Raw genomic sequence first — 139300 nt, 5'->3', positions numbered from 1 at the left:
TAGAACTACGCGACAGCCAAACAGAAGTGCATCCAGTTCAGCCTAATGTGTGAGAAATAAACTCATCAAAGTGAGGCCAATAAACACATTTAACAAATTTTTACCCACCATAGAACATGGAACATTACAGCACAGTACAGGCCCTTCAACACACAATGTTGTGCCTGTCCTTTAACCTACTTTAAGATCAATATAGCTTCCTGCCCGGGTAAATATTGAGAAGGAACACGCGCTGTACACGGCAACCACAGAGGTGTTCCGGGACCGTTGGGCTCTGCGGGGGGGGGTTAGTGCTATCATTGACAGAGATGGAAACATTTTAGTTTAATGTCGTTTGTCTACTTGTAGTGTAGTAATTGAGTTAGTCACTGGTTTGTATATGTTGTAGCACTGAACTTGTAATAAAGATATTTTATAAAAAAGATCAATCTAGCCCTTCCCTCCTACATAGCTCTCTGTTTTTCTATTATCCTTGTGCCTATTAAAGAATCTCTTAAATGCCCTAATCTATCTGCCTCGACCACCACCCTTGGCAGAGTGTTCCACTGTATAAAGGACCTATCTCTGACATCCCCTCCATACTTTCCAATCCGAGAAAAATTCTCTTGCTCTCCTGACATATTAGTTGCACTTGATCAGAATCAGAACCAGGTTTAATATCACTGGCGTATGTCGTGAAATATGTTGTTTAGTGGTAGCAGTACAATGCAATACATAAAAAATATAAATGACAATAAGAAATATATAAGTATTATAAGTTAAATTAAGTAAGTCGTGCAAAAATAAAGCAAGTAATTTCACATTCAAGTAATTCTATTGTTACATGCTGAAAATAATTGATTATGGAAGGGTTGCTGAACAATTTAATTATGAACTTTGGGGTGGTGCTTGGGAATCCGTGGTCTGCTGGGGGTGGGGGCAAGTGAAGAGCAGTCAGAAATGGATTTTGTTAGATAAGATGCTGACGGTAGAAGTTGGTTATTGCCCCTTAGGAAACAATAATGAGACATTTAAATGCATGTAAATGGCACTTTGAATACATTTGGGCCTAAATGGTAGCGATAACACAGAATGAGAAATACTTGCCTGATAATCCAATCAGATGTTAAATATGCAAATTGTCAAATAGAATGAGGTATTCAAATCTTAATGTTCTCTGTCAGTCAGATCTAAAAAAATCTCTAAATGATTCCAATTCAGATTCAGATTAAGATTTATTTATCCCTTGTACATGCAGTGAAATGTTAACAACCAACACAACCTAAGGATGTGCTGGGGGCAGCCCACAGGTGTTGCCACACATTCTGGTGCCAATATACCAAGCCCACAATGCTCGGCAGAACAACTCTGAATATAACAAACAATAAAACAACAACAGCAAAACAAGCCCCATTCCTCTTTCTCACCCACACACACACGGACTGTCCTCCAACTCCAGGACAGGCCTCTGGGCTTCTCTGCCTCCAGGATCTAACCGTCGGGCTAATAACAAATATTAAAAAGAAATCCAACTATGCATTATTGGCAAATATTACTAGTTTTGTTCTTTCAGAAACTATATAATATTTCTTTTTATTGATAAATACAATTACTTCACTATTATAATTAAAATGATGAACTGTACTGTGGACTGGATGGTAAAACAGTGGTTAGCACCACACTTGTTCTTGCTTCTTGGTCTAACTGCTCATCATTTTTCCAGTCCCAATGAAGGGTTTTGGCCTGAAACGTTGCCTGTTTATTCTTCTCCACGGATGCGGCCTGACCTGCATTTTGTGTTTGTTGCTCTAGATTTCCAGCATCTGCAGATTGTCTTGTCATAGCGGTTAGCACAATGCTTTACAGCACCAGAATCAGAATCAGAATCAGGTTTATTATCACTGGCATGTGACGTGAAATTTGTTAACTTAGCAGCAGCAGTTCAATGCAATACATAATCTAGCAGAGAGAGAAAAATAATAATAATAAATAAAATAAAAAAATAAATAAACAAGTAAATCAATTATGTACACTGAATAGATTAAAAAAACATGCAAAAACAGAAACACTGTATATTAAAAAAAAAGTGAGGTAGTGTCAAAAGATTCAATGTCCATTTAGGAATTGGATGGCAGAGGGGAAGAAGCTGTTCCTGAATCACTGAGTGTGTGCCTTCAGGCTTCTGTACCTCTTGCCTGATGGTAACAGTGAGAAAAGGACATGCCCTGGGTGCTGGAGGTCCTTAATAATGGATGTTGCCTTTCTGAGACACTGCTCCTTGAAGATGTCCTGGGTACTTTGTAGGCTAGTACCCAAGATGGAGCTGACTAGATTTACAACCCTCTGCAGCTTCTTTCGGTCCTGTGCAGTAGCCCCTCCATACCAGACAGTGATGCAGACTGTCAGAATGTACCAGCAACCCAGGTATAATTCCCGCTGCTGTCTGTAAGAGTTGGTACATTCTTCCTGTGACCGTGTGTATTTCTCCAGATGCTCCAGTTTCCTCCCACACAGTAAAGACATACAGTTAGGGTTATTGAGTTGCAGGCATGCTAGGTTAGTGGCGCAAGTGTAGTGACATTTTTGGGCTTCCCAGCACAATCTTCGCTGATTTGATTTGATGCAAGTGGTGCATTTCACTGTATGCTTCATTGTACATGTGACATCTTGATCTTTAGAATTAAAATAATGTTGTTAAAGATTCCATATGGACTCCAAGGCGCTGACCTGTTGTGTGGTGTATTTACTGTGACACACAGCTTAGAAGTGGCATGGTGAAGAGCAGATTATCTGAGGGTTTGTTTCAAAATCAGTACCAAGCTCCCTGGGTCTCTGCCTGGGTAAGTGGACAGAGTGATTCTGAGCAATTGTGCAGCTTAGCACCATAGTCGTCCTAAAATCACAGTCGAAAATCACCCGTTAAGACATTATGTTGTGGACCACCTGCCACTAAACCTGTCCTCCATCACCAAGGGTGACTAGCAATTTGGGAGAGTCTGTGGCCTCATCAGCCACCTCTGAATCCACAAAACCCAGACTGGAAACAACACACACAAAACGCTGGAGATACTCAGCAGGTCAGATCTATGGAGGGGATGTTTCAGGCCGAGACCCTTCATCAGGACTGAAAAGGAAAAGGGAAGAAAAGGGAAGTAGGTGTGGGTGAGGGGAAGGGGTACAAGCTGGCAGGTGATAGGTGAGGGGGAAGGTGTGTGGGTGGGGGAGGGGAGATGGAAGGGATAGGTGGAAGAGGTAAAGGGCTGGAAAATAAAGGAATCTGTCAGGAGAGGAGAGTGGACCATGGAAGAAAGGGAAGGCAGAGGAGTACCAGAGGGAGGTGATGGGTAAATGAGGAGAAGGGAAGGGGTGAGAGGGTAACCAGAATCAGGAATGAAAAATGAGAGAAGTCTTTCTTGATCCCTAAGGATCGCCTTGGAAAAGGTAAAAAAGGTACAAATGTCATTGCATGGAGATGAGTATGAACTATATTTAAATTCAATTCATTAAATAAATCAGAATTGTTCACAGTTAAACTGGAGAGTTTACCTGACCATCTAGCATCAATGTCCTCACACTGCCTTATGCATGACTTCCGGTCCACAATGATCTGGAGACTCTTAACAGCTCTCTGACAAGGTTTACCAAGGCGCTCAGTTCAAGGGCAGTAAGTGCTCGTCCTGCCAGCAGTACCCACATTCCATGAAGGAATTGAAAACAACCCACTACATCCAACCTAGAAAGCAATGCCTGTCACCAGGGACCCCACCATCCAGACCATACTACCATCAGGCAGGAGGTACAGGAGCCTCAGGACCCACACCACCAGGTACATGAACAGTTATTAGCCTACAACCATCAGACTCCTGAACCAGCGTGGATAACTTCACCCACTACAACACTGAACTGATTCCATAACTTAAGAACTCACTTTCAAGGACTCTTTACAACTCGAGTTCTCAGTATTTATTTATAATAATTATTTGCTTTTTTATATTTGCATAGTTTGTCTTCTTTTGCACACTGTTTTTGTGTGTAGTTTTTCATTGATTCTATTGTATTTCTTTGTTCTACTGTGAATGCCTGCAAGAAAAGTGGCACAGTAGCATAGTGGTTAACACAACACTTTGCAGTACCAGCAGCCTGGGTTCATTTCCCACTGTTGCCTGTAAGGAGTTTCCACCTTCTTCCCATGATTGCGTGGGTTTCCTCCAGGTGCTCTGGTTTCCTCCCACAGTCCAAAGACCTACCAGTTGATCATTGTAAAATTTTCGGTGATTAGGCTTTGGGGTGCCACCCACCAAGGGATTGCTGGGTGACATGGCTTGAGGGGCCAGAAGGGCCTATTCCGCACTGTAAACAATAAATAAATAAACAAAATGAATCTCAGGCTAGAACATAATGATATATATGGACTTCGATAACAAATTTACTTTGAACTTAAAACTTGGTAATATTTGCAGGCGTACCCTGTGCTACAGTTAATCTGCTGCTTAAACTCATCCATAAATTAGATTCTTATTTTAGTTCTGCACTGTCCCTATGGCCAGTCTACTCCCTGTAAATTTGCCCAGCTCCATAAATCTCTAAGTCCTCAGCTCTCCTCTAGTTCCTGTCTTGGGCTTTGCTAATTTTTAGTGCCCATGATTTCCAATCTAAAATTCCTACTCTATCACTCTCTCCTCCTGGAGGAAAAGCAGAAAAGCGGATTGTTATTTAAATGGAGAGGGATTGGGAAACATTGACATACGAAGAGATCTCAGTGACCTTGAACACCAGTCACTGAAAACAAACATGAGGTGAGAGCTGGCAGTGATAAGGCAGAATGGTATATTAACTTACACCACAGAAGGTTCTGAGAACAAGAACAAGAATGCCTTGTTTGAATTGATTTATGGCTCATGGGTTAGGGATTCTAGGGGGGAGTCTAGGACCAGAGGTCCCAGCTTCGGAATAGAAGGATGTCCCTTTAGAACAGGGATAAGAAGGAATTTCTTTAGCCAGAGGGTGGTGAATCTGTGGAATTCATTGCCATGGACAGTGGTGGAGGCCAAGTCTTTGGGTACATTTGCAGCAGAGGTTGATAGGTTCTTGATTAGTCAGGGTGTCAAAGGTTACAGGGAGAAAGCAGGAGAATGGTATTAAGAGGGAAAATAAATCAGCCATGATGGAATGGCAGCTGAGACTCTGTGGGCTGAATGGCCTAATTATGCTCCAATGTCTTATGGGAATGCACAGCAAAGTTTTAGCCATGGTTTTGCTGAGACCATAGCTGGAGAATTGTGTACAGTTAGATAGGGAGACCGCTTCGCTGAGCATCTATGCTCCGTCCACCAGAACAAGCGGAATCTCCCTGTACACCCGTTTTAATTCCACTTCCTGTTCCCATTCTGATATGTCTACCCATGGCCTCCTCCACTGTTGTGATGAGGCCACACTCAGGTTGGAGGAACAACACCTTATATGTTGTTCGGGTAGCCTCCAACCTGATGGCATGAACATTATGTTCTCAAACTTCTAGTAGTGCCTCGCCACCCCTCTTCACAATTTCCCATTCCCTTGTCTCCCTCTATCACCTTGTCTCCTTGCCCACCCATCACCTCCCTCTGGTGCTCCTCCTCCCCTTTTTCTTTCTTCCATGGCCTTCTGTCTCTTTCACCAATCAGTTTCCCAGCTCTTTACTTCATCCCCCTTCCTCCAAGTTTCACCTATCACCTGGTATTACTCTCTCCCCTCCCCCACCTTTCAAATCTACTCCTCAGCTTTTTCTCAAGTCCTGCTAAAGGGTCTCAGCCCGAAACATTGATTGTACTTTTTTCTAAAGATGCTGCCTGGCTTGCTGAGTTCCTCCAGCAGTTTGTGTGTGTTGCTCGGATTTCCAGAATCTGCAGATATTCTCTTGTTTACAGTTTTTCTCTGTTGGTCTAAAAAAGGATCTTAGAGGGAGTATAACAAAAGATGACAAGTCTAATTTTTAGAGTGGCAGGACTGTGTTTTGAGGAGAAATTGAGTTAACTAGGCCCATGCTCACTGGAGTTTAGTGAAAAGAGAGGAGCTTTCAACATACTGACAGGACTCAGCAGGCTAGACACAGGGAGAATGTTTCCCATATTTACTAATGACAAGGAAATCGGACATTGTGTCTATACTGGCTGTCACTTTCCCCTGACTGACATGCCCAGAACCTCAGGTTCAGACCTAAAACTGTTAGGACTGAGATGTGGAGAAATGTCTTTTTTTGGAGGGTAGTGAATGTGTGGAATTATACTTCATGGAAGACTTTAGAGGCCTAGTTACAGCCAAGTTGGGTAGATTTCTAGAGAAAAGGTATTGGGGATTTGAGAAGAACATGGGAATCAGTTACTGAGATAGAGGGTCAGGCACCAGAGAAACAGGCCCTTTGGTCCAACAGCTCCATACCGATTGTTTTTTCCATTTACTTTAATCCTATTTGCCATACAAGCTCCATATCTTTCCATGTCTGGCCTATCCAAGTGCCACTTAAATGTAATGATTGTGTCTTGCTCTGCTACCTCCTTTGGCAACAAGCTCCAGACATCCATCCTGTAATATGGTTCTAATCAACAGTGGAACAGGTTCCAAGTGGTTTGCTCCTGGTGGTATTTTTGTTCACTCAGTAGCCACTTTATTAATTACACCTATATACCTGCTTATTGATGCAAATATCTAAATCAGCCAATCATGTGACAGCAACTCAATGCAGAAAGATATGCAGACATGGTCAAGAGGTTCAGTTGTTGTTCAGACCAAACATCAGAACTGGGGAAGAAATGTGATCTAAGTGACTTTGACTGTGGAATGATTGTTGGTGCCAGACGGGGTGGTTTGAGTATCTCCGAAACTGCTGATCTCCTGGGATTTTCACGCACAACAGTCTCTAGAGTTTACAGAGAATGGTGTGAAAAACAAAAATCATCCAGTGAGCGGCATTTCTGTGGGCGAAAACATCTTGTTAATAAGAGCTTAATGTCAATTCTTGTTTGATAACACTGCTATGAAAGCCCAAGTGTGAATTTGCTGCATTAGAGATGCTACATAATTGTGGTTGTATTGAGCAAGGACAGGTTTGAGTGTACTTGCGATGTTATGAACATTGGTTCCCTGCGCTAATCCAGGATATAAAGGGATAACTCTGCAATTATACTGAATCCTTGCTTGTGTTTTGACTACATCTTCGTCCAATCAAATCTGTTCCCAACACCCTTTCCAGCAACTGTACTAGGATGCCTGTGCTTTAGATTTAGGTCTTGGTTCATGGGTTGGGGATTACACCACAAAGTTTCAGGCAGATGCTTAGCTACAGTTTGAGTAACTGCACTACATTTGCAACAAACTGAATCTTCCAGTGGCCAACCATTTTAAATCCAATCACCAACAAGAGAAAATCTGCAGATGCTTGAAATCTAAACAACACACACAAAATACTGGAGGAACTCAGCAGGCCAGGCAGCATCTATGGAAAAGAGTACAGACAAGATGTTTCGGGCCATGACCCTTCATCAGGACCGGAAAAAAAGATGAGCCTTTTCCATAGATGCTGCCTGGCCTGCTGAGTTCCTCCAGCATGTTGTGTATGTTGCCTAAATCAAATCACCATTCTCATTCCAACATGTTGGCCCATAGCCTCCTCTACTGCCACGCTGAGGCCATATTCAGTTTGGAAGAGCAACACCTCATATTCCACCTGGGTAACCTCCAACCTGACAGCCTGAACATCAATTTCTCTAATTTCTTCCTCCTCCCCCTTCTCTCCTTTTCTATTCCCCAATCTGGTACCCCTTTCACCCCTTCTCTTCTCCTCACCTGCCTATCACCTCCCTCTGTCCCCCTTCTCCTTCCCTTTCTTCCATGGTCCACTCTCCTCTCCTATTAGATTCCTTCTTCTTCAGTCCTTTACCTTTTTCACTTATCACCTCCCAGCTCCTCACTTCACCATTCACAAGGCTTCACCTATCACCTTCCAGCTTGCACTCCTTCGCCCCTCCCCATCTTCTTATTCTGGCTTCTTCCCCCTTCCTTTCCAGTACTGAAGAAGGGTCTCAGCCTAAACTGTTGACTGTTTATTCATTTCCATAGATCCAGCCTGACCTGCTGAGTTCCTCCAGTGTTTTGTGTGTGTAGCTACAGGGTAAGTGAATGTTCTTATTTATTGTATTAAATGTGCCCTTCACACTAACTCCAACATTCGATCAAAGTCCACTTGAAGTACACAGTCCCTGAAAGTTCAAAAATTCCTTCGTAAAAACGTAAAAATACACAAATCAGTACAGTTTGCTGTTCTTCCCCTTATCGGATGGAACAGATAAGGGCAGGTTAATAAATCCCAGAAGTTGGGTAATCAGATATCAGAAAGTAGGAGAACTAAACTCAAGCAGGTAAGAACTATTTTAGAAACCTTTTTCATAATTCAACAACAGTTCAACAGAAATAGGATTCTTTTGAGGTCAAATTTTCTTTCTCAAAAGGAGTCAAGAGATAAAATTCTTCTTGGCTTTGTGATTGGTTTATTAACTAAATGTTTATTAATTACCATGACACACTGACTGGGAAACTGGTGGTAACTGATTTTAACTGTCTCCAATATTTTCAGGAAGGTCTAAGAAGTCCCCAAGATTTGATCCTAGGTTCTCAGTGATCCATTATGTTATTGATGCTCTGGTGAGAGTGTCCAAAAGAATTGAAAACAGGCCCCTCAGCCCAACTTGACCATGTCAAGCAAGTTGCCTAACTGAACTAGTCTCATTCACCTGCATTTTGTCCCTATCCCCCTAAACCTTTCCTATCACCTACTTGTCCAAATGTCTTTTGAATGTTGTAATTATACCCACCTCTACCAGTTCCTCTGGCAACTCATTCCATATACAGACCAGACTCTGTGTGAAACGTTGTCCCTCAGGACCCTTTTAAATCTTTCTCCTCTTACTTTAAACCTGTGCTCTCTAGTTTTGGATTCTCCTACCCTGGAACATCTTCTCTACACCCTCATGCTTTTATAAACCCCTGTAAGATCACCTCTCAGTCTCCTAACCACCAGGGATAAAAGTTCCAAACTATCCAGTCTCTCATTCTAACTCAAATCCTTCAGAACAAAGTTATGATATACCACGTGCATGGAGGACTAAGGTACATTGTTCTATCGTGTTTGGTGCAGATAAAGTTGCTGCTTGTCCTTATAGATTGCCTTAAGGCTTCCGGTTTGTCCTACAGAATGTACGTACATTGTACAATAGAAATTCTAACCTGTTTGTCAAAATTTATTTTAATTACTTAGTTTATGCATTTTCCTTGTAGGTTTTAGTCATGTTGAAAAAAATGCTAGAATAACAATAAGACGATAAAACCATAAGATATAGGAGCAAAATTAGGCCATTTGGCCCATCAAGTCTGCTCTTCCATTTTATCCTGGCTGATCCAATTTCCCTGTCAGCCCCAATCTCCTGCCTTCTCCCCATATCCCTTCATGCCCCGACTAATCAAGAATCTATCAACCTCTGCTTTAAATGTACATAAAGACTTGGCCTCCACAGCTGCCCATGGCAAAGAATTCCACAGATTCACCACCCTCTGGCTAAAGAAATGTCTCTTCATCTCTGTTCTGAAAGGACACCCCTCTATTCTGAGGCTGTGTCCTCTGGTCTTAGACTCTCCCACCATAGGAAACATCCTCTCCACATCCACTCTATCCTTTCACCATTCGATAGGTTTCAATGAATTCATCCCTTATTCTTCTGAATTCTGGTGAATACAGGCCCAGAGCCATCAAGTACTATTCAATTGTGGAATCATTAGATAGTTTGTTATGTGCAGTGTCCTATGACATGGGTGATCATGGTCTTTACACGACCATGATTATTCTTAACAAATTTTTCTACTGAAGTGGTTTGCTACTGTCTTCTTCTGGGCAGTGTCTTTATCAATACTTTTCAGAAATGGTCTGCTTGGCATCAGTCGCTGCATAACCAGGACTTCTGATATGCACCAGATATTCATATAACCATTCATCGCCTGCTCCCAATGGCTTCACGTGACCCCGATCAGTGGTCTAAGCAGGTGCTACATCATGCCCAAGGGTGACCTCTCAGCTAGCGCAGGGAAGGACAGCCTTACACCTCCTTTGGCGAAGACGTTGCTCTGCCCCGCTACCCTAATATTAGATACGTCTTATATTTGTAAAAGTATTTCTACATCTTTAAAATGGAAAATGCACTGGTGCAATCAGACTGAATCTATGGTGTACTCACAGTGAAAGTGAGGACAAGCCAAGGAAGTGAGTACAAGCTGAGGAAGTGAATACAACCAATGAAGCTGGACAGCTGTACAACCTGGTGAGGCAGTGTCAGATATGTTTTAATGCAGGTCAGGTAGCTTCTATGGAGGGGAATAAACAGTTGATGTTTCAGGCTGAGACCATTCATCATGATGGGCATATCTGGGTTGAAGACAATGTACAACAAAAAAATAAAATGCTGGAAGAGCTCAGCAGATCGGGGAGTGTCTGTGGATAAAATGTGCATCTGGAGGTTTCAAGTCAAGACCCTACATGAAACTTGAGAAGAAAGAGGAAAGATTACCAGTATACCATAGTAAGTATACTGCTCTTTACTGGCAATATTTCTTCTTCCCTCTCTTTTAGGTACTTTCCCCTAAAGGACAAATTCAGAAATGCAATGGAATTCTCTATTTGTCTGGATTAGTGAAATTCCAACAATACTCATGAAACTCAGTGCCATTCCCTGGGGCAAGAGCTTGCTTGATAGCCCACCCCACCCCACCATACATCACCCCTCCCACCCTCCACTTTTGCTGCATTGTGGCTGCAGTGTGTAACATCTACAAAACACACTGCAGTTCTTCACCCTAGCTGTTCTTACAATGTCCCAAGCCCACTATCTCCACCATCAAGAGGGACAAGGACGCATAAAATGCTGGAGAAACTCAGCAGGTCAGATGTTTCGGGCCGAGACCTTTCATCCAGACTAGAAAAGAAGGGGGAGGATGCAAAGGTAAAAAACTGGGGGTGGGGGGAGGACAAGAAAAAGATGATAGATGAATCCAGGTTGGTAGGGAGTGGGAATGAAATAAGAAGCTGAGAAGTGATAGGTCGTAAAGGCAAAGGGCTGGAGAAGAAGGAATCTGGTAGGAGAGGACAGTCATTTGCGTATTTTTAAAATGGAGGTTGATAGGTTCTTGACTAGTAAGGGAATCAAAGGTTACGGGGAGAAGGCAGGAGAATGGGGTTGAGAGGGATGATAAATCAGACATGGTGGAATGGCAGAGTAGATTCAATGGGCTGAATTGCCTAATTCTGCTCCTATGTCTTATGGTTTTCTATTGTTTTACCTTCATTATCCTTCATCATCTCTGGGTCCTAAAGCCGGAACCCTACCCAAGACCCACAGGGAGCATCATTATCAGAAGAAGAGCTGTTGTTTAAAAAGACATTCTCCACCACCTTCTCAAGATGAGGTAGAGATGATACTCATATCTGAAATAAGGGAAGAGAAGTAGGTACAGATGAGATGTCAGGGGTATGTTTTTTATGCAGAGAGTGGTGAGTGTGAGGAATGGGCTGCCGGCAGCAGTGGTGGAGGCAGATACAATGGGGTCTTTTAAGAGACTCCTGGATGGATACATAGAGCTTAGAAAAATAGAGGGATATGGGTAACCCTAGGTAGTTCTAAGGTAAGGATATGTTTGGCACAGCTTTGTGGGCCAAAGGGCCTGTATTGTGCTGTAGGTTTTCTATGTTTCTAAGTAGATTTAAATAATAATTAACTGGAAATTCACATTGAAATGGCTTGTGGTTACATTTGGCAAAGAAGATTAGTTATTTAATGGAATGGAATGGAATGGAATGGAATGAAATTCAATAAAATTGTGGGAATTACAACAAGGCAGACTTTGTTGTAGCTTTATGTGTCACATTTACCCTGAAACATTGAAACATACAATGAAATGTGTCTTTTGTGTCAATAATGAACACATTCCAAGGAGGTGCTGGGCATAGCCTGCAAATGTTGCCATGGTTATAGCACCAACATAGCATGCCCACGACTTAGCAGCCTAAACTGTACATGTTTGCAATGTGGGAGGAGACTGGACCATGTGCTCACTGGAGTTGATCTGTTTTGACTGGGTGAAGTAACACCTTGGTTTTAAAATCCTCACCCTTCTTTTCTAAATTCACTGAAGTTTCATTTCCCCATTCTTGCCACCTCTGAAATATTCATGCTTCTGTAGTCTGGACACTTGATCATCCCTGAATTGGATTGTTCCACCATTAACAGCTGACCTTCAGCTCCCATGTTGCTAAGTCCTGGAATTCCTTCCCTCCTGGATGCAGCACGGTAGCACAGCAGTTAGCATAATCACTCTACGATCATGGATCTGGGTTTGACTCCTGCTGCTGTCTGAGAGCAGTTGGTATGTTCTTTCCTATGACCACATGGGCTTCTTCCTAATGTGCTGGCTACCTCCCACATTCCTAAGATTAGGGATAGTAAGTTGTGGGGATGCTATATTGCTGTCGGAAACATGGCGACACTTGCAGGCTGCCACAGCACAGTTCTCGGACTCTGTTGGCCATTGATGCAAAATGACGCATTTCACTATATGTTTTGATGTACATGTGACAAATAAAGCTAACATTTTCTTTTCTCTTTTTACTCTTTTCTTCTTTTAAGTTAATCTTTGCCCAGACTTTTAGTCATCTGATTTAACATCTTGTCAAATAGAACTTGATAAAGCTCCTGTGAAGTCATTAAATAAATATGTTGTTTATGTGGTTGTTGATGATTGATTTTATATCAGTAAACACTGAGTTAATGATCAATATCTCAAGGATTTACATAACGTTATATCTGTCCATGCTTTGACCATCATATGATTAAAAACTACTGATAAGTTTGCTTCATTACAGATTTGATCACTTCCCTGTTAACACAATGAAGATATTCATCATTACTTTGATGCTGCTTGTCTTAAAAGGTATGTGACAAGAATATATTTAATGACAGTTTTAATTCAGTAGGCACCTACTTGGGGTCTGAAGGTGTGGAATCCAGAGCTTACACTATATTTTCACAATGTCTAAAATATTATTCAAATTTGGTGCTCCAGTTCTCAAAGGGTTGATGTGCTATCTTCTACCTTCCATGAGTTTGACCTCATCAAAATCTCTGTCATTCTTTCCTCAGAAGAACTCACGATCTCAACATTTATTATTTACTTCTTTTTCTTAATTTCCTCTTTTATAATTGCACAATTTGTTGTCTTTTGCATATTTGTTTGCTTGTCTTTTAATGTGTGTTGTTTTTCATTGACTCTATGGACATGAATGAACAGTTGACATCTCAGGCTGAGACCCTTCTTCAGGACTGGAAAGGAAGGGGAAGACACCAGAATAGAAAGGTGGGAGGAAGGGAAGGAGGACAGACACCTACTCACCACCTCAGTTCAGTGACATTTTTTAGTTCTGTAGCTCTCTAGAAATCACTATTGCTGCCTACAGAAAGTGGTGGATACAGCCCAGTCCATCACAGGCAAAACCCATCCTCATCAATGAGCACATTTACAAGAAGCAGCATCCCTAACATCCAGACTACACTCTCTTCCCGCTACATTGGACAGGGGGTACAGAAGCCTTAGATCATACATCACTGGGTTCAGGAACAGTTATTACCCTACAACCATCAAGCTTCTGAACTATTGTGGATAACTTCACTCATCACTACTCTGAACAGATTCTACAACTTACAGACTCACTTTCAAGGACTCTTTACAACTCATGTTCTCAGTATTATTTGCACAATTTCTCTTCTTTTGCACATTGACTATTTGTTAGTCTTTATTAATTCATAAATTAAATAGTTTTTCTTTATTTTCATGTAAATGCCTGCAAGAAATGAATCTCAAGGCAATATATGGCAACATACTGTATGCATACTTTGGTAATAAATTCTATTTTAAACTTTGAATTTGAATTTTGAGAAACAGCCTTCATCGAATCTATCCCCTTGAGCATCTTCCTCTGCCTTAGTCCCACCATTGGCACCTGTGCTTTCAGCCTCTGAATTCACTCCCTCTCTTTACCGCGCTCTCCTCCTCCAGTCTTTTTCAATGCCGCAAGTGTTGCCATTACTGGGACAGGTTCCAACCAGTATTTTTAATACCAAGAGACAAACAAAGGAATTTGAGAGAAAATGAATGGTTAAAGAGAATGTGTGAAAGGTTTATTCAGAGCAAAAGAAAGAGAGAGAGGTAAAGAGATGTACATTTATTTAGTATCTTTGAAAATCTCCCACAAGGTTTAAAGCTTTTTTTTAGGAAATGTGCTCATTATTGTAATGCCAGAAATGTGGATAAACATCACCACGCATTTTCTCTATCTTGCTGACTAGGATTTGAGACACATGGTCTTCCTGTTGAGTCGGACGCAGCAGGGGTAGAACATTCACCTGAACCGGTCAGACCATTAATGTATGCATTTATTTTTCCTATTGCAAATGAAGTGGAATTTGCATGGCAAGGATTGAGTATATCATCTTCTAACATCATTCTTCAACACTGGTTTCATTGTCTTTGCTGTTAAAACAATGAGGTTTTCACCTCTTAGTATTCATCTAATATACAGATAGTTCCTGATCTGCAGAGCCAGTGTAGTTTGTTTAGGTGCTCCCAGTGCGGTCTCCTCTACATTGGTGAGAACCAACATAGATCAGGGGAACCACTTTGTCGAGAACCTTCACTCCATCTGCAAAAAGCAGGATCTCCCAATGGCCAACCATTTTAATTCCAATCACCATTATTATTCTGACATGTCAGTCCATCTCCTCCTCTACTGCCAAGATGAGGCCACTTTTTGGTTGGAGGAGCAACACCTCATGTTTCGCCTGGGCAGCCTCAATCTGATGGAATGAACATTGATTTCTCTAACTTTCAGTAATTATCCACCCTGCCCCTTCTCTCTTCTTCCATTCCCAATTCTGGTCCTCCCCCCCCAATCCCTTCTCTTCTTCTCACCTGCCTATCACCTCCCCCTGGTACCCCTCCTCCTTTCTTTTCTTCACTGGTTCACTTTCCTCCCCTATCAGATTCCTCCTTCATTAGCCCTTTACCTCTTCCACCTATCACCTCCCAGCTTTTCACTTCAACACGCCCACCTCACCCACCTTTCCCACTCACCTGGTGTTACCTATCACCTGCCAGCTTGTACTCTTTCCCCTCCCCCCACCTTCTTATTCTGGCTTCTGCCCTTTTCCTTTCCAGTCATGATGAAGGGTTTTGGCCCAAGATGCCAATTGTTTATTCCCCTTCATTGATGCTGCCTGACTTACTGAGTTCCTCCAGCATTTTGTTTGTGTTACTCCGACTTGTCAGCTTCTGCAGAATCTTATATGTTTACATTATTGTTGAGAATTTAATGTAATGAGAGATGTAAGGAGAGAATTTCCATTATCAATTTTTTTTTGTGCAGAAATTTGTCTGTGCAGTTCCCAAATTAAAAAAAAAAGCCCAGTACAGACAAAAATTATGTTAATTTGCACAAAATGCTGGAGGAACTCAGCAAGTTGAGCACCTTCTCAATGCACAAAAGGCAGGATGTTTCCATTTCAATTCGACTTTCCATTCACATTCGAACTTATCGGTCCATGGCCTCCTCCTTTGCCATGACAAGATCACTGTCAGGTTGGAGGAGCAACATGTCATATTCCATCTAGGAGGTAGGCTCCAAACTGATGGCAAGAACATTGATTTCCGATCATTTCTCCTCCTCCCTCCCTCTCTCTTTTTCCATTCTCTATTCTGGTTCCCCACTCAAGATTTCCAGCATCTGCTGAATCTCTTGTGTTCATCTTAGTTCAGCTGTCATGAGTTTTGCACACATTTCTAAGGGAATTAACACCAATTGTAAACAGAGTAAATTTTACGAAGTAAGAATTGCACACACCAAATACTATTTCTTCAGCATCCAGCTCATCCTAATTACATGCACATTGGCATTCTCATAGGGTCAGAGTCCTTGAAAAGTACAGCACAGAAATAAGCCTTTCGGCCCATCTAGTCTGTGCCAAACAATTTAAACTGCCCACTCCCATCAACCTGCACCAGGATCTTAGCCTCTACCATCCATCTACCTATCCAAACTTCTCTTAAATGTTGAAATCGAGCTCGCATGCACCACTTGTGCTGGCAGCTCGTTTCACACTCTCACCACCCTCTGAGTGAAGAAGTTTCCCCTCATCTTCCCTATAAGCTTTTCATTTTTCACCCGTAACCCATGACCCCTGGTTGTAGTCCCACCCAACCTCAGTAGAAAAAGCCTGCTTGTATTTACCCTATCTATACCTCTCATAATTTTGTATACCTCAATCAAATCTCCCCTCAATCTTCTACATTCTAAGGAATAAAGTCCTAACCTATTCAATCTTTCTTTATAACTCAGTTCCTCCAGAGACATCCTTGTAAATTTTCTCTGTACTCTTTCAATCTTATTTACATCTTTCCTGCAGGTAGGTGACCAAAAATGCACACAATGTTCCAAATTAGGCCTCACCAATACAAATTCAACATAACATCCCATCTCCTGTATTCAGTGCAGTGATTTATGAAGGCCAGTGTGCCCAAAGCTTTCTTTATGACCCTATCAACCTGTGATGCCACTTGTAATGAATTATGGACTTGTATTCCCAAATCCCTTTGTCTACCACACTCCTCAGTGCCCTACCATTCACTGTACAAGACCTATCCTGGTTGGTTCTACCAAAGTGCAACACCTTCGCACTTGTCTGCATTAAATTTCATTTCATTTTTCCAGCTGATGCAGATCCCTCTGAAAGCCATGATAGTCTTCCTCACTGTCCACTACATCCCCACTCTTGGTGTCATCCACAAATTTGCTGATCCAGTTAAACGCATTATCATTCAGATCATTGATAAAGATGACAAACAACAAAGGACCCAGCACCGATCCCTGCGGTACACCACCAGTCACACAGGCAGGCCTCCAGTCAGAGAGGCAAGCCCTCTACTACCACTCTCTGGCTTCTCTTGCAAAGCCAGTGTCAAATCCAATTTACTACCTCGTCTTGAATGCCGAGCAACTGAACCTTCTTGACTAACCTCCCATGCGGGACCTTGTCAAATGCCTTACTGAAGTCCATGTAGGCAACATCCACTGCCTTCCCTTCATCCACTTTCCTGGTAACTTCCACAGAAAAGATTGGTTAGTGATGACCTACCATACATGAAGCCATGCTAACTATCCTTAATCAGTCCATGTATATCCAAATACTTATATATCTCTTTCCTTAGAATACCTTCCAATAACTTTCTCACTACTGATGTCAGGCTCACCAGCCTAGAATTTACTGGTTTATTTTTAGAGCCTTTCTTGAACAGTGGAACAACTTTACTGATCGTCCAATCCTCTGGTACCTCACCTGTCATTAAGGCTGATTTAAAAGTCTTTGCTAGGGCCCCGGAAATTACTGCACTTGCCTCCCACAGAGTCTGAGGGAACTCCTCGTCAGGCCCTGGGGATTTATCCACCCTGATTTGCCTCAGGACAGCAAACACCTCCTCCTCTGTAATCTGTACAGGGTCCATGAAGTTGATGCCGATTTGCTTCATTGCTATTGACCCTGTATCCATCTCCTGAGTGAATACACATACAAAGAATACGTTTAAGATCTCCCACATCTCTTTTGGCTCCACACATAGATTACCATTCTGGTTTTCCAGAGGAACAATTTTGTCCCTAACAATCCTTTTGCTCTTAACATAACTGTAGAATCCCTTTGGGTTCTCCTTCACCTTGTCTGCTTGTGCAATTTCATGCCTTCTTTTAGCCTTCCTGATTTCTTTCTTAAGTGTCTCTTGCATTTCTATATACTCCATAAGCACCTCATTTGTTCCTACCTGCCTATACCTGCTATACACCTCCTTTCTTTTCTTAACCAGGGCTTCAACATCTCTTGAAGACCAAGGTTCCCTAGGCCTGTTATCTTTACCTTTTATTTTGACAGGCATGTACAAACTTGTACTCTCAAAATTTCACTTTTGAAGGCCTCCCACTTACCAACTACACCTTTGCCAGAAAACAGCCTGTCCCAATCCACACTTGCCAGGTCATTTCTGATACCATCAAAACTGGCCTTTCTCCCATTTAGAATCTCAACCCACAGACCAGACCTAACTTTCTGCATATTTACTTTGAAACTAATGGCATTGTGATCACTAGATGCAAAGTGTTCACCCACACAAACTTCTATCACCTGCACTGTCCAGTTCCCTAATAGCAGATCAAGTATTGCACACTGTCTCATTGGGACTTCTATGTACTAATGAAAGAAACTTTCCTGAACAGATTTGAAAAACTCTATTCCATCTAGTCCTTTTACAGTATGGGATTCCCAGTCAATATGTGGAAAGTTAAAAACCACCTACTATAACAACCTTACGTTTCTTACAACAGTCTGTGATCTCTTAGCAAATTTCTTCCTCATAATCACCAGGGCTGTTGGGTGGTTTGTAATACAGCCCCATTAACATGGTCATATCTTTCCTTTGTCTCAGTTCCACCCATAACATCTCAATGGTTGAGTTCTCCAGTCTGTCCTGATGGAGCACTGCAGTGACATTTTTCCTGACTAGTAACGCCACCCCTCCCCCTTTAATCACTCCTGCTCTGTCACGTCTAAAACAATAGAACCCTGGGATATTGAGCAGCCTGTCCTGTCCCTCCTCTAACCAAGTCTCACTAACGGCTACAGTGTCATAATTCCAGGTGTTGATCCATGCCCTGAGCTCATCCACAACACCTCTTGCATTGAAATATACACAGCTCAAGACCCTAGTTGCACCATGCTCAACCATTTGATTCCTGACTTTGGCTGAGTCTTAACAAAATCTGCCTCCACAACCTCTCCACTGACTGTTCTAGCACTCTGGCTCCCATCTCCCTGCAACTCTAGTTTAAACCCACCATGCAGCATTAACAAACCTTCCCACTGGGATATTAGCCACCCTCCAGTTGAGATGCAAACAGTCCCATTTGTATAGGTCCCACCTTGTCTGGAAGAGAGCCCAATGATCCAAAAATCTGATACTCTCCCCCCTACAGCAACTCCATAGCTATATATTAAACTGTATAACCTTCCTAGTTCTGACCTCACTAACACATGGCATGGGTAGCAATTCTGAGATCCCAGCCCTGGAGCTCCTGCTCTTTAACTTAATACCTATCTCCATGAATTCCCTATTCAGAACCTTATCCTACCCATGTCATTGGTACCTACCTGGACATGACCTCTGGCTATTCACTCTCCTACTTAAGAATGCTGGGGACTCGATCCTAGATGTCCTGGACCCTGGAACCCAGGAAGCAACATACCATCTGGGAATTTTATTCACATCCAAGAACCTCCTTTCTGTTCCCCTAACTAATGAATTCCCTGTCACCACAGCTCACCTTTTCTGCCCCCTTCCCTTCTGAGTGACAGAGCCAGGCTCAGTGCCAGAGACCATAAGACCAGGCCATTCAACCCACCAAGCCCACTCACCATTCTATCGTGGCCAATCCCAGATCCTATTCACCCCCATACACCTGCCCTCCCATTATATCCCTTGATGCCCTGACCAATCAGGAATCTATCAACTTTGTTTCAAATATACCCTCGGACTTGGCCTCCACCACAGTCTGTGGCAAAGTATTCCCCAGATTCACCACTCTTTGGCTAAAAAAAATTCCTCCTTACTTCTGTTCTAAAACGTTGCCCCTCAATTTTGAGCTGTGCCCTCTAGTTCTGGATACCCCCATCATAGGAAACATCCTCTCCACATCCACCGTGTCTGGTCCTTTCAACATTCGTTAGCTTTCAATGAGATCCCTCTGCATTCTTCTAAAGTCCAGTGAGTACAGGCCCAAAGTTGTCAAATGCTCCTCACATGTTAACCCCTCCTTTCCCAGAATCATCCTTGTCAACCTCCTCTGGACTCGCTCCAATAATAACACATAATTTCTGAGATATGGGGGCCAAAACTGTTGACAATACTCCAAGAGTTGCCTGGCTAGTATCTTATAAAGTTTCAGCATAATCTCCTTGTTTTTATATTCTGTAACCCTTGAAATAAATGCCCTCTCTACCACAGACTCAACATGCGAATTAACTTTCTGGGAGTCTTGCACAAGGACTCCTAAGTCCCTTTGCATCTCTGATGTTTGAACCTTCTCCCCATTTAAATAATAGTCTGCACTATTGTTCCCTTTATCAAAATGCATTATCATACATTTCCCAACTCTGTATTCCATCTGCCACTTTTTTGCCCATTCTTCCACTTTGTCTAAGTCCTGTTGCAATCACATTGCTTCATCAGAACTACCTACCCCTCCACCTATCTTCATATTATCCACAAACTTTGTCACAAAGCCATCAATTCCATTATCCATATCACTGACAAACAATGTGAAAAGTAGCGGTCCTAATACTGACCCCTGAGGAACACCGCTAATCACTGGCAGCCAACTAGAAAAGGCCCCCTTCATTCCCACTCACTGCCTCCTGCCGTCAGCCATTCCGCTATCCATGCCAGTATATTTCTTGTAACACCACAGGATTTTACCTTGTTAAGCAGCCTCATGTGAGGCACCTTATCAAATGCCTTCTGAAAATCTAAGTAAGTGACATCCACTGCCTCTCCTTTGTCCACCCTGCTTGTTACTTCCTTGAAGAATGCTAACAGATTTGTCAGGCAAGATTTCCCTTTACAGAAACCATGCTGACTTTGACTTATTTTATCATTAGTCTCCAAGTATCCTGAAACCTCATCCTTAATAATGGACTCCAACACTTTCCCAACCACTGAGGTTAGGTTAACTGGCATATAATTTTCCTTCTTTTTCCTTCCTCCCTTCTTAAAGAGTGGAGTGACATTTGCAATCTTCCAGTCCTCTGGGACCACGCTAGAATCAAGTGATTCTTGAAAGATCATGACCAATGTATCTGTTATCTCTTCAGCAACATCTCTCAGGACTCTGGGATGTAGTCCATCTGGTCCAGGTGACTTATCCACATTCAGACCTTTGAGTTTGCCTAGCACATTTTCCTTTGTAATAGCAATGGCACTCACTCCTGCTCTCTGGCACTCACTGACCTCTGGCACACTGCTTGTGTCTTCCACACTGAAGACTGATGCAAAGTACCCATTAAGTTCATCCGCCATTTCTTTGTCCCCCATTACTACCTCACCAGCATCATATTCCAGTGGTCCAATATCAACTCTCACCTCCATTTTATTCTTTATATAACTGAAAAAACTTTTAGTAGACCTGACTGCTGTGATTTTCTTCTGCTACATCATCGCCCCCCCCCCCCCCCCCCGCCCAACTGTATCCAAAGTGGCATACCTGTTGTTGAAAGGGTTGGCTACAGTCGTACTTTGCACTGGGTCCTTAACTCTTCCTGACTATCACCCAGTTTCCTGTGTCCTGCACCTCGGGTGTAACTACCTCTCCATAGGTCCTATCTGTCACCCCTTCAGCCTCCTGAATGATCTGGAGTTCCGACTCCTTAATGTTGAGTGTTAGGAGCTGCAGCTGGATGCACTTCTCACAGTTGTAGTTGTCAGGGATATTGAAAGTCTCCCTGTCTTCCCACATCTTGCAAGAGGAGCATTCTGCGACTCTGCCTGGCATTTCTACTGTTCTAGCTGAGCAAATGTAAAGAAGGAAGAACAATAAACTGTGGGGGAGAAAAAAAAACCTCTACCCTGAGTTTTTTTGACTTCTCTCACCCAGGTCTCTCCTCACTGAAGCCTCGAAGAGCTAAAGCCTAAATGTCTCCATTCTAACTCTGACCAGTCCAACGATGGTCGCTCAGCTTGACCCTGCCTTACTTTAATTTGTTCTTGCCAATCAATCCTGAACACTGATTGGCTGCCGCTCAAAGCTCCAAACTGCCGCAAGTTGCTTCCTTTTCTGTTCAATCGGTGAACCTGAGTGAACTACGTCTCCTCAGGCTATGGATCTCCGATTGACCGCTGCTCAAAGCTCCAAACTGCCGCAAGTCGCTGCCTTTTCTACTCAATTGGTGACCCTGAGTAAGCTACGTCTTCTCAGGTTCCCATTGCTGATTTGTCGCTGCTCAAACATTTTTAATCAGATTGTTTTAATTTTTAATAAATGTATTCCTTACACAGATGAAAAAAAAATTATTTAGTATTTTTAAATTCTACAAAAAATGGAGATACATGGTAGTGTAGTGGTTACCATAACACTACTACAGCGGGTTCAATTCCAAATGCTTTCTGTAAAGAGTTTGTACATTCTTCCTGTGATTGTGTGGGTTTCCTCTGGGTCCTCTGGTCTCCCCCCCACATTCTAAAGATGTAGAGGTTAGTAGGTTAATTGGTCAGATGGGTGTAATTGGGCAGCGTGGGCTCGTTGGGCCAGAATGCCCTGTAACCGTGCTATATCTCAAATATTCTTTATTTGTCCTTTGCAGGAATATTCCAAATTTCGATGCCATTTTTTCCAATGTGTCAGCAAACATAACAGATATCCAACAAAAAATGCAAGTTTTTACAAGTCAATTTGAGGAGCAGGCTAATCTGTTCAAAGACAGGCTGATCCAAATGTTTGCAGAGGTCCAGGAGCCAAAACCTCTATCTGAGAGTTCTACATCATCGTTGGCTGAACAAATAGAGGCATTCAAGAGGAACCTGAATGAATGGTCTAAAAATGTCATACCTGCCAACACCAGTCAGTTAGTTCCAGAGAACTTTCAAGAAAATGTCAATCAGAAAATAAAGCAGTTTCATCAGATTTTCCTTCCCTTATATCAAAGATTTCAGGGTTCATTCATTGAAGGAATTCAAAACTTGCAGAAATCCATGGCACCTGGAATTCAAGACATCAAGAAATATATCACAGAATTAGAATCTGCATGAAAGAAATTCAAATAAATGTCTTAAAATTGCTTGTCAAATTCATACAGCAATAAGGATAATTGGGGAAATAGGTTATTGAATTAAATTTCAAACAAATTAAATTGTAAGAAATCTTTGTAATCAGCCCCTGTTTTCTACTGGTACTTTCACATAAGAGACTATCATTCAACCTTACAAGTATAATACTCCACCAAACCTTCCTTCATCATATCCCAATGCAGAAACACACTCAGTGACCACCTCCTGTACCTAATAAAGTGGCCACTGAGTGTATGTTCATGGTCTTCTGCTGCTGTAGCCCATCCACTTCACGGTTCGACATGTTGTGCATTCAGAGATGCTCTTCTGCACACCACTGTTGTAATGTGTGGTTATTTGAGTTACTGTCACCTTCCTGTCAGTTTGAACCAGTCTGGCCATTCTCCTCTGACCTCTCTCATTAACAAGGTGTTTTCATCCACAGAGCTGTCACTCACTGGATGTTTTTTTTGTTTTTCACACCATTCTCTATACATTCTAGAGACTGTTGTGTGTGAAAATCCCAGGAGATCAGCAGTTTCTGAGATACTCAAACCACCCTGCCTGACACCAACAATCATTTCACGGTCAAAGTCACTTAGATCACATTTCTTCCCCATTCTGATGTTTGGTCTGAACAACAACTGAACCTCTTGACCATGTCTGCAAGCTTTATGCATTAAGTTGCTGCATATGATTGGCTGATTAGATATCTGCATTAACAAGCAGGAGTACAGGCATACCTAATAAAGTGGCCACTGAGTGTACATTCTCTATGTTCTACATACATCAATAGATAAGCATACACAACATCTGACGGAATTATATCATAGTTATCTAGTTATCTTTCTCTTTGAGATTTTGGAGTATTGAACAGTTCTCATGGAATCTCCCAAAGGGGAGAGATGATGGAAGCTGGAGATGGGTAGTTCCTATCGACATTCCCGGTTAGGCTGCAGCCAATTCCATTTGGCTGGGGTCCAGCAGTTTCATACGCGGCAGACTTTAAGACATAGGAGCAGAATTAGGCCATTCAGCCCATTGAGTCTGCTCCGCCATTCCATTAAGGCTGATTTGTTATTCCTTTCAACCCCATTCTGCTGCCTTCTCCTCATAACCTTTGATGCCCTGACTAATCTAGAACCTATCAAACTCTGCTTTAAATATACTCAGTGACTTTACCTCCACAGCTCTCTGTGGCAATTCCAGCTAAAGAAATTCCTCATCATCTCTGCTCTAAAGGGACATCCTGTACGGAGGCCATGCCCTCTTGTTCCTAGACCCCCCACCATAGGAAACACCCCAGCTACATCCTCTCTACCTAGGCCTTTCAATATTCAAGAGGTTTCAATGTGATTTTGCTCTCATTCTTCTAAACTCCAGCGAGTACAGGACCAGAGCCAACAAATGCTCCTCAGACATTAACTCTTTCATTCCCAGGATCATTCTCATGAACTTCCTCTAAACTCTTTCAAATACTATCCCATCCTTTCTTAGAAAGGAACCCAAAACTGCTCACAGTGCTAGATATTATTACTAAGGTTCTTAGCTTTAGTATGTTAATTGGGTTTTGTGACGTCTACAACACTATGACATTACTTTATTGAGACCTGAACTTCCACTATCCACAGCCCAGTCAGCTGCAGCAGCAATACAATAGGCAACAAGTGGTTTTAAAAACAGAAGCTCAAATCAATAATTAATGATTATAATTTAATTGGAGATTTTTATTGGGTCTGGAGAAGTGTGGATGTTCATCCCATTCCCACTGCCCCACCTCAAAATCCTCAAATCCACTTTTGTTTAAGGGCAGCCCTCCCCTACCTACCTCCCTGAGGAGAACAAAAGCAAAAAAAAAGTAGAAAGAGAGAACAAGAAAGGAAGAGGACAGAGACAGACAGATAGACACTCAGAGAGAGAGCGGGGGAGAGAGAGAGAGAGAGAAGGGAGTGAGTGTGGGAAATAGAAATGTGGAGAAGTAAATGAGCAAGTAGTTACAAAAGAAAGGAAAACAGAAAAATAAAGTGACAGTAAGGGAAGAAAGAAGAGAAAGAATAAAATAGAGATTAAGGGAGAAATGGAAAGAAGGGGTAGAGACAGGAGATAACATAGATACACGAATTTAAAATATGTACTTGTTCACATTAGACCTATTTTGAGCCTTGGCAATAAAATTGAAAGTCTAAGGTGAGCAATATTTGACTAACTATTGACAAGATGAACGGCAATCCTTAAAAATGACTCTAAAAGATGGAACCTGACAGAATTATGCCTGAAGGGCCAGTTTCCAAGCTTTAATGCTCTTTGAGTCTATGACTCTGATCACATGTAACATTTTGGATTTAATAGTTCCATTTCTATTTTGAATGAATTGTAAATGAATATATGAATTGATGAATGCAGAATAAAGATTATGTAAAAGCATGTACAGTGCATTCTGGTTATTTGGGACACACTGGGACCTGTACATCTTGGCTCAGTTAAGCAGCTGTACCAATTAGTCCAAGTTTCATGAAAATAGTTAAAAAGGTATAAAAAAGACAAAATGAGTAACAAAGTATGTATTCAAATGAAATACAGAACAAATTAGAACACTGTTAATACTACTACAGAACTGTGTATTAGTTCCTAATAGTTATTGATGTAGGAATTCATCCAGTGTACATGACTGTGTTCTTTTGATTGTAAATAAACAAAATCAACACCTAGGCCAGATAATAGACTGCCTTCATACAATGGTTTTCAGCACAGGTGCCCCTCAAGGCTGTGTCCTAAACCCCCTCCTTTACTCTATGTATACCTATGTCTGTGTCATCACCCACAGCTCCAATCTGCTAATTCAATTTGCTGACGACACTACACTGTAGGCCTAATAACGAGGTGGCCTACAGAGAGGAAGTCATCACTCTGACACAGTGGTGTCAAGAAAACAACCTCTCCCTCAATGTCACAAAAACAAAGGAGCTGGTTGTGGATTACAGGAGGAATGGAGTCAGGCTAACCCCTATTGACATCAATGGATCTGGGGTTGAGAGGGTGAACAGCTTTAAGTTCCTCAGCACCCACATCATGGAGGACCTCATGTGGTCTGTACACACCGGCTCAACAGCACCTCTTTCACTTCAGATGATTGAGGAAGTTTGGTATGAGCACCCAAATTCTAAGGACTTTCTACAGGGGCACAATTGAGAGCATCCTGACTGGCTGCATCACTGCCTGGTATGGGAACTGTACTTCCCTCAATCGCGGGACTCTGCAGAGAGTGGTGCAGACAGCCCAGCGCATCTGTAGTTGTGAACTTCCAACTAGTCAGGACATTTACAATGACAGGTGTGTAAAAAGGGCCCAAAGGATCATTGGGGACCTGAGTCACCCCAACCACGATCTATTCCAGCTGCTACCATCTGGGAAACGGTACCGCAGCATAAAAGCCAGGACCAACAGGTTCCAGGACAACTTCTTCCACCAGGCCATCAGACTGATTAATTCACGCTGATGCAATTGTATTTCTATGTTATATTGACTTTCCTGTTGTACATAATATTTATCATAAATTACTATAATTGCACATTGCACATTTGGAAGGTGATGTAACATAAAGATTTTTACTCCTCATGTATATGAAGGATATAAGCAATAGAGTCAATTCATTGTTTGCATCCTCCAAATATTCTTTTTCATTGTAGCATTCAAGATGATTCTTGTAGTTTCTAACTTGTTGAAGTAGTGAAATCATTTCATTTTCATTTCCATTCATTTCTAGCATCTTCAAGCCTGAATGCTTGAAGATTCAAAGATTCTGAAGTTCAAAGTACATTTATTATCAAATATGTATACAGTATTTATCTGAGATTCATCTTCCCACTGACAGCAAAACCGTAGTGAGCAAAACAGTTGCGAATTGTCTTACTACTTCTGTCTTGCCAAAAATCACTGCATTTTGAACACCAACACATGCAACTGATGCTGTTTAAAAACTGTTTGCTCGAAGCAGAATGAAGTGTTCAACATCCATGCAAGTGCACGCTGCTGACTAGATGCCACTTTAAATTAATCCCGTCTGCCTATACGTGGTCTACATCCCTCCATTTCTTGCCTGTCTAAATGCCTCTTATACATTGTTACCTTATCTGCTTCCACACCTTACCACTTACTAGTCACATACTATTTTGTGCATAAAGAAACATTCTTCTATCAGATCACCCCTCAGCCTCTGGTACTCCTGCTAATATAATACAAGTCTGTCCAAACTTCTATCTAATATACTCCAATCCAGGCAACATCCTGCAGAAATCTCTTCTGCACCCTCTCCAAAGCCTCCAATTCCTTTCTGTAAAGTGCTCACCAGCATTGAATACAACATTATGAATTTCTTTAACAAGCCCATGATATTTAGTCTTAAACAAATGAATTGAAAATGCATCTCAGATTTTACAAGCAAGATAATTGTGTGGATTTACAAGATATATCCAGCTGAAGGGTCTGTTTCTGTGCTGTAGTGTTCTGGGTCTCTACAGGTCAATGTGTCCAGGCAAATTAATGGATTAGCACAGACTAGATAGGCCAAAGGGCCTGTTTCTGTGCTGTAGAGTTCTATGACATACCATATCAATGGGAAGAGGCAGCTTAATCATTCAGCATGCACTAGATGGGCCGAATGACTTATGTGCTGAAGTGTTCTATGACTCCACAGGAAAACGGGACTAAATAGATTAATGGTTTAGCATGGACTTGATAGCCTTTTCTATGTCCTGTCTTTTCTATGTGTCTGGAATTCAGAAGGATCTGCCCTCTGGAGCTTATGTAATTACAGCTCTTCAACTGATTCACTTGCCTCTTCTCTTCATAATGGCCATTTTCCTTTTTCACTCTGAGTCCTGATGTATGGTTTCCATTTGAAATCTCAAAATTTCCTTCCACCCCGCCACAAATGCTGCCCAACTCCATTTCCAAGGCTCTCTGAGGCTGTACTAAACATCAACCATCTGTATTCATTCCATTCTATATTTCCCCATGTTCACCTCTCCCACCAAATTCTACCACCCACCTGCACAGCATGAGCAACTCACTGCATCCAATTAACCTACCGACCTAAAGAAAGATAACATTAGCTTTATTTGTCACATGTGCATCGAAGCATCAAAACATACAGTGAAATGCATGGTTTGTGTTAAATCAAATCAGCAAGGATTGTAAGTGTCACCTGCCTCTGGCACCAACATAGTATGCCAACAACTCACTAACTCTAAGTGTATGTTTTTGAAATGTGGGAGGAAACTGGAGCACCCAGAGGTAACCCACATAGTCATGGGTAGAATGATCAAACTCCTTACAGGCAGTGGTGGGAATTGAACCAGGATCAGTGATTGCTATGTAATAGTGTTACTCTAACAGCTACACTGCTTTCCAGAAGACCATACATTCCTCCAGACTCCAGCATCGGAATTGAAATTATTGTCACATGTACTGAGGTACAGGCTGTGAGTGAGGACGTGGGAGGGTGTGAAAGGGGCTTGATTTTGCTTTTGTGATTTTGTTGTGTTGTTCTGCTGAACATCGTGGGCATGCTATGTTAGTCCTGGAGTGAATGGTGCCACTTCAGAATCACAATCAGGTTTAATATCACTGACATATGTTGTGAACTTTGTTGTTTTGCAACACCAGTGCAGTTCAATAACTTAAAAAACTATAAGAAATCTATATATATATAAAACTAAATTAAATTAGTAGTTCAAAAATAGAGCAAAAAGTAGTGAGGTGGTGTTCATGGGTTGGTTCATTGTCCATTTAAAAATCTGGTGGCAGAAGGGTAGAACCCTCCAGCAAATCCTTAGGTGTGCTGTAGTTAATGCAAATGAAGAAAAAACATTTCAGGATGTATACTGTATACATTTCTCTGACATTAAATGTACCTTTGAAACATTTCACTGTATGTTTCGATGCAGGGGTATTGATCTCAGAACATTTCCTCTTTTCTCTCATCTAATCCTGCATCTTCCAGGAGAGGGCAGCAGCTCCACTTTGGAATCATGAAAAACAAGGAAGAGATGACTGTAGCTGGTAAAGATCGATAATCCGTATCTATGCCTTCAGAATTGGGTTTATTATTACCAGAATGTGTCAGTATCCTGACTGGTTGCATCATGGCCTGGTATGGCCAGGAATGAAAAAGTCTTTATAAAGTGGCAGATACAGCCCAGTCTCATTCTCTTACTTCTGATCCCTCTATGAGGATTGGTATGTGTTCCTTCATCTTACCCTTCCTGAAGTCCACAAACAGCTCTTTCGTCTTACTGACATTGAGTGCCAGGTTGTTGCTGTGACACCACTCCACTAGTTGGCATATCTCATTCCTGTACACCTTCTTGTCACCACCTGAGATTCTACCGACAATGGTTGTATCCCATCAGCAAATTTATAGATGGTATTTGAGCTGTGCTTAGCCACACAACCATAGGTATACAGAGAGTAGAGCAGTGGGCTAAGCACACACCCCTGAGGTGCACCAGTGTTGATCATCAGCGAGGAGGAGTTGTTATCATCAGTCCACACAGATTGTGGTCTTGTGTTTAGGAAGTCGAGGATCCAATTGCAGAGGGAGGTACAGAGGCCCAGGTTCTGCAACTTCTCTATCAGGATTGTGGGAATGATGGTACTAAATGCTGAGCTATAGTCGCATTAGGCTTCTGCAGATCCTGAAAGAACAAACCAACTAGAAGCAACTCACTGCAGTTCCCACTTTCTGTCAGCCAATTAGCAATGCATGAATGCAGTGTTTTGTCCTTGAAAATCTGATGACATTTTTAATGGATGGTATTAAATGTAACCTCCTTCCAAGCTGTTACTGAAAAGGGTGGGCAGACACTAGGGTCAAGTTCTGTTGCAGTTGTTGTGAATTGAAATATTCAGTGTCAATCATCTAGTTCCGCTATGACTCGAAGAAAGCAATTTACTTTTGTCCAAAATAGTAAGCGTCATCACAAACCAGCATCACAGTGCCTCTACTTTCTTAGAAGTTTGGCGTGTCACCTAAACCTTCGATGAATTTCTATTGATGCACAGTGGAGAGCATCCTGACTGGTTGCGCCACGGCCTGGTGTGGAAACCCCAATGCCCAGAAACGAAAGAGTCTACAAAAAGAGCTGGATACAGCCCAGTCCATCCAGGAAAAGCCCTCCTCACCACTGAGCACATCTGCACGGAGTCCTGCCACAACAAAGCACCATTGGGAAGAATGTACAGGAGTATTGGGCAACCACCGCCACCACGTTCAGGCTCCTGAACCAAGGGGTAACTTCATTCACCTCAACACTGAACTGATTCCATAACCTACAGGTTCACTTTCAAGGACTCTACAACTCATGTTCTCAGTATTATTTTTATCTGTACAGTTTATTTCAAAACAGCAAAACATATAGTGAAGTGTATCATTTGCATCAAATCAAATCAGACTACAAGTGTCACCATGCTTTCTGCCTACACCTCACTAACCCCAGCCTGTACGTTTTTGGACTGTGGGAGGAAACCGGAGCACCCAGAGGAAACTCATGCGGTCAAGGGGAGAACGTACAAACTCTTTACAGGCAGATGCAGAAGTTGAACCCTAACTGGTGATCGTTGATGCTGTTACGCTACCGTGTTGCCCTTTGGGACTTTCCCATATCTTTGCGACATGAGAAGTTGCAGCATTCAGAGGAAACCTACATGGCCACAGGTAGAACATGCAAACTCCACACAGACAGCAGCTGAGGTTAGAATTGAACCTGGGTCTCTGGTGCTGTAAGGCAGTGGCTCCACTTCCTACACCACTGTACTGTCCATACATACTGGCAGGGAGCCCATCCTCCTGCCACCTGTTGAACTAACCTCTGAAAATTTCATTCTTCCCTTGTTGATAAGCTACTTTCTCCTTAAATAGTTCAGGGCTAATCCCTTCAGCTTTTCCTTGTGGTGGTGAATCCATGTTCCTACCATGTTCTGGATAAAGAAGTATCTGTGGCAATTTTTATTAGGTGCCTTAGCCCTGTTTTATATCCAGGATCCTTTGTTTTTCTAGTCCCTAAGTGTATACATGTATTTTACATTTATGGCACAACACAGCACAGAAGATGTAAAAAAAATTATTGAGTCCCATAGCGTAGAAATCAGTCCTTCGCTCTACAGAGTCTCCAATGATCATCCAACATATTTCCCTCCACTCCCCCCCAGTTTCTATTCCTCACCGACACATGAGAGGGCAATTTCCAGTGGTCGATTAATGTACCAACCTGCACGCCTTCGGGATGTGGGAGGAATCTGGAGCATTAGGTTCCTCCATTCAGGTCTATTCATGGCCATAGGGAGAGCATGCAAGCTCCACACAGACAGCACTGGAAGTCAGGAAACAACCTGGGATGCTGAATCTGTGAGGCAGCAGCTCTACTAGCTGTACCAGCATGGCAGATGTAAATTGGTCAGGATTCCTGATTTTAGAAGATAGGGAAATATTAGTATTTAATATTAATATTAATTAATATTTAATATTTGGCAGTGCTATGAATGCATCTGAGCATGTTCATGTTTGAATCTGAGTCCGAATTTGAGTCTGCTGGATGCTGGACTGTATTGGAGGGAAGGAGGGAAAGGGCTTGTTTTGTGGTTGTTGTTTTGATCTGTTTTATTGTGTTCTGTATTGTTCTGTTGAGCATTATGGACATGTTATGTTGACGCCCGTGGGTGTGTTGGTTGTTAACACAAATGACCTATTTCACTGTACATGTGAACATTGCAAGTCTCCACTTATTGCTGGGCATCCTGATCTTTTCCATGCTCTCAGTTCTGTGTCATCTTATAACCATATAACCATATTACAGCACGGAAACAGGCCATCTCAGCCCTTCTAGTCCGTGCCGAACGCTTACTCTCACCTAGTCCCACCGACCTGCACTCAGCTCATAACCCTCCATTCCTTTCCTGTCCATATACCTATCCAATTTTATTTTAAATGACAATACCAAACCTGACTCTACCACTTCTACTGGAAGCTCGTTCCACACAGCTACCACTCTCTGAGTAAAGAACTTCCCCTCGTGTTACCCCTAAACTTTTGCCCCCAACTCTCAACTCATGTCCTCTTGTTTGAATCTCCCCTACTCTCAATGGAAAAAGCCTATCCACGTCAACTCTATCTATCCCCCTCATAATTTTAAATACCTCCATCAAGTCCCCCCTCAACCTTCTACGCTTCAAAGAATAAAGACCTAACTTGTTCAACCTTTCTCTATAACTTAGGTGCTGAAACCCAGGTAACATGTGGTGACAATATAAGGCTACAGAGTTGTAGAATCAGATCCATGGAAACAGGCTTTTTGTCCCAACTGGTCCATGCCAACTGCGTTTCTAGCAAGCTAGTCCCATTTGCTCACATTTGGCCCTGTATTGTAAGGAATCTCAGGCTGCTGAACCAGCAGAAATGAAAGAATAGTGATTCCTGCCAAGTCTTGGATAATCTTGTGGAGAGAATAGAGAGCAAGGGGTATCCACAGCAACTGCACTAGGTAAAATAGTGCTGGCACCATTTTAGTGGTTAAAAATGATTTCATTATTTATAATTAGAGCAGGTACAGTGTTGACGTAAATTCTGATCACAAAATCCAGGCTTACAACTGAGAGCAATTTAACTAATTTATGTCTGTAATAGTACAGAACATGCTGTCTTCTGTTTACTTTGTGATCCCATTGGACAACAGAGTCATGTGATCTGGTCTCCTCCTCAAATTACATAAAATTTTTGCAGGCAGCCTGGACCATTTCCTTTGCAACAAGTCCATTACAAGTGTTTGTAGAGTGCCTACGGGATGCATTCTTGGAACAGCTTGTATGAGAACCGACCAGGGACAAGGCTATTCTGGATTTAGTGTTGTGTAATGAACAGGATTTGATAAGCGATCTTGAAGTAAAGGAGCCATTAGGAGGTAGTGACCATAATATGATAAGTTTTTATCTGCAATTTGAGAAGGATAAGGGCAGATCGGAGGTGTCAGTGTTGCAGTTGAACAAAAGAGACTATGGAGCCATGAGGGAGGAGCTGGCCAAAGTTAAATGGATGGATATCCTAGCAGAAAAGACAGTGGAACAGCAATGGCAGGTATTCTTGGGAATAATGCACAAGGTACAAAATCAGTTCATCCCCCGAAGAAGGAAGGATTCAAAGGGGGGAAAGGGGCCACAGTGGTTGACAAAGGAAGTCAGAGATTGCATTGCATTAAAAAAAAGTATGACAGAGCTAAGGTGAGTGGGAAATTTTTAAGGAACAACAGAACTTAACTAAAAAGGCAATATGGGGAGAAAAAAATGAGGTACGAACGCAAGCTAGCCAGGAATATAAAGGAAGATAGCAAAAGCTTTTTTAGGTATGTGAAGAGAAAGAAGATAGTTAAGAACAATGTTGGGCCCTTGAAGAATGAATTGGGTGAAATTGTTATGGGAAACAGAGAAATGGCAGAAGAATTTAATGAGTACTTTAGATCTGTTTTCACTAAGGAAGACACAAGCAGTCTCCCAGATGTATGGATGGGCCAAGGACATAAGGTAACAGAGGAAATGAAACAGATTGACATTAGTGATGCACCATCAATAACTCTTGGAGATGTGAGGCAAGAGATAGGCTTTTATTAGCTGGAAGAAAGCACTGTCAGCAGCAAGAGACCATCACACAACATCCTGGAGACTGAGGGAGGAGCAGCGCCTCCAATCGCCTTTATACAGGGGTCTGTGGGAGGAGCCACAGGAGCAGTCAGCAGGGGGGCATGTCCAGACAGGTATATGTAGTTCACCACAATTAGGAAGGAAACGGTGATGAGTAGACTGATGGGACTGAAGGCTAACAAATCCCCAGGTCCAGATGGTCTGCATCCTAGGGTACTAAAGGAGGTGGCTCTGGAAATTGCAGATGCATTGGTAATCATTTTCCAGTGTTCCTTAGATTCAGGACCAGTTCCTGAGGATTGGAGAATGGCTAATGTTATTCCACTTTTTAAGAAAGGAGGGAGGGAGAAAACAGAGAACTATCGTCCTGTCAGCCTAACATCAGTAGTGGGGAAGATGCTAGAGTCCATTATTAAATATGAAATAGTGGCATATCTCGATAGCAGTGATAGGATTGGGCCGAGCCAGCATGGATTTACCAGGGGCAAATCATGCTTGACTAATCTGTTGGAGTTTTTCGAGGATGTAACCAGGAAGTTAGACGGGGGAGATCCAGTGGATGTAGTGTACCTTGATTTTCAGAAGGCATTTGATAAGGTCCCACATAGGAGATTGGTGGGTAAAATCAGAGCTCATGGCATTGGGGGGAAGATATTGACATGGATAGAAAACTGGTTGGCAGATAGAAAGCAAAGGGTAGCAGTGAATGGGTGTTTCTCGGAATGGCAGGTGGTGACTAGTGGGGTGCCACAGGGCTCGGTATTGGGACCACAGCTGTTTACGATTTACATCAACGATTTAGATGAAGGCATTGAGAATAACATCAGCAAGTTTGCTGATGATACTAAGCTGGGTGGCAGTGTGACATGTGATGAGGATGTTAGGAGAATTCAGGGTGACTTGGATAGGCTGGGTGAGTGGGCAGATACTTGGCAGATGACGTTTAATGTGACTAAGTGTGAGGTTATCCACTTTGGGAGTAAGAACAGGAAGGCAGATTATTATCTGAATGGTGTAGAGTTAGGTAAGGGAGAAATACAAAGAGATCTAGGAGTCCTTGTTCATCAGTCACTGAAGGTGAATGAGCAAGTGCAGCAGGCAGTGAAGAAGGCTAATGGAATGTTGGCCTTTATTACAAGGGGAATTGAGTACAAGAGCAAGGAAATCCTTTTGTATTTGTACAGGGCCCTGGTGAGACCACACCTGGAGTATTGTGTACAGTTTTGGTCTCCAGGGTTAAGGAAGGACATCCTGGCTGTAGAGGAAGTGCAGCGTAGATCCACGAGGTTAATTCCTGGAATGTCCGGACTGTCTTACGCAGAGAGGTTAGAGAGACTGGGCTTGTACACGCTGGAATTAAGGAGATTAAGAGGGGATCTGATTACAACATATAAGATTATTAAGGGATTGGACAAGATAGAGGCAGGAAATATGTTCCAGATGCTGGGAGAGTCCAGTACCAGAGGGCATGGTTTAAGAATAAGGGGTAGGTTATTTAGGACAGAGTTAAGGAAAAACTTCTTCTCCCAGAGAGTTGTGGGGGTGTGGAATGCACTGCCTCAGAAGGCAGTGGAGGCCAATTCTCTGGATGCTTTCAAGAAGGAGCTAGATAGGTATCTTATGGATAGGGGAATCAAGGGATATGGGGACAAGGCAGGAATTGGGTATTGATAGTAGATGATCAGCCATGATCTCAGAATGGCGGTGCAGGCTCGAAGGGCTGAATGGTCTACTTCTGTACCTATTGTCTATTGTCTATTGTTACAGACTGAGACGTAGGAGAAACAGTGTCCCGATGAAGGGTCTTCACCAGAAACTGTGCTGTTCATTCTCCTCCATAAGTGTTGCATGACTTGCTGAGTTCCTGCAGTTTGTGTGTGTTACTTGAGAAAGAGAGTGTGCCTGGTTTATTCAAGGGCTCCTCACAGAGAGCTTCAGTAACACAATCCAAAGGGATGACTGCCATAACCAACCATTATTATTGTCCTCAAACAATGTTATTCAACAAGAATCTAAAAATACTTAATCCTCTGAATGAAGAAGGCTTTTCTTCGTCCTGAGTTCTTCACCCAGAGAACGCATCCCTGGTGTTAGACTCTCAAGGCAAGTGACCTTCCCTGTGACCTATCTTTGAATCTTACATATTAGTTTGAGGTGACTTCTCATTCTTCTGAACTACAGACTAGATAGGTCTATCTCAATCTCTCTTTATAATATAACCCTGAGCCTAGTTGATAATGTATTGGAACTTTATTCTCACAAGTCAAGTTCATTTTCCCTCAGTAGGGAGACCAATTCACCTGGTAGTATTTTACCAAAATCTTGCACAATTACAGTATAGTTTTCCTTCTGTTTCATTTCACCCCTTTTTCAATTTGTGGGTACAAGTATGACATTTAAAAGATTAAAGATTAACTGTGTCCTGACGAAGGGTCTTGGCCTGAAACGTCGACAGCGCTTCTCCCTATAGGTGCTGCCTGGCCTGCTGTGTTCCACCAGCATTTTGTGTGTGTTGTTTGAATTTCCAGCATCTGCATATTTCCTCGTGTTTGCAAGATTAACTGTATTCATCACATGTACATCAAAACATACAGTTGCATGTGTCATTTGCATCAAATCAATTCAGCAAGGATTGTACTGGGCAACCATGCATCTGGCATACCCACGGCCTAATAGGCTGGCTTTGGAATGTAGGAAGAAACTGGAGCACCCAGAGGAATCCCAGGGAGAATCTCCTTACAGGTAGCAATGGAAATTGAACCCCGATTTTACAGCTGGCATTGTAATAGCTGGCTAACACTAAGGTACTGTGCCACCCCAAAGGTGTAATTGCATTAGGCGAGAATTGAACCTGGGGTTCCTGAGCGAATTCTCCCATTGGCCACCAAAGCATTTGAATGGCTACATGGTAAAGGAAGGTTTGGGATATGGACCAAACACGGGCAAATGGGACCAATTAGTTCGGCAACTTGGTCGTCACAGATGAGTTGGGTCAAAGGGCCTATTTCTCTGCTAGAGGGCAATTTGCTTGTATTTATTTATGTATACATTGATATACAGTGCCCTTCCAGTCCTTTGGGCCACACCACCCCAGCAAACCCCGACTTAACCTAGCCTAATCACAGGACAATTTACAATGACCAATTAACCAATTATGTTCTATGTTCTATGTTAAGATCAGAAATTATAACAGCTTCATCAATGCACTGAGGCACAGCATCACAGCAAGTAAAGACCATAAGACCACAAGACACAGGAGCAGAATTAGGCCATTTGACCTATCACATTTGTTCCGTCATTCCAGAATAGCTGATTTATTCTCCTGCCTTCTCAAAACCTTTGACCCTTACTAATCAAGAACCTAACTCTCAGCTTTAAATATATAAATAAATAAATATTGTATATAATCTAATTAGCCAATCACATGGCAGCAACTCAATCATGCAGACATGGTCAACAGGTCAGTGACATTGACTATGGAATGATTGTTGATGCCAGATGGGATGGTTTGAGTATCTCAGAAACTGCTGATCTCCTGGGATTTTCACATACAACAGTCTCTAGAGTTTACAGAGAATGGTGTGAAAAATAAGAATCATCCAGTGAGTGGCAGTTCTGTGGGTGAAAAACACCTTGTTAATGAGAGAGGTCAGAGGAGAATGGCCAGACTGGTTCAAGCTGACAGGAAGGTGACAGTAACTCACATAACCACACGTTACAACAGTGGTGTGCAGAAGCATCTCTGAATGTGCAACATGTCGAACCTTGACGTGGATGGGCTACAGTCGCAGAAGACCATGAACATACACTCAGTGGCCACTTTATTACGTTTGTAGTCTTCTAACATTCCCAGATCTTTCCTAAAATGAGGTAACTAGACTTGAGCACAATACTCTAGGTGAGATCAGATCAGTGCTTTATAAAGGTTCAGTGTGACCTCCTTGCTTTTACTCCCTATGCATTCATATATATGACCAGAACAGTGCAAGCATTCTTCACTGCTCTTCCTCTTCAATATCTTGTGCCCCCATTTGCCCAGGACCCCTTTCAGAACACTATCTTTTATTCTATATTGCCTCTCCTCATTCTTCCAACTAAATGCATCTCTTCACATTAGCCGCATTAAGCCTCATTTATTACACACTTGTCCATTATATTTGTTTATATCTTGCTGTAAATTATCTACGTTCCTTTTGCATTTCACAATAGTGCCAAGTTTTCTGCCATTCACATTAGACGGGGTTTCACCCTAATATTAGACTGCGTACTGAGTCCCCTCCTTTACTTCCTGTATACTCATGACTGTATTGCCACCCACAGCTCCAATCTGCTAATTAAATTTGCCAACGACACTACGTTGATTGGTCTAAACTCAAACAATAATGAGGCGTCCTACAGGGAAGAAGTTATCACTCTGACACAGTGGTGTTAAGAAAACAACCTCTCCCTCAATGTCGCAAAAACAAAGGAGCTGGTTGTGGATTACAGGAGGAATGGAAACAGTCTAACCCCTATTGACATCAATGGATCTGGGGTTGAGAGGGTGAACAGCTTCAAGTTCCTCAGCATCCACATCACCGAGGACCTCATGTGGTCTGTACACACCAGCTATATTGGTGATAAAGGCACAACAGCACCTCTTTCACCTCAGACGGTTGAGAAAGTTTGGTATGGGCCCCCAAATCCTAAAAACTTTCTACAGGGGCACAATTGAGAGCATCCTGACTGGCTGCATCACTGCCTGGTATGGGAACTCCCTCAATCGCAGGACTCTGCAGAGAGTGGTGCGGACAGTCCAGAGCATCTGTAGTTGTGAACTTCCCATGATTCAGGACATTTACAAGGACAGGTGTGTAAAAAGGGCCCGTAGGATCACTGGGGACCTGAGTCACCCCAACCACTATCTATTCCAGCTGCTACCATCCGGGAAACGGTACTGCAGCATAAAAGCCAGGACCAACAGGCTCTGGGACAGCTTCTTCCACCAGGCTATTAGACTGATGAATTCACACTGTTTTGAATGTATTTCTATGTTAGATTGACTGTTCTATTTATTATAAATTATTATAAATTACTATGATTGCACATTTAGATGGAGATATAACGTAAAGATTTTTACTTCTCATGTATGTGAAGGATGTAAGAAATAAAGTCAATTCATTTCAATTCAATTCTAATGCAGATGGAAAAAATGGCGTTATTCACTTTGCTCTGATGTGAAAAACAAGCAGTCACCACCAGCTTCTGTTGCCTGTGACTGACTCAGCTTCCTATCCATGCCATCAATATACCTCTTGTTCCATGTGCTTCAATATTGTTGTTAAACCCGTTTTGTGAGATCTTATCAAAGTCTTCTGGAAGTCTATGTACACCACATCCACTACATTTCTCTCATCAACTCTATCTTACCTCTGTAAAAAAAATCTATCAAATTGGTTAAACATGATTTGCTTAACAAATCCATGCTGGCTTGCCTTAATTATTCAATTTTCCACCGTGACTATGAATTCTTACTGAATCTACGTTTCTGAAAGATTTTCCACCTCTGCAGTTAAGATGACTGGTTGAGTTTTTTTTATGCTTACTTTTTTTATTGAATGAAACATTTTCCACTCTCCAATGTTCAGGTACATCCTCCATGTCCAAAGAGCAATGAGTATCTGAAAGGGAAAATGTGTAGCTTGACTCAGATATGGATATATATTTGAGTCAATCTTGTTATTATATATATGATTAAATAAGCAGTGCAAAAAGAGAGCAAAAAGTAGTGAGGAAGTGTTCATGGGTTCATTTTCCATTCAGAAATCTGATGGCAGGGGGGGGCGGGCGGGGTAAGCATTTGTTCCTAAAACATTGAGTGTGGGCCTTCAGGCTCCTGTACCTTCTCTCTGATGGTGGTAATGATGCTAGAAACTCAGAGGGAATACTTACCACCTACCTACCTGATGCACACTATGATTTCCCCACTAACCTGACTCACCAAAGAACCCTGATCTACCAGAGCTCGTACTGCATCACTGTTAGGACTAGTGTATACAAAACCACATTATAGTCTCTGAGTCTCTCTTCAATGTGAGGTGAGTCAGCTGACTTCACTTGATCTCCACTTTAAGGATTTAAAAGGTTCTATTAGTAATAGGCTCCGCCATTGCAAATGCAATTCAGCATCTCAGACAATGTAGCTGAGACTAGGGGTTCATCTCTCTGGAGTTACACTTGAACCTTTAGCCTTATGACAGTGCTAATTCAGATTGGTTCTGAAGTTCTGACCAATGTGTTTCCTCTTAGGGTATGGGGCTAAAGAGCCATGCTGATTAAGTAGGAAGAAGCCAATAATATTAAAAAGGATACCAAAAGTATACATAAAGCATAAAAGAGAGGTGAGAGTGGATATTGGACTGCTGGAAAATGATGTTGGAGAGCTAGTAATGGGGGACAAGGAAATGGCAAGCGAACTGAGTAAGTATTTTCACTGTGCAAGACCCTAGCAGTATGGTGGAGGTTCCAGGTGTCAGGAGTCATGAAGTGTGTGAAGTTACCATTACTAGGAAGGCTCCTGGGAAACTGTAAGGTCTGAAGGTAGATAAGTCACCTGGACCAGATGGTGTACACCACAGGGCTCTGAAAGACCTGGCTGAAGAGATCATGAAGGCATTGGTAATGATTGCTCAAGAATCACTAGATTCTGGAATGGTTCCAGAAGACAGGAAAATTGCAAATGTCACTGCACTCTTCAAGAAAGGAGAGAAGCAGAAGAAAGAAAATTATAGGCCAGTTAGTCTGACCTTAGATGTTGGAGTCAATTATTAAGGATGTGGCATTGGGGTACTTGGAGACACATGATAAAATAGGCTGTAATCAGCATGTTTTCCTCAAGGGTAAATCTTGCCTGACAAATCTGTTGGGAATTCTTTGAAGAAATAACAAGCAGGATAGACAAAGGAGAATCGGTGATGTTGTGTACTTGGATTTTCAGAAGGCCTTTGACAAGGTGCCACACATGAGTCTACTTTACAAGCTAACATGGTATTACAGGAAAGATTCTAGCATGGAAAAAGCAGTAGTTGGTTGGCAGAAGGCAAAAAATAGGAATAAAGGGAGCCTTTTCTGACTGGCTGCCGGTGACTGGTGGTGTTCCACAGGGGTCTGTGTTGGGATAGAATCTTTTTACATTATATGTTAATGCTTTGGATGTTGGAATTGATAGCTCTGTTATAAAGTTTGCAGATGATATAAAGATAGGTTGATGGAAGGTAGTTTTGAGGAAGTAGAGAGGCTACAGAAGGACAGACAGATTAGGGGAATTGGCAAAGTGGAAGATGGAATACAATGTTGGGAAGTGTATGGTCATGCACTTTAATAGAAGAAATGAAAGTGTTGAATATTTTTTAAGTGGGGAGAAAATACAAAAATCTGAGGTGCAAAAGAACTTGGAAGTACTTGTGCAGGATTCCCAAAAGGTTAATTTGCAGATTGCGTCTGTGGTGAGGAAAGCAAATGCAATGTTAGCATTCATTTCAAGAGGACTAGTGTCTAAAAGCAAGGACCCAATGTTGAGACTTTATAAAGCACTGGTGAGGCCTCACTTGGAGTACAGTGATAGTTTAGAGCCCCTTATCTTTAGAAAGGATGTACTGAAACCGGGCAGGGTTCAAAGAAGGTTCATGAAAATGATCCCAGGATTGAATGGCTTGCCATGTGAAGAGCGTCTGATGGCTCTGGGCCTGTATTCACTAGAATTCAGAAGAAAGAAAGGTGACCTCATCGAAACCCATTGAATGTTAAATGGCCTTGATAGAGCAGATGTGGGGAGGATGTTTCTTATGGTGGGAGAGTCTAAGACCAGAGGACACAGCCTTAGAATAGAGGGGCATCCTTTTAGAACAGAGATGAGGAGAGATTTCTTTAGCTGGAGAGTGGTGAATCTGTGGAATTCTTTCCCATTGGCAGCTGTGGAAGCCAAGTTTTTTTATATAGGTGTATATATTTGAGACAAAGGTTGATAGATTCTTGGTTGGTCAGGACATGAAGGGATACGGGGAGAAGGCAGGAGATTGGGGCTGAGAGGAAAACAATGCATCAGCCATGATGAAATGGTATTGCAGACTTGATGCAGAATTCTGCTCCTATATGTTATGATCTTTTGGTCTTATATGCACAAGATCCACCTGATCATGCCACCCAAGCTTTAGGTCTTGCAGGCAGAGTTTAAAGATATAGGAATGAGATTAACAATCAGGAATTTAAAAGGTTTACTGTCAGTTCCACCTACTCATGATAGAAACAGGCAGATGAAGCAGAATGTGTGGCTGGAGGGAAAGATGGGAAGCCTTAACTCTGTTTTTATTTTTGCAGATCTTGCCTGACCTCCAATATTTTATTTCAGATTTTTATTTCAAATTTTCAGCATCTGTGATGTTCCATGATTTTAAATGTTAGTCTGGTGAAATTCCTAATTGCATGACCAAACATAGTGGGGAGGTGTTTTCAGAATTAGAATCAGATTTATTATCGCAGACATAAGTCGTGAAATTTGTTGTTCTGCAGCAGCGATCAGTGTAATACATAATAATTACTATAAATTACAATAAACATGTTAAAATAAATTAGTGCAAAAAGAGAGCAAAATAGTGAGATAATGTTCATGGGTTCATTGTCCATTCAGAAATCTGATAGTGGAAAGGAAGAAGCTGTCCTGAAACATTGAGTGTGCATCTTCAGACTCCAGTACCTCCTCCCTGATATTGGTAATGAGGGTATGTTCTGGGTGATGGGGGTTCTTAATGATAGATGCTGTCTTTATAAGTCATTGCCTTTTGAATATGCCCTCAATGTTGGGGAGGCTCGTGCTTATGATGAAGCTGGCTGAGTTTACCACCTTCTGCGGCTTTTTCTGATCCCGTTCAGTGGCCCCTCCATACCAGATGGTGATGCAGCCAGTCAGAATGTTCTCCACAGTACATCTGTAGGAATTTGTGAGTGTCTTTGGTGACATACCAAATCTCCTCAAACTCCTAATGAAATATAGCCACTGGCATGCCTTCTTCACAGTTGCAGCAATATGTTGGGCCCAGGATAGATCGTCAGAGATGTTGACACACAGGAACTTGAAGCAGCTCACCCTTTCCACTAGTGACCTCTCAATGAAGACTTTTAAAGCAAAGATTAGTTTTGTTATATGTACATCGAGTCATTGAAACAGACAGTGAAATTTGTTGTTTGCATCAAATCAGATCAGTGAGGATTGTGCTGAGCAGTTTGTAGGTGTCACCACGCTCCTGGCATCGACATAGCATGACCACAGCTCACTAACCCCAAGCATATGCCTTTGGACAGTGGGAGAAAACTGGAGCACCCAGAGGAAACCCATGTGGGCACAGGGAGAATGTACAAACTCCTTATTGCCAGTACCCAGTGGCAGTGGCATTGGACTGAAAACCCCTACAAAGGACTGTGAGAATGGCTGAGAGGGTCATAGGGGTCTGTCTACCTTCCATCGAGGACATTTACCAGGACTACTGCATAGACAGACAGACAGACATACTTTATTGATCCCGAGGGAAATTGGGTTTCATTACAATCACACCAACCAAGAATAGTGAAGAAATATAGCAATATAAAACCATAAATAATTAAATAATAATAAGTAAATTATTCCAAGTGGAAATAAGTCCAGGACCAGCCTATTGGCTCAGGGTGTCTGACACTCCTAGGGAGGAGTTGTAAAGTTTGATGGCCACAGGCAGGAATGACTTCCTATGACACTCAGTGTTGCATCTCGGTGGAATGAGTCTCTGGCTGAATGTACTCCTGTGCCTAACCAGTACATTATGGAGTGGATGGGAGTTATTGTCCAAGATGGCATGCAACTTGGACAGCATCCTCTTTTCAGACACCACCGTCAGAGAGTCCAGTTCCACCCCCACAACATCACTGGCCTTACGAATGAGTTTGTTGATTCTGTTGGTGTCTGTTACCCTCAGCCTGCTGCCCCAGCACACAACAGCAAACATGATAGCACTGGCCACCACAGACTCGTAGAACATCCTCAGCATCGTCCGGCAGATGTTAAAGGAGCTCAGTCTCCTCAGGAAATAGAGACGGCTCTGACTCTTCTTGTAGACAGCCTCAGTGTTCTTTGACCAGTCCAGTCACAGAGCCCAGGGCCCTTAGTATTATTTGGGATCCCACCCATCTATCCAGCATCCTCTTTGACTTTCTACCATCAGGCAGGAGACTGTGATGCATAAAAAGAAGAATGGTCAGGATGGGAAACAGTTTCTTCCCTCAGGCCATTTGGCTTCTGAACTCCCTGTCACATCATATTTGAAGTGTCACTGGTTAATCTGTTCCGTACCTGACAACATTTAATTTATGCACTTTAGTTTGTTTATTTATATGTAATCCATCTGTAGATTCCATCCTTACTTTCTTTAAGTAATGATTTGTTATGTGTGTTATGTATACTATAGTGCTTTACACTCTGGTTCAGAAAAACATTGTGTCATTTGACAGTATACATGTACTATATATAGTTAAATGACAATAAACTTGACTGACTTAATCCTGATCGGTGATCTCTGGCGCTGTGATAGCATGATGCCTACCCTGCCTACTGGTGTATGTTCTCTCGATTTCCCCCAAGCTTCTTTCTATCTCCTGCAGACACATCAGTGCACCATCTCTGTGTGTCTCCACAGTCATCCTCTGTTGGTGGCTTTGTTGTGGTCCTGCTGGTACCAATGTGTGGAGATCTTCTCCAGTGAGACTGGGGTGCACGGTAACATAGTGGTTAACACAACACTTTACAGTGCCAGCAACCCAGGTTCTAGGTTTGTCTAGGGCTGTCTATAAGGAGCTTGTATGTTCTTCCTGCGACTGCGTGGGTTTCCTCCAGGTGCTCCGGTTTCCTCCCACATTTCAAAGGTGTACGGGTTAGGGTTAGCGAGTTGCGTACATGCTACGTTGGTGCCAGCAGGACAGTGACACTTGTGGGCTGCCTCCAGCACGTCCTCGAACTGTTTTGGTCGCTGATCGAAATGATGTATTTCTCTATATGCTTTGATATTTCAATGTACATGTGATGTATGTAAAGCTAATCTTTAATCTAATTTTCTTCCTAACCACATCCCAATGTCGTTTACCCCTTCTAGCCTACTCCCTTCATCCTTCATGGTCCCAGTACACTAGGTGTTGTTAGGTGATGTAATGTGCTCTTCATCTGTGTCTTTGTCTGGTGCTGCTCCTGCAGTGATTGGGTGGGATGGGGCTGACAGTATCTAGGGGCATCCAGCAGGCCGTGTCTGCCTGAAGTATGTGCATTTACCAGGGGGAATTGAATAACAAAGAGGTGACACAAGAGTCATAGAGTCACATAGCACAGAGGCACAGAAACAGGCCTTTTGGCCCATTTAGTCTGTGCTGAACTATTATTCTGCCTAGTTCTATTGACCTGCACTTAGACTGTAGCCCTCCATAGCCCTCCCATCCATGTATCTATCCAAACTTCTCTTAAATTTTGCAATTGAACCTGCATCTACCACTTTCAATGGCAGCTACACTTGCACCACCCTCTCAGCAAAACAAATTGCCCTCAGGTTCCCCTTGGATGCTTCATCTTTCACCTTTGACCTATTGACCTAGTCCCACCCAACCTCTGTGGAAAAAGCCTGTTTGCATTTACCCTATCTATACCTCTCATAATTTTGTATACCTCTATCAAATCTCCTGTTAATCTCCTGCACTCCAAGAGACTTGTTTCTCATAGTGATTTAGAGACTCATAGACATAAAGAGAGATTAACTTTATTTGTCATGTACATCAAAACATACAGTGAAATGTATTGTTTGTGTCAAAGACCATCACAGGTTGAGGATGTGCTAGGGGCAGCCCACAAGTGTCACCACACTTCCAGCACCAACATAGCTTACCCACAACTCACTAACCTTAACCCAGTATGTCTTTGGACCGTGGGAGGAAACTGGAGCACCCAGAGGAAACTCATGTGGTCACGGGGAGAACATACACAGACAGTGATGGGATTTGAAAATGAATCACTGGGGCTGTAGAGTGTTACACTAAATGCATACTTCTGTGCCACCCAGTGACCTTCGGTCCTGATGAAGGGTCTTGGCCAGAAACGCCGACTGTTCATTCCTCTCCATAGATGCTGCCTGACTGGCTGGCTGAGTTACTCCAGCATTTTGTGTTTGTTCCAAACAATTGGTTATCTGGTGCACTGGGATAAGAAAGACACTGTTGAAATTAAAATCTATTTTTATATACTACTTCAATGATATTTCTTAAAATAATGTTACTGATGCTGGGCGGCGAGTGAAGTTTCTGAGTTGCTACTTTCAGATTTTCATATGCGTAAGGTGTCCAGTACAATTGCCCAAAAGCTGCAAACTGTAAACCTTAACTGTAAAAACTGTAACTGTAAACACATGCAAGAGATATACTGATACTACCAGAAATTAACTGATGAGGCATGTACTTACACTGGTTACTTTGCCTATGACACCTGAAATATATTATCTTTAAACAGTGAAATCTAGCATTGCACGGAGCCGAACAGGAGTTATCGTTAGCACTGCACAGACCAACCATAACAATTTGGCAATAAATTTTGTCGATGTGTTGGAGAATGCATAATTTAATTTCAGTTTACACTACCTATAGATTGATGTGCATCATTGCATTGTTTTTATTTCATTGTATGTTTTGTATTTTTTGGATAATTTCACTTGAATCTAGATTTTATTTATAGCAGAAAATTGTTTTAAAATTTTTGTTCTGCCTCATTAGAGCCATAGAGTCATAGAACACCACAGCACAAAAACAGGCTGTTCAGCCCATCTAGTCCATGCTGATTTATTACTCTGACAAATCCCATTTACCTACACCTGGACCACAGCCCTCCATACCCCTCCCATCCATGTCCATCTCCCACCCCCCATTCTCATCACATTCTACAGGGGTTGTATTGAGAGCATCCTGAACAGCTGCATCACTGCCTGGTTCGGAAATTGCACCATCTCGGCTCGCAAGACCCTGCAGCGGATAGTGAGGTCAGCTAAGAAGATCATCGGGGTCTCTCTTCCCGCCATTACGGACATTTATACTACACGCTACATCCGCAAAGCAAACAGCATTATGAAGGACCCCACGCACCCCTCATACAATCTCTTCTCCCTCCTGCCATCTGGGAAAAGGCACTGAAGCATTCAGGCTCTCACGACCAGACTATGTAACAGTTTCTTCCCCCAAGCTATCAGATCGCTCAATACCCAGAGCCTGGACTGACACCTTACTGCCCTATTGTCCTGTTTATTATTTATTGTAATGTCTGCACTGTTTTGTGCACTTTATGCAGTCCTGGGTAGGTCTGTAGTCTAGTATAGCTTTCTCTGTGTTTTTTTTATTACGTAGTTCAGTCTAGTTTTTTGTACTGTGTCATGTAAACCATGGTCCTGAAAAATGTTGTCTCATTTTTACTATGCACTGTACCAGCAGTTATGGTCGAAATGACAATAAAAGTTGACTTGACTTGACTTGACTTATCCAAGTTTCTCTTAGATGTTGAATTCGACCCTGCATTCACCACTTCCGCTGGCAGCTCGTTCCACGCTCTCACCATCCTCCGAGTGAAGAAATTCTCCCTCCTGTTCTACATAAATATTACACCTTTTACCCTTAATCTATGACCCTTAGTTCTAGTGTCACTCAAACTCAGTGGCAAAAGTTTGCTTGCATTTTCAGGGTTCACAACCTGGAGTCCACGGACCCGTTGCTTAATGGCTTTGGGTCCATGGCATAAAAATGGTTGTAAACCCCTGAACCCTATCTATATACCTCATAATTTTGTATAACTCTAACAATTCTCCGCTCACTCTCCTACATTCTAGAGCATTCTAAGCTCATTGTTGTATTTATTTTTTGTTTATTTTATTTTTCTTTAATTATTCTATTATTCATTCTGTTTACAAATGCTGTATATGTAGAAGAGGTACTTACTTTTGTGGCCAATCTCAAAAATGTTATCAGGTTTACCTGAGAGCAACTGCGCTGTTTCTTAAGTCACATTTATAAACCTATTAAAATGAAGAAGTCACTTCATCAGCTTCCTGATGTAGCAGACAAAAAGATGTCTACTGCTCATGACTGCTGCATCAGCTTGTATTTGAACAAGTGTATCTGTGTGACCACTCACTGATCTTTCGGTGAGCAGATGTGTGATGGAAAAAAAGCCTCCTGCTGTATTATTTCAAAAGCAAATATTCAAAATCTCATTAGCCTCAAGTCCTGACAATATCAATAAATACACAATGAGAACAAAAGATCTTTGACCTTTGAGCTATTCTTAGTTTATCCTCTGTGGTCTCAGTACAGGCTACATTTGTCCTTGAACGTTAATGACTCCTGCCTAGATAGCTGGCAGAATTATCTCTGAGCCAGGTGGTCCCGAGTACAATTCTCACTCTAGATATCTAAGTGTTTGTTCAGAACGATATTTGCATAGGATAGTAGGAGTAGTGGACTCTCTGAAGCAAAATTTGTTTAGCGATATATCCTTGTATTGTTGAATGTGTGACATGGTTCTAAAATTGTGGCTTTATTGACTTCAAAGGAACTGAATTCTGAGGGGTGGAATATTACAGCAACCCTGCTGCCATCGCTGATTGACACGGTTGAGAAGGCTATCTAAGTGTCTGTTATAAATTGCACTTGTACCTGCCTCTACCACTGCCTCTGGTAGCTCGTTTCATATAACCACCACCCTCTGGGTGGAAAACTGATTCTTTCAACGACTGATCACCCAGAATCCCCCAGCAGCAAGTCAAATACAAAACAGTGGAAGCACATCCAGCCACTGCAACTCATTTCTCAATATTACTTATTACTTATTTATTAATTATTATCATTATTTTTTGTATTTGCAGTTTGTCTTCTTTTGCATATTGGTTGTTGTTCAACTTTGATAATAAAATTATATTGAACTTTGAACTTTGAATCATACATCTTCTCTGTTCAACTTGCTATAGTCTTTCGGTCTATCAGTCGAGAGGGACTGTGGAACACCCTTCACAAATCCAGCTGCCCATGGGAACTGTCTCCATCTTATGTTTGTTACACAATGGCATGTTATCAACCAACTGGTCTACAACAGAGTCACTCAATGAAGACCACTGTCAAGCAGGGTGGTGTCATTTCTGCAACATTTTTCTCAGTCTTTTTCTGCACAATATTGCTGCTCACTTTCAGTAAACTTCCATGGGGTGGAGCTAATCTGTTGAACTTCTGGGAAACTATTCAACCTACACCTTCAACATCAAAATGTTTGTTGATTTGAAGACAATATTCCTTTGGGTTCATCCCCACACTCTCACCTTCTGACAAATTCTGTGCCCGTATTGACACACTTGGACTATGGGGAGGATAACCCAAATGTGCCTAACATGCAACTTTCATTGGACTCCAACAGGTAGTAGAAAATATGCCTAATTTGTACTCATTACCTCAGCCCTACTCAGTGAAGAGTTAAAAGTAACAAGCACAATATTATTCAGATCCAGGAAAATTTAACAGTTAATTTTCTCACAATGTCCCAAACTGTTGAGGGTCTTCAATGAGTATGGGGGGCGGGGGGAAATGGCTACTGTGGATGTAGTGGGCTTCTTAGAATTATGGTATTGAAAGAAAAATATTCTCTGTGAATGAGAATAATTGCTGACAGCTTTTGAGGACAGAGACATACTTGTTTAATAGAATCTAGGAATCCCAAACATCATTGTTTTTCAGATTATTACATATCAAAGTTTGGGTTTCACAAAGCATTTTATTTGAATTGATCATGTTAAACAAAGCATATTAACACTTTAAGTGTACTTTCATGTAAATGTATTAAATTAAAGCTTCACTGCTTCTCTCTCTCCAGTTATTTCCTGTCCTGATGAACACAACCAACATTTTCTGCCTTTATTTCAGATTCTCAGTGCCCAGCCTTTGTGATTTGGGTGAAACACCTAATAAACTTTTGGTCTAAACAATGACTAGAATTAAAAGGTAGGGCATGGAGTGGGTCCAATAAGCTGCGAGGCTCATTTCTGTATGAAAATATTCTTTTGGATCCTGACTGAAATCCTTTAAAATTCTTTGTCAGGTTGTGGGTGCCATTGGTAAAAGAATTTTCATTGTCCACACCTCCTTGTTCTTGACATAATTAATCAGAGTACACATACCAGAGAATCAGTCACTTTGCGGCAGAAATGAAGTTAGTTGCGTTGGTTCAGGACCCACACCTTCAACCATCAGGCTCCTGATAACATCACTCACCTCAATACTGAACTGATCACTGAACACAACCAATGGACTCACTTTCAAGGACTCTACAACTCATATTCTCAGTATTTATCTATCTATCTATTGATTTATTTGTATTGGCACAGTTTTTTTTGTACACCAATTGTTTGTCAGTCTTTGCGAGCAGTTTTTCACTGATTCTATTGCATTTCCTTGTTCTACTGTGAATGCCTGCAAGAAAATGAATCTCAAAGAAGCATATGATGCCATACATGTACTTCGATAATAAACATCAAAATCAGCTTGAAGAAATTCAACTTTAATCTGAACACTGGGAAGACATTGCACTCAATAGATACACCTGGTTGAAATCTGTTCAAGAGGGAGCTGGACCTCATGAGAACAACCTCCGCTGTGTCACAGAGAACAAGCGGCACCTGTGAGAGGAGAGACTGAAAAACGAAAAGACCCAACCACGAACCACAGCCACCACTTACTCTTGCCCACACAGCACCAGAACACATGGATCCCGGATCGACCTCTAGAGCCACATGAGGACCCACCAATAGGCAACTCCTTAGAAGAACAGCATACTCGACTCGAGTGATCACACTACTAGTACTACTACCTTGATAATAAATTTACTTTGAACTTTGAACCCAAATGACCCAGTTCAGACAACGATGGTAACTTCTCTTCCTCAAATGGAATTTTGTGAATAAATTGGATTTTTGAAGTATTATAATAACATCATCATCATCGCGGCTGTAGCTCTTATTCCAGAATTATTAACTTATTTGCATTTAAATCCACCTATTGATTAGTGGGATTTGAATTCTTATTTTCCGATAATACATATTCCCTAGTAACATAATCTCTATGTTACTGTATCCATATTGAGCAGGAGTTCACGATTGGAAAACCTGCTAGAGATGTTTGATTTGGTAACTAACAGAACAGATAATGGTATCAGAGCAGTTAACATAATGCTTTGTAGTGCCAGTGATCAGGGTTCAGTTCCTGCCGCTACCTGTAAAGTGTTTGTACATTCTCCCCGTGTCTCCATGAGTTTCCTCCGGGTGCTCTGGTTTCCTCCCACAGTCCAAAGACATATGGATTAGAAAGGGTTAGTAAGTTGTGGACATGCTACATTGTTGCCTGAAGCATGAAGGCATGACAGGCTGCTCCCAGCACATCCTTGGGCCGTGTTGGTTATTGATACAAACAACACATTTCACTATATGTTTAGATGTACATGTGACAAATAAAGTGAATCTTTGATCAGTGGGTGTGATGCATATAAACTAGAGCACATGGGATTGGGGTAACAGAATGCTTTAGACTGAGTTTGGGTTATTGGACAGTCAGAAGGGAGTAAGAATAAATGGGTTAATTTTCAGGTTGGTAGGCTGTGAATGCCATGGCAATTGTTGCTGTGGCCTTGTTTTCCTACATCAACGATTTGGATGAGGAGACCAAGTGTAAAATATCCAGGTTTATTGATGATACAACGTTGGTTGTCAGGGTGAATTCAGAGGAAGATTTAGGGAACAATCAAGGGAATGTATAGTGACTATAATGATTCAGAAAGAAAAAAAATTAAAGATTTAAATATTTAAAGGTTTCTAGATTAGCAGCTTTATTTGTCACATAAATTGAAACATACAGTGCAATGGGTCATTTGTATCAACAACCAACAGATTCCAAAGATTGTGCTGGGGGCAGCCCACAAGTGTCAGCAACATAGTATGCCCACAACTCACTAACCCTAACCGTAATCACACGTCTTTGGAATGTGGGAGGAAACTGGAGCACTCAGTGGAAACCCGTAGGCTAAGGGGAGAACGTGCAAACTCCTTACAGACAGCAGTGGGAATTGAACCCTGAATGGTGACTGCCGGTGATGTAAAACATTGCACTAACCATTCTGCTGCTGGATGTAGAGAGATTAAATAAATATGCAAGGACATGCTAGGTGGAATAAAATGAGGAAAAATATGAAGTCATTTATTTTTTAGAAACTCAGAGTTCCTTTTGAATGATGAGAGACTTACAGAAAGGCATAAGTGCTCCTATACACTAATTTTTGAAAATTAACATATAGGTTAAGCCTGCAATTAGTAGGGAAAACTCCACTCAGTGGCCATTTTGTTATGTACACCTGTACAGCAGCTCATTAATGCAAACATCCAATCAGCCAATCATGTAGCATCAATCCAATGCATAAAAGCATGCAGACATGGTCAAGATGTTCATTTGTTGTTCAGACCGAACATCCGAATGGGGAAGAAACGTGACCTAAGTGACTTTGACTGTGGAATGATAGTTGGTGCCAGACAGGGTGGTTTGAGTATCTCAGAAACTGCTGATCTCCTGGGATTTTCACACAGAACAGTCTCTAGAGTTTACAGAGAATGGTGCAAAAAATACAAAAAAAAGTCCAGTGAGTGGCAGCTCTGTGGATGAAAACACCTTGTTAATGAGAGAGGTCAGAGGAGAATGGCCAGACTGGTTCAAGCTGACAGAAAAGCATCTGGAGTTTAGCCATCTCGTGCTTAGCACCTGGTAGGGTTGCACATAGGGGTAAGGTCAAGGGGGAGGTTCCAGACAAAGGGTGATCAAACCAAGATCTCAGCAGTGGAACTGACCATAACACTATAAGACCATAAGATATAGGAGCAGAATTAGGCCATTTGGCCCATTGAGTCTGCTCTGACATTTCATCATGGCTGATTCAATTTTCCTCTCAGCCCCAATCTCCCGCCTACTCCCCGTATCCCTACACACATTAACCAATCAAGAATCTATCAACCTCTGCCTTAAACATACATAAAGACTTGGCCTCCACAGCTGCCTGTGGCAAAGCATTCCATAGATTCACTACTCTCTGGCTAAAGCAATTCCTCCTCATCTCCATTCTAAAAGGATGCCCCTCTGTTTTGAGGCTGTGTCCTCTGGTCTTAGCCATGGTGAAAGATGATGACACATCACTACAGCAGTGAAGGCGGAGGGTCCCCAGTCGCCTTCATCCCATGCCACTGGACTCTGACCCCATCTGTCAAGGACTGTGTGGTGGTTGCCCGTGCATCAGCCTCCCCACATTAAACAAAGTCACATTAAGGGAATGCACCCTAAACCAGAGTATGTGGGGCCTCTACAGCCACCTAAGGACACACCAATAGACAACTGCTAAGGAGAACATCATACTCGACTTGAGTGATCACACAATCTACGTGGAAATGAAGAAAATTTCATAATGCTTCATTTTTTGGCTTCAGGGGGAATACAGTAACATTCTAAAGATGAGATCCTGGTGTGTCAGCTACACATTAGTGGATATTTTAGTAGAATGATAAAACATGCTTAGCTATTACCAGATGGAAAATAGCCAATTTTCAGTGGTGTAAATTAGGGAGAACATTTGCATTAAGGTCAAAGTCAGAGTTGAATTTATTATCATCTGCACAAGTCCGTGTGTGCACAGGTGCAATGAAAAACTTGCTTGCAGCAGCATCACAGGGACATAGCATCATATAAGCAGCATTCACAAAGAAAAGGTCAAACATAACTTAGAAACAACTTTTACATGGAAGAACACAATTAGAACAAATAACTGTCTATTGCAGTGCTAAGAGAGTGGTCAGAGAGGTGCTATACTGAAGTGGTGATTAGGGTCGGTTCAAGGTCCAACTGGTTGAAGGGAAGTAGCTGCTGTTGAACGTGGTGCTGTGAGTCTTCAGCTTCGGTATCTCCTGTCTGATGGTAGGTGTGAGAAAATTGTTGATGGATGTTGTCTGTTTGAGGCAGTGCCTCCTGTCGATGCTATGTGACAACAAGCAACTGCTCCCTTCTGTCACTCTGGACATTTACAACTAGTTAAACTCTTTCAATGTGGGAGCTTAGATCTTTCAGCCACAGGATGGTGGAGGTTTGAGATCAGAGATTTCCTTCTCCTAGATGAGCTCCCAACCATGGTTCACGAGCCCCATCTGCCTGAAGCGACTAGCTTTACAGCACCAGTAACCCACCTTTGCCCCTTTTCCTTTCAGTAGAAATGGTTCTGCTGGGCTCAGTGGCAAGCCACATGTGAAGGCCAGGAGCTGGACTTGGTTGTCAGAGGCTATTTGAGACGCACACCATCGGGAGCATTTAATAGGTTGTGGGAGCTTATCCCCACTACTCCTGTGATGTCGCTGGTGCCAAATTGTATTGCTCTTTGATGTTCCTTTGGTTTCATCAGCTGTGTGGAGAGGGGGAGCCTGCTGCACTGGCAACAGCTTGATCTCCATGTCGCACTGCCCTGGCCTACGTATTGGCTTGCATATGACGCAACATCCATGGTTGACCCCGACTAATGGAGGGCCACTGATACGAGGTGCAGAAATTTACACACAGGAAGATCCCATAAGCAGCAATAAGTAAACTGCTGAAGGCAGCCAACAGGCCAGATGCACCTGTGGAGGGAAAGGGATGGCAAGTGTTTCAGATTGACACCTGGTATTAGGTCCTGGTATGCAGAGTCTCAACTTGAAACATTGACTATCCCTTTGCCTCTACAGATTCTGCTTGGTGCACTGAATACCTTCAGCAGTTTGCTTATTGATCTTGGTTCCAGCATTGGCTGTTTTCTTTTGCCTGCCCATACAGCAATGTCTCAGTAACCTATTTGAAAAAAATTGCTACAAGGAGTAGTGGATATGGGCTAGTACATCACGGGTAAAGTCCTCCCTACCATTGAGCACATCTACACAAACGCTGTCACAGGAAAGCAGCATCCATCATCAGGGACCTCACCACCTAGGACATGCTCTCTTCTCACCGCTGTCATCAGGAAGAAGGTACAGGAGCCTCAGGACTCACACCATCAGTTCAGGAACAGTTATCACCCCTCAACCATCAGGCTCTTGAACCAGAGAGAATAACTACATTCAACTTCACTTCCCCATCACTGAAATGTTCCCGCAACCAATGGACTCACTTTCAAAGCTTCTTCATCTCATGTTCTCGGTATTTATTGCTTATTTATTTATTATTATTATTATGCTCATTTTAAAATTATTTCTTTATATTTACTGTGAATTCCCACAAGAAAATGAATCTCAGGGTTATATATGCTGACATATATATATACTGTGATAATAAATTTTCTTTGAACTTTGAACTTTTAAACTTCGTACAAGAGCTAACTTGAACCTTAGAGTCATAGAGTGATACAGAGTGGAATGAGCTCTTCAACTCGACTGGTCCATGTTGTCAAAGGTGTCCCATCCAAGCTAGTCCTTTCTTTGAAATTGTGGCATAGATCCATTATGCCCAGCTGAGAGTATCGGTCACGCTTTACTTTGATGTGTTATCAGTAATCACACAATGGCAACTTCACATCTGACCCACATTTGTTAAACATATATACTTGCTAACACAGAAAATATGGATTTATAATCTTGAAGAAAACAAATAATTTTGAAACAAATATACAAACTAACTCTTCAAAACAGAAACCAAAGGGCTAATTGTGCGTTTGACTACCTTCCAACCATCTATAATGGTAATGCAAATTTCAGAAAATCAACTGATGGCAAGAATATTTGCATTTAAACAAATTGCAGTAGGTCAAACTACTCACCGTACTGTATTGGTTAAATGGGAAATATATATTAGAAGATCCACAGAGCATTTTGCAGTTTGCAATGTACTTAAAGTTCTGACACAGTTGCTGGAAATTTTTAGAAACAGAACCTTAAATACAACAAAAAAGGAGGCAAATATCTTTTTGATATTTTGAAAGAATCGCATTATCTGGTCAACACCATGGAAACTAGTAAGTATTACTGGACCTCTCTTATTGTTAATAATGTGTGATTATACTTGATCGGGTAAATGGGCTCATCAACTCATCTAGGAGAATGAAATCTCTGATCTCAAACCTCCGCTGTCTTGTGGCTATACCCACTCATGGGGAAGGCTTTGGGAGTAAACCCCGAGGGAAAAATCCAGAGCTGGAGTCCCTAAGGCAGTTCTACGTTGAGTTCAACACTGACTGACAACTGCAACGCCGCTGGTATTAGCTTCTGTTGTTCTTTTGGGTTCATCAGATGTGTGGAGAGGGGGAGCCTGCCACATGGGCAACAATTTGCTCTCCATATTGCTTGCATATTGGCTTATGTATACATAGACAGCTAGGATGCAACATCTGTGGTTGACCCAGTCCAACGGACAGTCTCTCTCTGATTATGCTAAACATTTTGGAAATATATGCTGTGTTAGGTAATAGAAAAGAAAAAAGTTGCTTTTTTGCTTTTGCTATGTTTAATTCTAAATGCATTTGATGTTCATAATCCACAATAAAACATGTAGTTCACTTTCTGACAGATTGATTAATCAAGTACTTCTCCTCCATGGATTTGGAACTAACAGAAATCCATCTCGATTAAACATTTAATCCCCATCCTGAATTTAGGATGATTCAAGCCTCTGAATGGACAAAACAGTCCAAGCTAAAGCAACACAACAGTGTCTTTACACAACTGTGGATCTTTGTTAAAGGCAGAATTGGCATTAACTATTGGGCAGAAGGCTGGAATTTATTCTCCATTTGCCAGATAGTCAGTTGATGTTTGAAAGATATTGGTGGGTACCAAATGGGAAAATCCATACAAGATATCCCAGTAAGGAATGAACACTCCATAGGGAATACATGATGGGTGGAAAGCTGGCAACAAATGAAGAAGGCAACCATAAAATACAGTTCATATGAACAAAATGGTCTGTTACAATTATTGACAGTCATTTTCAAGGACTCTATAATTCACATCACCATGTTCTCAGTATTATTTATTATTATTATTATTTTGTATTTGCACGGTTTGTCTACTTTTGCATATTGGTTGTTTGTCAGTCTTTGCTTGTGTGTAGATTTTCATTGATTCTATCATATCTCTTTGTTTTACTGTGCAGTAAAACGAATCTCAAGGTAGTATATGGTGATATATATGTATAGTACTTTGAAAATAAATTTAGTTTGTAATGTGAAGTTTGAGAAATTGGAAAAGTAAGCTCTTTTCTGATGAAGGGTCTTGGCTTGCAATATCAACTGTTTTTTCCCCATTATAGATGCTGCCTGACCTGCTGAGTTCCTCCAGCACTTTTTGTGTGTATTGCTATTAGAAAAGTTAAGTTAGCTCAGTTTATCTAAGATCAGATATTCATATACTTCTTATAGTTGTATGGCTGTGTTTAGAAATTACTGCAATGAAAAGTTTGTTTGTTGAAGACAATGATTTCACTTGCTGTGTTGAAAATTATTTTGTAAGTATCATTTCTCACAATTGCTGTACTATAATGTGCACTGATCTAAAAGTCAACTAAATCAAAATTATGTATTTGGTAACAAATGTTGTCTCAGTAAGAGGACATCCAGAGTCACTGCCACAGCACAAGTAAATTGTTTTTCATTTATCCCCTCAAATATGTTTTGCTCTTTTATATCAATGTGGATTAAAATTAGTTTACTATTAATAAATGGTCATGTCATTTCTACATCCTTAGCACTTTCAGAACCAGAATCAGAATCAGGTTTATGATCACAGACATATGTTGTATAATGTGTTGTTTTGCGGCAGCAGTACAGGGCAATAGATAATATATAGTACAAATTACAATGTAGAAATATATAGAAATAAATAATGCAAGAAGAGAGCAAAAATCAGTGAGGTAGTGTTCATGGGGTCATTGTCCATTCAGAAATCTGATGGCAGAGAGGAAGAAGCTGTTCCTAAAATATTGAGTGTGTATCTTCAGGCTCCTGTACCTCCTGCTTGATGCTAGTAATGAGAAAAGGGTGTGTCCCGGGTGGTGGGGGTCCTTAATGATGGATACCACCTTCTTGAAGCATCACCTTTGGAAGATACACTTGATGGTATGGAGGCTAGTGCCCATGGTGGAGCTGGCTCAGTTTACAATCCTCTGCAGCTTTTTCATTTAGGTTAAAGAATTAATTGCCATATATCAAAATCCTCTTCATTGCCTTTCAACACTCTTCATCCTATCATGCATTGCCACTTTACGCTTACACTCCACACCTCATACCTACACTGTCCTACTGTTTTCAAATGCCCGACTGCTACCTGGAAGAGTTCCTCTTGCCCACTTCATCATTTCCTGTCAGAGTCACCTTATGTAGAGGTACTCCTGCACCTAGTGTCACTTTATGGATATACAATCAGTTTACATATATATAGGGCAAACACGAGGAAATCTGCAGATGCTGGAAATTCAAGCAACACACACAAAATGCTGGTGGAACGCAGCAGGCCAGGCAGCATCTATAGGAGAAGTACTGTCAATGTTTCAGGCCGAGACCCTTCGTCAGAACTTCCCCCTCTCCCATTAAATGTATGTCTCGTGTATTTGCTATTTCTGCCTGGGGGGGGGGGGGAGATAGAATCTATTCTGTCTGCCTACTCTATCTATACCTATCATAAATTTATCAACTTCTATCAAAACTTCACTCAGCCTCTGCCTCACTACTAATTAATAGCTAATTTTAATTTCTTTAGCCAATTCATTGCCAAAGATGGCAGTGAAGGCCAAGTCATTGAGCACATTTAAAGCGTGATTAGTCAGGGTGTCAAAGTTACTGGGAGAAGGCAAGAGAATGGGGTTGAGAGGGATAATAAATCAGCCGTAATGGAATGGCGGAGCAGACTCGAAGGGTTGAATGGCCTAATTCTGCTCTTGTGCCTTATTGTCTAATCGTTTAATCTGGTGTTGAAAGGATTCTCCCATCTGTTTCCATATCTTGATAACTTCATTTTCGAAAATGCATTGAAGTAGCAAGACAATCCGAGTGTAGATTGAGACAGGTCAGAAAGTTGTGAAAGCGGTCTGTAATTAATCCAGTTTCTTTTCATGCAAAGACACCCCATTTTGTGGACAGTTTAATTAGTGTTTATATTACCTGAAGATCAGATCTACGTTTCCGCTGATAGCTGAAAAAACAACACTGCAGGAAATCCAGGCTAACTGGGAGACAATTCCTTAAGTTTAACAAATTCAGGGGCAAATGGCGAGGCTCATCTCAAACGTACACAAACAATCTGACCTGTTCTGGGAAATAACGTTGTATGATGTGCTACGATATTCGGTCGGGGTGACGTTTATCAATAGCATTTCTGACATTCGATTAAAAATTAATTATTAGTTTTCCTTGAGAAACAGTGATTTAGTCTCGCAACCTCAGCTCTGAGAACCTACATTATTCCTCACTATCATCACCGTAAATGTACAGACGAAATTTATACGGGAATGTTTGTACGGAGCTGTTATAGCAAAAAAAATCTTAAAAAGAGGATTTTGTAGACTACACCTATGTTAATATTAAATGCATATATCCAAAAGGGATAATAATTTCAAAGTTGTTATTCAATCACGCGATGCGCTTTGAATGGTGTTGGGGGAGAGGGGCTGCCGAAAATGTCTTGGGAAGCTGATCTGAACCTTCAGTCTGGTTAGTGATGCCAGTTCCTCCTGTACCTCATAAAATGTGTGTCTGTGGTCTTCTGCTGCTGTCGCCCATCCACTTCAAGGTTCATGTGTTGTGTGTTCAGAGATGCTTCTGCACACCACTGTTGCAACACAGGGCGATTAGATCAGGAACATACAGTGTTCGTTGGAAACCTTTGTTCCTCATTCTGAAATAGCATGGAAAAAGAAGGCACACTAAACCACTAAAAACATAAAGGAGAAAGGATGTATTTGCAAGAGAGTAACTTGGATTGGGACCAAATGGCCACTGTAATTGATTAATGTTGATGAGGGAAATTGATAAACACCTGTTGTAGGAATAAGAAATTTTAGTACCAGAGTGATAGAAACAAAGATATAGGAATGGAGCTGAGGCACAAATTACCCAAACTTCTTCTAAAATCTGGATCAACTCACACAAAATGCTGGAGGAACTCAACAGGTCAGGCAGCATCTATGGAGGGAAATGAACAGTTGACATTTCAGGCCGAGACACTTCATTAAAAAATAGAGGGCTATGGGTAAGCCTAGATAGTTCTAAGGTAGGGATATGTTTGGCACAGCATTACGGCTGAAGGGCCTGTATTGTGCTGTAGGTTTTCTATGTTTCTATCATTACCCTTCATTTTTTTTAGAACAAAGCAAAAGATACTGGAATTCAACATACCAGGCAGCATTTATGGAGAGAGAACCAGAGCACCCAAAGGAAAGCCACACGGTTACAGGGAGAACCCCAAAGCCCCCCACACACAAACAGCAGAAACACCAACCCTCCCCGTGCCACTTGTGCCAGCAGAAACACCGACCCCCCTCCCCACCATGCAAGCAACAGCAAAAGTCCCCGAAGAGACCTTGAGCTAGAGTCCATCAAAAGCTACCGTCCATAACCCAGAATTTCAGTATCCCAGACAGACTCTCTCTCTTTCTGTCATGGGAGGGAGAGGTTACTCCTTCACCAAGGAGAGTGGAGATCAGCAGCTTACTGTTCCGATGTTACAATCTTCTACGTCGCCTCTTCTCACCCCCCCCCCCCCCTCACACAACACACACAGACACTCACACACACACACTCGCTCTTCTCTTTCTCTCTTTCTCTATCTCTGGGAACTGTCTGAGATTGAAAGAGACTCATGATCAGACAAAAGATTACATGATCTTGTATTTGTCATGTATCTGATCACGAGAAGAGCTCTGGACTACTGTATCCCCAAAACTGCCCATTTCCATCTCCACACTAAACAATGATGCATTTGGCAGAGCTGCTGCCTCACAACCTCAGTGTTCTGGGTTCAGTTCTGACCTCTGACCTCTGTGTGGAATTAGTGTATTCTGCTTGGGTTCATGTGAGTTTTCGTCAGATATTCTGATTTCCTCCTACATCTCAAAGATATGTGTATTTTGTGTGAACATGTTGAAAATTAAATGAAATTTGTGTAGAATTAACGTAAAATTGAACACAGTGCCAGCGGCCCAGGTTCAATTCCCACTGCTGTCTGTAAGGATTTGTACGTTCTCCCCTTGACCATGTGGCTTTCCTCTGGGTGCTCCGGTTTCCTCCCACAGTCCAAAAGATGTGTGGGTTAGGGTTAGTGAGTTGTGAGTAAGCTATAAGACTAAAAGACCATAAGATATAGGAGCAGAATTAGGCCATTTGGCCCATTGAGTCTGTTGTTGGCACTGGAAGCATGGTGATACCTGCGGGCCAGCCCCACCATATCTCAGACTGTGTTGATCATTGTTGCAAACAATGAATTTCACTGCATGTTTTGATGTTTCAATGTACATGTGACAAATAAAGTAATCTCTGGATATGAAGGCCTGTTTCTGTCTTGTGTAACGTTGTTCAACTTTACCCTGCATCAGCTCCTCTGCTACTGAGCTCTCACCTATGAGTTTGCTTGTTCTTGAAGACTATTCAGATTCAGATTTATGTGGAAAACATAGAAAACCTACAGCACAATACAGGCCCTTCAGCCCACAAAGTTGTGCCGACCATGTCCCTACCTTAGAACTACCTAGGCTTCACCCATAGCCCTCTATTTTTCTAAGCTCCATGTACCTATCCAAAGGTCTTTTAAAAGACCCTATCGTATCCGCCTCCACCACTGTCGCCGGCAGCTCATTCCACGCACTCACCACTCTCTGTGTAAAAAACTTAACCCTGACATCTGCTCTGTACCTACTTCCAAGCACCCTAAAACTGTGCCCTCTTGTGGCAGCCATTTCAACCCTGGGAAAAAGCCTCTGACTATCCACATGATCAATGCCTCTCATCATCTTATACACCTCTATCAGGTCATCTCTCATCCTCCGTCACTCCAAGGAGAACAGGCTGAGTTCACTCAACCTATTCTCATAAGGCATGCTCCCCAATCCAGGCAACATCCTTGTAAATCTCCTCTGCACCCTTTCTATGGTTTCCACATCCTTCCTGTAGTGAGGCGACCAGAACTGAGCACAGTACTCCAAGTGGGGTCTGACACACATTCCAGTGGCAACATAGCATGTCCACCATGCTTAGCAAAACACACCAAACACAGCAACACAGAACACAAGTGGCAAAACGGCAACAGCAAAACAAACCCGGTTCCTCCCTCCCACACACCCACCCATGTACATACACAGTGCTCTAACCCCAGGACAGACTGTCTTCTTTGGCCTCCAGCCTCCAAAAGGACTTGTGGATTCCAAGGTTCTGACTTTCCCATATTCCACCTTTCATAGATCTGAGCTCATCCAAACTGTGCCTTGACATCCACTTCCCCATTTATCCACCTGCTCCCTGCCCACTGACTCATGTTAGCTCACAGTGCCTCAGCTGCAGGATTCACACACTGCTTCAGAACTTTCCAGTCTTGTGCATCCTTTCCGAGGTGTTGTAAGGAAGGCGTTTCAAGAGCCCCTTCCAATATCCAGGAAGTTTGAGATACTCAGTACTTACTTCTTGCTCTGCTTTTGATTCTTGGGTATGTCAGCAAATTTCTACAGATGTACAGTTAGAGAGCATCACCATCTGGTATGGAGGCTCCACTGCACAGGGCTGTAAACTCAACCAGCTCCATCATGGGCACTCGCCTCCCCAGCTTCCAAGACATCTTCAAAAATGGGGCATCCATCATACAAGACCCCCATCACTCAGGACATGCCCTGTTCTCATTGCTACTGTCAGGAAGGAGGGACCGAAGCCTAAAGGCTCAACATTTTAGGAATAGCTTCTTCCTCTACACCATCTGATTGCTGAACAGTCCATGAACCCAAACACACAACTTCACTATTTTGCTATTTTATTATTATCTATTGCAATGAACTACTGCTGCAAAACAACAAATTTCTCAACATGTGACGATGATAATAAACCTGTTTCTGATTCTGATTCTGACCAGGTTCATCATGAAGGTCTTAAGAAATTCCCACTTGAAACTTTGATCTCTCTTTCCACCATTGGAAATGACCTCGTTGACCAAACAGATGAAGAATTTCATTTTTTTTACAGTGTCCATTGGGATATTTTATATTTAAAACACAGTGTTGATTCTTACAGAAAAGAGTTTATCTGAATCTGTTTTGGAAATGTCATTCATGATTAAGTGAAAAAAAGTTTATTATGATCAAAGCCTTTATCTACATAGAACGGTTCAGCTGAGCAAACTCTGTTAACAAAGTCTGTCCTTTTATGTAGTCAGGATCCAAATGAAACAGAAAACACTGGAAACACTAAGGAAGCAGCTGCTGAGGGAAAAATGGACTTAGAGTTAAATGTAGAAATAGAACACGGTAACAGGCTCTTTATTTATTTGGAGTTATAGCATGGGGTAGGCCTTTCTAGTCCTTTGAGCCACTCAGCCCAGCAACCCCTGACAACCCTGATTTAACCCTAACCTAATCATGGGACAATTTACAATGACCAATTAACCATCAGGCAGTTGGGGCTTGTCAGCCGTGCATGTGGTCAGGCGCATGGAGGGACATAGCTTAGAGGGATATGGACCGAATGCAGGAAATCGAGTATAGTGATCGGCATGGACTGGTTGGGTTGAAGATCCTGTATCTGCTCTGTAACTCTATGACAACAAAATGAAAATATTACAGATGATATACAACTGAAATAAGAACAAAAACTGCGCAGCAATTTGGGCAGCATCTGTGGAGATGGTAACAGTTTAACTGTGTCACCGTGGCTTAATGAGGTATTGCACAAATAGGTATGGTTATGAACCGGAGGCCATGTGAATATAAGACATAGGAGCAGAAGTAGGCCATTTGGCCCATCGAGTCTGCTCCGCCATTTCATCATGGCTGATCCAATTTTCCTCTCAGCCCCAATCTCCTGCCTTCTCCCCTGACCAATCAAGAATCTATCAAACTCTGCCTTAAATATACATAAAGACTTGGCCTCCACAGCTGCCAATGGCAAATAATTCCACAGATTCACCACTCTTTGGCTAAAGAAATTCCTCCTCATCTCTGTTCGGAAATGACACCCCTCTATTCTGAGGCTGTATCCTCTGGTCTTAAACTCTCCCACCATAGGAAACATCCTCTCCACATCCGCTCTGTAAAAGCCTTTCACTATTTGATAGTTTTCAATGAGGTCACCCCTCATTCTTCTGAATTCCTGTGAATACATGTCTAGAGCCAAGAAACGCTCTTCATATGACAGGTCATTCAATCCTGGAATCATTTTCATGAACCTCCTTTGAACCCTCTCCAGTTTCAGCACATCCCTTCCAAGATAAGGGGCCTAAAATTGCTCACAATACTCCAACTGAGGCTTTTTTTTAATAAAGTTTCAACATTGCATCCTCGCTTTTATATTCTAGTCCTCTTGAAATGAATGCTGACATTGCATTTGCCTTCCTCACCACAGACTCAACCTGCAAATTAACCTTTAGGAAATCCTGCACAAGGGCACCCAAGTCCCTTTGTATCACCGTTTTTTTTTGTATTTTCTCTCCATTTAGAAAGTAGTCAATTCTTTCATTTCTCCTACCAAAGTGCATATCCATATACTCCCTGACACATTATTCCATCTGCCATTTTTGCCCATTCTCCAAATATTCCTAAGTCCTTCTGTAGCCTCTCTACTTCCTCAAAACTACCTGCTCCTTCACCTATCCTCATCAAGGTGGAACTGTGTTCTTTCCTTGGCTTTTCAGTGTTTCTACCTGATTCGGAGAGTGATCAGCAAAAGGACTGGGAAGCAAAGCGATCTGGGCTGCATTGGCCTAAAGGATAGAATTTCAACCAATTTTCAGAAAGGAAATAAATAAATATTTGAAATCAAAACATTTTTGGGAACATGGGAAAAGATTAATTTGACAGATTTTTCATAGCAAAATTTGACAGGAGAATTACCTGGAGCGGAGAGGATTAGTGTACAAATGAAAAGAGAAAAAGAGATGGTAAATTTTGTTAAAATCTACAATCAGATGTATAAATGTTAGTTAGCTTTTTTTTTACATCCTTTAGGTATAAACTTTGCTGGGATGGCCATCAGCAGCACAGCCTGAAGGTTGGGCAGGACGATAGTGACCCCACTCAGAAGCTTAAGAGCTCCTTATCATTGTGGGTGCTGAGCTGTAGGTGGTGGGGATAATTCTGGTCTTCTTGTTGTCACAGGCTGTGTTGCCTGTCAGTTTCAGGATTTCAGCATCAGGTACTCCAGGGCTGCACCAGTGCCAATCTGCTCAGCATAGTGACTCATCCGTAAGAGCTGATGGAATCAACCCACTGGGAACTGAAAACTATTGTCTTGGCTTTGTCACGTCCTTTTCCTCTGGTTTTACCTTGCCCAGACATCTTCCCAGTGCTCTTCAACAATGTTAAATGTGGCAGCATTTTGACCTGAAACATTGATAATTCCTTTCCTCTCACAGATCCTGCTCAAGCTGGCTGTTTGTTACTCCAGATTCCAGTATCTGTGGTCTCTTGTTTTTATAGGTATAAAAGTTAGGAATTTAACTCGGGTTAATTACCCAACTGTCAAATCAACTGGTGAGATCGTGCTTAGCAGAGATTTTAGGCCATTTGACATTTGTGTTGGATATCATAAAACTTCAGGCTCTGAATTAAGAAGAGTATTTAGGAAATTTATTGAACCTTCTGGGAGTGAGGGAAATTAAATTTTGTATCCTGTTCTTCCAAAAAGGAAGACAGCATTTTGTCTGCTAATTTAAAGATCAGACACCTGTATTGTAGAACTTACATACAAGAGTCTACAGTTGTGTTAGCTTGACCCATCTTAGTAGAAATCAAAGTCCAAACTTTGCTGAAAATATATGTAGTGTTTGTAAAAATATATCTGCTATATTTTTAGCAGTTGGTACTTAACCCCTTTTATTTAAAAAAAGCAAAATGTGGGTTCTTTTAGCTAGTGAAGTTTTGTTAAATAATATCAATTCACACATTTCAAAATGTATTTATTATCTTGATTTTTTTCCTGTTTCCCTAATTTTTGAATCCACCCATTTCATTCATTCTGCTCTTTATTTTTTTCTACACAGGATTTGATATTGAATTCACCCATTTAGCCCTTTATTTTTCTATCATCCATATGCCTATCTAAGAGTTTCTTAAATGTCCCTATTATATCTGCCTTCACCACCACCCCTGGCAGGGTGTTCCACGCACCCAACACTCTCTTTGTAAAAAATCTACCTCTGACATCACCTATACTTTCTTACAAACACCTTAAAACTATACCCCTCTTGTATGAGCCATTTCCATCCTGGTATGTGCAAATTATGCAAAGTGGAGTGCTTCAGATATTCCCAATGCATCATTTAACATTGTATTTTATTTACTGTTAATATGAGGCATTGTCAAAGTACAACACAAGTTTGACTGTTGACTATTGAACTGCATTTGTAGCAGTTTGTGTCAGCTACAATTAGTTTAACTGAAAAAATATTGGAGATTAATTAAGTGAAACTGAGCATGCTGTTGGTGCTGGCCTATTGAAAAATAAATGGAAACTTTTATTTTAACAAAGGTCATAGCCTTCTACTAAAGACATCCTGAGACTGTTTATTTTTAGAGAAAGTGCAGAGGAGATTTACCCAGATGCTGCTTGGATTAGAGAGCACGTACTGTATGAGGTTAGTTTGAGTGAGCTAGGGCTTTTCTCTTTGGAGTGAAGGAGGATGAGAGGTGACTTGATAGAAATGTACAAGATGGTAAGAAGCATAGATCAAATGGACAGCCAGAGACTTTTTTCCAGGGCAGAAATGGCTAATATGAGGAGGCATAATTTTAAGGAGGAAAGTATCATGGGGGGAGATATTGGAAATAAGTTCTTTACAGAGAGTGTTGGGTGCATGGAAAGTGTTATAAGGGGTGGTGGTAGAGGCAGATAAATTTGGAATATTTAAGAGACCCTTAGATAGGCACACGGATGAAAGAAAAAATTAGGGTTATGTGGGAGAGAAGGGTTAAGATGACCTTAGAGTAGGTTAAAAGGACAGCATGGCCTGTACAGTGCTGCACTGTTCTAAGCCACAGATTGCGGGTGCTGATTAATGACTCTGTCCCTACTCAGAGTAAAGGGAGAACCAAGTAAAAAATGACAGGATTTCTGCAGATGCTAGACCTCCATCTCCTCTGTTTTCCCCTGCTTTTTCAATTCTGTCTTTTGCCCTCTTCTTTTCCAGTCCTAATTAGTGGTCTCGGACCAAAACATCAACTTCATTTCCCACCATAGATGCTGCTCAAGCTATTGTGTTCCTCCAGTATATTGTGTGCATTGCAAGGTTTGTGTCAGTAAATCAATAATTTCTAGACCAGAAGCTGGGAGTTTGACTTTCTACATAGTGCATTTACTAAATCTGGAATAATATTATATCCTCTTTCATGTCCATTGGAAAAATAGTCACTCCAAAATAGCTTATGAATTAAAACCACATACTCACTGACTAAGTGAAAACAAAGGGGCATATTATGAGCCCAAGTTTACAAGATGATGCATATTTGCACAGATTTTGCATTGGTGTTTATTATTTATTTTTCCCCTATCAGGATAAGCATGCTTATTCTTAGTAAATCCATTTCTTCAGAAGAAAACACTTCCTTTTGTTTTATTAATGCATTTGACAATAAGTACCTTAACATAAACTGGGCTGATATTTGAATAAAATCCTTAACAAACAATCTCCAGGTGCAGGTGGTGGTTAACAGCCACAGGTCACCGTGCTCTACCTTTAAAGGGTGCTTTGTGCATGAGCAAGTGGTGGCTTATTTTAGATATGTTTCACAATTGGCTGAAGATGACATCATAGAACAAAGGTTTCAAACATTTTTTCCCTGATCTGTTTTCCCCTTTTGATTTACTCCTTTCTATACACTCAGTGACCACTTCATTAGGCACACCTGCTCATTAGTGCAAATATCTAATCAGCCAATCATGTGGCAGCAACTCAATGTATAAAAGCATGCAGACATGGTCAAGAGGTTCAGTTGTTCTTCAGACCAAACATCAGAATGGGGAAGAAATGTGATCTAAGTGCCAGACAGGGTGGTTTGAGTATCTCAGAAACTGCTGATCTCCTGTGATTTTCACACACAACAGTCTCTAGAGTTTACAGAGAATGGTGTGAAAAACAAAAAAAAGTAGTCAGCAGCAGTCCTGTGGGTGAAAACATTTTGTTAATGAGAGAGGTGAGAGGAGAATGGCCAGACTAGTTCAAGCTGACAGGAAGGTGACAGTAACTCAATTAACCACACGTTACAACAGTGGTGTGCAGAAGAACATCTCCGAATGCACAAGACATCAAATATTGAAGTGGATGAGTTACAGCAGCAGAAATCACAAACATACACTCTGTGGCCTCTTTATTAGATACAAGAAATACCTAATAAAGTGGCCACTGAGTGTATTTTCCCGATCTATTTCCCCTTTGAGTCACTGCTTTCTCGTGTATGCATGAAAGTTCATGTTACCATCTACTGCAGGAGAGTGATATTGCAGCATCAGTTAAGAGAAAACAGATATAATTTCAAAATTCAAAGTTCGGAGTAATTTTATTAATAAAGTACCTATATGTCACCATATACTACTTTGTGATTCATTTTCTTGCAGGCATTCACAATAATTACAGAGGAATACACTAAAATCAATGAAAAACTACACACAAAGACTGACAAACAACCAATGTGCAATTGAAGACAGTGTGCAAATAAAAAAAGTAAATAAATAATACTGAGAACATGAGTTGCAGAGTACTTGAAAGTGAGCATATTTACATATGTTTTTTTTAATATTTTGATATCTGTTTCTCTGAAGCTTTCAGTGAAGGGCTTTTCCTGTACTGTATGGCTCCATCACTTTATGACTCTACTGCACAGTTCCTGGATCACTGGCCCTTCTGTAAACAATTCCAAAACTGTCCACTGCAAACTTTCTCTGGTTGGTCAGGCTGCTCACTAACTCAGCATCCCACTTGCCCGCGAGCTGAGCTTTGGACTCCATATTCTCTCCATCATAAAGATTATCAGTTATACCATGCCTGTCTGCATGGGAAGCACAGTGGTGTACCTGGTTAAGCCTGAGATCCAGGTTCAATCATGACTTTGGTCTGCTTATGAAGAGTCTGCATCTTCTCCCTGATGGGGATTCCCCAGTTTCCTCCCCCATCCCAATGATGTGTGAGTTAGTAGGTTCACTGGTTGCTGTAAATTTCTCCTAGTGCTTAGGTGAGAGGTAGAACCTGGGTGGAATTGCTGGGAATGGGAGGAGAATTGGTTACAGACAAAATTAGTGACAAAATGGGATTGCTCTGTATGTTGGCCTTGATTCAATGGGCTGAACAGTCTCTGTCTATGCTGTGAGAAAATATGAAATGTGCATATACCACTCAAAATCTCATCCATGTCTTTGTTAGCTGTGGACTTAGCTATACTCGCTTGTTAAGGTTTCATAATGCTGCACAGTGGGGTTTAAACTGGAGTTGCAGGGAGATGGGAGCCAGAGTGCCAGAACAGTTAGTGGAGAGGTTGTGGAGGCAGATGTTGGTAAGACCTCAAACAAAGTCAGTAATCAAAAGGTTGAGCATGGTGCGACAAAATCGAAAAGGATAAATACAAGACTGAAGGTGTTGTGTCTGAATGTGTGCAGTATATAGAATAAGGGAGATGAACTTGCAGAACAGTTGTAGATTGGCAGGTATGATGTTGTAGGCATCACTGAAGCATGGCTGAAAGATTAAAGATGGGAGCTTAATGTCCGAGGGTACACATTGAATTGGAAGGACAGACAGGAAGGCAGATGGGGTGACGTGGCTCTGTTGGTAAAATATTAAATCAAATCATTAGAAAGAGGTGACGTAGGGTCAGAAGGTGTTGAATCATTGTGGGTAGAGCTAAAGAACTGCAAGGATTAAAAGACCCTGATGGGAGTTGTATACAGACTTCCAACAGTAGTAAGGATGTGGCCTACAAATTAGATGAGTAGATGCATGTCGAAAGAGCAATGTTATGACTTTCATGGGGGATTTGAATATGCAGGTAGATTGGGGAAAATCAGGTTGGTGCTGGTTCTCAAGAAGGGAAATTTCTGGAGTGCCCACGAAATGGCTTTTTAGAGCAGCTCATGGTTGAGCCCACTGGAGGATCAGCTGTTCTGGATTGGGTGTTGTGTAATGAACCGGAAGTGATTAGAGACCTTAAGGTAAAAGAACCCTTAGGGGCATGTGATCATAACATGATCAAATTCACCCTGAAATTTGAGAAGGAGAAGCTAAAGTCAGATATATCAATATTCCAGTGGAGTAAAGGGAATCACAGAGGCATGAGAGAGGAGCTGGCCAAAATGGATTGGAAAAGAACACTGGCAGGGATGATGGCAGAACAGCAATGGCTGGAGTTTCTGGGAGCAATTCGGAAGGTGAAGGATAGATACATCCCAAAGAGGAAGAAATATTTTAAAGGAAAGATGACACAACCATGGCTAACAAGAGATGTCAAAGCCACCATAAAAGCCAAAGTTAAGTTGCACATCTTTCCTACAGCCCTCACTCCCATCTACACAGGGAGCAAGAATCTCAGACCTGTTTGACAAACTCAAGAGCTGAGGCTTCTCCAGCACTGTCTTTTGGATCCCACTACCCATCACGCTCACAGTCACACCCTCCTGTCCCTGAACACAGACAGAATTTGAGGCAGCTAATCTATTGGGTGTGACTACCTTCTGAAACAGAGAATCCAGGTAACTCTCCCCCTCCCTGATGTGCCACAGTGTCTGAAGCTCAGATTCCAGGTCATCAACGTTGAGCCTGAGTTCCTCGAGCAGCCAACACTTGCTGCAGATGCGGTCATCAGGAACCACAATGGGGCCCACCAGCTCCCACATCATGCAGCTACAGCACATCACCTGATCCTGCATCATCCCTACTTTATTTAATTAGCTGTAATTTGGCAACTTTCTATTCAACCACTGCAAAAGCCTTACCTGTGCCTCCGTTCAGGGAGCCATTCAAGAGGGGGGAGAGAAGAGAAATGTAGTGATAATTGGGGATAGTTTACTCAGGAGAATAGACTGAGTTCTCTGTCGCGAAGATGGAGCATCCCGAAGGCTGTGTTGCCTGCCTGGTGCCCAGGTTCGGGTCATCTTATCTGACCTGCAGAGGAATTTGCAGTGGGAGGGGAAAGATCCAGTTGTCATGGTCCATGTGGGTACCAACGACATAGGTAGAATGAGGAAAGAGGTTCTGCTGAGGGTTTTTGAGCAGCTAGGGACTAACTTAGAAAGCAGAACCAAAAAGGTAGTAATCTCTGGATTACTACCTGAGCCACATGCTAATTGGCGTAGGGTCAAGAAGATTAGAGAGTTAAATGTGTGGCTCAAGGATTAGTGTGGGAGAAGTGGGTGTGAATTCATGGCAAATTGGTACCAGTATTGGGGAAGGAGGGAGCTGTACCGATGGGACTGGCTCCACCTGAGCCGTGATAGGACCCGGATCCTGCCTGGTAAATCGCATAACTAGGGCTGTGGATAGGGCTTTAAACTAAATAGTAAGGGCGTGCGTTCAACAGATTGGAGAAGTATGGATAAAGTAAAAGATAGAAGTGTGGATAAAGATAAAGGAAAAGTTAAAAAAGAGAAAAGTAAGAGTGGAGTGCAGAAAAGTCAAATGCATAAGAGACAAAGATTAGTTGATTTTAGAGGCACAGTGAGTATTTGGGCACTTTATCTGAATGCCCGTAGTATTTGCAACAAGGTCAGTGAACTTGTGGCACAAACCAGTCTAAAGGGGTATGATTTAATGGCCATTTCAGAGATGTGGTTGCAGGGTGGAGAGGATTGGAATTAAATATCCAAGGATATCAGGTAATATGGAAGGATTGGCAGGAAGGTAAGAGAGGTGAGGTAGAGCTCTTAATTAAAGATGAGATCAGGATGATAGTGAGAGACGATATAACATCTAAGGAGCAGAATGTGAGATTAGGAATAGTAAAGGAAAAAAAAACATTGGTGGGAGTTGTCTATTGGCCACTGAATAATAACATTACAGTGGCACAGGCAATAAACAGAGAAATATCTGAGGCATGTCAGAATGGAACAGCAGTTATCATGGGGAACTTTAACTTGCACATAGATTGGGTGAATCAAGTTGGTTGAGGCAGTCTTGATGAGGACTTCATAAAATGCATCCGTGATGGCTTTCTTGAACAGCATGTTACTGAACCTACAAGGGAATGTGCTATCTTAGATCTGGTCCTGTACAATGAGACAGGTAAAATGAATGATCTTGTAGTTAGGGATCCTCTTGGAAAGAGTGATCACAGTATGATTGAGTTTATCATACAAATGGAGGGTGCAATAGTTCAATCTAAAACTGGTGTATTTATGCCTAAACAAGGGAGACTACAGCGGGATGAGGGAGGAGCCGGATCGGATAGACTGAGAACACAGGCTATATGATGGGACAGTTGAGGAACAGCGAAAGACTTTAAAAGAGATTTTTCACGGTGCTGAACAAAAGTATATTCCAGTTAAAAGCAAGGACAGTAAGGGTGGGGAGAGCCAGCCTTGGATAACTAAGGAAATAAAAGAAGACATCAAACGAAAAGCTCGTGCATGCAGGTCGCCAAGAGAAGTGGGAAAGTGGACGATTGGGAAAACTTTAAAAAGCAACAAAGAACCACAAAGCGAGCAATAAAGAAAGGGAAGCTAGATTATGAAATTAAACTGGGACAAAATATAAAAACAGATAGTAAAAGTTTTTATAATTATATAAAGCGGAAAAGGGTGGCTAAAGTGAATGTAGGTCCCTTGGAGGACAAGAAGGGGGAATTGATATTGGGTAACGAGGAAATGGCCGAGGCTTTGAATGACTACTTTGTGTTGGTCTTCATGGTGCAGGACACGTCTAACAAGCCAAAGAGAGATGTTATGGATGTGAAGGGACCTCGGTACAATAGCCATCACTGAAGAGGTAGTGCTGAGCAAACTTGTGGTCATGAAGATAGACAAGTCCCCTGGTCCTGATGGAATGCATCCCAGGGTACCGAAAGAATTGGCACAAGTTATAGTAGAGGCTTTGGTGATGATTTACCAAAATTCTCTAGACTCTGGGCAGGTTCCGGCAGATTGGAATACAGCAAATGTCATGCCACTGCTCAAAAAAGGATGCAGGCAAAAGGCAGGTAACTATAAACCAGTTAGTTTAATATCTGTAGTTGGGAAAATGTTTGTAGCTATCATGAAAAAAGAAATAGCGAGGCGTCTGGAAAGAAATGGATCCATCAGGCAGACGCAGCATGGATTCAGCAAAGGCAGGTCCTGTTTGACACACTTACTGGAGTTCTTTGAGGATAAAACAAGCACAGTGGATAGAAGGGAACAAGTGGACGTTATTTATTTGGATTTCCAAGAGGTGTTCGGTAAGGTGCCGCATAATAGACTTATCCATAAGATAAGGATGCATAGATTTGGGGGTGATGTATGAGCATGGATAGAGGATTGGTTAATTAATAGAAATTAGAGAGTTGGGATACATGGGTGTTACTCTGGTTGGTAAGCAGCGGTGAGCAGTGTGCTGCAGGGGTCGGTGCTAGGCCGGCCAGCAATTGTTCATGATATACATTAACGATTTGGAAGAGGAGACCAAGTGTAGTGTATCTAAGTTTGCTGATGATGCTTAATTGAGTGGAAATGCAAATTCTGTTCTTGAACTACAGTTCAGCGTTCAACAACATAATTCCATCCAGGTTTGACAAGAAGCTGAGAGACCTCGGCCTTGACCCTGCCTTGTGCAGCTGAATCCTGGACTTCCTGTCAGATCACTGGCAGGTGGTAAGAGTGGGCTCCCTCACCTCCACCCCTCTGACTCTCAACACAGGAGCCCCTCTAGGCTGTGTCCGAAGCCCCCTCCTTTACTCCCTGTATACCCGTGACTGTGTCACCATCCACAGCTCCAATCAGCTAATTAGATTTGCTGATGTCACTACACTGATTGGCCTAATTGCAAACAATAACGAGGCGGCCTACAGAGAAGAAGTCATCACCCTGACACAGCGGTGTCAAGAAAACAACCTCTCCCTCGATGCCACAAAAACAAAGGAGCTGGTTGTGGATTACAGGAGGAATGGAGACAGACTAACCCCTATTGACATCAATGGATCTGGCATCCACATCACCGAGGACCTCACGTGGTCTGTACACACCAGCTGTGTGGTGAAAAAGGCACAACAGCACCTCTTTCACTTCAGTTGGTTGAAGAAGTTTGGTATGGGTCCCCAAATCCTAAGAACTTTCTACAGGGGCACAATTGAGAGCTTCCTGACTGGCTGCATCACTGCCTGGTGTGGGAACTGTACCTCCCTTAATTGCGGGACTCTGCAGAGAGTGGTGCGGACAACCCAATGCATCTATAGTTGTGAACTTCCCACTATTCAGGACATTTACAATGACAGGTGTGTAAAAAAGGCCCATAGGATCATTGGGGACCTGAGTCATCCCAAACACAAACTGTTCCTACCATCCGGGAAACGGTACCGCAGCATAAAAGCCAGGACCAACAGGCTCTGGGACAGCTTCTTCCACCAGGCCATTAGGCTGATTAACTCATGCTGATTTGAGTGTACTCTATATTACATTGACTGTTCTATTTATTATAAAGTACTATGATTGCACATTGAACATTTAGATGGAGATGTAAGTAAAGATTTTTACTCCTCATATATGTGAAGGATGTAAGAAATAAAGTCAATTCAATTCATTTCAAATTGTACAGAAGATACGGAGAGTCTGCAGGGAAATATAGATAGGTTAAGTGAGTAGGCAAGGGTCTGCAGATGGAGTACAATGTTGGTAAATGTGAGGTCATCCACTTTGGAAGGAAAAATCAAAGATCAGATTATTATTTAAATGGTAAAATATTGCACCATGCTGCTGTGCAGAGGGACTTGGGAGTGCTTGTGCATGAATCACAAAAGGTTGGCTTGTAGGTGTAGCAGCTATCAAGAAGGCAAATGGAATGTTGGCCTTAAATTTAAAAGCAGGGAGGTCATGCTGCAACTATACAGGGTACTGGTGAGGCCGCACCTGGAGTACTGTGTGCAGTTCTGGTCTCCATACTTGAGGAAGCATACACTGGCTTTGGAGGCAGTGCAGAGGAGGTTCACCAGGTTGATTCCAGAGATGAGGGGGTTAGACGATGAGGAGAGATTGAGTCACCTGGGACTGTACTTGCTGGAATTCAGAAGAATGAGAGGAGATCTTATAGAAACATATAAAATTATGAAGGGGATAGATAAGATAGAGGCAGGAAAGTTGTTTCCACTGGTAGATGAGACTAGAACTAGGGGACATAGCCTCTAGATTCGGGGAGTAGATTTAGGATGGAGATGAGGAGGAATTGATTTTCCCAGAGAGTGGGGAATCTGTGGAATTCTCTGCCCAATGAAGCAGTGAAGGCTAGATCAGCAAATATATTTAAGACAAGGTTGGATAGATTTTTGCCGAGTAGGGGAATTATGGGTTATGGTGGAGGTGAGTCCATGGCAGGTCAGCCATGATCTTATTGAATGGCGAAGCAGGCTCAACAGGTCAGATGGCCTACTCCTGTTCCTATTTCTTAAGTTCTTACATATTTTGCATCAGTTTTCACTGTGGAAGAACGAGTAGTCTGGTGGAAGTTCCAGATGCCGGGGGCATGAAGTGTGTGATGTTACCATAACTAGTGAGAAGGTTCTTGGGGTACTGAAAGGTCTGAGGGTAAATAAGTCACTGGACCAGATGTTGTACACCCCAGGGTTCTGAAAGAGGCGGCTGAAGAAACTGTGGAGACATTAGTAATGATCTTTCAAGAATCACTGATTCCTGGAATTGTTCTGGAAGACTGGAAAATCACAAATGTCACTCCACTCTTCTCAAGAAGGAAGAGAGGCAGTAAAAAGGAAACTACAGGCCAATTAGTCTGACCTCAGTAGTTAGGAAGACGTTGGAGTTTATTATTAAGGATGAGTTCTCAGGGCACTTGAAGGCACATGATAAAATAGGCCGTAGTCAGCGTGGTTTCTTCAAGGGAAAATCTTGCCTGGCAAATCTGTTGGGAATTCTTTGAAGAAATAACAAGCAGGATAGACAGAGGAGAATTGGTTGATGTTGTGTACTTGGATTTTCAGAAGGCCTTTGACAAGGTGCCACACATGAGTCTGCTCAACAAGCTACAAGTCCATGGTATTACAGGAAAGATTCTAGGATGGATAAAGCAGTGGCTGATTGGCAGGAGGCAAAGAGTGGGAATAAAGGGATCCTTTTCTGACTGGTTGCCAGTGACTGGTGGTGTTCCACAGGGGTTTGTGTTGGGACTGATTCTTTTTCCATTATATGTCAATGATTTGGATGATAGTATTGATGGCTTTGTTGCAATGTTTGCAGACAATATGAAGATAGCTGGAGGAACAGGGAGTTTTGAGGAAGTAGAGAGATGACAGAAGGACTTAAACAGGTTATGAGAATGGGTAAAGAAATGGCAGATGGAATACAATGTCAGGAAGTGTATGGTCATGCACTTTGGTAGAAGAAATGAAAAGGAAAATGAAATTTCTAAATGGAGAGAAAATACAAAAATCTGAGGCGCAAAGGACTTGAGAGTCCTTGTGCAGGATTCCCTAAAGGTTAACTTGCAGGTTGAGTTTGTGATGAGGAAGACAAATGCAATGTTAGCATTCATTTCAAGAGGACTGGAATATAAAAGCAAGGATGTAATGTTGAGGCTTTATAAAGCACTAGTGAGGCCTCAGTTGGAGTATTGAGAGCAGGTTTGGGTCCCTTATCTTGGAAATGATCTGCTGAAACTGGAGAGGGTTCAAAGGAGATTCGCGAAAATGATTCCAGGTTTGAATGGCTTGTCATATGAAGAGCTTTTGATGGTTCTGGGCCTGTATTCACTGGAATTCAGAAGAATGAAGGGTGACCTCATTGAAACCTATTGAATGGTGAAAGGTTTTGATTGAGTGGATGTGGAGAGGATGTTTCCTATGGTGGAAGATTCTAACACCAAAAAACACAGCTCAGAATAGAGGGGCGTCCTTTCAGAATGGAGATGAGGAGGAATTCCTTTAGCTAGAGGGTGGTGAATCTGTGGAATTCTTTGCTACAGGCTGTGGAGGCCAAGTCTTTATCTATATTTAAGGTCGAGGTTGATAGATTCTTGATTGGTCTTTAGCTCTGGAATCCCTCTACAACCTTTCTCTGGATCTCCACTTCTCCAGTTATAAATGCATCTTGTTTCCCTAAGGAAGCTTGCACCAAATGCACAAACTTGACTAAAGTTAAAATATTCCTCATTCTCACCACCTGTACTCCAACAGACACACCAGGTCTCATTGCTGTAGCCATCTTATGAAACACGTATTTTTACAGTGCTGCTAGAAAGTTTGAGAACCCTGTAGAATTATCCTAATGCCGTTCAGGGAATAGTGTTCCAAATTTCAATTTATATGATTTGGAAATATGGTTTGTCCCACTCTCGTTAGGGAGGAGGCCACGCCAGAACCATCAGACTCAAAAACAGTTATTTTCCCTAAGTAGCAAGGCTGATCACTCCCTCCACTTCCCCAACTCCCACTACTTTATCATTTCCTGTCAGTCACCTTTTGTATCGACACTCCTGAATCTAATGTCGCTCTATGGACATAAAATCAATCTTATGTATTGATATTTATTGTGGTTTTTATTATTGTGTGTTGGATCCGAAGTAACAATTACAGTATTTTGTTCTCCTTTACCCTTCTGAACTGGAAATTACACAAAGCAATTCTGAAACTTGAATCTTAATTGATAATTACGATATCTTTTGTACTGAATGTGTCTGTATTATTGAGTACATTATTCTACACAGCTGTGACATTGCATTTATTGTATATTGAAATCATTTTCTCAACACCTGTTAATAAACCAAAACCTACTTATCCAAAATGCTAACAATCTTCTTTGGAAATAATTCCAGTATTGTTGATGGACACTTCAAAGCACATGCCACATCATTTTTAGGAATTCTGTGTATTCAAAGCTCAAGGTAAATTACGTTAAAAATATGTGTATGTTATAATATCCTACCTTGACATTCATTTTCTTTCAGGCATTTAGAAGAAAAAAAGAAATAAAATACAATTTAATGAAAACCGACACATTAACAAACACTGAGAAACAACCAATTTGCAAATGAAGATAACACATGCAAATAAAAATAATACTGAGAACATGAGTTGTCAAGTCCTTGAAAGTGAGTCTGCAGGTTGTAGAATCAGTTCAGAGTTGAGGTGAGTGAAGTTAGTTCAGAAGCTAGATGGTTGAAGGGTAATAACTGTCCCTGAACCAGTGGGTGTTGAGGCTCGTGTACCTTCCTCGTGATGGGAGCAGAGAGCAGAGAGCATGGTCTGGATGGTGGTGGTCTTTGATCATGGATGCTGCTTCCTTGCAGCAACGCTCCTTGTAAATGTATGAGGTGGAGGGGAGGGCCTTCCCTGTGATGCGTTGAGCAGTGTCCAACATCTTCTGAAGACTTTTCCATTCCTGGACACTGGTGTTTCCACAAATAAATGGGAAGATGAATGAGATACAAGAAATGAATACAGCAGGAAGTTTTGTAAAGGGAACATGAGACAATAATGGGTGGCAATGGAAGTAAAAGACAATCTAAAAGCAAAAGAGAGGCTATATGAGACAGTTAAGATTATTGGGAAGTTAGAACAAGGAAAACTTTTCAAAAACCATAGGAAGGCGACTAAAGTAATCATAAGGAGGGAAACAAAGAAATATGAAGGTATTTCATATTTCACCTCATCCCTACGCTGACACACTCCTCTCCACAGTCCCTCACCACCCCCTCCATCCCCCATTCACTGTCACTCCACACCTCATCCCTACACTGACACACTCCTCTCCACAGTCGCTCACACCCCCTCCATCTCCATTCACTGTCACTCCACACCTCATCCCTACACTGACACACTCCTCTCCACAGTCCCTTACCACCCTCTCCATCCCACATTCACTGTCACTCCACACCTCATCCCTACACTGACACACTCCTCTCCACAGTCCCTCACCACTCCCTCGATCCCCCATTCACTGTCACTCCACACCTCATCCTTACACTGACACACTCCTCTCCACAGTCCCTCACCACCCCCTCCATCCCGCATTCACTGTCACTCCACACCTCATCCCTACACTGACACACTCCTCTCCACAGTCCCTCACCACCCCCTCCATCCCCCATTCACTGTCACTCCACACCTCATCCCTACACTGACACACTCCTCTCCACAGTCCCTCACCACCCTCTCCATCCCCCATTCACTGTCACTCCACACCTCATCCCTACACTGACACACTCCTCTCCACAGTCCCTCACACCCCCTCCATCTCCATTCACTGTCACTCCACACCTCATCCCTACACTGACACACTCCTCTCCACAGTCCCTCACCACCCCCTCCATCCCCCATTCACTGTCACTCCACACCTCATCCCTACACTGACACACTCCTCTCCACAGTCCCTCACCACCCCCTCCATCCCCCATTCACTGTCACTCCACACATCATCCCTACACTGACACACTCCTCTCCACAGTCCCTCACCACCCCCTTCATCCCCCATTCACTGTCACTCCACACCTCATCCCTACACTGACACACTCCTCTCCACAGTCCCTCACCACCCCCTCCATCCCTCATTCACTGTCACTCCACACTGTCACTCCACACCTCATCCCTACACTGACACACTCCTCTCCACAGTCCCTCACACCCCCTCCATCTCCATTCACTGTCACTCCACACCTCATTCCTACACTGACACACTCCTCTCCACAGTCCCTCACCACCCCCTCCATCCCCCATTCACTGTCACTCCACACCTCATCCCTACACTGACACACTCCTCTCCACAGTCGCTCACACCCCCTCCATCTCCATTCACTGTCACTCCACACCTCATCCCTACACTGACACACTCCTCTCCACAGTCCCTTACCACCCTCTCCATCCCACATTCACTGTCACTTCACACTGACACTCCACACCTCATCCCTACACTGACACACTCCTCTCCACAGTCCCTCACCACTCCCTCGATCCCCCATTCACTGTCACTACACACCTCATCCCTACACTGACACACTCCTCTCCACAGTCCCTCACCACCCCCTCCATCCCCCATTCACTGTCACTCCACACCTCATCCCTACACTGACACACTCCTCTCCACAGTCCCTCACCACCCCCTCCATCCCCCATTCACTGTCACTCCACACCTCATCCCTACACTGACACACTCCTCTCCACAGTCCCTCACCACCCCCTCCATCCCCCATTCACTGTCACTACACACCTCATCCCTACACTGACACACTCCTCTCCACAGTCCCTCACCACCCCCTCCATCCCCCATTCACTGTCACTCCACACCTCATCCCTACACTGACACACTCCTCTCCACAGTCCCTCACCACCCCCTCCATCCCCCATTCACTGTCACTCCACACCTCATCCCTACACTGACACACTCCTCTCCACAGTCCCTCACCACCCCCTCCATCCCCCATTCACTGTCACTCCACACCTCATCCCTACACTGACACACTCCTCTCCACAGTCCCTCACCACCCCCTCCATCCCCCATTCACTGTCACTCCACACCTCATCCCTACACTGACACACTCCTCTCCACAGTCCCTCACCACCCCCTCCATCCCCCATTCACTGTCACTCCACACCTCATCCCTACACTGACACACTCCTCTCCACAGTCCCTCACACCCCCTCCATCTCCATTCACTGTCACTCCACACCTCATCCCTACACTGACACACTCCTCTCCACAGTCCCTCACCACCCCCTCCATCCCCCATTCACTGTCACTCCACACCTCATCCCTACACTGACACACTCCTCTCCACAGTCCCTCACACCCCCTTCATCCCCCATTCACTGTCACTCCACACTGACACTCCACACCTCATCCCTACACTGACACACTCCTCTCCACAGTCCCTCATCACCCCCTTCATCCCACATTCACTGTCACTCCACACCTCATCCCTACACTGACACACTCCTCTCCACAGTCCCTCACCACCCCCTCCATCCCCATTCACTGTCACTTCACACTGACACTCCACACCTCATCCCTACACTGACACACTCCTCTCCACAGTCCCTCATCACCCCCTTCATCCCACATTCACTGTCACTCCACACCTCATCCCTACACTGACACACTCCTCTCCACAGTCCCTCACCACCCCCTCCATCCCCATTCACTGTCACTCCACACTGACACTCCACACCTCACACCTACACTGACACACAACTCTCCACAGTCCCTCACCACCCCCTCCATCCTCCCCATACACTGACACTCCACACGTCATCCCTACACTGACACATTCCTCTCCACAGTCCCTCACCACCCCTCCATCCCCCATTCAGTCACTTCACACTGACACTCCACACCTCATCCCTACACTGACACACTCCTCTCCACAGTCCCTCACACCCTCTCCATCCCCCATTCACTGTCACTCCACACTGACACTCCACACCTCATCCCTACACTGACACTCCTCTCCACAGTCCCTCACACAACCTCCATCCCCCATTCACTGTCACTCCACACTGACACTCCACACCTCATCCCTACACTGACACACTCCTCTCCACAGTCCCTCACCATCTCTCCATCCCCCATTCACTGTCACTCCACACTGACACTCCACACCTCATTCCTACACTGACACACTCCTCTCCACAGTCCCTCACCACCCTCTCCATCCCCCATTTACTGTCACTTCACACTGACACTCCACACCTCATCCCTACACTGACACACTCCTCTCCACAGTCCCTCACCACCCCCTCCATCCCCCATTCACTGTCACTTCACACTGACACTCCACACCTCATCCCTACACTGACACACTCCTCTCCACAGTCCCTCATCCACACCTCATCCCTACACTGACACACTCCACTCCACAATCCCTCACCACCCCTTCATCCCCATTCACTGTCACTCCACACCTCATCCCTACACTGACACACTCCTCTCCACAGTCCTACACTCCCCCTCCATCCCCCATTCACTGTCACTCCACACTGACACTCCACACCTCATCCCTACACTGACACACTCCTCTCCACAGTCCCTCACACCCCCTCCATCCCCCATTCACTGTCACTTCATACTGACACTCCACATCTCATCCCTACACCGACAAACTCCTCCCCACAGTCCCACACCATCCCCTTCATCCTCCATTCACTGTCACTCTACACCTCATTCCTACACTGACACACAACTCTCCACAGTCCCTCACCACCCCCTCCATCTTCCCCATTCACTGTCACTCCACACTGACACTCCACACCTCACACCTACACTGACACACACCACTCCACAGTCCCTCACCACCCCCTCCATCCTCCCCATTCACTGTCACTTCACACTGACACTCCACACGTCATCCCTACACTGACACATTCCTCTCCACAGTCCCTCACCACCCCTCCATCCACCATTCAGTCACTTCACACTGACACACCACACCTCATCCCTACACTGACACACTCCTCTCCACAGTCCCTCATCACCCCCTCAATCCCCCATTCACTGTCACTTCACACCTGATCCCTACACTGACACACTCCTCTCCACAGTCCCTCACACCCTCTCCATCCCCCATTCACTGTCTCTCCACACTGACACTCCACACCTCATCCCTACACTGACACTCCTCTCCACAGTCCCTCACACAACCTCCATCCCCCATTCACTGTCACTCCACACTGACACTCCACACCTCATCCCTACACTGACACACTCCTCTCCACAGTCCCTCATCATCTCTCCATCCCCCATTCACTGTCACTCCACACTGACACTCCACACCTCATTCCTACACTGACACACTCCTCTCCACAGTCCCTCACCACCCTCTCCATCCCCCATTTACTGTCACTTCACACTGACACTCCACACCTCATCCCTACACTGACACACTCCTTTCCACAGTCCCTCACCACCCCCTCCATCCCCCATTCACTGTCACTTCACACTGACACTCCACACCTCATCCCTACACTGACACACTCCTTTCCACAGTCCCTCACCACCCCCTCCATCCCCCATTCACTGTCACTCCACACTGACACTCCACACCTCATCCCTACACTGACACACTCCTCTCCACAGTCCCTCACCACCCCCTCCATCCCCCATTCACTGTCACTTCACACTGACACTCCACACCTCATCCGTATACTGACACACTCCTCTCCACAGTCCCTCATCCACACCTCATCCCTACACTGACACACTCCACTCCACAATCCCTCACCACCCCTTCATCCCCATTCACTGTCACTCCACACCTCATCCCTACACTGACACACTCCTCTCCACAGTCCCTCACCACCCCCTCCATCCCCCATTCACTGTCACTCCACACTGACACACCACACCTCATCCCTACACTGACACACTCCTCTCCACAGTCCCTCACACCCCCTTCATCCCCCATTCACTCACTTCACACTGACACTCCACACCTCATCCCTACACTGACACACTCCTCTCCACAGTCCCTCACACCCCCTCCATCCCCATTCACTGTCACTTCATACTGACACTCCACATCTCATCCCTACACCGACACACTCCTCCCCACAGTCCCACACCATCCCCTTCATCCTCCATTCACTGTCACTCTACACCTCATTCCTACACTGACACACTCCTCTCCACAGTCCCTCACACCCCCTTCATCCCCCATTCACTGTCACTCCACAGTGACACTCCACACCTCACACCTACACTGACACACAACTCTCCACAGTCCCTCACCACCCCCTCCATCTTCCCCATTCACTGTCACTCCACACTGACACTCCACACCTCACACCTACACTGACACACACCACTCCACAGTCCCTCACCACCCCCTCCATCCTCCCCATTCACTGTCACTTCACACTGACACTCCACACGTCATCCCTACACTGACACACTCCTCTCCACAGTCCCTCACCACCCCCTCCATCCCCATTCACTGTCACTTCACACTGACAGTCCACACCTCATCCCTACACTAACACACTCCTCTCCACAGTCCCTCACCACCCCCTTCATCCCCCATTCACTGTCACTTCACACTGACACTCCACACCTCATCCCTACACTGACACACTCCTCTCCACAGTCCCTCATCACCCCCTTGATTCCCCATTCACTGTCACTTCACAGTGACACTCCACATCTCATCCCTACACTGACACACTCCTCTCCACAGTCCCTCATCACCCCCTCCATCCCCATTCACTGTCACTTCACACTGACACTCCACACCTCATCCCTACACTGACACACTCCTCTCCACAGTCCCTCACACCCCCTCCATCCCCCATTCACTGTCACTTCACAGTGACACTCCACATCTCACACCTATATAATCGTATTTTCTTTCCAAATGTCTGGCTTCTACTGGGAGATTTTGTCAATTCATCATTTCCTATCAGATTACCTGTTTTTGCAGATTCTCTGACATCTGGCGTTACTTTATGTGCATAAAATGTTTTTGCTGTGCATGAGCCAATTTTCTTGTCTATACAAACATATTGCACAGTTATTTGTACATTGTGTTTCATGGGATTGATTCTGTATGTGTATTTGTTGTGGATTATGCGCTCCTTTTATGCTTTCTGTTGCATTGTATCCAAAGGAACAATCATGTCCCCTCGAGTCCTGCAGAACGACAATATAATCTCGAATATTGAAACTTTCCAGCTGTACTGAATATGCGAAGGAAGTTAATTTTTTATGCAGAAGGTTGTTGGTGTCGGGGTTGGTTGTGGAAGAAGATATGAAAATTTTATTTATTTTTCTTTTAGATTGCACATGAATACTCAGGTCAAGAAAAGGTATGGTTTATTAACAGGCATTAGTTTAATTTGACATTGTGTGCTGTACTGTTCGTTGTTACAATTGACAAGGACATTTTTCAATTCCCTATTTCTGTATTTTGATATTATTGTGGCTCTAAAACGATATTGTAGAAGTAATAATGGTCAGGAGAAATACTTTGCATTCTCTGTCTGCTCAAAGTGTAATCTGTTATTGGCTCTGAGTCCTGGAGTTTTATCATATGTTGATACCGGTAGTTTAAACCTGTTCTACAGCTGAAGGCATAGCCTTCTTATTAGCACAATAAACAATGAGACTGCCTTTCTTTCTCTGGCAGAGATAGAAAGCCACAAGTTCAGGAAATCTGAAATATAAACAGAAACAGATATGTAGAAGAAATTTCAAAGCACTAGCCAGACGGTTGAAAAGACATCAATTAATACAAATTATTAATGGCCCATGTCACTATGCTTATTGAATTTGCTTAGATGTTAAATATATAATTTTTTATTATTGATGGTTCTAATAATGACTTGAAAACATCACAGCAAAGTGTAAATTACTGTACATCATGACATTGATTGCATGTAAAGGTGTTTTCAAACAGTATGGGTTGCAGCCAAACTGGGTGCTGTTTTTTCTGCGGCTTGGATCCAGTAGTAAACACTTTATATTTACTGTGCTTTAGAGGTCTGCCATGAGGAAATGTGTAACAGAGAATGCAGGGATGCAACCCGAAACAAACATCGACTTCTGCTGGAGATCTTTAGCGCAAATTGATTTGGGCAAAGGCACGTCAGTAAATGAATGTTGCCAGCTGGCACATTCCAGGGCGCAGGAGTTTGTGCCGAGGGGCACGTGGAGCAACTCAGAATCAAGTTTATTATTACTGAAACAATACGTGAAATTTGCTGTTTTTCAGCTGCAGCATGGCGCAAAGATATAAAATTCTCTAAATGATAATGATAAATAAACCGTGTAGAGTTGATGTTCGTCGGTTCATGAACCATTTAGAAATCTGAATGCAGAGGAGAATCATTGAGTGTGGGTCTTTAGGCTCTGTATCTCCTGGTAATAATGAGAAAGGGGCATGTCCCAGTTGGTGAGGGTCCTTAGTTATGGATGTGGCCTTCTTGAAGCAGCATCTCTTGAAAATGTACTTGAAGGTGGGACGGATTGTTACCAAGATGGAACTGGCCGAGTCTACCACCTTCTGCAGCTTCTTGCATTGGAGTCTCCGTAGCAGGTGGTGATGTAACCAGTCAGGATGCTCTTCACCACACACCTATAAACATTTGTAAGGGTTTTAGGTGACATACCAAATCTCTTCAAACTCCCAGTGATGTAGAGCCACTAGTGTGGCTTCTTTGTGACTGAGGAGAGACCCTCCGAGATGTTGATTCCCAGAAGCCTGACCTTTCAATTGCTGATCATTCCGTGAGGAGTGGTGCATGCTCTCCTGATTTCCCCTTCCTAAAGTCCACCATGAGTTCCTTGCTCTTGATAATGTTCAATGCAAGTTTGTTGTTGAGATGCTATCCAACGAGCCGATCTATCTCGCTGCTATGCACCGGATGGAAAGTGTGCAAGGAGCCAGCTGGATTCGAACCATTGGCTTCGAAGCCGGTGCTGGTGCCACTACATCACTGGCTGGCTAAGGAGGGAATAGGTGGAAGAGGTAAGGGACTGAAGAAGAAGGAATCTAATAGGAGAGGACAGTGGACGATGGGAGAAAGGGAAGGAGGAGGGGCACCAGAGGGAGGTAATGGGCAGGTGAGGAGAAGAGAGGGGAGCCAGAATGAGGAATGGAAAAAGAGAGAAGGAGGGAAGAGGGGAGAAATTACCAAAAGTCTGTGAAATCGATATTCATGCCAAGTTAGAAACATAGAAAACCTACAGCACAATATAGGCCCTTCGGCCCACAAAGTTGTGCTGAACATGTCCCTACCTTAGAACTACCGAGGCTTTACCTATAGCCCTCTATTTTTCTAAGCTCCATGTAGCCATCCAGGAGTCTCTGAAAAGACCCTATTGTATCCGCCTCCACCACTGTTGCCGGCAGCCCATTCCACACACTCACCACTCTCTGTGTAAAGAGAGTGAACTTAGTTAATGAATCAATGTTCGGGCTAATGAAAATTAACTTTTCACTGTTTTAAAGGTTTCTGGGGTATCCAATACAGACTGTGTTTTGAAAGGTTTGTGAATTGACTTTGCCTTTGAGGGATAGCTTGGAAGTCTCACCATTCTGGTTCAGATCTGACACTCAGATCTGGATCAGACACTCAGAAGGGACTTTTGTGATAAAGAGCTGTGAGATGTTCCTGAGATAGGGCCGCAGTGTCCAACCTGCAAGGCCTGCTGGCATCACACCTCACAGAAAACACTCAAGGGATAGCTCTACCAGCCCTTTGATTCCAGGGCAGTCAGTGAGGCTGAGATAGAGTTTAGGGTGACTACTGTGGGCAGTGGGCCTAATCATATACAATCCAGCATGCTGAGGCTCCTTTCCTTGGTACTAATGAAAGATGGGAAACAAATATATGGACAGGTTCATGGATGACAGAGTTTAGAGGGGTATGGGCCAAGTACTGCCAAATGGGATTAGCTTGAAACTGCACTCAGTGGCCACTTTATAAGGTAACCAGGTACACCTTGTTAACGCAGATATCTCATCAGCCAATCATGTGGCAGCAACTCAATGCATAACAGCATGCAGACATGGTCAAGAGGTTCAGTTGTTGTTCAGACCAAACATCAGAATGAGGAAGAAACGTGACCTAAGTGACTTTGACTGTGGAATGGTTGTTGGTGCCAGACAGGGTGGTTTGAGTATCTCAGAAACTGCTGATCTCCTGGGATTTTCACACACAGCAGTCTCTAGTGTTCATAGAGAATAGTGCAAAAAATACAAAAAACACCCAGTGAGTGACAGTTCTGTGGGTGAAAACACCTTGTTAATGAGAGAGGTCAGAGGAGAATGGCCAGACTGGTTCAAGCTGACAGGAAGGTGACAGTAACTCAAATAACCACACGGTACAACAGTGGTGTGGAGAAAGGCATCTCTGAATGCACAACACATTGAACCTTGAAGTGGATGGGCTACAGCAGCAGAAGACCATGAACATACACTCAGTGTATATCTTTGTCAGTATGGGCAGAAGAAGGGCTTTTTTTCTGTGCACTACAGCTCTGTGCCTTTAAATCATTTTGATCAAGGTGTTGAAACCAACAACCCACCCCACTTGCTCTCCATCCACAAACAGGTGACTATAAAAGGTATATAGAAAGTACAGCTAACATGTAAATTTCTGCACCTGTCCTGAGCTGAGGTGTCTCTGTATTGCTTACAGCTGTCTTCAATCTGTTTGGTTAGGAAGGGAATTACTGTCCAATGTTCCCATTCCTGATTAGTCTTCCATGATCCTTGCCTGATAAGAAGAATACATTTAGTTTGAGCTTAGCTGATCACCACAACAATATTTTCCTTTACCAAAGTATTTGCTCCTATATTTGTATGTGTGCATTGCATTTGCGTACATCTCTGTTAATGTTTATATGCTTGAAGCTGGTCACAGCCTTTGCATTCAGAGCAGGATACAGGATACGTGAAGGAAAGGGTTCACAATCAGGTTTTCTCTTTATATTTCATTTTTATATATTTTTAACAGTTCCATCAGAACATTCAAAACGTGTTTATCAGGGAGTCCGTGTCAAGCACACAGTTAAAGATCTGCTGGCAGAGAAACGGTCACGACAGAGTAATGTGCCCTTCAAATATAATGTAAGTATATGAATGGATGTTCTTAGATCCTTTTTTACAATCGTGTTTGGGCTAAACTGTGAACAAGGATCGCATACAAAATGCTGGAGGAGCTCAGCAGTTCAGGCAGCATCTACAGAAAGGAATTAACAGTCGAAGTTTCAGGTCCTGATGAAAGGTCTTAGTCTGAAATATTAACTGTTTATTCCCCTCCATAAGTGTTATCTGACCTGCTGAGTTGCTCCAGTATTTTGTGTGTATTGCCCTGGATTTCTGGACAACTCTGGACAATGTCTTTCATGCTCTGCATGCCACCTTGGCTGAACAGAGGAGCACTTTCAGTAACAGACTACTACAACTGCACTGCTCCAAAGAGCGGTATATGAGGTCATTCTTACCCTCAGCCATTAGGCTCTATAATGAGTCAACTCATAGCTGGGGCAGTGATGACCCCTCCTGTTAGACTGAGTTAACTTATTTTTTTATTTTTTCTTACTTCTCTTCTAATATTCATATATCCGTGCACGTGTAATGCTACTGTAAAACTGTCATTTCCATTGGGATCAATAAAATATCTACCTATTTCCAGCATTTGCAGAATCTCTAGTATCTGTGAACAAGGAAAAAAGCTTCTGTAAATCTTCTGTATGCTCCTGAATCTTTCATTTTAATTTCAGATTTAGGTAGATCTAGATGTTAAAACTAGAAGTACAAAAGAATTAATAACATTGTCTTGGCTAATTTATTTTTGAACTTGGATTTATTCACTTTATTTCATTTCTGTGGAGTTGAATTTGAAATCACGTCATCAGGTATAACTTTTAACTTATCAGCTATTTCCAGGAGCTAGCTGTCTTCCATGTGAGCAGTTAAGTCACTCGTAGAATCATTGAATGTTCTGGAAAGACAATAAGACCATAAGACATAGGAGCAGAATTAGGGCATTCAGCCCATCGAGTCTGTTCTGCTATTCTATCATGGCTGATTTATTATCTATCTCAACCGCACTCTCCTGCCATCTTTCTGTAACTTTTGATGCCCTAATTAATCAAGAACTTATCAACTTCCACTTTAAATATACCCCATGATTTGGCTTCCACAGCCACCTGTGGCAAATAATTCCACAGATTCACCACTCTCTTGCTGAAGAAATTCCTCCTCATCTCCGTTCTAAAGGTACGCCTCTCTATTCTGAGGCTGTGCCCTCTGGTCTTAGACTCAGCCCTATAGAAAACATCCACGCCATCCAGGTTTTTCAATATTCAGTAGGTTTCAATGAGATCCCCCCCCCCCCCCCGTCATTTTTCTAAACTCCAGCGAGTACAGGCCCAGAGCCATCAAACACACCTCATGCATTAGCCTTTTCATTGCCAGAAACATCCTTGTGAACCTCCTTTGAACACTCTCCAATGCCAGCACATCTTTTCTTAGATAAGGGCCCAAAATTGCTCACTGAAAGAAGGTGATCATTCAGCCCATTGAATCCATGCCAATGCCGAGTGAAGGGATTGTTTCAGCTCTATCCTTCCGCTGTCTCTCCCTGTAACCCTGTACATTATTATCTCTCATGTGCCTACTGAGATTCCATCAGTTATTAAGGTGATCGATTTTGGATCAACTATTTTCTGCATGCTTCCCCATCTACTGTGCCCCAAAGTAAAAATCTGCTGAAGTTTAAATGGTAATATATCTATAAGTAAAAAGCGAAAGGATGACTTTAAACTATTTTACAAATAATCCCTTGGGGGAAATGCACATCAAGCCATTTAAAAAAAAATTATTTGGAGGTACAACACAGAACAGGCCCTTCTGGCCCCAGTGAGCCACGTTGCCCAGCAACCTGCCGATTTAGCACTAGCCTAATCACAGGACATTATCAAATATGTGCTAAAGTCTTTAATATTATGATTAAATATGAACTAAAATAAAGTTTCTGGTAAATGATTGTTCAATTTCAAATTGATAAATTAATAACATCATTGGAATGGAAAGCATGAATAATTATTTTCTTTAGGCTGGGCTATAAGTGGGGGTGACGCCAAAGAGGTGAGGTAATTTGAGGCAGAGGTTTCTTACAAAAATGTCTCATCATCTGAATATTTATATGTTTGGTTTTATCTTTCTTCATCTTCTACCAACTGAGATCAGGCTTTTGATGAATTAATTTTCATATTTGTCACAGTAAGCCGGTGAAGCATGCAGTCCCAATACCAGGAAGAACAACTTCTCGCAAATGACATTCAAATTTCTCTGTGAAATTTGGTTGTCCCCTCCCAAAGGCTAGTTCACCAGATCTAGATACTGGGACTGATATGCAAACTCCCTGCTGGTTATACTGGCAAGAAGGTCAGAATATTGCCCCAAGTAAATTGTACCTTGGGGTCACTTGCCAACAATGTATTTATGTGCAAGGAACTGCTGTCAGTTGTTGGCACAGGTGAATGGCTTCCAACTAAAGGAGCTGCTATTCCCTAGGGTACAGCAGGATTGTGGTAATGTATTCCTTCAACCACATCATTTATTTGAAGGAACAGAAGACAAAGACTTCACTTCCATTGTGACCCGAGGCCTCAGACTGTTTACAGCAATCAAATGACGTGGTTGGCCTTAGAAAGGGTGGGAAGCAGATTTACTTTGAAAGGAGGAAAGTTTTAAAGTCTATAAATGCAAGACATTCTGCAGTTGCTGGAAACCCAGACAAACACACACAAAATGCTGGAGAAACTCAGCAAGTCAGGCAGCATCTATGGAGGGGAATTAACAGTTGATGTTTTGGGCTGAGATCCTTTGTCAGGACTGTCAATGTCAGATTTAAGGTCATGAGAGTTGGAACAGTGTGTGTGTGTGTATGTGCACTATGTTTGTCTTCTTGCTTTGGGCTTCCTTGCCATAGGATCTCACTCAATTGAGACTATACAGCTGCTTTGCCAGATTAAAATAATTCATCTACAAACATTTATGACTTTTCAAAATGCAATAACAGAACCAAAGATCAATATGTTGTGCATTCAGAGATGATCTTTTGCACACCACTGTTGTAATGCTTGGTTACTTGAGTCACTGTTGTAGGATTTTGTAAATAAAACAAGTGAGTCATTTTGTGCGCTAAACAAAACCTGCAGCCCTTTACTTCCATTACTACTAAATCAAAAGCAGTCATCTTACACTAATGTTGAAAGTTCAAAGTAAATTTAATATCAACGTACATATATGTCACCATATACAACCCTGAGATTCACTTTCTTGCGTGCATACTCAATAGATCTATGGAATAGTAACTATAATAGAATCAATGAAAGTCTCCACCAACTTGGGCATTCAACCAGTGTACAAAAGACAACAAATTGTGCAAATAAAAAAGAAAGAAATAATAATAATAAATAAATATGCAGTAAATGTCAAGAATATGAGATGAAGAGTTCTTGAAAGTGAGTCCATCGACTGTGGGAACATTTCAGTGGTAGGGCAAGTGAAGTTTCCCCACAGGTTGAAGAGTCCGATGGTTGAGGGTTGGTAACTGTTCCTGAATCTGGTGGTGGGAGTCTTGAGGCTCCTGTACCTGTAGTTGCGGAACTGTGGTGCCCAACCCCGTGCTTTGTGACTAGGGGCTTGGTGATGTTTGGGAATTCACCCAGCAGGTGAGTGATTTCAGACAGAGTTACTGTGGGCACAGCATAACAACCAAAATCCTTTGTGTCCACAAGCTGGCATTTCTTTAAAAATAAAACAAGGATAGTGATTGCTCAGGAGAGACAGCATGTGGTCTGAAGGTCTAATATCACCCAGGCCAGTTTGGCGCACTCAGACTCAGATAGTCCAAAAATCTGTGATAGTTGAGTTTTCAGAGTTACATATTTATCATGTACAGGTGGGTCTTCTAGTAGATTCACCACTCTGGTTGCAGTGATGCTACAACATAGTAAAATTTGGTATTGTCCACGGTGATTTCTCGCAGCGCAAACTGGGCTTACACCTGCGCAAACTACGCGGTATCATGCTGTTTCCAAAACTCTGACTGTTTCAAAGCAACTGCATTGGTCGACAAATTGTTGAGTAACTCCGGAGACATCAGAGAACGTCAGGGTCATCGATGTAGGATTTTGTGAATAAAATATGCAAGAGTCATTTTATGTGCTTAACAAAAGCCACAGCCCTTTACTTCCATTACCAACAGACCAAAAGCTGTGGCCTTAGGCTGACGTCATTGCACCAGACACTGTCTCTTAAGGTGAACACAACTCAATGACAGTGTTTGTGAATCACGTAGAACAGCTTCTATTATAAATCATTTGTGTCAACTGTCACCCATTGCATTACCCCATACTGTCGCCTTCTTGTCAGCTTGAATCAGTCTGGCCATTCTCCTCTGACCTCTCTCATTAACAAGGTGTTTTTGCACACAGAACTACCGGTCACTGGATGTTTTTTGATTTTCACACCATTTTCTGTAAACTCTAGAGACTGTTGTGTGTGAAAATCCCAGGATATCAGCAGTTTCTGCGATACTCAAACCACCCCGTCTGGCACCAACAATCATTCCACAGTCAAAGTCACTTAGATCACATTGCTTCCCCATTCGGATGTTTGGTCTGAACAACAACTGAACCTCTTGACCATGGCTGCATGCTTTTATGCATTGAGTTGCTGTCACATGATTGGCTGATTAGATATTTGCATTAATGAGCAGGTGTACAGGTGTACCTAATAAAATGGCCATTGAGTGTAGTTTCTTAAGGAAATTATTTTGTTGTGTTAAAGGTGCTATATAAATGATTTTTTTTTTATCATTTATGTAAAACAAAAATGATTTGTTATCCCCAAATGACTTGTTGGTTTACTGTCATTTTAATAAACATATAAAAATTGCAGACTTCATATTCCTGTGTTGATTCAAAGACATAGCTTTTTGTTTGCATATCACATCTACCCTAGTAGCCATCCTTTTCTTCATAAATCAAGTCACCAAGTTGGAGGAGTGACACCTTATATTCCATCTAGGTAGCCTCCAACCTGATAGCATAAACATCGATTCCTCCTTCCAGTAATATTTTCTCCACCCCCTTCCCTCTTCTTCATGTTCCTTCTGAGTATAAAATTGTGTATAAAATTCTAAAGGGATTGGACAGGCTAGATGCAGGAAGATTGTTTCCGATGTTGGGGAAGTCCAGAATGAGGGGTCACAGTTTCAGGATAAAGGGGAAGCCTTTTAGGACCGAGATGAGGAAAAACTTCTTCACACAGAGAGTGGTGAATCTGTGGAATTCTCTGCCACAGGAAACAGTTGAGGCCGGTTCATTGGCTATATTTAAGAGGAAGTTAGATATGACCCTTGTGGCTAAAGGGATCAGGGGGTATGGAGAGAAAGCAGGTACAGGGTTCTGAGTTGGATGATCAGCCATGATCATACTGAGTGGCGGTGCAGGCTCAAAGGGCCGAATGGCCTACTCCTGCATCTATTTTCTATGTTTCTATGTTTCTGATCCCTCTTACTTCTTTTCATTATCTGCCTATCACCTCACTCTGTTACCCCTCCTCCTTCTCTTTTTCCCATGGTTCACTCTTCTCTCTTATCAGAATCTTCCTTCTTCAGTTCTTTCCTTTTTGCATCTTTCACTTCTCAGCTTCCCACTTCATCCCCTCTCTGCCACCCACCTAACTTTTGCCTCACCTGGTTTCACCTACCACCTGCCAACTTGCCCTGCTTCCCCTCCCCCACCTTCTTATTCTGGCTTCTTCCCCCTTCCTTTCCAGTCCAGATGATGGATCTTGGCCTGAAGCATTGACTCTTTATTCCTTTCTATATGTGCTGCCTGACCAGTGAATTCCTACAGCAGTCTGTATGTGTTGTCATCTTGTTTGCTTGAAACCTAATTTCTTCAACCAAACTTTGGTTTACCTCCCCTAATATCTCCTTATAATACTCCTGTTAAGTCCCCCGAGTTTTGACTTCATTAAAAATACCATATAACTACAAGTTGTGTAGGGAGGTGTAGAATTAAATCCTTCCTTTTCCCAGTCTTTTCTTCCCAGGGTGCACAAGTTTCACAGTTCTGTACATCTCTGGGGTGATCACTTCTTGGTAATTCCTGTGAAGATTGATACTAGAATTGGAATTGGTTGTTATTGTCACATGAACTGAGATGTAGTGAAAAGCTTATCTTGCATATTCTTTGCATGTTAACAAAACCCATTTTCCCTCGGGATCAATAAGGTATGTCTGTCTGTCTGTCTGTCTTCATACAGATCAGTCATCATCATCATTACGCAAACACGAGGAAATCTGCAGATGCTGGAAATTCAGACAACACACACAAAATGTTGTCCTGACGAAGGGTCTCGGCCCGAAATGTCAACTGTACTTCTTCCTATAGATGCTGCCTGGCCTGCTGCGTTCCACCTTCATCATCATCATGTGCTATGTCGTATGATGTGAGCGATCATGGACTTTCCATGACCATGATTGTACTTGGCAAATTTTTCTACATAACTGGTTTGCCATTGCCTTTTTCTGGGCAGTGTCTTTACAAGATGGGTGACCCCAGCCATTATCAACATTCTTCAGAGCTTGTCTGCCTGGCATCAGTGGACGCATAGCCAGGACTTGTGATATCTACCAGCTGCTCCATGGCTTCACGTGACCCCGATCGGGGGGGGGGGGGGTGGGGTAGATAGTACAAAGCATTTCCCTATGGCAGACTGGAGGACATGGGATTAAGGCTTGGAGTAAGAGTTTTAGAGGGGATCTAATAATGCATTTTTTCACTCAGAGTGCTTGCAATCTGGAATACTCTGCCTGAGAAGGCAATGGAAGAGCACTTGATTCACCAAGGCTATGAACCAAGTACTAGCAAACGGGATGAAGTGTAGATAGAATTTGGTGGTTATATGGATAAGGGGCCTATTCATGAGGTGAATGATCCTAGAATTCTATGACTAATATTAAAGTAGTATGCTGTGGGAGAATGTCTGCTCAAAGTTAATATACGCTGGGGTTAAGTTGATAGTTTATAACACTAAACCATGCCCTGTAAGTGCTGGGGAGGTAGGATGTACATTGCCCTCTGGTTGGAACTGGCCAACATTTTCTTCTTTCCAATGAAGTTGGAAGAGAAAGCTCGCTCTTCTCAGAGTTCAAGAAGTTAGATTTCTACTGGCATTGGGTCGTCAGGCTCGATATAAAACTCCTGACGAAGGGTCTCGGCCCGAAACGTCGACTGTACTTCTCCCTATAGATGCTGCCTGGCCTGCTGTGTTCCACCAGCATTTTGTGTGTGTTGCTTGAATTTCCAGCATCTGCAGATTTCCTCATGCTTTTGATATAAAACTGTTATTCTGCTGCTGATTTGCACTGTTTTTACCAGTACTATAAACTTCATGAACCAAAAGAATGTTTTGTTCCTATTAGACTGATCAGGTAAAACTGAGCACCATGCCATTTGTCAATAGTTAATTTTCATTCATCATCGCTGTTTGGCTGCTTGGCTTTTGTTGTCTGCCCCAGGCATTTCTTTTCTGTCTGTTGATAAGACAGGTCTTCAAACTAAATATTTGTCTTTTTATGTCATATCTTTTACATGTTCTTCTCATTTTCCAGGTGCAAATTCCTACCGTACATATGTCCTCAGAGAATGAGTGATGCTCAGATTTCATTCACTAAAGGACCCTTATTTCTAAGGTTTTGGAGGTGCTGGAAATCCAGAGTAACACACGGGAACACAGCAGGTCAGGCAGCATCAATAGAAAGGAATGAAGAATCAATGTTTTGGGCCAAGATCAATGTTTCATGTTCTGATGAAAGATCTCAGCCCAACATGTTAACTTCTTTTCCACAGATACTGCCTGACCTGTTGAGCTCCTCCAGCATTTAGTGTGTGTTGTGGAAAAGGTTCCTGTTTCTTAAACATCAAAGATGCAAGCAAGCAAGGAGGAAATTTTGGCATGTAGGGACAGTTGCTGTAGTATTCAACATGAAACAATTTGTCATTGTATTTATAACTGTAAACAAGGCCATCAATTCTTTTTGCAAGAACTTTGAGGAAACACACACTGATCACATATGAAGCGCCAGTACCATTATACGCTTACTTTTTAACTTGTGTTGTAAATGCACTCTATTATTTGTTAGTTTATTTGTTGTAATATTACTTTATGTGTTATGTGTGAGTTATATGTACTGTGTTGTGCACCCTGGGCCAGAGGAACATTGTTTCATTAGTGGTATGCATGTGTACGATTGAATGACGATGAACTTAACTTGAGCAGTTCTAATTTTTATATTGCTTATATTGCATCAGAGAGTACATTTTGGAATTACTTGAACAGCTGTAAAGTGCTTTGGGGCATATTGACAAGAACATGAGAGGTGCTATCAAAATGCAAATCTTTTATTTGTTTTGCTACAAGATCAAGAACATAGACACTTTAAGTTGAGTTGTATTCCTCTCTTCGTAGACCTGCTTTGCAACTGTGGCCTTGCAGTACTAGCAGCAATCTGAAGTTTGCTTTTTCATTTTTACAGCAATGGCCCAGATGATGGGAATTCTTGATAGATTGCCTTCTTGTCAATGTCAATGCTGTCTGTGGTGGGGAGGGCTGTGCCTACGATGGACCAGCTGTGTCCACTAATCTCTGCAACTTCTTGTGTTAGAACAGAACACAGGGCACTATAGCACAGAACAGATCCTTCGGCCCACAATGTTGTGGCAAACCTTTAACCTACTCCAAGATCAGTCTAGTCCTTCACTCCTACATAGCAATCCATTTTTCTATCATCCCTGTGCCTAAGAGTTTCCTAAATGCCTCTAATGTATCTGCCTCTACTACCACCCCTGGCAGGGCATTCCACACACCCACAACTCTCTGTGTAAAAAAAGCTTACCTCTGACTCCCCCCTCTATACTTTCCCCCTCCAATAACCTTAAAATTATGCCCCTTAGCCATTTCCATCCTGGGAAAAAATCTCTGGCTATCAACTTGATCTATACCTCTTATCATCTTGTATACCTCTACCAAGTCACCTCTCATCTTCCTTTGCTTCAAAGAGAAAAGCTTTAACTTGTTCAACCTTTCCTCAAAAAACATGCTCTCTCATCCTGGCAGCTTCCCGGCAAATCTCCTCTCCAAAGCTGCCACATTCTTCCTATAATGAAGAACTAGAACTGAACAAAATATTCAAAATGCGGTCTAACCAGGATTTTAAGGCAGGTCACCCATAGAGGATAGACTAATGCCCAGGTATTTCAAGCTGCTAATTCTCATCTCACTCATTCTTTTGCATGTAAGACTGGTGGCATCCAATACTCAGGCCAATTTTCCCAATGGCTCTTGTGCTTTTTCCAATAACATCACAATTGGTTAAGCTTGTTCTAGAGATTTTCACTTCAAACACTTTCTTGGTCCATGCTTCAATCACTTCCTTTAATTCTCTAAACTGCCAGTGAAACCATTTCCCTAGTCCGGCCTAATTGATCATCCCTGAATTCCATCACTATATCATATAATCATATAACAATCACAGCACGGAAACAGGCCATCTTGGCCCTCCTAGTCCGTGCCGAACTCTTAATCTCACCTAGTCCCACCTACCCGCACTCAGCCCATAACCCTCCACTCCTTTTCTGTCCATATACCTATCCAATTTTACCTTAAATGACACAACTGAACTGGCCTCTACTACTTCTACAGGAAGCTCATTCCACACAGCTATCACTCTCTGAGTAAAGAAATACCCCCTCGTGTTTCCCTTAAACTTTTGCCCCCTAACTCTCAAATCATGTCCTCTCGTTTGAATAAAATGTCTCTGGTGCTTGTGTCTTAAGTGCTGCAGTCCTTTAGCCCTGTAATTCTCTTATATAAGATATTTTAAAAACGGGTGGCATGATAGCATAGCGGTTAGCGTAACGCTATTACAGTGCCAGCAACCCAGGTTAAATTCTGCTGCTGTTTGTAAGGAATCTGTATGTTCTCCCCATGACCACGTGGGTTTCTTCCGGGTGCTCCGGTTTCCTGCCACATTCCAAAGGCGTACAGGTTAGTAGGTTAATTGGTCACATGGGTGTAATTGGGTGGCGCAGACTCATTGGGCTTGTTACTGTGCTGTAACTGTAAATAAATAACACCTACCTGGAGGATTTAGTCATTGATTTATGAGATATAGCAGAATGCTCATTAAATGTAATGACTTGAACTGTATAAGCAGTATGTAAGACAAGCTATTTTTATATTGGTGCATGTGACATAATAAACCAATACTTATAACAAAAAAAATTGAAATTAAAAAAATCTGCAGATGATGGAAATCTGAAATAAAAACGGAAATGTTGGACATGCTCGGTAAGCCAGGTAGCATCTGTGAATGGTTAGAATTTGCTGCTCTCTCTTACTCTCCCTCTTTCTCTTCCCCTGAGGCTGAATGCTGTCATCAATACTCTAATGAATTTCTACGGATACAACAGTGAAAATACCCTGCCTGCTTGCACTGTGGCTTGATACTGCAATATCAATACCCAGGAATGCAAGAGGAATTGCAGCTACACCATACTCAGTTAACACTCTACTACACTTCTCCACTAGCAAAATTCACCCAAAGAGACTCAGAATAAGAATCAGAATCAGGTTTAATATGTTGTGAAATTTGTTGTTTTGTAGCAGCAGTACATTGTAATGCATAATAATAAAAATCTGTGAATTACAATAAGAATTATGTATAAATATGAATTTAATAAGTAGTGCAAAAAAGAGCAAAAACAAAAATAGTGAGGTAACCACTGTCGTGCCTTCTTTGTAACTGCATCAATATATTGGGCCCAGGATAGATCCTCAGAGATGTTGACACACAGGAACTTGAAACTGCTCACCCCTTTCACTTCTGATTTCTCAATGAGGACTGGTTTGAGCTCCCTTGCCTTCCCCTCCCTGAAGTCCACAATCAATTCCTTGGTCTTACTGATGTTGAGTGCCAGGTTATTGTTGTGACACCACTCAGCCAACTTATCTATCTCACTCCCATATGCCTCCTCATCACCATCTGAGATTCTGCCAACAATAGTTGTATCATCAGGGAATTTATAGATGCCATTTGAGCTGTGTCTAGCCACACAATCATCGTTGCAGAGAGCGTAAAACAATGGGAAATGAGAAGAAGGCATGTCCTGGATGATGGGGGTCCTTAATAACAGATGTTGCCTTTTTGAGGAATTGCCTTTTGAATATGTCCTTAATGCTGTGGAGGCTAGTGTCAATGATGTAGCTGGCTATATGAAGCATATGATTAAGCTAGAGAGAGTGCAGAAAAGATTCGTAGAAATGTTTCCTGGACTGTTGAGCTTGAGCTATAAAGAAGGCAAATGCAATGTTAGCATTCATTTTGAGAGGACTAGAATATAATACCAAGGATATAACACTGAGGCTTTATAAGGCATTAGTCAGACAGCACTTGGAGTATTGTGAGCAAGTTTGGGCCCCTTATCTAAGAAAAGATGTACTGGCATTGGAGAGGGCCCAGGAGAGGTTCACGAGAATGACTCCAGGAATGAAAGAGTTAACGGATAAGGAGTGTTTAATGGCTCTGTGCCTGTATTCGCTGGCGTTTAGAAAAATGGTGGGGGGGGGGGGGTCTAATTGAAAAATATAGAATATTGAAAGGCCCAGATAGAGTGGATGTGGAGAGGATGTTTCCTATAGAGGGGGGAGTCTAGGACCCCAGGGTATAGTCTCAGAATAGGGTGATGTCCCTTTAGAAAGGAGTTAAGAAATTCCTTTAGCCAGAAATTCACTGTCACAGACAGCTGTGAAGGACAGGTCATTGGGTATATTTAAAGTGGAGCTTGATAGGTTCTTGATTAGACAGGGCATTAAAGGTTACTGGGAGAAGGCAGGGGAGTGGGATTGTGAGAGATAATAAATCAGTCTGGATGGAATGGCAGAACAGGCTCAATAGGCCAAATGGCTTAATTCTGTTCCTCTGTTTTATGCTTTTTACGGAGATGTTAGCTAGACTGGGATTACTTGCCTTGAATGAATGACCTTCTTGAGATTTATTTGATCCTGGGAGGCATAGGATAGGGTAAATTGTCTCAGTCATTTTGTCAGGGTAAGGGAGTCTAAATCTTGAGGGTATAGGTTTAAGGTGAGAGGGAAAACATATAATGGAGATTACAGGATCAAGTTTTAACGCATAAATTGGAGAGTATCTGAAATGAGCTGCCAGCGGATACAATTACAACATTCAAAAGACATTTGAACAGGTGCCTAGATGAAGGTTTAGATGGATACAGGCGAAAGGCAGGTATATGTAATGAATGTAAATAGATATCCTGGTTGCCACGTACGAGCTGGGCTGCAGCATCGATCTATGAATCATAAACCCTTGAAGAAGGCAGCACAATGACTCAGCTGGTGCCTCGATTTCAGTGAGTCACATTCAGTCCTGATCTTGTCTGTATGGGGTTTGCATATTCTCCCTCTGACAGTCTGGCCTTTCTCTGGGTGCTCCAGTTTCCTCCCACATTCCCAAAGACATACAGGTCAGGAAGTTAATTAGTCAACGTGGGCCCACCTTTAAATAAATAGGAAAGTAAATGTGGTCAATCCATAAAACAATGAAATTCATCAGGATTAGATAAAGTGAGATTTTATGAAAGAAAAATTTTATTATTTTTATTCAGAGATACAGCATGGTGACAGGCCCTTCTGGCCTAATGAGCCCACAATTAGCATTTGTTACTGTGTTCAGTAACATTGAGCCTCCACATCCAACACATCATCCTTTGCAATTTCTGCTTTCTCCAAAGGGATCCTACCACCAAATGTATCTTTACCTCACCTCCCCCCCCCCCCCACTTTCCACAAGGATTTCCCCCTCCATAATTCCCTTGTTTACTTGTCCCTCCCCACTAATATCCCTCCTGGCACTTATCCCTGCAAACAACCAAAGTGGTACACCTCCTCCCTCACCTCCACTCAGCACTCCAAACAGTCCTTCCAGGTGAGGCAACACTTCGCCTGCGAATCTGCTGGGGTCGTCTAGTCTATTGTCTCTGGTGCTCCCAGTGCAGCCTCCTCTACAGAGGTGAGACCCATCGTAAATTGGGGACCGTTCTGTCAACCACCTCCATTCCATCCGCCACAAGTGGGACTTCCCAATGGCCAAACATTTTAATTCCCATTCCCATTCTTGTTCCGACATGTCAGTCCATGGCCCCCTCTTGTGCCATGATGAGGCCACACTCAGGGTGGAGGAGCAACACCTTATATTCCGTCTGGGTAGCCTCCAACCTGATGGCATGAATATCGATTTATCTTTCTGGTAAAGAAAAACTTTTCCTTCCCCACTCTGGTCTCTTACCTCTTCCCACCTGCCTATCATCTCCCCTTGGGTCCCCTCCTCCTTCCCTCTCTCCCATGCTCCACTTTCCTCTCCTATTAGATTCTTTCCTCTCCAGTCCTTGACCTTTTCCACCCACCAAGCTTCAGATATTGCCTTCTAGCTAGCCTCCTTCCCCTCCCTCCACCTTTTTATTCTGGCATCTACCCCCTTCCTTTCCAGTCCTAAAGAAGGGTCTCAGCCTGAAATGTGCACTGTTTATTCATGACCTGCTGAGTTCCTCCAGCATTTTTAAGAATTAGTATTTGTCAAGCACTTTTAACATAACAGAGAGTGTGGAACACAAGCATAGCAGTTAGCACAAAACTATTACAGTGCCAACAACCCAGGTTCAATTGCTGCCTCTGTGTATAAGGAGGTTGTATGTTCTCCCCATGCCTGCATGAGTTTCATTCCAGCTCTCCAGTTTCCTCTCAATTTCCAAAGACATATGGGTTGGCAGGTGAATTGGTCACCCAGGTGTAATTGCATGGCAGGACTTGTTGGGCCGGAAGGCCCTTTACTGTGGTGTATCGCTAAATAAATACATAAATAAATTAAAATAAAAATCATCAACTCTTCTAGGTAGCTGTAAAATATCCCATGGTGATATTTTCAAGACAATCAATGGATGAATGAATGGATCCTGGAAATTAGATTCCCTGCCAATCTCAGATTCATATTTATTTATCACATGTACATCAAAACATGCAGTGAAATGTATCATTTGTGTTAACAACCAACATAACCTAAGGAAGTGATTGGGGCAGCCCTCAATTGTTGTCACACATTGCTGTGTCAATGTAGCATGCCCAAAATGTTCTGCAATCATAATATGACATCAATATTTGGGGAGCAAGCAGTATGCGATTTTTATACCACGTTTCTGCATTAAGACTGTGACTACATTTCAAAAGTCATTAGCTGATGCATTAGGGTCATCCAGCTCAGCAAAAAACATTATATAATTGCAAATCTTTCTTTTTTTAAAAACAGGGGCGTCATCATGAAGCACGATTTGACAGTGACCCTCATAAGGAGATATTGGAACAGATGACCAAGAGCCTGGTCAAAGAGGTAGGTTCTAAAGTGTGTTTCAGATGAGGTGGGAGAAAACTTAGTGAGTTGATTCTAGGTCCGTTGCTAAATTCCAATTCTTTTAAAATTCATTTTCGGGTTCTGGCGTAGTTCTTTGTGAACCAAAATAGAAATGCAAAAAAGAAAAGCACAGAGTAATAGTTCAGACAGTGTTGGTAGATTAGGCTATAGGGACCACATAACAACCTCCTGTTTCTATACTGCTATATTCTGACATTTGTGTGAGGGCACAATTCCAGAACTTACAATCAGAGGCCTGTACACCTTCTCGTTAATTCAAATATCAAACAGCCAATCATGTAGCACCAACTCAACATATAAAAGCATGCAGACATGGTCAAGAGGCTCAGTTGTTGTTCAGACCAAATGTCAGAATGAGGAAGAAATGTGATCTAAGTGACTTTGATCATGGAATGATTGTTGGTGCCAGATGGGGTGGTTTGAGTATCTCAGAAACTGCTGATCTCCTGGGATTTTCACACACAGCAGTCTCTAGAGTTTACAGAAAATAGTGCAAGAAACATGTAGTGAGCGGCAGTTCTGTGGATGAAAACACCTTGTTAATGAGAGAGGTCAGAGGAGAATGGCCAGACTGGTTCAAGCTGACAGGAAGGTGACAGTAACTCAAATAATCACACGTTACAACAGTGGTGTGCAGAAGAGCATCTCTGAATGTTCAACATGTCGAACCTTGGAGTGGATGGGCTACAGCAGCAGAAGATTTCAATGGATTCCAAGGTGTATCTATTAAAGTGGTCACTGAGTATAGATTCTAGATAATGAAAACCTGTCATTTGATGCTGAACTGATTAAAATCAGAAATAGGCAAAAGACCAATAGCTCAAAATTTAAAAGTAACTGAAATCTATTGAGCTAGTGATGAAACCAGTGCATGCAAAGCAGACAACTCTATAACCATCTCGTGACTTAGTCCACCTCTTTCCCACCCTGGCAGTAATTGAAAATGAAGCATACTATGAGATTCAGCCATATCAGTGCCTCTTCCAGCTTGTGTTGAGATGTGGGATTAGAATGGTTGCTGCTGGACTCAGGTGCTACAAGATTGTGTACCACTGCTGGGCTCATATCCAGCAGGTCGCATGTGGAGGGCACAGATACCACAGTTAAAGGTTGGTTCCGTTGAATCATGATGTGAATTGGTTGGATCTGTCTGTAGATACATTTCTCTGCTAATTTTACAGTTATTGATCTGCTTACGGTGAAGACAATTTCAGGACCGCTCTATCACTTTTATCTCTGAAATCCTACTCCAACAACATTTCCTTTGCTTCTAATAACAATAGCAGCTTCCATTTATATAGCTCCTTTAATCTTGCAAAAATGTGCCAAAGATCTTCAGAATTATCAATTCTAACATTTTCTAACAATTAGCTTTCAAATTCTGATCTTTGATATTATGTTGTCTGTTGAAACTTTCCAACCCTGACCATGACCCCAGTCTATTCTCCCTTTGTTCTCCCTCTGAGATAAAAATGGGAGATTGAAAGATCTGAACTAATTCATTGAGATTCACGAACAGATTGTCTTCTAATCTGGAGAGCATTTAGCTCCAACCCGTGACTGATTCATGTTTTTCCTAATGCTGGCTCCTGATGTCAGGTGACAGACAGCTTATCATAGAACCCCCTCTCACAATAAATGCAACTTGTTTGACAACTGTTACCTCAGCCAGATAATAAGTTCATTTCCTTAAGGAGAGCAGAACACAAGGCAAATAAGTGTCAAAAGCTCCTAGTGCTCAGCCAACAACATCTAAAGGTATTAACTGTTGCAGCATGCAAATTGTGCTGTTAATATTTTTGCATAAAAATGATTCCAGTAGAGGAGGAGAGGTAGAGCTAGCTTTAAGGGAGTGAGCTGTCACTGAGGCAAACTCCCACTTGATCTCTTTATTTCTCCTTTTAGGGAGAATGATGATCACTGAGGGAAGTGGCAGGGTCCTCAGGAACATTGATGTACGGAGGGATCTCAGGTTGCAATTGCATTTCTCTCTGAAGATAGCGACACAATAGGATAGGGTGGTAAAGAAGGAGTGTGGTATGTTTGCTATCATTGCTTGAGTTATTGAGTATAAAAGTTGGCAAGTCATGTTGCTGGTATATAAAACATTGATTGGTTTGTATTTGAAGAATGGTGTGTAGTTCTGGTTGACACACCATAGGAATGCTATGGAGGCTGTGGATATTCTGCAGGTGTTCACTAGGATGTTAACTAGATTGGAGAGTATTAGCTCCAAGGGGAGGTTGAACTAATTTGCATTGTTTACTTGGAAGCATTGGATGCTGAGTGACAATCTGATGGAAGTATATAAAATCATAAAAGAATAGCTTCATTTGTTACTGTATACTGAAATGTGTAATTTGTGTCAATGACCAACACAGGTTGAGGATGTGCTGGAGGCAGCCACAAGTGTCGCCACACTTCTGGCGCCAACACAGCATGCCCACAACTCACTAACCTTAAACTAGCATGTCTTTTGAATGTGGGAGGAAAATAGAGCATATAAACCAGAGCTTACTCAGGGAGAACATACAAATACTGGGGAGTTACAAGGACAGCATACAAATACCTTACAGACAGTTACAGGAATTGAATCCTAATCTCTGTAAAGCGTTACGCTAGCTGCTACACTGCTGTGCTGCCCACATAAGAGATACAAGTAGGAAAGGTCAATAGAAAGTCTTCTATTCAGGAAGGAAATATCAAATACAGAAGAGCAGAAGCTTAGGGTGACAGATGGAAAGATTACAGGGGATGTGCAAGGCAAGGTTTTACACAGACAGTGGTAGGTCCCTAGAATCAGATTTATTATCACTGATGTCTGTCATGAAATTTATTGTTTTCTGGCAGCAGTACAGTGCAAGATGTAACAATATTACTTAAGTTACAATAAATGAATAAAAATACAAAAGAGGGAAAATGAGGGAGTGTTCATGGGTTCATTGTCCGTTGGTGGTAGAGGGGAAGAAACTGCTCCTGAATCATTGAGTGTGGGTCTTCATGTCCCTGTACATCCTCCTGATGTTAGTATTGATAAGAGGGCTTGTCCTAGATGGTGAGGGTCTTTACTAATGGATGCTACCTTTCGAGGTGTTGCCAGGGAAGGCGGCAGAAGCAGACAGAAATGTTTAAGAGGCATTTAGATGGACACATGTAGAGGCAGGGAATAGATAGATGATGGAATTAGATAAAATTGGTTTCAAAGTTGGCACAGACATGATGGGCAGGAAGGCCTGTGCTGTGCTATACTGGTCTATGTCTGCCTTCCACATTCTATCACACAGAGAAAAACTTTGGACTTTTATCATGTTGGCTTCCCCTTGTTTTGGTCAGAAAGTCCATCTTTGATCACATTCACGCCAGGGAGACATTAAGTAAAGCCTCCTTAAAAATATAAAAAGATTGGAGGTGTTGCTGAGTTGTATCATTGCTGGGCACCATGGTAACATAACGGTTAGCACGATGCGAGTACACCTTGGGGCGATCCAAAGTTCGTAGTTCAATTTGAGCGTCGTCTGTAAGGAGTTTGTACATTCTCCCCATGAACATCGTGGGTTTCCACCCACAATCTGAAGTCACACAGGTTAGTAGGTTAATTGGCCATTGTAAATTGTCTTGTGATTAGGCTTGGGTTAAGTAGGTGAGTTACTGAGTGGTGCGGCTTGAGGGGCGAGAAGGGCCTGTTCCACACGGTGGCTCAATAAATAAATAATAAATAAAACTGGAATGGGAGACTCTGCTAAGTTGATGATCATTTGTACTGAATGTACTGTTGATTACATTTAACAATAAACTCTCCTTCCTCTTTAGACAGGAACTAATTCCTCTCAATCATCAGCTTATGTCCAAATGCCTGGTAAGTGGAATTTCTGCCAAATATTTGCGAAGTGTTCAATGGGATGAAAGGGTTTGGGTTCTGTCTTCTGTGCTTGCTGCCTCCATGAAGGTGATTAAAACTTCACACCAAATAAAACAAAAATTCTGAAAGTACAATATAATGTTTGATCTTACTGTTCATTCCCTCTTCTATTGAATAGTGACATTTCGTTTCTGGATGTTAATGTGCTGCAGGTTTAAAAAAAAGCTATGTGTCAAGAAGCAAACTTGGCAATGGTCCTGTGAAGCGTCACAGTAGCGTGGCAGTTAGTGCGACATTATTACACCTTGGACCATCAGAGTTCAATACTGATGCAGTCTGTACGTTCTCCCCACGACTGTGTGCATTTCCTCCAGGTGCTCTGGTTTCCTCCCACAGTCCAAAGATGTTAGTAGGTTAATTGGTCATTGTAAATTGTCTTGTGATTAGGCTAGGGTTAAATCAGGTAATAATGAGAAACAGATGAGAGATGAAGTACTCAGTGATACAGGGGCCGGAGTAGAACAGGAGCTCATGACAATACAAACCACAGACTGACAGCTAGTGGGAAACACACAAAAAGACAGAGTTCAACTGGAGGTACTGACAATCTCTCATTATATTGTACACCTCTATCAAATCTCCTCTCAATCTTCTACATTCTAAAGAATAGAATCCTAACCTATTCAATCTTTCCTTATAACTCAGGTTCTCCAGTACCCGGCAACAGCCATGTAACTATTCTCCGCAGTCTTTCAATTTCATTGATACCTTTCCTGTAGGTGGATGCCAGAACTGCAGACGATACTCCAAATTAGGCCTCACCTACTATGTCCCAGTGAATTGTTGAGGCAGACAAGAAATGATCCAAGTAGTCTTTACTTTTTATTAAGTTGCTAACTCTTGCTCATGATTAGAATAAGGTTAACATTTATGTGGTAGATGTGGTGCAGTAATTCTACCATAAAACTGCTAGTAATTCTGTTGTGTCTTTTCCAGTAATTATCATTTATTGAGCCTTGGCTTTCTCTCTAATACTCATTTTAACTGTAACACATTGTTCAGGTTGTTATAGCTGGAAGAAGTAGTGTGGACAAGTCCCACCATCTATTAAATGCTCCCAATGGTGTGCATTTCAAATAGACTCTGATAACCAAGTCCAGCCCCTGGCCTTCACATGTGGCTTAGCTACTAAGCCCTGCGGAACTGTTTCTACTGACAGAAGAAGGGGTAAAGGTGGGTTACTGGTGCCTTAAAACCAGTTGCTGTAGGCAGATGGAGCTCATCAGCTGTGGTTGGCAGCTCATTTAGGAGAAGATAAACTCTGATCTCAAGCTTCCGCTGCCTTGTGGCTGTACCCACTCATGGGGAGGGCTTCGGGAGTAAACCCTGAGGGAAAAATCTGGAGCTGGAGTCCTTAAGGCAGTCCTACACTGAGTTTAATGCTGACTGGCAACTCCTGTGACACCACTGGTGCCAAACTGTATTGGTCTCTGTCATTCCTTTGGGCTCACTTCCGGTAAGATGGCGATTGCTTAGCTGCTCCGAACTTTTGTTCCGTTACTGTCGCTACCTTTGCACTAAATGTCTCCATTTTATAAAGCTTAGTTAGGAATTATTTCGGTATCTCTTACTTGCCTGTGAATATATCTAACCTACAATGTCTAGCAAGAGTTCTAAATCCGGGAGAAAAGAAACTACGACCTCGTCGGACGTGACGCTTGAAGGCGCTTGAAAATCTCCAAGACGAAATCTTAAAGGAAATTAAAACCGCTTTCAAACAGTTAGAAGAGAAACTGGATCGGATCAACGATAAAGTGGACAAACATGTTGAACACTTATCTCGCATCGATTCGACTTCTGAAGCTTTAGAAAGTCAGGTTCGATACTTGGAGACTCTCTGTTCCAGCTTAGAGGAAAAATCTAATAAACTTCTTTCCAAAATGGTGGATCTCGAAAATCGCAGCAGACGCTGCAACATCAGAATTCTGGGATTACCAGAGGCAACTGAGAAGGGGTCAACCGTGAAGTTTTTCGCCGAGTTTCTCTGTGAGATATTTGGGAAGGATCTGCTTCCGAAGCTGCCCGAGCTCGAACGGGCACACAGAGTCTATGTTTCCCCCGGAATTCTGGGCTCCCGTCCGCGACCAGTAATCTTGTGTTTCCATCAATACCAGGTAAAACACAGTCTGATTGTGGAGGCACGTCGCAGAGGCTCTTTTTCTTTCCAGGATACAACCATTCGCTTTGTGGAAGATTTTGCACCCCAGACCTTAAAGATGCGCGCTGAGTATAAAGGCGTAATGAAAGTGCTTTTTGATCGTGGTTTCAAACCTTCCTTTCGTAATCTTGCTGACCTAAGAATCAAGTTTAATACCGGGGAATTCAAGTGGTTCAAATCAGCAAGGGAAGCTGAAGCGTTTGTGGCAAGTCTTCCGGCTATCCAGTCATCTTCGGAATCTGATCGGGCCTCCTAAAATGGTGGATAAGTACTCCTCGTAGTAAAATTACTTTCTCCGGACTCGGAATTCACTTGAATCACTCAGACATTATTCACTGAAACTCTAAAGGCTGTTGACAATCTCTCCCGGGATTTGGTGTGTGTGTAATCTATTTTTACCTCTGTATAACTTTACCTACAGAGTTCTACAACTAATTCTAACTTGTTTTGGAGGTTTGAAGTCTTTAGTGAAGGCCTCCCTGTTTGTTGGTTCACAGTTCAACTGCTGATTTATTTTTCCTCTGTTTTAAATATTTATTTATTTTATCTTTTTCTTTTCTTCACCCCCTTTTTTTTTCCATTCTCTGAATTTTTTTTTCTCCCTTCTCGGTAAACGGTTGATAAATACTCGTCTTGAATTCCTTTGGGCTCGCAGGTGCGTGGAGAGGGGGAGCCTGCTACATTGTCAACAGCTTGCGCTCCATATTGAACTGCCCAGTTGATGCACCATCAATAACTCTCTCTGAGACGTAAAGGCGAGGTATTGGCTTTTATTGACTGGAAGAAGGAACAAGCAGTGGTTGACCACCAGACTACATCCTGGAGACTGAGAGGCCGGGCTCAGACCTCAATCGCCCTTATACAGGGGTCTGTGGGAGGAGCCACAGGAGCAGTCAGCAGGGGGCGTGTCCAGACAGGTATATGTAGTTCACCACACCAGTCTTGCGTATCACGTTGACAGCTGGGATACAACATCCGTGACTAACAGAGGGCCTCATTGTTAAGACAATGTTAGTCATATGCAATAAATAAACCTACACTAGTGGAGATGATTCATACATTACTGACATTGACTAAGAGTGCAACACAGCTTCAATAGGTCAACATCAGATTGCAATATCAGGAGGTGAAGCAAGTTTTTCTTATCATCAAATACACCAATACACTTCCACTCTCATATTGTTGAAAGTATACTGACTGGTTGTATTATGGTCTTCTATGGCAATTTGAATGCACAGGAACAGGAGACTAGTGGACTCAGCTCAATGTATCATGGGCACATCCATCCTCACCATTGGTAGTATCTAGATGTGGTCTTGCCTTAAGAAGGCAGGCATCATCAAAGATCCATCACCTTTCAAGAACCACTTGATTTTGGTATGGTCCCGGAGGACTGGAAGATTGGAAATGTCATTCCACACTTTAAGAAGGGAAGAGGACAAAAGAAAATAAATTATAAGCCAGTTAGCCTAACCTCAGAGGTTGGGAAAGTGTTTGAGTCTATAATGAAGGAAGAGGTTTCAGGGTACTTGGAGGCTAATACTAAGTCAAAGTCAGCATGGTTTCTGTAAATTGGAAATCTTGCTGACAAAATCTGTTACAGTTTGAGGAAGTAACAAGCAGAGTGGACAAAGGAGAGGCAGTGGATGTCATTTACTTGCATTTTCAGAAGGCGTTTGATAAGGTGCCACACATGAGGCTGCTTAATAAGATAAAATCCCATGGTGTTACAGGAAAGATACTGGCATGAATAGTGGAATGGCTGACGGGCAGGAGGCAGTGAGTGGGAATAAAAGGGGCCTTTTCTGATTGGCTGCCAGTGACTAGTGGTGTTCCTCAGGGGTCAGTATTGAGACTGTTACTTTTCACATTGTTTGTCAATGATTTGGATAATGGAATTGATTGCTTTGTGGAAAAGTTTGTGGATGATTCGAAGATAGGTGGAGGGGTAGGTAGTGCTGAGGAAGCAATGTGATTGCAGGACAAATTGGAAGAATGGGCAAAAAAGTGGCAGATGGGACACAGTGTTGGGAAATGTATGATAATGCATTTTGGTAAACGGAACAATAGTGCAGACTATTATCTAAATGGGGGAGAAGGTTCAAACATCAGAGATGCAGAGGGACTTAGGAGTCCTTATGCAAGACTCCCAGAATGTTAGTTTACAGATTGAGTCTGTGGTAAAGAAGGCAAATGCAATATTAGTATTTATTTTAGGGGGAATAGAATATAAAAGCAAGGAGATAATTCTGAGACTTTATAAGGCATTAGTCAGGTGGTACTTGGAGTATTGTCAACAGTTTTGGACCCCATATCTCAGAAAGGATGAGTTGTCATTGGAGAGAGTCCAGAGGAGGTTCACAAGGATGATTCTGGGAATGAAGAGGTTAACATATGTGGAGTGTCTGGCAGCTTTGGGCCTGTACTCACTGGAATTTAGAAGAATGGGAGGGGATCTCATTGAAACCTATCGAATGTTGAAAGGACTAGACAAAGTGAATGTGGAGAGGATGTTTCCTCTGGTAGGGCTTTCCAAAACTAGAGAATACTGCATCAAAATTGAGGGGTGACATTTTAGAACAGAGGTAAGGAGGATTTTTTTTTAGCCAGAGAGTAAAAATTAAATATGTGGAATGATCTGCCACAGACTCCGGGGGAGGCCAAGTCCATGGGTATATTTAAGGCGGAAGTTGATAGTTTCCTGATCCGTCAGGGTATCAAAGGATATGGTGAAAAGGTAGTGTGTGGCGTTGAGTGGGATCCGGGTCAGCCATGATGGAATGGCGAAGCTGAATGGCCTAATTCAGTTCCTCTGTCTTATGGTCTTATCCCCATCATCCAGATGGCCATGCCATCTTCTTGGGCAGGAGGTACAGAACCTGCATTTTCGGACAACCAGATTCAGGAACTACTATTTCCCTTCAACCATTCAGTTATTGAATCAACTGGCAAAGCCATAATCACTACAGCTTACAAACACTATGAAAATGTTGACCTCTGTGTGCTTAAGTGGACTCTTTCTTTCCAATTGTGTATAATTTATGTTTCTCTTGTGAATGTTGTGTATCTGATGGCCTGTCCCTGTGATGCTACTGCGAGTAAGTTTTTCATTGCACCTGTGCACGTATGGACAGTGTAGTTCCATTTAAAGTACGTTGTGTTATAACAGTAAAATGATTTGCTTACTGCATGAGATCAATACAGATAAATGATTTGTGCAAGTTCATTTCCTCAAAGTGCAAAAGCTGCAGAGAAAAAAATGACAATAAAATAATTAATTTATAATGACCTCATATGCAAATCACTTCAAAAGAAATATAAGTATATTTATACCATCAGGAGATCTAACAATATATTTATATATTTATTGAGCTACAGCATGGAACAAGCCCTTCTGGCCCTTGGAGCTGCACTGCCCAGCAGTCCCTCGATTTAACCCTCGCCTAATCAGAAGACAATTTGCAATGACCAATGAACCTACCGACCAGTACGTCCTTGGACTGTGGGAGGAAACCAATGCATTCCACATGGAGAATGTACAAACTCCTTGCAGACAGCACTGGAATTGAACTCCGAACTCTGATGCCCTGAGCTGTAATAGCGTTGTGCTAACCTCCACGTTACTGTGGTGCCCATACCAATGTTCAATGCTATAATAAATGAATAATAACTTAATAGTTATTATTTCCCATGTTATAATATGGGAAAGGACATATATAGAAAGGACTATTTTTGTGACCATTCATAAGACCATAAGACACAGGAGGAGAATTAGGGCATTTAGCCCATTGAGTCTACTCCACCAATCTGTCACAGCTGTTTTATTATCCCTCTCAACCCCATTCTCCTGCCTTCTCCTCATAACCTTTGATGTCCTTACTAATCAAGAACCTATCATCCTTCACTTCTAAATGTATCCAATGACTTGGCCTCCACAATCATCTGTGGCAATGAATTCTGCAGATTCACCACCCTCTGGCTAAAGTAATTCCTCCTCATTTCTGTTCTAAGTGGATGTCCCTCATTTCTGAGGCCGTGACCTCTGATTCTAGACTCCCCCACTATAGGAAACATCCTCTCCACATCCACTCTGTCGAGGCCTTTCAATATTTGATAGGTTTCAATGAGTCCCCCCCCCCCCACCCACCCATTCTTCTAAACTCCAGTGAGCACAGGCCCAGAATCATCAAACACCCCTTATACATTAACACTTCCATTGTCAGGGTCATTCTCGTAAATCTCATTGTGGCCCTCCCCATGCCAGCATGTCTTTTCTTAGATAAGGGGCCAAAACATTAATTTCATTAGATGTTTTATAACATAATATGAGACATAACCAAGCATGGTGTGTTCATACTTCAGTAATACCAACATGATTTTTTCTGATCTATACCCAAACACTCTGGGCTGAAACTGCTCACCTACTTTGAAAAGCCATGTTCCACATGGGAAAGATGATCCAGACAGTAGATATTCCTCTTTAGATGTTAAATGGGAAGAACACAATCCCAGAACAGAATTCTCACAGGAGGAGAATGATTTTTGCTGGAGAATTTCATTAAGAGGCAATAATATCGGACCTTAACTGAAGAGGCACAGTGTTGCTCGATGCAATGCAGCTGCTTGAGAGCACCAGGGTCTTGGGTCCCATCCTGACTTCCTGTCCTTCTGTGTGTAGTTCTGTTCATCCACCTACAGGAACAATAACAATAAAATTGAAAGAGTACAAAGAAAATTTACAAGGATGTTGCTGGAACTTGAGGACCTGAGTTATAAGGAAAGGTTGAATAGATTTGAACTTTATTTTCTGGAGTGTAGGCAATTGAGGAAAGATTTGATAGAGGTATACAAAATTATGAGGGGTGTAGATAGGGTCAATATAGGGTCATGCTTTTCCATTGAGGTTTGGAGAGACTACAACCAGAGGTCATGAGTTAAGCATGAAAGGGGAAATGTTTAAGAAGAACATGAGAGGGCACTTCTTTACTCAGAGGGTGTTGAGAGAGTGGAATGAGCTTCTAGCACAAGTGGTGGATATGGCTGAATTTCAATATGTGAGATAAATTTGGACAGGTGCATGGATGAAAGGGGTATTGAGGGCTATGATCCTGGTGTGGGTCCATGGGACCAGGCACAACAAGAGTTTGGCATGGACTGATTGGGCTGAAAGGCCTGTTTCTGTGCTGTAGTGCACTATAATTCTATGACCACATGGGTTTCCTCTGGGTGCAATGGTTAACTTCCACATACCAAAGACATATTGGATGTTCAGCTAAATAGCTACTGTTTATAATTCCCGCTGTACGTCAAAGTTCGAAGTTTATTTATTATCAAAGTACATATATGTCACCATATACACAACAGGACGGACAAACAACTAATGTGCAAAAGACAACAAACTGAAAATACAAAAGAAAATGATAATAGTAATAAAGTAATAATAAATAAATAAATAAATAAATAAATAAGCAATAAATGTGGAGAACATGAGATGAAAAGTCCTTGAAAGTGAGCCCATAGGTTCTGGAACAGTTCAGAGATGGGGCGAGTGAAGCTGAGTGAAGTTAACCACTTTGGTTCAAGAGCCTGATGTTTGAGGGATAATAACTGTTCCTGAACATGATGGTGTGGGTCTTGAGGCTCCTGTACCTTTTCCTGATGGCAGTGTGAGAAGAGAGCATATCCTGGTGGTGGGGGTCCCTGATGAGGAATGCTGCTTTCATGTGACAACGTTTTGTGTAGATATGCTGAATGGTGGGGAGAGATTTACTCATGATGGATGGGGCCGTATCCACTACTCTTTGTAGGATTTTCTGTTCAAAGGCATAGTTGTTTCCATACCAGGCTGTGATGCAACCAGACAATATACTCTACACCACACATCTGTAGATGTTTGTCAAAGTTTTAAACGTCATGCCGAATCTTCACAAACTCCTGAGGAAGTAGAGGTACTGTCATCCTTTCTTTGTAATTCCACTTACCTGCTGGGCCCAGGACAGGTGCTCCAAAAAATAACACCTAGCAATTTAAAGTTTCTGACCCTCTCCACCTCTGATTCCACAATGAGAACCAGCTCATGGACCTCCTGTTTCTTTCTTCTGAAGTCGGTAATCGGCTCCATGGTCCTGCTGACATTGAATGAGAGGTTGTTGTTGTGGCTCCACTCAGCTAGATTTCCAATCTCTCTCCTCTCTGCTGATTCATCACCACCTTTGATTCAGCCTACAACAGTGATGTCATCAGCAAACTTAAACATGGCATTGGAGTTGTGTTTAGACTCACAGTCATAAATACAAAGTGAGTAGCAGGGGGCTAAGCACACAGCCCTGTGGTGCACCTGTGCTAAATGGAGATTGTGGAGGAGATGGTGTTGCCAATCTGAACTGACTGGGGTCCCCTAGTGAGGAAATCGAGGATCCAATTGCACAAGGAGGTATTGAGGCCAGGGTTTTGGAGATTATTGATTAGTTTTGAGGGGATGATAGTATTGAATGCTGAGCTGTAGTCTATAAAGAACATCCTTGTGTATGCATCTTTGCTGTCCAGACATTCCAGAGTTGAGTGAAGAGCCAATGAGATGGCATCTGTGAGGACCTGTTGCTCCGGTAGGCAAATTGAAGCAGATTCAAGTTGCTTCTCAGGCAGGAGTTGATATGTTTCATCACCAACCTTCATCACTGTGGATGTAAGTGCTACTGGATGATAGTCATTGAGGCAGATCACCACGTTTTTCTTAGGCGCCAATAAAATTGAAGCCCACTTGAACTGGCTGCTAATGCGTGGATCCCTCAGACTGCCAAAGTGATATATTAAAGATGTCAGTGAACACTCCAGCCAGTTGATCAGCACAGGTCTTTAGTACCCCATCTGAGCCGAATGCTTTTCGTGGGTTCACCCTCCTGAAGGCTGCTCACACATTGGCCTCAGAAACTGAAATCACAAGATCATTGGGGGCTGTGGGAGCTTGTGAAGGTCCCTCCACATTTTGATGGTCAAAACGAACATAGAAGTTATTGAGCTCATCTGGAAGCAAAGCCCTGCATGCTATGTTGCTTGATTTAACTTTATAGAAGGTGATAGTATTCAAGCCCTGCCACAACTGTTGAGTATCCTTCATTGATTCAAGTTTGGTCCAGAATTGCCAGTTCGCCAGTGAGATGCCTTTCCGGAGATCGTACCTGTACCTTTTATAATTTTTGTGGTCACCAGTCTTGGATGCCTCTGATCTGGCCATCAGCAGACTGCAGATCTCATGGTTCAGCCAGGGCTTCTGGTTGGTGAGGACTCTCCCCAATGATTTTGTGGGCACACACTCGTCTACGACTGTTTTAATAAAGTCGGTGGATTCATTCAGATCCACAGATGAGTCTTTGAACACGGCCTAGTCCACTGACTCGAAGCAATCCCGTAGCCGCTCCTCTGCCTTCCGTGACCACATCTTTGCTGTCCTCATCTCTGGAGCTTTGCTCTTTAGCCTTTGCCTGTATGTAGATAGGAGGACAGCCAAGTCAAATCAAATCAAGTTTAATTATCATTCAAACCATACATAGATACAGCTGTATGAGACAGCATTCCTCCGGGGCCAAGGTGCACAGCATTCAAAATAGCGAGGAACATAACTCAAAATAGCAAGTAACATAATTTAAAATAGTAAGCAAAGAAGCATATTCACTTAAAAAAGCATGTAGCGACAAGGCCCTGAGCGACAATGTCCAGCAATCGATGGTAGGCTCTAGACAGAGCACAGATGCATGCAATCCAGCCTGTCATTCCACCACTTGAACATGGGATGGCAGCATCAACAGGAGAGGCCAGAGGCCAGGCCCCAGCTGAGCTCAGATACCATGCTGTAAATACCTGGTCTGCAGCAGAGGCAAGCCCGAGGCTTGAGGCCTAGTCCTCACTACAACTGAGGCTACACAGCTCCATGTCATTTGTCCCTGCACTAGGCCTGCGGTAACTTACATTATCACTGTCCAACAGAGTCTTGCAGTCGCAAGTAAAGTGTCTGAGACAATCTCCTATGGTTGAACTGCACCAACTTCGAAGCTTCCGAGTAGTGGGCAGCATCACGGTCTGCTGTCATGTCAGCTCTTCATGTACCCAAACCAGCTCCTCTGACATCCTAACTGTCTCCTTCTCCAACATCCTGGCCAGCCCTGTCGACTCCTAGGCCAGCTCCACCGCCAACACCTGTTCGGCTACTCTGATCAATGAGCAGCTCACTGATGGAGTGGCCTGCAGTACCCGGTATTCTTGGAGTAGAATTGTCTTTAGATCATAAGAAATGGATTTTACAAAGAAAAAAGTACCTTTGGTTGGCCCCCCAGAGGCTGCTGTGTTCACACGCACCGCCATCTTACTGGAAGTGATCAAATGTCCCAAAATGCAGTCTAGGCATGGAATGGTTGGCATTCCTAATCGTAGTTTAGCAGTGGTTTAGTGAAGTACATGTTGATGGGCAATGTGAAGGAACAAATTACATTTGCCCTATCCTGTTGACCCAGTTGCCCCAGCACCAATTCCCTTGAGTGTCAGGCCAACATCTACCCCTTCATTGATTATAAGCTTAAAAAACAACCCCAGATCAATTTCTACCCTTGTATGTGCTTCCATATGCATAGTTTATTCTGACAAATTCAAACTACCCAGAACAGTATCTGGAATTCTCACCAATATCTACAACTAAACAGGATAAAAAAAAGCAATGCATCCTTCAGTTCAATTAAATAAGGGTCCTCTAGCTAGTGTTTTCAATTGCCAGTTAAAATCATCACGATGATATGAGGCATAGATAGAATGGATAGCCAGAGACTTTTTCCCAGGGTGGAAGTGTCTAATATGAGGGTGATTGAAAGTAGGTATTGACGGGATGTCAGAGGTAAGTTCTTTACAGAGAGTGGTAGGTGCATAAAACACCTTGCCATGGGTGGTGGTAGAGTCAGATATATTAGGGGCATTTAAGAGACTCTCAGATAGGTACATGGATTGTAGAAAAATGGAGGGCTGTGTGGGAGGGATGGGCTAGGTTGATTTTAGAGTTGGTTAAAAGGACAGCACAACATTGTGGGCTGAAGGTCCTGTGCTGTGCTGCAATGTTCTATATTCTATATTTAAAGCACTTTATGATTGTTATTAATGTTGACTTTTATTGACCAGCTGGAATGAGAAATAACATGTTTTGATTCTGTTGGAATAGGTTCCCATGTTATACCCAGCTACTATGGTGTAAGAAGACCTTATCTCTCTGATTCGGACCTGCCTCATTGCCCTTCATCCAAACATTACTCAGCGGATGTGTACTCACCTTCACTGAGCAGCAAGTCCTTTGGGTGTGAGCCACCAGCCATCACTGGGTATCAACATCTGCTTGATCCATACATCACAGAAACATTCGGAGATTACCGCACACCGACCTTTCCAACTGCAACAAGTTCCATTTTTGCACCTCAGCCTCTTGCACCTCTCATTCCTCCTTTTCCCAATGAGTCACCCCATTTCCTACTGGTATGTAAATCTCCATTTTGCTTCTTGTTTGTGACTAACCTGTAGTATTGTGCAGTTAGGTTGACCAAAAACTTTTGAAGTTGTGTTTGAACTGAGACAATTCCTTGCCCTTATCTCAATACATAAAAACAACTATAAAATAAAATATATAAAAATAAATAAATAGTGCAAAAAGAACACAAGATGTGGAGGTAGTTTCATGGATTCATTGGCTGTTCAGAGATCTGTTGGTGGAGAGGAACAAGCTTAATCTAAATTGATGAGTCTAATACATTTACTTAGTTATGCACTTAGTTATGTACTTGATTTTCTATTAAGCTTGTAACTCAAGGTAAGTAATTAACAAGATTAGTGATTTTAATGCAAGGTGATGCTGATTACTGGGTGGTTTGAATAAACCAACTGGCATTAAGCTGAAATCTTTGCCAGGGAAATCTGAAATTCCATGAACGTGCACACAAGATATTCTGCAGATGCTGGAAACCTTGAGCAAAATGCTGGAGGAACTCAGCAGGCCAGGCAGCATCTATGGAGGGGTGTAAATAGTCAACGTTTCAGGCTGAGACCGTTCATCAAGACTGCAAAAGAAAAGTTAAAAGTTCAAAGTTAGGTACAGAGGAGATGTCAGGGGTAAGTTTTTTATGCAGAGAGTGGTGAGTGTGTGGAATGGGCTGTTGGCAACGGTGGTGGAGGTGGATACGATAGGGTCTTTTAAGAGACTCCTGGATGGCTACACGGAGCTTAGAAAAATAGAGGGCTATGGGTAACCCTAGGTAGTTCTAAGATAGGGACGTGTTCGGCACAGCTTTGTGGGCTGAAGGGCCTGTATTGTGCTGTAGGTTTTCTATGTTCTAAAGTAAATTTATTATCAAGGTACACCACACCTTGACAGTGTGAATGTCACCACACTGTATACTACCCTGAGATTTATTTTTTGTGGGCATACTCAATAAATCCATAGAATAGTAACATAACAGAATCCATGAAAGACTAAACCAGCTTGAACATTCAAAAAGTGTGCAAAAGACAACAGACTGTGCAAATATCAAAAGAAAGAAATAATAATAAGTAAGTCATTGAGGGTGGTTACCATATTCTTCTTAGGCACCGGTATAAGTGAAGTCTGCTTCAAGTAGATGGATACCTCAGAGGTTAAAGATCTCAGTGAACACTCCAGGCAGTTGATCGGTACAGGTCTTCACTACTTGGCCAGGTACCCTGTCTAGGCCTGATGCTTTTTGTGGGTTCATCCTCTTCGAAGGCTGCCCACACATCGGCCTCAGAGGCTGAAATCACAGGGTCATTGGGAGCTGTGGGAGTTTGTGATGGTTCATCCATGTTTTGATGGTCAAAGCAAGCATAGAAAGCATTGAGCTCATCTGGAGTCAAAGCCCTGCTGTCGCCTATGTCACTTGATTTAACTTTGTTAAGAGGTGATGGTATTCAAGCCCTGCACTTTCTTTTTAAATCTTTTTATTAATTTTAAACAAACATAAATGAAACATGAATACAGAGAGTTTGAAAGTACATAATTAATAGGTTAAGTATACATTCATATAGATGATAATCCATATATAATAACCTCCCAAACTCATAGTAATTACAAAAAAGGGAGTAAAAAAGAAGAAAAAAAATCCCTGAAAAAGAAGAAAAGGAAAAAAACCTAACCAACACGGGCCATTGCATTATGTCAAATATACACAGTAGCATCAATAACTCCGCACCTCCATCCAAATAATTAAGGATAATAGAAGCAGGGTTTAGGAAAAGTCAGTTTAACTAATATGAAAATGTTGGATAAATGGTCTCCAAGTTTCTTCAAATTTAACTGAAGAATCAAAGACAACACTTCTAATTTTTTCTAAGCTCTAACAAGAGATAGTTTGAGTAAACCACTGAAATATAGTTGGAGGATTAATTTCTTTCCAGTTCAATAGGATAGATCTTCTAGCCATTAATGTAACAAATGCAATCATCCATCGAGCTGAGGGGGATAAACAAATATTATCCACCATTGGTAAACCGAAAATTGCAGTAATAGGATGCGGTTGCAATTTGATATTCAGAACTGTTGAAATAATACCGAAAATATCTTTCCAATAATTTTGCAAACAAGGGCAAGACCAAAACATGTGGGTCAATGAAGCTACTTCAGAATGACATCTGTCACAGGTTGGATTAACATGGGAGTAAAATCGAGCAAGTTTATCCTTGGACATGTGAGCCCTATGTACAACCTTAAATTGTATTAGGGCATGTTTAGCACAAATAGAAGAGGAATTGACTAATTGTAAAATTTTCTCCCACTGCTCTGTGGGTATAAGACAATGAAGTTCTTTTTCCCATTCCTTCTTAATTTTTTCTGATACTTCTATGCCACAACAATTGAGCATCCTTCATTGATGCAAGTTTAGTCCGGAATTGCCACTTCGACCATGAGATGGCTTTCTGGAGATCATACCTTTTGTAATTTACTTGGTCCCCAGACCTGAATGCCTCGGATCTGGCCCTCAACAGATTGAGGGTCTTCTGGTTGGGGAAGACTGAATGATTTAGTGGCAACACACTTGTCTACAACTGTTTTAAAGTATATTACAACCATGGTGTATTCATTCAGATCGCTAGATAAGCGGTTGAACACGGGTGAGTCCACTGACTCAAAGCAATCTGATAGCCAGCTGCTCTTCTGCCTCCCGCAACCACTTCTTTGCTGTCCTAATCTCTGGAGCTTTGCTCTTTAGCCTCTACCTGTATGCAGATAGGAGAAGGACAGCCAAGTGATCTGATTTACCAAAATGCAGTCTGGGCAGGAACAGTAGACTTTCTTTATCTTTGTATAACAGTGGTCTGGTATGTAGGGACCTCTGCTGCTATAGGTTATATGCTGATGGTAATTGGGCAGGGCTTTCTTCAAACAAGCCTGGTTGAAGTCTCTGACTGATTTGAAATGCATCAGGATGGACTGTTTCTTGTTTGGAGATGACATCACGCAGTATCTCAAATTCTTGATTACAGTTGGCTGCTGGTGGTATGCAAGCTGCCACCAAAATTACGGAGAACTCCATAGGTAAGTAGAATGGACAGCATTTGACTGTTAGGTGTTCAAGGTTAGGGGAACACAAATTCAACAAAACTGCCACATTGGAGCACCATGGAGAGTTTATCATGAAACACATACCTTTTGCTTTCCGGCTCAACAGTTAGGTCCGTTCTGTAAACTGAGAAACCTTCAGGTCTGATGGCTATATCTGGCTTGCTGGAAGAAAGCCAGGGTCAGAAGTCAGAATAAGAAGATGAGGATGAGGAGAAGGAGTACAAGCTAGCAATGGTAGGTGAGACCAGGTGAGGGAGAAGGTGGACTGGTGGGGGAGGGGTGATGAAGTGAGAAGCTGGGAGGAGATAAGTGGAAGAGGTAAAGGGGTGAAGAAGAAGGAATCTGATGTGAGAGGAGAGTGGATCATGGAAGAAAGGAAAGGAGGACACCAGAGGTAAGTGATAGGCTAGTGAGGAGAACAGAAGGGATGAGAGAGGAACCAGAATGGGGAATGGAAAAAGAGAGAAGGGATTGGGAGAGAATTTGATTTTCATGTCATCAGGTTGAAGGCTACCCAGATAGAATATGAGGTAGCCATGGACAGATATGTCAGAATCACTCACCTTTCCCCTCACCTACCAGCTTATACTTCTTTCCCTCCTGCATTTTCTTACTCTTGCTTCTGTTCCCAAAATGTTCCCAAGACATTTTGCGGGCAGCTCATAAAACTATTCTACTAAATATACCTCTTCTCAGCTACCATCCCTGCAATCCACAGCCAGTAATTTTCCTTTGGGGGGTGTGCTTTTGAACCACCTGAACGATTTGGATTTTTTGCAGTCACTTGAAGGATTTGGTGATCTAGGCTCTGCAGCCACTGGGCTCCACCCACCTCAGTGCTGAACTGACTCATTTAGCACATTGGATGTTTGTTAGTTTTTGTGTTTCTTTGTTTTCTTGCTGCCAGAAGATGAATCTCAAAGTTGTATATATTATACAGTGCCTTGAAAATGTACAAACCTTTGCTCATAGAAATGAGTATTACAACCAGACATTTTTTGATCAATTTAACTGAGAATTTTTACTTGTGAATCACACACTCCTTTTTTTCCCTCACAGTCAAGCCCAAACAACATAGAAAATTATGAAGCATAGAACACTAAAAATTCAAAAACTGAAACGTCAGCAGTTCAACAGTTATCATCCCCCTTTGCTCAGTACTTGTTGAACCACCTCTCGCAGCTATTCCAGTATTATCTTTTTAGATAAGTCTCTATTAGTTTTGCACAATGTGACGGAGCAAGAGTTGTCCATTCATCCTTGCAAAATTGCTCAAGCTGTGCCAAGTTAGTTGGGAAGTGGTGGTAGTCAGCAGTCTTGAGGTCTTACCAGAGATGTTTGATTTGGTTAAGGTCAGGACTCAGAATCGGCCACTGAAGGACATCAATTTCCTTAAGTCGATTCCTCTGGTAGTGTGCTTTAAGTTTTTGTCCTGCTGAAAGACTAATTTCCTCCCCAGTTTTAGCCTCTAGCAGAGGCTAACAGGTTTTTATCCAGAATCTCTCTGTATTTAGCAGCATTCATCTTCCCATCAATCCTGACCAGATTTCCAGTCCTTGCTACTGAAAAGCATCCCCATAGCATGATGCTTTACAGTTAGGATGGTGTTAGCTGGCTGATACGCAGTATTAGATTTATGCCACAGGTACCCCTTAGTGTTGAGGCTAAAAAGTTCCACTTTAGTCTCATCCAACCACAAGACCTTCTTCCACATCTTTATAGTATCTTCTAAGTGATGTTTGCAAAGTCTTTACGGGCAAGGATAAGCTTTTTATTAAGCTAGGGCTTTATAGGTTACAGGGAGAAGGCCACTCACTCAGAGTGACTGGTGTCACAGTAGCCTCTCGTACAAGTGCCATTCCTCTCTGGTGACTAAGTTTAGAGACTGCCCTGACCTAGGCAGTGTGGCTGTAGTTTCATATTTTTCCACTTGTCCACAATGGACTGTACTGAGCTCTGGGGTATGCTCAGTGCCTTTGAGGTGGTCTTGTACACTTCCCCGGATTTGTGTTTCTCTATTATCATTTCCCTGACTTGTCTCGAATGCTCCCTTGTCTTCATTTTGGTTTGGTCTGTTGAAAATCCACCATACTGTTGGACTTTACAGAGAGAAGGGGTACTTATCCTTATGAGTTCATTGAAAACAGGTGATCCTCCAATTTTCCACATTGATAAATTGAGTGAGCTTGTAAGGTAATATGCAGTATTGCACTTGAGGAAAGTTAGTTTAGCAATTACAAAAGGGGTGACTACTTTTTCAGCTCAATTTTGGTTTTTAATTTTTAATTGTTGACAGGTTTTGGAATTTTTCTTTTGATTTGACATGATGCAGAATGTTTTGTAGATTAGCTCAAAAATCCTATTTCAGTATATTTTAAATTTAGAAAATGAGACAGTAAAATATAAAAATAGTTGTAGGGGCTGAATACTTTTTCAAAGCACTGTACATACTTTGAGAATAAATTTACTTTGAACTTTGAACTTTTCTGCCCCACTTCCTTTCCAGTCCTGATGAAGGGTCTCAGCCCAAAATGTCAACGGTTTATTCCCCTCCATAAATACTGCCTGACCTGCTGAGCTCCTGCAGCATTCCATGATGATATCTCTGCCTTCTAAACTGAAGAAAAGTCATCGGAGCAATTTATTGCAACCTGTAACTGAACTCCAATCAGGAACACAATGCCATTAGCAATCTAGTTGAATAGGCTTATTCCCGAGGGAAGTGAATTGATGTATAAAATGCTCAGAAATATGAGGGTGATAAGCTTCTGCAAAGCTGAAAGAGAAGGCACAAGCCACACAGAACAACCCAAAACAATCAAAATAATTTTACGAGTGCGCAGGGTCTGTAAATCAGTAGTGTGATCTAATGCGTAGTTGAATCTGAGTAAGGAACATTCTGCAAAATGACGACAGTGGTTGAAGTGCTGAAGAAACGTTAATGACCCCAGGCAAAATCATGAAGTGTTTTTAGATATACAGCACATCCTTCAATATATTTTAGATACTTAAAACATTAAAATATTTGGCAGATGAATCATCTCTGATGATATTGGTAAATACAATTCAAAAACTTAACTTTGTATCTGAATGTCCATGCTACTTGTGGAGAGCTACACACCTGTTGAATGTAGTGCAATGGTAGAGATATTCAAATATTCACCTGTAATATGTCATTAATTGTCAAGAATATCCTGCACATCCTGCCTTAAGTCATCAGGTGGCTAATTATGGGAGCTTGCTCTTTGCCAAAGCCAGGAACCACATCAAGGGAATAATTGAGCCTTTGCAATTAACAGTTGAAGACAGTAAAGTATTACAGTTGTATTAAATTATAGCACAAAAACACCAACTTGTCTGTAATGGGTCCAAGTCTCCCTATCAAACCTTATATCCTCTTGTTGCTCATAGATATTCTTTTTCCATTTAAGTGTGTCCTTCCAATTCACTGCAAAATACTGGGTAAATGCAGGGTAAAATGTTTCTCCTGAATCCCCCATTGGAGTTGAGTGATCACCTTGCTTTAATGTCTTGTGGATGATGCACTGTCTCTACAGGAAATGCAGCAATGTCAAAGTCAAAGTAAATTTATCATCAAAGTACTGTATCTACACTACTGTGCAAATGTACTTGGGCTCATATACATATAAAATAGAGAGGGAGGGAGAGGGAGAGGGAGAGGGAGAGGGAGAGGGAGAGGGAGAGAGAGAGAGAGAGAGAGAGAGAGAGAGAGAGAGAGAGAGAGAGAGAGAGAGAGAGAGAGAGAGAGAGAGAAAAAAAGCATCAGGGTGCCTAAGACCTTTGCACAGTACTGTATTTCTCAACATGGAGCAGGGAGCGAGTTTGTAAACCTGGCGGGAGCAAAGGATGTTGGGAATGGAGAGGGTGGAAGGGGTGTGGGACAGCTGGCAGAGAAGGCGTGCCAGGGGCAGATGTGGCAGGGGTCCAGACCTCACCACACCCAGCCCTTAAGCATCAGGCAAGGTCATTTGATCCAAACAACTAGTTTATTGATCATTACAGAATGTCTCTCTGGTGCTTCCCGCTCTCTCCCCTCTCTCTTCCCCTCTCCCTGCCCCCTTCCCACTCTCCATCCACTATAGAGACCCTTATCAGAATCAGGTTTATCATCACTCACATATGTCATGAAATGTGTTTTTTTTGCGGCAGCATACATTAAATTACTCCAGTTCTGTGTAAGAGTATTAGGCACTCTAGCTATATAAATGTGCACAGTACTGTTATGTGTCACCATATATGGACCTCACTTTCAAGATCTCCATGTTCTCGATACATTGAATATTTATTATTATTATCTTGTTTGTTTCCTTCTTGTATTTGCACAGTTTGTTGCTGTTTGCACACTGGTTGCTTGTTCGTCTTGCGTGCAGTTTTTTTGATTCTCTTGTGTTTCTTGTGTTTACTGTGAATGCCCACAGGAAAATGAATCTCAGGATATGTACTTTGATAATAAATTTACTTTCAACTTGAGATTCATTCTCTTGCAAGCGTTCACAGGAAAATAAAGAAATTGCAATAGAATTTACAGAAAACTATGCATAAATAAAGGATGATAAACAACCAGAAGAAGACAAATAAATAAGTAAGTAACTAATACTGAGAAGATGAATTATAGAGTTTTTGAAAATGAGTTCATAAGTTGTGGAGTCAGTTCAGTGTTGACGTGAATGAAGTTATCCACACTGGTTCAAGACCTGAGGCTCCAGTACCTCCTGCCCAATGGTAGTGGTAAGAAGAGAGCATGGGTTGGATGATGGGGGCCCTTGATGATGGATGCTACTTTCTTGTGGTAGTGCTCCTTGTAGATGTGCTCAGTGATGGGGAGGGCTTTGCCTGTGGCGGATTGCACTGTATCCACCATTTCCTGTACACTTTTCTGATCTTGGGCATTGGTGCTTCCATACCAGGCCATGATGCAGCCAGTTCGGATACTCTCCACTGTGCATCAATAGGAGTTTAAATAATGGACACAAAATGCTGGAGGAACTCAACAGTATCTGTGGAAGAAAGTACAGTCGAAGTTTCAGGCCGAGACCCTTCAGCAGGACTCGTAGAAGATTGTCAGTTTTAGATGACATGCTGATCTATGCTAACTTCTCAGAATGTAGAGGCACTGTCAGGCCTTTTTTGTGCTGGTCCTCTGATATAATCATGCTCATGCCCTCTCCTAATGAAGTCTGGCCATTGCCCCCCAGCTCCAGTGATTCAGGTTCAATCCTGTCCTCTCATGCTGTCTGCGCAGAGTTTTCGCATTTCCCTATGATTGTGTGGGTTGGCTTTTGCATGTTCTGATTTCCTCCCATATTCCAAAGATCAGTTGATAGGTTGAAGATTAATTTTTAAAATTTTGCTTTATTTTTCACATGCACATTGAAACATCAAAACATACAGAGAAATTCATTTGTATCAATGAATGACCAACAGTCTGAGAATGTGCTGGGTGCAACGCAAATGTTGCCACGCTCCTGGCATCAACATAACAGGCCTACAACTTACTAACCCTAACCCATGCATCTTTGGAATGTAAAGAAGTAAGACAGGCCAGAGGATACATTTCTAAAAAGGGCACAAGAACAGAGAGATGTGGGAGTATATATTCACATTTGCTAAAAGCAGAGGGATTTTGGGGTTCAAGTTCATAGATCCCTGAAAATGTCTACACAGGTTGATAAGGTGGTTGAGAAAGCTTATGGCATGTTTGCCTTTATTACTTGAGGCATTGAAGTTCAAAAGTTCATAAAGTGCTCTTGCTTTGTTCTTCAGAGAGATTCCTGGGACAGCGTACAAGAAAATGTTAGCCATGGCACCGCAATTTGTGACACGCTCCAGCAGATGCAGGCAACAGTCGCTAACTGTCAATCACAGCACCATGGCAACCACTCCATGCCCGACACAGAGTCTGCCTCTTCATCTCAGTACAAGAATGTCGCTCGGAACAGCGGTGAGCCGAGCCAGAGCTCCCAGCCCTACTCTCTTCACCCGATGGAGGAGATGCACTTCAGTTCTGGTTACCCAGTCACCTCAGCCTATGGGTGTGCCCCATTCATGACTGTATCCTCTGAACTAGCCGCCAAGACCATCCACCTCTCATCTGAGGAATCAGCCGACACCACGCCCACCTCCCTGATTGACATGTCCTCTTGGGCAAAAGAAGATGGCAGCACCAGCTGGCCTTTGTATGAAGTTAGGCGGACCTACTAAAACGCCTTGGCAGCCTAAAATGTTGTAAATCTAGATAGATGAAGGGTTGGAGTTCTTTATGTCAGGCTGTAGTGTGTGCTTTGAGGGAGGAATATTTAAAAATGAATCCATTATTAGTCTTGATTAGGAAATGAAGTGTGATTCTTGGACAAAGAAGTTGCACTATACCTGATGCAGCCAAAGAATATGAAGTAATTAGTTTAATCAGATCTAAAGATGTGTGACATTAATATGCATTTCAATTACATTGTCAATGTATCTTGTACAGAGCACAGGTATGTGAACCTGGCTCAAACCAGTAACAAATGTTAAAAGTTATTTTAAAGAATTGAGAAGTTTAAAAATAATTAAGAATTTATTGCTTTTAAGCATTGTTAAGTGAACTCAGTTAACTAAAGTGTATGCCATTTGTTTTACTATTCTGCTTTATTGCCTTTCCTCTCCATTCAACTTAGTGATTTGCCGTTTCTACACCAGGTTCAGCAGGTATAGATTTCCCAGGGTATATGGTGAGGAAGTGTAGACATTTATAGTTTTTCTAACTCTTAGACTACTCCAAAGTCAAAGCAGAGTCACAGAGTCATAAAGCAGTTCAGCACACAAACAGGCCCTTTGGCCCATCTACTCCGTGCTGAACTATTAATCTGCCTCGTCCCATCAACTCACACCTGGACAATAGCCCTCCATACCCCTCCCATCCAAACTTCACTGAAACTGGAGGATCTGAGTCCACTGGTTGCTCATTCCACACTTGCACGATCCTCTGAGTGAAGAAGTTCCCCATCATGTTCCCCTTAAACGTTTCTCCTTTCAACCTTCACTCATGACCTCTAGGTCTCACCCAGCCTTGGTGGAAATGCATTTACCCTATCTCTGCCCCTCATAATTTTGTCTACCCCTATCAAATCTCCCCATATCTACACTCCAAGGGACTTTTGCCAGAGTCAACAAAAAAAAATCCGGAAATCACCTTTGACCCTTCATGTTCGCACAGTATTTGGAGTCATAGAGTCATACAGCATAGAAATAGGCTCATCAGCCCAACTTGATCATAGAGACCAAGATGCCCATCTAACCTCATCCCATTTGCTTGCATTTGGCCCATTTCCCTCTAAATCTTTCCTACCCATGTACCTGTCCAAGTGACTTTTACATGTTGTTGTTGCTGTTGTACATGACTCAACCACCTCCTCTGGCAGCTCATTCCATTTACTGCATGAAAAATTTGCCCTCTCGACCCTTCTAAATCTTTTCCTTTTCACCTTAAACTTATGCCCTCTAGTTTTTGATTAACTGTGTGTATACTTGGTGATATTCTAGCACAGAGTGGGAAATGGCTGGTATTTCTCAGGAAAATCAGGTTTGCGTCAAGATACTGTGTGGGCCAACATGTGGACAGTTTATCTCAGTGTGGTAGTTTCATAGAATCATAATGTCATAGAACACTACAGCACAGAAGCAGGCCTTTTGGCCCATTAGTCCATGCCAAACTATTATTCCTGCCCAGTCCCATTGTCCTGCACCTAGGCCATAGCTCTCCGTACCCTTAATTTGTACCCCTCAATTTTCCTGTTCACTTAGTTTCAAATAATTGCAGAAATTTCATATGAAATTATTATTATTGAGAAAAAATGACTTCACAGAGCTAAAGTTAGGAAAATGGAAATTGCTTCAATAAAGAGGAATGTTTTATTGTGGCAAGTGGCAGGTGCACAGTTATACCCCATCTGATTTATGAATGTTTGATGCATTTGTGAGATGGGCACGGGAGGGGGGGGGGGGTCGGCGCTGTAGGGAACATGAGCCTATCCACAAGAAATAGAATTGCAAGCACAGCTATTGAGAAGCTATCAGAGAGAGGCAATGACTCAATGATTCCATTACTAGATCAGTAAACAGAAGCCTGAATAAATGATCTGGAATAATCTTCTGACAACCGCTATCTTCAGTAAAGTCTGGCGATAAAAAGATAGTGCTATTGGCTGTGACCATGTAGTTATTGGATTGTCATTTGACCCACTGATGTCCTTCAAAATGAGAAATATGTGCCCTTGCATATACCACTCAGTAACCACTTTATCAGGTACCTCCTGTACTTAATAAAGTGGCCACTGAGTGTATGTTCATGGTCTTCTGCTGCTGTAGCCCATCCACTTCACGGTTCGACATGTTGTGCGTTCAGAGATGCTCTTCTGCACATCACTGTAGTAACGTGTGGTTATTTGAGTTACTGTCACCTTCCTGTCAGCTTGAACCAGTCTGGCCATTCTCCTCTGACCTCTCTCATTAACAAGGTGTTTTTGCCCTCAGAACTACTGGTCACTGGATGATTTTTTTGTTTTTCACACCATTCTCTGTAAACTCTAGAGGCTGTTGTGTGTGAAAATCTCAGGAAATCAGCAGTTTCTGAGATACTCAAACCACCCCATCTGGCACCAACAATCATTCCACAGTCAAAGTCACTCAGATCACATTTCTTCCCCATTCTGATGTTTGGTCTGAACAACAAATGAATCTCTTGACCATGTCTGCATGACTGAAACGTACCTGAACCCTTCTGTCCCCATTTTATTCTGCATGATTTGGCAGCTGTCTACACCCACGATCCATCGTGAATAATCAAAGTTGCTCCGCAAAATTACTTGCTCAAGATTAAATTTCCACTCCAGCACCAAAGAACCACTTAGAACAGAGATGAGGAGGAATTTCTTGAATCAGAGAGTGGTAAATCTGTGGAATTCATTGCAACAGGCGACTGTGGAGGTGAAGTCTTTATGTACATTTAAAGCTTGATTTGTCAGGACATCAAAGGTGATGGGGAGAAAGTCAGAGAGCTGGGTTAATAAATCAGCCTTGATCAAATGGCAGAGCAGACTCCTATGTCTTATGGTCTTTTGGTCAGTTACCTTCCCACCCACTGCTGTTGCAATGGTTGTGTTCAGGTAGTACAGCATCACCACTGCCTATTTTGATGCCTTCACTGTAACTTTTAAAAATTCAATTTGGGTGGCACAGTAGTATAATACTAATACTGCGCTGGCAAGCCAGGTTCAATTTTTCCACTGTCTGTAAGGAGTATGAACGTTCTCCCCATGACCACGTGGGTTTCCTCCGGGTGCTCCTGCTTCCTCCCACAGTCCAAAAGTGTACTGGTTAGTAGGTTAATTGATCCATGGGTGTGACTGGGCAGGGCGGGCTCGTTGACAGGAAAGGCCTGTTACTGTGCTGTACCTATAAGTAAATTAATTAATGAATTAATGATAAATTACAATTGTTTATTGTAGCTTTGATTTAGATTTATGATTGAAAGAGTGACAAATCTACAATTTATAACTTCGATAAGTAATTTTCAAATAATTGTGTAATTAATGAAGGAGAATAAACACATCTATCAAAGCAAGATTCTGAATGACGTGAGAAGTTATTGATTTAGTTTTAAGTTCCAATGGAGTTGATTCCATCCACGCACCTTGATCTGAGTAGCTGCTTCTTAGCTGATGAAAGCTCCTGGATGACTCACGCTAGACTAGCCAGGTGATAGAAGGCCACTGAAGCCAGTAACACATCTCCAGATGAGCAAAACATAAAGGTAATCCATGGGCAAATTTAAATTGTGCATTTCAAAACTGGTGAAACCTAGAGAAACTAGCAATAGCTCTTGAGATCACGACTGGACTGATTTTCTTCTTAGATATTTCCCTTGGGTCAAAATGACTTGCCTGAAGGAGCTGCTATGACCATCACATCTGAGGCTGGAGGTAATTGATATGGGATGGATGATTTTAGTCAGTGTAAATCCTTGTAACAATTTATATATTCTATATTTGTCAAGAACCTTTGCGCCATCCACAACAAGCAGGATTTCCTGCTGGTAAACTATTTTAATTCCATTCCCCCGTGTCACTCTGACATGTCAGTCCATGGCCTCTTCTACTGCCATGATGAGGTCACACTCAGATTGGAGGAGCAACACCTTATATTCCATCTGGGTAGCCTCCAACCTGATGGCATGAACATTGATTTCTCTAACTTCTGGTAATTTCTCCCCTTCCTGTTATGTTGGATAACTCTAAAAACTAATTGAAAGAACAACACTGGAGCTGGGACGCATGCATACTGAGTTTCTTTTCTTTAGTTAGGTGTTCACATATGATGTGGTGGCAAAATGACATTTGCCATTCACATACTTTTACATATAACCCATAATGAATTATGCAAGTAAACAAAGAATGCTTCATCAAACAATATATTTACAACATTATTGAAATATTAAATACACAATGCTCCTCCCTGCTTAGCAATAAACCCCAGCTCGATATAGAATGCGTCTCCGCTCAAATATGTAACTTATTGGTCTCTGGTCACTGTGTACGCACAGCATACTATATAATACAACTACTACACTATATAGACTTCCACAGCAGAGGAAACTTTCATTTGTCCCATTCAGGCCTAAAGATTTAATCCCTGTGGAGGATATCTTACTCTTGTGGGTTAACGTCCTTCCTGACAAGGGGAATCACTCTGCTTGGCAGATGAACCTTGTGGCTGCAAAATAATCTCAGATTCTGGGGCCTCCTCCATGCTGGTTGTAGGAGTTGACTCTGGGACTGCAGAAAGTGGTTCTTACATCCCTAGACAACTTTCTTCTGGACGTGTTGGCATCCCGAACAGTGCGTGGCAAGCTGCTCAGTCTGCTGATCTATCCCAGGACAGCCGCAAAGCTTTGAGTCAACGCTTTCATTTTGACCACGTTTAGCATGTAACTCCTCCAACACTTTAGCTCTCAGCTTGGATGGCACAACAACTCCCAATCCCCACGTAAGGCAATAAGACCATAATAGAGAGACATTTGATTCACATTGGGAAGAATATGCCTAGAGGTTTGACATCTTTTGTAAATATTTCACGTATTTCATTTGCCAACGGTAAATGGGACGATCAATCAGCATTTCCATGATTAGTTGCCCTCTTGAATTCGATCTTGTAATTGTGTCCTCCAAGAAACAGAGCCCATCTCTACATTCGTGCTGCTGCTGTTATTGGAACACCATTCTCTGGATTGAAAATGGACACTAGTGGTTGACGATCAACAATGAGGGTAAACTCTCTCTCATACAAGTACTGGTTGAAATGTTTCACACCCAAAACCAGACTCAAGGCCTCTCTGTCAATCTGTGCCTAATTTTTCTCTGCAGCGGTAAGGGAATGTGATACAAAGGCTATGGGGTTTTCTCTTCCATCACTCATAACATGTGACATCACTGCACCAATACATACCGTAGCGCGAGACATCACAGGCAAGCTTCACTAGACAACGTGGATCATAACGTGTGTGAGTACAGTGTCTGACATCACCATTTCCTTTGTCTTTTGGAAAGCCACCTCACTCTGCTTTGTCCATTGACAATTCTTCCCTGTCTGCAGTAATGAGTTCAAGGGGTGGAGCACAGTAGCTAGCTTTGGTAGGAACCTATTATAGTAATTGATAAATCTTAAAAGGACTGCAACAGTCACATGTCCTGAGGGCTTGGGGCATCCACCACTGCTTGAATATTTTCAGCAATGTTTGTGTGTCAATGGTGTGGCCACAGTAAGTGATGCTTGGTTTACAGAATTCACACTTGTGTGAATTGGCTTTCATACTCATTGTATTGAACACAGAAGATGGAATGTTATGTTGAAGTTGTACAAGACGTTGGTGAGAACTCATTTGGAGTATTGTGTGCAGTTTTAGTCACCCATCTACAGGAAAGATGTAAACAAGGTTGAAAGACTGCGGAGAATAGTTACATGGCTGTTGCCGGGTACTGGAGAACCTGAGTTATAAGGAAAGATTGAATAAGTTAGGACTGTATTCTTTAGAAAGTAGAAGATAGAGAGGAGATTTGATAGAGGTATACAAAATTATGAGGGTATAGATAGCAAGTGAGCTTTTTCCACTGAGATTGGGTGGGACTATAACCAGAGGTCATGGGTTAAGGGTGAAAGGTGAAAAGATTAAGGGGATCATGAGGTGATACCTCTTCACTCAGAGAGTTGTGAGAGTGTGGAATGAGCTGCCAGTACAAATGGTGCATGCAAGCTTGATTTCAGTGTTGAATAGATGTTTGGATAGTTACATCGATGTCAGGGGTGTGGAGGGCTGTGGTCCCGGTGCAGGTCAATGGGAGCAGGCAGTTTAAATGGTTCAGCATGGACTAGGTGGTCCAAAGGGCCTATATTTGTGCTGTACTTTTCTATGACTCTATCATTCTAAATGATAGTCTAAATTCTAAATCTTAAGGCTACCCAACCCTATGTCACTCTCATCATTATCAGATTTTTCATCAAGCATGCAGATTAGTGCTTTTTTTGAAACTGCAACTTGACTTTTTATCCTTCTCTCTTCCCTGTGCAGTCTATTTATTTTTGTCTCCCCAACGTGCTCTTTCTATGTGTTGCATCTTCTTCAAGTTTCGCCTTTAAACCTGCATTGGTCTGTTGTCTGTGAGCCTCTGCAACAATAGTAAACACAATTTTACTTGGCCAGGTTGGCTTCTGTTTAGACATTGCTATTTTGTTCATGTTCACTTTCATTCTTAACTGCAACTCAATTGCATCTCTGGCTGCTGTATCCATTGATACAGTGATTTCAACTGCTCTTTTAAATGTGTACTGAGTTTCAGTTAGGAGCCATTTTTGGATGGTTTCTTGTAAGATTCCGCAAACTAAATGATCTCTCAGTGTATCATTAAGACCATGACCAAACTGACAATGCTCAGACAATCTCTACAATTCAGCCACATGCTCTGAAATGGACTCCCCTTCCTTTTGATTCCACTTATGAAACCTAAAGTGTTCCACAATTAACAATGGTTTTGGTTCTAAGTGTTCCTGCATTACATTCATAATATACACTAAACTCATTTCAGCTGGTTTGGTTGGAGCAGTTAAACTCATATGGAAACTGAAGGTTTTTCCACCTATTGCCCTCAGTAACACTGGCACTTTATTTTATTGGCTATTTAATTTCTTCAAAATACCGCTCAATTGGTTCAGTGTACATTATCTAGTTATCTGTTGTGCAATCAAATGTGTCTGTCTTTCTGACATAGCCAGATGTTTCAGCTTTTTAAAAAAATTATTATTATTATCACCTGGTTTATGAAGCCGTGAATTTCATCTGTTTTCTGTCTTTTTAAAAAATTTAGCTATCTCTCTTCCCTTCCAAAGAAACACTTGTTGTTTTTTTACTCATACGTCTCTCTCCCCTTGAGAAGAACAAACATGCTGTTCTTCAGAGGGTAGCAAGTTGTCTCAGGTCAATTTTAAAACTTACTCATCACCACTGTTATGTTTCGTAACTCCAAAAATTAATTGAAAGAAAAACACAGGAGCTCAGGGATACGTGTACTCAGTTTCTTTTCTTTAATGAGGTGTTTGTATATGATGTTATTTGCGATTGGTCTTTGCTGGTTCCCATCAGAAGGACTCAGAATTTCCAGTCCTTTCATGGATGGTCCCTCTCCATTCTAACCAGCACCGTCCAAAGGTTTGCACAAATTGGTGAGGATATTACATCTTACAAGGAGGTTTTCAGAATGTCCTTGGAATGTATACTCTGTCCGCCAGGTAATTTCTTGCCTCAATGGAGCAGTGTGTGTTTAGGCATTCAATGTTGGGGATGTGAATGACATCACCTGTCCATTGGTACTGGCTGAGCGAAATCAGAAAATTGATGCTGGGGATGTTGACTTGGGAGAGAACATCGAGACTGGTTCACTAATTATTTTAAAAGATTATTAGCAATTCTTTGGTTTTTGATGGTGACCATGTCAGTTTCTGATAGAGGCTGAAGGGCAGGGCTCATTAGTGTCCAGGAGATCAGGAGCTTTGTGTTGGGTTTGATCTTCAAACTCTTCGTGCTGGGAAGTGAACAGCATCATCACTGAGATCGGCCTTTGTGGAGAGCCAGCCCTCTAGAGATGGAAATTTGTCCATGTTCTCAAGGATCTCAATGGACATTGTTGGCTGTGGTGGAGAGGCTGGGAGAGACAGTAGATCAGGTTGATAGAGAATCCATATCATGGGCTCTTATCATAAGGCTATTCTCTCCAATGTTCAGTATTGATATTGGTTTATTTTTGTCACGTGTTTCAAGATACAGTGAAAAACTTGTCTTGCATACAGTTCATACACTGCATTGAGGTAGAATAAGGTAAAACAATAATTCAGAATAAAGTGCAACAGCTACAGAGAAAATGCAGTGCAGGTAAACAATAATGTGCAAGATGACATAGATTGCAAGGTCATGAATGCATCTTATTGTACAATATGTCCACTCAAGATTCTGATAATAGCGGGATAGAACAGCAGGTGAATGAGTCAATGACTTGGGTCTTGGCATTTGTCAGTGCACATTGGCAATATTTGCATACTTGGCACTCATGAAAATAAAACTATGTATCATCTCGTTTGAAAAAAATAAATTGTGCATGTCTCCAGTTGTGTGTTGTGCTGGCTTTCTGCATTTTGCATGGTGTTCCATCTAGTGGCTATATTCAGAAATACTGCATATTGGGCTGAAAAAGAATTGAGAAGGGTTTTGAATTTATCTGCTTGGCAAACAAGATTAGAAATTACTGGTAAAAGCAATACAATCTTTTCTCACCCACCTCTACTTTGTTGATATCTTTCTCTGTCATGGAAAATATCATTTATATTTAAATCTGACTACATTTTCCAGAATTCTCTCAGTGATAAAGTTCCTCTTGTCCTTACCTACAATCCCATGAGCCTCTGCATCCAACACATTATCCTCCGCAATTTCCCGCCATCTCCAAAGGGATCCCACCACTAAGCATATCTTTACCTCCCCACTTCTCTCTGCTTTCTACAGGGATCACTCTCTCCATGATTCCCTAGTCCATTTGTCCCTCCCCACTAATCTGCCTCCAAGCACTTATCCCTGCAAGTGGCTGAAGTAATACACCTGCCCATTCACCTCCTCCTTCACTACCATTCAGGGTGAGGTGACACTTCACCTGTGAATCTGCTATTGTGTCCAGTACTCCCAGTGTGGCCTCCTCGACATTGGTGAGACCTGTCAGAAGTTGGGGGACCACTTCATTGAGCATCTCTGCGCCATCCGGCACAAGTGGGACTTCCCAGTGGCCAAATATTTTAATTCTGATTTCCAATCCAGTTCCAACATGTCCATAAGACCATAAGACTATAAGCTGTAGGAGCAGAATTAGGCCATTCAGTCCATCGAGTCTGCTTGCCATTTCATCATGGCTGATCTAATTTTCCTCTCAGCCCCAGTCTCCTGCCTTCTCCCTGTATCCCTTCATGCCCTGACCAATGCAGAACCTATCAACCTCTGCCTTAAATATACATAAAGATTCGGCTTCCACAGCTGCCTGTGCCAAAGAATTCCACAGATTCACCACTCTGTGACACCATTCTTTCTCATCTCTGTTCTAAAAGGACGCCCCTCTATTCTGAGGCTGTGTTCCCTGGCCTTAAACTCTCCCACCATAGGAAACATCCTCTCTACATTCACTCTATCAAGACATTTCACCATTCAATGTGTTTCAATGAGGTCACCCCTCATCTTTCAGAATTCGAATGAATAAAGGCCCAGAGCCATCAAACGCTCTTCATATGACAAGCCATATTTTTTAAGAAAGGAGGGAGGGAGAAAACAGAGAACAATCGTCCTGTCAGCCTAACATCAGTAGTGGGGAAGATGCTAGAGTCCATTATTAAAGATGAAATAGTGGCATATCTAGATAGCAGTGATAGGATTGGGCCGAGCCAGCATGGATTTACCAAGGGTAAGTCATGCTTGACTAATCTATTGGGGTTTTTTGAGGATGTAACCGGGAAGTTAGACAAGGGAGATCCGGTGGATGTAGTGTACCTCGATTTTCAGAAGGCATTTGATAAGGTCCCACATAGGAGATTGGTGGGTAAAATCAGAGCTCATGGCATTGGGGGAAGATATTGACATGGATAGAAAACTGGTTGGCAGATAGAAAGCAAAGGGTAATGGTGAATGGGTGTTTCTCGGAATGGCAGGTGGTGACTAGTGGGGTGCCACAGGGCTCGGTATTGGGACCACAGCTGTTTACAATTTACATCAACGATTTAGATGAAGGCATTGAGAATAACATTGCTGATGATCCTAAGCTGGGTGGCAGTGTGACATGTGATGAGGATGTTAGGAGAATTCAGAGTGACTTGGATAGGCTGGGTGAGTGGGCAGATACTTGGCAGATGATGTTTAATGTGAATAAGTGTGAGGTTATCCACTTTGGGAGTAAGAACAGGAAGGCAGATTATTATCTGAATGGTGTAGAGTTAGGTAAGGGAGAAATACAAAGAGATCTAGGAGTCCTTGTTCATCAGTCACTGAAGGTGAATGAGCAAGTGCAGCAGGCAGTGAAGAAGGCTAATAGAATGTTGGCCTTTATTACAAAGGGAATTGAGTACAAGAGCAAGGAAATCCTTTTGCATTTGTACAGGGCCCTGGTGAGACCACACCTGGAGTATTGTGTACAGTTTTGGTCTCTAGGGTTAAGGAAGGACATCCTGGCTGTAGAGGAAGTGCAGCGTAGATTCATGAGGTTAATTCCTGGGATGTCTGGACTGTCTTACGCAGAGAGGTTAGAGAGACTGGGCTTGTACACGCTGGAATTAAGGAGATTGAGAGGGGATCTGATTGAAACATATAAGATTGTTAAGGGATTGGACAAGATAGAGGCAGGAAACATGTTCCAGATGCTGGGAGAGTCCAGTACCAGAGGGCATGGTTTGAGAATAAGGGGTAGGTCATTTAGGACAGAGTTAAGGAAGAACTTCTTCTCCCAGAGAGTTGTGGGGGTCTGGAATGCACTGCCTCGGAAGGCAGTGGAGGCCAATTCTCTGGATGCTTTCAAGAAGGAGCTAGATAGGTATCTTATGGATAGGGGAATCAAGGGATATGGGGACAAGGCAGGAACCGGGTATTGATAGTAGATGATCAGCCATGATCTCAGAATGGTGGTGCAGGCTCGAAAGTCTGAATGGTCTACTTCTGCACCTATTGTCTATTGTCTATTGTTACAGACTGAGATGTAGGAGAAACAGTGTCCCTTTATTCCCACTCTTTGCCTCCTGCCAATCAGCCAATGCTTTGTCTGTACTAATATCTTCCCTGTAATACCAAGGGCTCTCATCTTGTTAAGCAGCCTCATGTGCAAAACCTTGTCAAAGGCCTTCTGAAAATTCAAGCACACAACATCAACTG

General features: G+C 42.4%; 1 protein-coding gene and 1 long non-coding RNA gene across 6 annotated transcripts; both read left to right on the top strand.

Moving 5' to 3' along the window:
• Positions 1-8284: 8284 nt before the first annotated feature.
• On the top strand, positions 8285-25386 carry LOC140716944 (uncharacterized). 2 transcript variants are annotated; one of them, XR_012096393.1, is made up of 4 exons: positions 8285-8372; positions 12917-12984; positions 14397-14475; positions 22500-25386. It is a non-coding gene; the product is annotated as an uncharacterized lncRNA (long non-coding RNA). The 2 variants fall into 2 exon arrangements; XR_012096392.1 differs by lacking the exon at positions 8285-8372 and having other exon boundaries at positions 12852-12984.
• Positions 25387-53600: 28214 nt separating this feature from the next.
• Positions 53601-131425, top strand: LOC140716942 (POU domain class 2-associating factor 2-like). 4 transcript variants are annotated; one of them, XM_073030097.1, is made up of 6 exons: positions 53601-53712; positions 88552-88664; positions 103003-103083; positions 106936-106981; positions 118402-118709; positions 127588-131425. In XM_073030097.1, exons 3-6 carry the CDS (start codon positions 103060-103062, stop codon positions 128023-128025), a joined length of 816 nt encoding a protein of 271 aa, XP_072886198.1. In that variant the 5' UTR covers positions 53601-53712; positions 88552-88664; positions 103003-103059; the 3' UTR covers positions 128026-131425. The 4 variants fall into 4 exon arrangements, with proteins under 4 accessions (XP_072886198.1, XP_072886196.1, XP_072886199.1 ...); XM_073030095.1 differs by lacking the exon at positions 53601-53712 and adding an exon at positions 55613-55768; XM_073030098.1 differs by lacking the exons at positions 53601-53712; positions 88552-88664 and adding exons at positions 55613-55768; positions 84868-84897.
• The last annotated feature ends 7875 nt before the right edge of the window (positions 131426-139300 follow it).

The sequence above is a fragment of the Hemitrygon akajei genome, chromosome 26 (genome assembly GCF_048418815.1).
Source record: "Hemitrygon akajei chromosome 26, sHemAka1.3, whole genome shotgun sequence".
Taxonomy (NCBI): domain Eukaryota; kingdom Metazoa; phylum Chordata; class Chondrichthyes; order Myliobatiformes; family Dasyatidae; genus Hemitrygon; species Hemitrygon akajei.
Note: the sequence above shows the minus strand (reverse complement) of the source record. Positions and strands in the feature narration are given on the sequence as shown.

Coding starts and splice junctions, on each gene's coding strand:
- LOC140716942 (XM_073030095.1), top strand. Junction 88,665..103,002: donor ATGTGCCCTTCAAATATAAT/GTAAGTATATGA, acceptor TTTTAAAAACAG/GGGCGTCATCATGAAGCACG. Junction 103,084..106,935: donor CCAAGAGCCTGGTCAAAGAG/GTAGGTTCTAAA, acceptor CTTCCTCTTTAG/ACAGGAACTAATTCCTCTCA.